The sequence below is a fragment of the Nothobranchius furzeri genome, chromosome 17, assembly GCF_043380555.1.
Source record: "Nothobranchius furzeri strain GRZ-AD chromosome 17, NfurGRZ-RIMD1, whole genome shotgun sequence".
Taxonomy (NCBI): Eukaryota; Metazoa; Chordata; class Actinopteri; order Cyprinodontiformes; family Nothobranchiidae; genus Nothobranchius; species Nothobranchius furzeri.
Genome location: NC_091757.1, coordinates 33,578,796 through 33,722,974, shown reverse-complemented (window position 1 = coordinate 33,722,974; position 144,179 = coordinate 33,578,796). Strand labels below are relative to the sequence as shown.

Sequence of the window (144,179 nt, the reverse complement as noted above, 5' to 3'; positions counted from 1 at the left end):
AATATGATTACTTTAATTATGAAATCTTCTTTCTTCTGGGAATAAAGATTCATCTAAAACAGTTCTCTTGTGAAGGAACCTTGGGGAAAGGAATGCTACTGTTCATCTTTATTATCTGATGAAGCTGTGCTCAGCTGATGAAGTCATCTGATTAAAATGCTGAGTTGTGCAGACTCACAGACTCCTGACAAGGGAAGATACAGCAGAACATGTAGTAGCCAGGGTTCTTTGCTCTAGCTGCATATGACCTGTGGGATCTTTAAAATCAGTCCATTTCGTGATGTTACAAAAGAGAACCGTGAATCAGCTAATTTCTGTTCGAATGTATAAAAGTGACAAATAAAGTCAAATAATTTAAATGTGCAGACATAATTTCTATCATTCTGTGGACCTAATGGAGTAATACAGCTCTGGAAATATGAGAAAGCCATTACATCACATTTAGCATATGGCAAAGGTCATATTTAAAGGTCAGAGGAGTTAAGTGCTAGAGCCACACACAATGGCAGAGCAGTAATGTGTTCAAGTCCTGCTCTGATGTTTGAAAGTAGCTTTACTTTGACATTTGATTTGCCAGCTCTTCTCATTGTTTCCTTGATTTTTTTCTGATGCTGTTTCTTACATCAAAGATTTCTGAAACAGAATGAACATTAAATCAAAACTCCTGCTACTAGACCTCAGGTCTGCTCTGAACATTCTGCATCAAGGCAAAGTAAAAAAAAAAAAAGTAGATTGTGGATCCATGTGTGGGTTACAAAGCATCATGTCACAATAAAGAAAACAGCTTTTATTGTTATGATTACTCTGTTAGCAGGCTCCAGTCACCCTTCCTTTAAATTATATTATTATCACAGCCGAGACAAAGATTAGCTAGACGTAAACTCACGAAAGGAGATTTTCCAACAGATGTTTTGTGTTCCAAAACCCCTGCTGTTTTACTATTTAGGCATTTTCCTCTGCATAAAATCATAGATTTAAGAATTACTAATAACATTATTAAAGGTGTGGAACACGAAAAAAAAACATTTTTAATTATTATTTCTGATTATAATCAGTCACTCTGAGTTTTCCCTGCAGGCTGAAGATGAAACAAGTCTCCAACACCTATCTCCTGCATTAGCTTCTGATATAAAATAGACAATGAAACTGATTAGAGAGCCTGACAGATCTATGTCACTTAACATTCATGGACTGACCCATCTAGGCTTGCAACGGGGAAGGCTGTTGTTGGTTTAGCGCCCAGGAAACAGCAGAGAACATCTCGGAAATTAGAAGCTAATTGTTAGCATTATCAACTCCACCACACAGCAGAACTCCTCCTGTGTTATTTTTTTGACGATTGGACATTTGATTGGACATTTGATGTCAGTAACTTCACATTAAAGTGGGAGTCAAGGCATGGGTGGAGACTTATTTCAACCAGACTTCCTGTTAGAAAAATACCTGGGAAAAAGGCGTCACCCGGAGGACTGAGAGAGCGACACTGAGGCAATGATTGGCAGCACCTCCCTCAGCCCCCCATTTTAAAATCAAATCAATCAAAACTGCTCTCATACAATCAGACATCTACATCTAAGATATTAATGGTTCATATTTTTCCCACAAAAACCTACTTTAAATAATCTGAGCTACCCCTTTGACATCCCCACCGTGTTTGGCCTTGGTGATGTGCCATGTGTGAGGCACCATCACTTATCTACTGGGATCAGAGAAGTTGAGCAGGTTGGTATTTGACAGGTACAAATGATTGTTTGTCAGAGCAAACCTAATTGCACCAGTAGGAACTATTACCTGCCCTTCCCAGGTGAAATTATCAAGTCAATGGTCTTGAACTAACGACCAGAACATTGAGCCCAGACCTCTGCAAGCTGCTTTAGAGGCTCACTGAATAACTCTTTGCAACAGAGCCTCAATGAGCACTTTCTACAGCCTTTAGCTGAAGACAAATTAACAGTATTTAAAATAACGGCAAGTGAAACGTTAGTCCCTGGACTGATTAAATGCAGCAAGTGAGATAAATAAAGCTTTTATTTTACCAGCTGTTCAATCCAAATGGCATTCTTTCTGCTGCATTTTATGAGCATGTTGTGAATAAAATGTCAGCAAAGAGAAATGCTGTAAATTTAAATGATTCTGACATTTACAGGAGCAGGATTATCATCCCACTCTGCAGTTCATCTAAGCTACCCAAACAAAAGAACTGTCACCAGATCACAGAGCACTATTTTATAATTTACAGTGTCATGAAGGAAAAAGGTACCCAGCCTGTTTAGCGAGTAAAAATACAAAGGTACACAATTATTTATTATTAAGTTAATCCAATAGAGTGTTCCACAAAAGCCCCTTCACTCTGGATCAAGGATCTGCTAAGCTCTCCACAACCTGACCGGTTAAAAAGCAGCTGGATTGCAACACATTTGTTAAAACCTCTTTCAGTGTGCAAACAATCACGACACTGCACTCGTAGCAGTCAACCGTCTAGTTTCCATATCCTACAGAAGCTCTCCTCGCCATGTTTTATGTATCAGCAGCAGTATGTTCTGAAGAGGATCCTACCAAAATTCTCACTATTGCACCACAACCCATGCCTCGTTTATGCATGACTCTAAAACCGAATCAGAGTGAACTATTTGCTTGAAGATCTTGAGTGATGCAGATAGGAAAAGGTATTTTTATAAGTGCCACACAGTGGAATGTGTGTTCTCTTTCTTAACATTCGTTTCGATGTCTCACTATGGGATACGCCCCTCCGCGGATTCCTCAGAAGCACTTATCTCAATACGCCAATCCTGATTGGCCAGTGACCGTGACGTACGCGTCCCCCTGCTACTATAAGTAGCAAGCGTCCCAACGTACGCACTATTCAATCACCTCTTCTCGCTTCGGTGGTCGCTTATCTCTGAGGTAAGTTAGCTCAACTGTTCACAGACGGAGCCTTCTAATATTCTCTCCGTCGCCGAATGTTAACTTACCATCCTTCTGTCCTGACCTTCACCATAGGCTCGGGGCATAACGAGCAGCTTCACACTCCAGTGCATCTGTTCGTTCTATGCTAACACACCAGTTAGCCAACATGGAAGCCGCTCCTCCCACCAGAGGAGTCGACGGCGCAGGAGCTCGCCCCTGTACCTGTGGGAACAAAATCTCAAGCAAAGACCCGCACAGGGTCTGCTCGAGCTGCCTCGGGCTGGAACACGCCCAGCTGGCATTGGATGTCCCCGGGTCATGTGAGAGCTGCACTTGCTTCACCCTGAAGAGCCTTCGCCGGCGGCTAGCGCGCCAAGCTAGCCTGTCGGGGAAGGACCCTTGCCTGCCGGCCCCTGGGCCACCGCCTGGGGACGCCAGCGAACATGTCCTCCCGGAGCCGGAACCGTATGCCGAACTCAGCTGGGGCTCACAGCTCGAACTGGCTGGTCCGAGCCACCCCGCCGAGGACGTGTTGGAGTTGGACTACGGAGACGACGAGGACACCTCGGAACTCCTCATTTCAGAGGACAAGGAGGACGACGTCTTTCTCCCCATCGCTCAGGCCTCCATGCCTAGCTTTCCGTCCTCTCCCAGGGATGGAGCGGCTTTTCCGGCCGCCCACCTGGACATGCAGTCAGTCTGCCGACGCGCTGCGACCAGGCTCAACATCCCTTGGCCCACCGTGGTCACTGAGGCTGTCAGATCCCGCTACGAGGGAAAGAAGCTGCCTCAGGCCACGAAGGCAGCAAAGCCCCTCCTTCCCGCCTTCCCAAAGCTACTCCAAGAAGTGAGGCCCTCCTGGGACAAACACCCGTTCAGCTCCAGGTCTCCTGTCCAAGGAGCCTCCTCGCTGGACTTCGAAGGGATGGAGAAAGCTGGCATGCTTCGCATGCCGCCGATGGAACCGCTGGTTGCAGCCCACCTACACCCACGGCTCTCGGCGACTTCCTCCAGGCCTCCCGCTCTCCCCGCGAAGGCGGACCGCTTCCAGTCGGCGCTGAACGAGAGGGCGTACAAGGCTGCCGCCATCTCGGTCCGAGCTTTGAATGTCTCCTCCATGCTCTCGGCGTACCAAGCCGAGCTCTGTGAGGACATGAATACGAAGCCGGACCCGGAGGTGTGGGAGGAAATCACCGTACTGACCGACATCTGCCTGCGTGTGCAGCGCTGCGCGGTCCATGCTACGGCTAAAGCTATGGGCATGATGGTGCTTCAAGAACGTGCACGATGGCTGAACCTCACCAACCTCTCTGAGAGAGAGAAGGAGGACATTTTGGACATGCCAATCGTGCCTGAAGGCATTTTTGGCTCTGCCCTGGCATCAATGCAGCAACGGTGTGTGGCCAAAAAGAAAGAGGATGAAGCCCTTCATCTCTGCCTTCCCCGTAAACCCTCACCAGCGCTGCCGGCTCGGCCGAACCTGCCTCAGGCAGCTCCCCGAGCCCAGCCTCAGTTCCGGATCCCAAAGCGCCCGAAGCCTCAAGCTGTCCAACTAGCTCCTTCGGGCTCAGAGCCTCGACCAGTTTGGCCTCATGGATCCGGCAACCAAGCTGCTCCGCCGCTGGGACAATCCACCAGACACGGCGGTCAGCAGGTGAGGAGGAAGAAGTGGGCAGCCTGTCGGAGTTCTTCCCACCCGACGCTGCAGCTGGCGGTTCCCAGTTCGCCAGCTCCTCCTGTTCGATGTTGCCATGGTGCTTTCTCTGTGTTCGGCTGTGTCACCGCTCTCCACTCACATGGAGGAATGGACAGCGGTTTCTGCTTCACGTTGGGTGCTGAGAACTATTTCGAGGGGTTACAGGCTCCAATTCGCTTCTGTTCCTCCTCGATTCTCCGGCGTAGTGTTCTCCCACGCCCAGGGGTCGTCAGCTCACATCCTTCAGGGAGAAATCTCCTCCCTGCTGGAGAAGGGAGCGATATGCATTGTGCCTCCCGATCGGTCTCAGAGCGGTTTCTACTCCAGGTACTTCCTGGTCCCGAAGCGGGGAGGGACCGGGATTCGCCCGATCCTGGATCTGAGGGCCCTGAACCGATGCCTCAGAGAGTACAGATTCAAAATGCTCACGCTCTCATCCCTTTTGCGTCTGATTCACCAGAACGACTGGTTCACCTCAATCGACCTGAGGGACACATACTTTCATGTTCCCGTGTACCCTCCACACAGGAAATTTCTGAGGTTTGCCTTTCAGGGAGTGTGTTACGAATACACCGTGCTCCCATTCGGCCTCTCGCTGAGCCCGAGGGTGTTTGTCAGGTGTACGGAGGCGGCGATCGCCCCTCTGAGAGGGAGGGGCATTCGGCTGGCCACGTATTTAGACGACTGGCTCCTGCTGGCACGATCCAGAGAGGAGGCAGCGTCAAACACGCTGGTTGTGATCCCTCACTTGTGTGGTATGGGTTTCAGAATAAACTGGCAGAAAAGCGCTTTACTCCCCTCCCAGAAAATAACCTTTCTAGGTCTGAATCTGGACTCAGGGGCGTTCACGGCCTGTCTCTCGGCACCGCGCGTGAACGCGCTCTCGTTCTGCCTGGCGCGCTTCCGCCTACAGAGTTCGGTGCGGTTTGCGTTATGCCTCAGGCTTTTGGGTCTCATGGCGTCGGCTATTTCAGTGGTGCCACTCGGCCGTCTACACATGAGAGATTCTCAACGCTGGGTGGCTTCTCTGGGTCTCTCTCCAGTGCGCCACAGAGCGCGCAGGGTGACGGTCTCTGCAGCGTGCGTCGCGGCGCTCCGCTGTTGGCGTCACCCCTCCCTCTTGGCACAGGGGGTGCCTTTGGGGTTGGTTCTCCTGAGGAAAGTGGTCACGACAGATGCGAGCCTGTCAGGTTGGGGGGGGGGGGGGGGGGCTCCTGGAGGGTCGCTCTGTCAGGGGTGTGTGGAGCAGAGAGCTCTGGGGGACACACATAAATTATCTGGAACTCCTCGCGGTCTTTCTAGCCCTGAGGCGCTTCCTGCCTTTTCTCTCCGGCCATCATGTCCTAGTGAGAACAGACAACACCATGACTGTGGCTTATATAAACCACCAGGGGGGGGCTGCGCTCCATGCGGTTACACACGCTGGCAGGCAGACTGATCCTATGGTGCAGCAGGCATCTCCTCTCAATCAGAGCCACCCATGTCCCGGGTGTTCTGAATTGGGGGGCGTATCTGTTGTCCAGAGGGACACCCCTGTACGGGGATTGGAGCCTGCATCCAGCAGTGTTGGAACAGATTTGGATCCGGTTCGGCACAGCCGTAGTGGATCTTTTTGCCTCCAAGGAGAATGCTCACTGTCCTCTGCGCGACCGAGACGCTCCACTCGGCGTGGACGCGCTGGCGCACGACTGGCCACGGGGACTGCTTTAGGCTTTTCCCCCAGTGGCCCTGATACCATCCACCTTGCTGAGGGTACGAACCCAGCTCCACACTCTCATTCTGGTGGCCCCATACTGGCCAGCCATGCATTGGGTGGCGGACATTTTCCAGCTCCTGGAGGGCCAACCTTGGAAACTTCCGCTTCGCAGGGACCTGATGTCCCAAGCGGGAGGCTCGATCTTCCACCCTCATCCAGAACGGCTGGCCCTGTGGGCCTGGCCCCTGAGGGGTGCGGGCTAGTGTCAGCAGAGCTGCCCCAGGCAGTCATTCAAACCATTCAGAATGCTAGGGCCCCCTCCACTAGGTCCCTATATGACTGTAAATGGAGGGTGTTTGAAGCCTGGTGTCAGGGCAGGGAGGTCTCACCCTTCCAATGCCCGGTGAACGTCATTCTGTCCTTCCTGCAAGACTTGTTGGATGGGAAGAAGGCTTTCTCCACCATTAAAGTGTACCTAGCAGCCATTTCCGCCCGACACTTGGGTTTTGGGAAGAAACTGGCAGGTCAACACCCCCTGGTGTGTAGCTTCATGAGGGGCGCGCGCAGGCTTCTCCCTGTGTCTCGACCCCTGGTGCCCTCATGGGATCTGTCCTTGGTGCTGTCGGCCCTCTCCGGGCCTCCATTTGAACCTATAGACGGCCTGGACCTTAAGATCCTGTCTCTTAAGGTGGTGCTACTCCTGGCTTTGGTATCTGCAAAGCGAGTTAGTGACTTACAGGCTCTCTCTGTGCACCCATCCTGCACCCAGTTTGCACCCGGTGACATGAAGGTGTCCCTGAAGCCCAACCCTGCCTTTGTGCCTAAGGTGGTGGGCTCCTTTTCTCCTATTATCCTCACAGCTTTCTACCCGCCACCCTTCTCCTCTCCTGAGGAGGAGCGGTGGCACAAGCTGTGTCCGATTCGCGCGCTCAAGGAGTATGTGAATCGGACGGAGAACCTTCGCAGGGGGGACCAGCTTTTTGTGTCATGGGGTGGGCCTCGTAAGGGGAAACCCGTCACAAAGCAGAGGCTTTCCCACTGGATTGTGGAGGCTATTTCTATGGCTTACTCCTGTCAGGGCATTCAGGCTCCTGTTGGGCTCAGGGCCCATTCTACTAGGGGCCTGTCTGCTTCTTGGGCCCTTTTTCGGGGGCTGTCAATCCAAGAGATTTGTGCTGCAGCAAGTTGGGCTTCTCCACTTGCATTTGCACACTTCTATAAGCTTGATGTTTCGGTCCCTGCAATGACTCACACGATTCTGAGTGTGGGGTCTTTGGCGGGCCAAGACGTATCCCTGTAGGTTGGTGATCGCTGGATAAGCTGTCTGGCAATACGGGAGTCTCCATATCCCATAGTGAGACATCGAAACGAATGTTAAGAAAGAGAACTTGAGGTTACTGTCGTAACCCCGGTTCTCTGAGTAACATGAGTGAGATGTCTCACCAGACAACCCTTCTTGCTGGGCGAAGCGAGAAGAGGTGTTTATCTTCAATAGTGCGTACGTTGGGACGCTTGCTACTTATAGTAGCAGGGGGACGCGTACGTCACGGTCACTGGCCAATCAGGATTGGCGTATTGAGATAAGTGCTTCTGAGGAATCCGCGGAGGGGCGTATCCCATAGTGAGACATCTCACTCATGTTACTCAGAGAACCGGGGTTACGACAGTAACCTAAAGTTTTCTGTTGCTTTAAATTATTTTAATAATTGTTTGAATGTCTTAACAGTTTTGTGTTATTGCATGATTTTGTTGAATGTTGCTGGTTTTATGTGCATGTTTAGTTTCGATTGTTTTGCCACTGTTGGCATGACTGATGATAGTCACCTGAAGAGGTGGGCGTGACTGTGAGAGCGCACCAGGTGTGCATAGTTGGCAGGTTGGTAAAAGGAAGAAGCTGCAGAACTGCAGGAGGGGAAAGAGACAAAAAACAAGAAGGCAGAACTCGAAGACTCAAACTTTTTTTTAGTCTGCATTGATTCTTACGCATTTGTTTTAGGTTTTATGTACTTTTAGACTGGGGATCATTTACTAAGCAAAGGCTGCTTTATTTAGTTAATAAAAGAGGTCGCAAACAAACTTCTGCTCTCTGGTGTCTCTGTCTCTCTGGTTTTGCACAATCGCTCTCCGCCTGTGTCGTTGCGAATCCCTGGTGTGACGCTTGAGCTCTGCAGCTCCCGCGTTGCCCAGGTTACATAAGCATGGCTAGTCCTGCTTCAGATTCTCAATGACCAAGTCAAACAGGTAAATAAGGGCCTCACACCATGAAAAAAAAAAAAAATATATATATATATATATATATGTATATATATATATATATATATATATATATATATATATATATATATATACAAAAAATACACGATAACTATGAGTTAATGACGTGTTTTGACCCGTTCCAGACTAGTGAATTTCAACACAGCAGCAGCCCTCTCCTGTTAACACTTTAGGTAACTAACCAGCTAACACTGCCTATCACTTTAGCCTAAATAGTCTCTTATATATACACACCTCCACACTAGCAGACTCCTCCAGCGACAAAGCTCCGACCTGTGGTGAGATTTTTCCCACCCTGCAACAGCTACATCAACACTGCACCGAACAAGAACCCTCTGCCTTCACAAGGAGCATAAAGGAGAACATTTGGAAAGACCTTTCCAACTGATACAGGTACAATTGATTATTTATCATAAATTAACCAACAGTTATAATGTAGGAGGGCGTGTGCAATTTGTGTTTTTGCCTTCTCTTGAACTACTTTGTAATTAATAAGGAATTGGATCGATAGAAAGAATTGGCAATGCCAAAGATATTGATAAAATGTATCAATTCCCACCCCTAGTAACTTTGGTGTAGGTCTATGGTAAAGATTGCTGTGCTCCAAAGGAACCGGAAATGCGTCACAAGACAATTTGGTCTTGGTAAAAGTGTGAAATAACATTTTTAGACTATGCTTAAATGCAGATTATCCACAGCACTTATAGTCTGTATGATGAATCGTTCAATTTAATTCTCTTGTTTTTTATACATATTTTGTGATTCCTGTCTTCTTCTGTTTCTTCCTAAGAGACTGGTGGAGCAGCGCCCCATCACCCCCCATGGACAAGATACCACGGTGGTCAAGAGCTTTTTTGTTAAAACTTGTGAAAAATGTGTTATATAGATTGGTGTACAAGGCATGGATAACCATTTCAAGTTCATGTTTTGACGCCAACCTTCGCAGTTTGGAGATATTTATCCGTCCAAGGGGGTGTAAATATGGTAGAAACTAGAGTGGACCCAAAACAGAGCCTTGTGGTGCCCCACAGAAGAGATTACTCAAACACAGTGTATTTTGTTTTACTTCAGCATTAATTATTATGACCATAAACCAGCAAAGGTATGCTGGTGGTTGTCGGAGGGACCGATGGCGCCTGTGCTCGGCAGCCTTGCTTCTGTCAATGAGCCCCAGGGCAGCTGTGGCTACATCGTAGCTCATCACCATCAGTGTGTGAATGTGTATGTGAATGGATGAATGATACACTGTAGTGTAAAGTGCTTTGGAGTCCTTACTCTGAAAGGCGCTATACAAATGCGGGTTATTTATCATTTATCAATATATGCTTTTGACATAATGAAATTAGCTTGTTTTGCTTTTCACTTATCACTGTGGATGGCTGGTAAGGATGGACAGACACTTATTGTCAGAAATCTCAGAGATTTTAACTAATAAATGACCCCAAAAGCTCTAAATTAAAAGTGATGGTACTGCACATGTTAAGCACTGGGTGGCTGGATGTATCTGCAGCCTGCGCAATCCTATGGTGGGGGAGGCGTGAAATGCCGACACCAGCCCAAGAGCACACGGGCCATTCTGGGATTCTCCACAACTCTGCTTTTGAAGGCTGATCATTTCTGATTTTTCAACTGCTGGATGGATGTCATGGCTGCTTGGCAATTTTTCATTCATGAATTAAAATGTCAACTTTTGGAGTTTCAGATTGGCTGACTGCAAATTAAGCGGATCACGCTGCTGATTGGTCATTTCAATCACCAGTTGATCTTGGCCCATCTCTTTTAAATTGATAGCTTTGCATTTCAACTCAGTTATCTCTGTACAGATAAGTGCAGACCTTAGATTTGGGCAGGTGCAGCCCTGATCATATCAACCTCCTGCTCCCTTCTACATTCACTCTTGAGTATGACCCTAAAATACTCGAACCCTTGCACCTGGAGCATGGGCTCATTTTCAACTTAAAGTTGGCAACTGACCCTTTTCTGGCTGAGGGTCCTGGCCTCAGCTGATCGTCGTTCTAGCTGCTTCACATGCGGCTGCACCTTTTTAGTGTCCAAAGGACATCCTAGCTTGATGAGGGCAACAGGACACCATCCACAAAAAAGCAGTGACGTCCTTAAGCAGAGGATCTTCTGCTCCCTTTTTAAATAAATTATAGTAAAATGTATAAGCAGGCTTGACAATAAAAAGGCTTAAAGTTACTAGAGGCAAGTTTTACTTATTACCAGCAAAGTGAACCAAACTCTCGCAGAGGACTGAAACCTCACACTCCTAAGGTTTGACAAAATGACTGAATTAACCCTTAAACAAAGTAAAGTCACAAAATTTAGGTGCTTTTGCAAAGTTCCCAGTGCAAATAAATGATATTGTAGCTGCTAAACTAATGCTAATTCGTTCAACAAGAGACTTTGTTCCTTTTCAAACAATTCTAAACCACTTAAAAATACCATTGATACAAAAATACTCATGAGTGACCACATTTTAAAATTTCTGAAAAATAAATAAATAAATAAAATAAAAAAAACATCAAACCAGCTGTCTGGTTTTATGATCAAGCCTTATCAAAGGATGAAAAGAAGGATACAAAAAAGCAGCTTTGTATCCAGAAAAGCTTAAACGGCATCACATCTGCTCACCTCAAAATAAGAACAAACTATAATCTCACACCTGCTGTTGCTTTCGCTCAACTGCACAGGCAGATAAATCTCATAGACTGACACACAAATCCAGGCGTACAGACGCTCACTTGCACACAGTCACACAAACTGTCAGTGTGAATCCAGAGATCTGAGCTTAAACATCTGGAACTATTGTTCAAGAAGATCTTCTGGGTGTTTATTATTTTTTCATTTTTTAATAGAATGGTTCCTTTTGTGATCAGAACACTATTTGGCAAACCCTTTGGAAAAAAGAAGGGAGTCAACCCAGCATCTGCGGTACATCACCCCAAAGCAGCAGCTCTTGAAGTGAAGCCATCCTGTTCATGAGGGCTAAAATTAATATTATGTTTCCAAGGCAATCCCTTTAGCACTGTCTAATCCGACTCAGACGGGCCGACTTGAAGCCTCATCTCAGAGGCAGTCTGAGGATTACCTAGTTTATAGACACCAGACTGGCTGGTTGCTATGTTCTGGATGACTATTTCTCTGTGAGGGAAGAACACTTGGGCCTGAACATCAAATTAAAGCAGCTGTGGTCAGTGACATTCTGAAAATGTTGTTTTTATTACTCTCGCCACACACAGTCACACACTGAGAGCTAATATGATGAAAGGGTGAGGAGGAACAGCCACCAAGAACTCTGTGCAACACAATAAACACGTCGTCCTGTTGTCATCAACACTCTAGGGGCTTGCAGTCTCACATGGCTTCTGAAGATTGCAGCGTTTGATATTTTCCACTATGTTTACATCTGTTCCTCTGGTCTGTGTGGGTATTTGATGTGTTTGTGCAGCAGCTTAAATATCACTTTTCCTCTAACTGCTGTTGCTGTCTGTCGAGCTTTATGTTGTCCATCCCACTGCCCACAGGGGAAGCATTAATTCTTCCAGACAACAGTTCATATCATGCTTTGGTTGACACAAAAATAAGAAGAAGAAAAAAGGAACTCGGCCCTCTAGCCTTGTTGAACCCAGAGGCGGTTTTACTATTAGGCATAGGGTGGCGGCCGCCTGGGGCCCCCTTGTGTAGGGGGGGCCCTCAACCCTGACCGCCGGAACCCCTCTGTTAATGCCACAATATTCTTATTACCAACCTGTCGCCGCAGACGGGATTGGACATGCGCACTTCTCATTGCCATAATTCCTGAACCGTTCAAGATATCTGTAAAATTCCAAAAGTGCTGAAAAGATTAAAAATGGGGCTTTTCGTGCATATACAATACATTATGGTAGCCACCGGGATTCCCTGTCTTGAGCTCAACGAATCACAACACAGATTCAGAGACGTGCTGAGTTTGTCATCCAAAATGCTCCGTTTTATAACTTTTGAATGGCTGATCAGATTCAAACACTTCCAACGGTTCCTAAAAGTACATAAAAGTAGCTTTCCAACGATCTACAGCATGAAGCAATCAGAGATATGCAAATCCTGCTGTACAGTCTGATTGAAACGGAGCACAGCGGAGCGGAGCGCCGCGGTGAAAGCGGATAACGGAACGGGGAAGCTAATTAGCATAAAAAGCCTGCATGAAATTATGGAAATGCCTCAAAGAAAATCAACACGATCTAGTAGGTGTCCCAGAAGGCTTATATCTGAAGACAGTGACCATGAAGGACAGATCTCCAGTGAACCAGGGTATGAATGTTTGTTCAGTCTTTATTTTTTTATTTGAACAACCCTCAACTATTTGCTAATTGTAAGATTCAGCTTCATTCCAACATTATTTATCTTTTTACAATAAATAATTATTTTTGCTAAAACAAAAGTTTTTGGCATAGCAGTGCACGGTGTGCAAGAGAAGCACCCCATGGCGGTGTGAGGTGTGTAGGACTCTGCCTGCAGCTGGAGAGAAACTGCTTCAAGGCCTACCACATCAAATAAAAACATCTGAAAGTTTACAAAAATAAATGGTCTTAAAACAGCTAAAAAACGATACCAAGGTTCACACTTTTTAAGAATAGATGCATTACAGTTCAAAGTTTAAATTGTTCATTTCAAATTGTTTGCCCCAAGTCATTTTGAAGTTCCTGTTCAGTAATAACTGTAAAAAATTCAAATCTGTTTTTTGCTTTTTTCACTTTTGAGCTGATTTTTAAAGGCTTTCATAGAAATAAATTCTAAATACAAACCATACACTGAAAGCTGAGGTTGTTCTGAAAAAAGGAGTGTCACGATGTGAGCAGGAGGTGGTTAGGACCCAAGATGCAGAACACCAGACGACACGAGACCGGGGCGATTTATAAAAATAAAATCCCTTTTATTAGGATGGGGAACAAAGAATCCAAAAAGGCAGGAAGCCAAACCTGATATATATACTGAAAGACAAAACAAAAAACAAAAAAAACGCTGATGAACATCAATGGACCGACAAAACACTGAGATGCAGACAGGGTTATATACACAGTGACTGAGTGATTGGGCGACGAGGGGCAGGTGCATGAGGAGAGAGAACTGAGGGGAGAATGGTGAAATCAATTAACTAAATGGGAAGTGAAAACCAAGCAGAGGGGATAAACCCTAAACTATAAATCTCTAAATAAATAATAAACCTAAAAGACTAAGGGCACAGGAGAACCAAAGAATAAATAACTAATGACCTGAGGAGTAAGGGAGACTAATTAACAAGTGGGGAAGGAAACACACACTAAAGGAGACTAATAAAATGAAAAGCTGAACCTATAAAAAAACTACAGAGGGGTAACTAGGGGAGACCTGAGGGAGACCGGGAGGGAGCTGGGGACAAAAAGGGGCACAGGAAGCTTGGGTACACATGAGGGGGATCCTGGAGGGACACCTGGAGGGGTTGGGGAACACAAGGAGCACATGAGGCAGGATGCAGACAAGGAGACACACGAGGAACACAAGGAGACACATAAGGGGAACCTAGAGAAGGATGGAGAACACAAGGAGACACATGAGGGAGACGCAGGCCATGACAAGGAGAAGAGTTACACACACTTTGCACTTTTTATTACAATTTTACAGCCATAAGAAAAAATACCAGGTAGCCCTGTTATAATTATGGTCATAAGAGGATTATTAAGACAGCGATGCACAAACAGGTAGTAATTGGTAGTCATTCCACTCCAATCCAGTTGTTGGTGGTAATGCACCAAACTGTCGTTTGCCAAGTGCCGTAAGACCACGAATAAGAAGAGAGGCGAGAGCATTCGTAACAAACTCAAAGCGATAGTGAAAACATTAAGCATGAAATGGAGTTATCCTAGTGGCTCCAATAAGAGAAAGAAGCAGCTCACTTTAAAAAAGCTTTTATTTTCACTTCTGAAAGTGACGTCGTTTTTTGATGTAAACATCAAAGGAAGCAGAAAAGGAAAGACAATGGAAAATGTTTAAAGGGTGGAAAACATGGACCAGAATGGGAAATAGAAAAAAAAATTTAAAAAGGCAAAAACACAGGAGCACTGACAGGAAAAAGAAAGCAGAGCAAATATTGAAAGCGCTGAAAGGGAGGGAAATACAGGAAAAAAGAGGAGGACTAATAAAAAGGGAAAATAATTCATATCAGAAGAGGGGAGAGTTTTGCAAATCCAGTTAAAGGTAAGATTGTCGAAAATTTTGTGTAAGGGGCCCCATGTCTGTGTTCGCCTTGGGCCCCCAAATAGCTAAATCCGCCCCTGGCTGAACCGTGCAACTTTAAGTAAAGTAATTATGCACAATGTCCCATATAAATTATTTTGCCCTCCTCCACTTACACAGCATTTGTCAGAAAATGGAATACATTAAAGCTAATTGAGCATTTTTGCCATTTGGATTGTATTAATTGAAAAGCAATCATTTCCAGCCATGCACCAAATGACCACATTAACTGTCAACATTATATCTGACATCCTCCTGGATGAAGTAGTGCTCAGGGAGCTCTCAGTGGGCTGTTAGAAACGCCAGAGGAGGAGGCAGAGCTTTTCTGCGCATGAGTGTAGGCGTTCAGGTCTTAAGTCAAAGAACAAACTGCTGTGTCTTGACATCACAGGTGCTAATAACCGATGGGTGGATTTGCCATGCCATCTAGGATTTCTATCCGCTGAGATAAAACAGCAAAAGTGTTATGATGTGTTGTTTGTTCATGTGGCAACAAAACAAAAAATAGAAAACAAGCTCCTTAGTCTATTTAAAGATGAGCGCTTACAAGCTGTTTACCTCAGTTTGCAGTTCTGTGTGTTCGTGGTGCATCTGTCATGTCATATCTTCCACCTGCAAGATATTCTTACCCTCATTGTTCCTCGGGTCTCACCCTGTTTGAGCAGACGAGCTTGTATTTCAGAGCAGGTAGCCCGGGGAATAAAGTGCAGATCCCTGTCTCCTTCTGTTCACTCTGCACTCGCTCATGCATGACTCTGCAAAGCTCTGTTGTTTGTTAGGTGACATCAATGCCTAATTTTTAACATACAGGTACAAGCCAGATCCCTACAGACACTGTTTGACCTGAGTATTTGCTCATGGGTTGTTTGGCATGCTGTGGATGTGTATTGGAGGCAGAAAAAGCTGAAAGACTATTTGAAATAAATCACTTTTTAAACAGATCAATGTGAATAAAAATCAGATGTATCCAATAAAATTAAAAAAGGAAAGACACCTTTGAAAAATATACAGTATATCATAATTGTCCTTCAACATTAAATTAAAATGTCAATTTTAGACTTTCATTTGTCAACTAAATCATATTTACACTTAGATTGTAAATGGCCTGTATTTGATAACCCCCCAAGGCACTTTACAACACAAACAGTCATTCACCCATTCACACACACATTCACACACTGGTGGTGATGAGCTACTGTAGCCACAGCTGCCCTGGGGCGCACTGACAGAGGCAGGGCTGCCGAGTAAAGGCGCCACTGGTCCCTCTGACTACCACCAGCAGGCATGGAGAATTAAGTGTCTTGCCCAAGGACACAACAGCAGAATTCTCTGCTGGGAGCTGGGATCGATCCTACAACCCTCTGGTTACTGGACAACTCGCTCTATCGCCTGAGCTACTCCTGCCCCAAAAGAGAGAAGCAAAGTAAGAAGAGCTGCATAGTGATCATTGTAAACATGACACGTTGGAAAGTTTAAATCTCAGTGTAACATAGAATTAAAATGTATTTGTGCTCTACATAATATTTGAAATCCTTGGAAGTCAGGTTCTATGGAGCAGTTATGTTAGCATCTTACTTGCTGTAAATAACGCCTTGAACAACCTCTGTTTGGATAAATGATCAGTGATGGGCCAGTTGAAGAATGGAAGAACTAACAAGACCAAAGCACATAATGTCAGGGTGCCCCAGGGCAGCTGTCGCTACAATGTAGCTCATTACCATCAGTGTGTGAATGTGTGTGTGAATGGATGAATGATAAACTGTAGTGCAAAGCGCTTTGGAGTCCTTACTCTGAAAGGCGCTATACAAGTGCAATCATTTATCATAATGCAAGCAAGGGTGCAACCACCTACTTTCTGAGGGGTATGCAGCTTACAGTATGTATATATATATATATATATATATATATATATATATATATATATATATATATATATATATATATATATATATATATATATATAGCATGTGGCACCTTGTGTGAATTCCTCCATAGGGTAATTCCACCTGAAGGACACTCCTCCACCAATTACCCATCCCAAATGAACCTTTCATCTGAAAGTGCATTAGAGACCAGAGTTTGTGCCTCATTATAGTTCGTATGCCGAAGACAATCGCCACGCTGATCTCATTGGTGATGGTGAAAGGCAACTGGTGGAAAAACAGATGGTGAGAATGTGGTGAAACACGACTCGTGCCTCGTGCTGAGGCTCAGGTGCTGCATTTTGGTGTTCTTTGAAGTAAGGACTTACATGGGAGCAGATTAGAATTATAATGAATTCCTTTTCCAAATCACCAGTGGGTAACTGGAAATAATCATGTCTGTTCCTAACAGTCTTTTTAAAATAAGAGTTTTTTGAGGCACAGAGGCTCTAGCAGTCGGTAGCAGTATGGTGTCCATTAAGGAAAGTCTCCGAGGAAGGAAAAATTACAGTATGTTGAATTTGAACGTTTATGTAATTAACATATTTTAAAATGTTAATCAGCTCCTCTACATCTGAGACCATGGTCTTGAGTCAGAAAAGGGTAGAATGCCTTCCCCATGTCAGGGATGAGGTCCTGCCCCAAGTGGAGGAGTTTAAGTATCTCTGGGTCTTGTTCACGAGTGAAGGAAAACTGGAGCGTGAGATCGATAGGCGGATTGGTGCTGCATCTGCAGTGATGCGGGCGTTGTCTGGTCTGTCATGGTGGAGAGAGCTGAGTCAGAAGGTGAAGCTCTTGACTTACCGGTATATCTACTTTCCTACCCTCACCTATGGTCACGAGCTTTGGGTAGTGACCGAAAGAACGAGATCGCGGATACAAGCAGCAGAAATTAGTTTTCTCAGCAGGTTGTTTGGGCTCTCCCTTATAGATAGGGCAAGACGCTCGGTCATTCGGGAGGGGCTTGGAGTAGACCCACTGCTCCTCCACATCGAGAGGTGCCAGTTGAGGTGGCTCAGGCATCTGGTCAGGATGCCTCCTGGACGCCTCCCTGGTGAGGTTTACCGGGCACGTCCAACCGGGAGGAGACTTAAAGGTAAACCCAGGACATGCTGGAGGGACTATGTCTCTCACCTGGCCAGGGAACACCTTAAGATTCCCCTGGAAGAGCTGACTCAAGTGGCTGGGGAGAGGAAAGTCTGAGCCTCTCGACTTAAGCTGCTGCCCCCGTGACCTATGTCTATGTGAAAGTCTCTCCATTGTTTAGAAATGTTGCCATTCAAAGGCCCAGAGGAAGGAATCTACATGATATCAGTGAAAGTTTTAAACTATCTGAATAAATCTTCTTGCATAAGGGGTAAAAATGTCAGTCTAGGCTGGACACCTGTGATATTCAGTCCCTCAGGCTGCAATAATAAACTGTCATTTATCAATATCTGATTCAGGGATTTCATTGGGAAATCTTTGTCAGGCGCTGCATCATAAAGTGTCCTTTACAAATGTATCTTTAAACTTTTTCATGAAAAGTAGGAACTTTTAAATTAAATGTTCAGAGGCTGTGCCTGCTTTTCTCAACCTAGATGAAGTCAAACAAAAATAAAATCATGTTTCACACGTGGACAAATCAAGGCTGGAGAGTCAGAAGCAACCACTGTTGGGTTCTTAACATGTTAAAGGTGTGACTGACTGAATAACCATCATTTAATTATTATTTCTTTTTATATTCAGCCACTTTGAGTTTTCCATGCAGGCTGAACATGGAAATAGTCTCCTACACCTATCATTAGCTTCTGATAAGCCTGCAGATCTACGTCACACTGTCACTTAACATTCATGGACTCATCCATGTTAACTCGTGACAAGGAAGGCTGTTGTTGGTTTAGCATCCAGGAAACAGCAGAGAACATCTCAGCTAGTATAAGCTAACTGTTAGCATTAGCAACCCCACCACACAGCAGATTCTCCTCCAGGCTTGAGTTATTCGTGGAGATAAAACATCCACATTGCAAGTCAGTGGTAGAGTCACATTGCTGTTAGCTAATCAGAGGAAAGATGTCCAACTATCAGGAAAGACTCCGGCTACTGCCGACTGAACTCTGATGTGGCTTGAAACAGGTGCACCGGAGCTTTTTTTCCCCTAGAATATAACTCACAAGGCTTTCATTGCTACTATTGATCACTGCAAATGTGTTGATTAAACACATAAACAACACCTTTACATTAGAATAAAACAACTTGGAAAAAATGATCTGTTTTAGGGTGAAACATTTTCTTAGCAGGCATACACAAAGACAAACGTGTTTTATTTATATTTGATGTATTCAACCAGGTATTGGTGTCTAAATGGTCTTTTTTGTTTTATAAATGAATGTTGTATGTTTCATTCAAATACAAAAGAAGATTTAGCTGTTACCATGGACAAATTCAAAGTGAGCATTTCCTAACCAAATGAAAGATGCACTTCTTTAAGAACAGCATCAATGTGGAAAACTGCATCTACAGTGAATGCAAAGCAGCCATCAGGACTGCATCTTTTCTAGGTGTAATGTTGAATAAACAGTATGTTGGTTAGGTCAATTGTTTTAAGAGCTATTTATATTATTAACACTACTTGAGACCAATAAGCTGTATTACTCTATTTAAATACAGAATATCACCTTGCCTGGTCTTTATTTGTTTTAGTCAGAAGATTCTAGGATTCTTTTATTCATTAAGGTATTGCACACACTCCGTTTTGATTCAAGAAACAGTCAGGTTCATAAAACTTAAGAATTTATTTTACTAACAATTAAGACTTGACAAAATGTTTAAACTATTATTTACTGTGAGTGGATGCAAACTAAAGGAGGGTGTCTGGAACCTATGTGTGAATGTAATGTAATGGTGTCAGAATCTCCGTTTTTCAGAGAGATGAGTTCTGGACATAAAAGAATTTGGTTTGCAAATAAGCTATAAAGTTGTTATTATCAAAATCACATACAGACGCTATCTCGCTGTGTTCTACCTAACCCGTTCTGGAGAACCCCGTTTGGATCTGAGATGTCCAGGAGCCGACGACCCCACTGCACTTGGTTCGTAGTAGAAGAAGAAGAAGAAGAAGAAGAAGAAGAAGAAGAAGATATCATTTCTATAGCGCCTCTCAAGATAAAAATCACGAGGCGCTTCACAAAAACAAAAAATGTAAAAATATAAAAGGAATTTAGAAAATGGTTTAAAATATATTTAAAATGAGCAAAAAATAGACAATTGTGATTAAAAAACAAAATGTTTAGAAAGAGAGAAAGAGAGTAGGAAAGAGGGAAATCAGTGGATCCTGAGAAAGGGGTGGGGAGAGCAGAATAAAGAGAGGGTGGTGAAGGTCATACAAAAGCCAGCTTGAACAAGTGAGTCTTCAGCTGCTTTTTGAAGGAGACCACTGAGTCCACTGATCTCAGGCTCAGGGGGAGAGAGTTCCAGAGTCTGGGGGCCACAGCAGCAAATGATCTGTCACCTTTGGTCTTTAGCCTGGTGTTGCACAACAAGTAGGCTTTGATCACTGGACCTCAGTGACCTGCTGGGGGTGTAGGGACTAAGAAGATCATCAATTTAAGATGGTGCTTGTCCATGTAAGGCCCTATAGACCAGAACCAGGATCTTGAAATGAACCCTGAAGTTGACTGGCAGCCATTGAAGCTGGAGGAGAAGCGGGGTGATGTGGGTGTGTTTGGAGGACTTGGTCAGAAGCCGAGCACAGGCATTCTGAACCACCTGTAGACGGTTCAGGGAGGTTCTGCTCAGACATGTGAAAAGAGAGTTACAGTAGTCCAAGCGTGAGGAGATGAAGGCGTGGATAACTGTCTCAAGTTCAGAGCGGGACAGAATGGGACTCAGGTTAGCAACGTTCCTGAGATGGAAGAAGGAAGAGCGAACAAGAGAACTGACATGAGAATCCAGAGTGAGAGCTGGGTCAAAGGTCACGTCAAGATTCCTGACAGAAGGTTTGGTGTGAGAAGGAAGCTGACCAAGAGAGTCTCTGACTTTGGGAACCAGCTTGTCTGGGGCACAGATGAGGGTCTCAGTCTTCTCTTCATTCAGCTGAAGAAAGCTCCCAGCCATCCAGGTTTTGATAGAGTCTAAGCAGGTGTGTAACAGCTGCATGGGGCTTAAAGGAGATGTACAGTTGGATGTCATCTGCATAAATATGGTAGGAGATTCCTTTGAAGGAGCTCAGGATGTGCTGAAGAGGGAGCAGATAGAGGAGGCAGAGCAGAGGCCCCAGCAGAGAACCTTGTGGGACACCATGGGAAAGGGAGGTGGTGGAGGACCTAAACTTGGAGACGGCCACAGAAAAGGAGCGCTCAGAAAGATAAGAGGAGAAAACCTTGATGCGACCAAATCGGTCCTGAGATGTCTCCGGGTCACAACAATAGACGAAACCGAGCATCTTAAAAATAACTCTGAAGGAGTTTGCGTTAGCTTTGTCCTGCAAGTACTATCTTATTGTTCTCAGCCTCGCAGGTGCGAAGAAGGTTAAAAGTTTTGACAACGTGTCAAAATCTTTGCCGGTTAAAGAGGCTTTTTGCTCAGATGGTCGGTCTGAAGCTTTTCTCTAGAACCCTCGAACTGTTAAACTGTTCGAACTGAGGGAAAAGCCAGAGGGACTAGTTTTAATGGATTGATGTTATGGATTTGTTAGCCAACCACAAGTTGACAAGTCTGAGGGTATTACCAAGCATCTCAGAGACACACCCTCTTTGATCTGGAGACTAGAAATCTGGGCAAAAGGTTAACTATGTGTCATGCGTTAACTTAACTTTACTCTGTCTTTGTATGAGTGCAAAGGGTGATAACCTCATCCAATAAACATGTTAAGCATATATCATTAAGCACAGATCAATGAACATTTCATTGTTTTATAATTATAAAATTTTCTTTCTTCTGGGAATAAAGGAGTTCATTTAAAAGAGTTTCTCTGTGAAGTACCTTGGAGGAGAGAATGTTATTGTTTATCTTTATTATCTCTCAGTGTCATGTTCTGTGTCTCTTTTTTCCCCAGCCCCTCCAGTTCCCACTCCAGGTTTGCCTCTTGTGTCCCATTATTCTCCTCAGCCCTCACCCCTCTAGTTATTGGTTGTTTATATTGGCCCTCAGTCCCTAAGTTTAGTTATCCATGTTTTATAGTTTTAGGTTTATCTGCCCTCCTCTGGTTTTGTTCCCCATTTAGATAATTGTATGCACCTGCTTTCCCTCCAGCCCCACTCCACTCACCTGCTGCCTGTTTCCCTAATTGCTCCTCTCTGTGTATATAAGCCTTGTCTTGTCACTCTGTGTTTGTTGGATCATTGAATTCATCAGTGTGTTTCTGTCCTCCTCGTGTCCTGTTCCGTTCCCATGATTTAGTTTTCCGTTTCTTTTGGTAAGGTTTAGGTTTGGTTCATTTTTAGTGCCCTTTTGGATTTTGGCATCTCCTTCATTAAATAAAAGATTTTTTTTTTGAAAACTCCTCCTTCCTTGAGTGGTTCTGGGTTCTGCATTTTGGTTTCCATCTCCTCCGCCCTGACCGTGACAGTCAGAGCTGCAGTCCAGTTGGTGTGAGGAAGGCAGGCTCTGATTAAAGGGACTACGTGCAGACTTCCAGTCTCCTGTGAGGGGTTGTGTCATAGCCAGGGGTAAGTTGACCTGGCTGTGGACCTGACCTGTGGGATCTCAAAATCAGGCCATTTTGTGATGTTGCATAGGGAAATCCATGCATTTTAAAACACATTCTACACACATGATTAAGACATGGTTGAGGAAACATATCGTATGGAAACATAAACCAAAGTCTGGCCTGTTTACATGTGGGATCTGTGGAGAATGCTGAAAAGAACTGACAATAGTTATCTTTTACTGTTGCATATCTACACACATTCTTGCATATAGAATGAGAAAAAGTGATCCCAAATATGTTTCATAGCTTGGTTTTTATTCTTAAGAGTATTTGGGAGAAATATAAAAGGAGACAGTATAAAAAGCCTTTTGTTTAAGATTTTTATCACATTTTTCACACTTAAATATAATTCCCCCCCACCCCCACCCCCACCCCAGCCACAGAAATAAATCATAAACTATATTGTTTGTATTTTCTGTAACAATCTAAATGCATAACACAAGCCTGAAGGAGTTCTGCTGTGTGGTGGAGTATCTAATGCTAATGGTTAGCTTCTACTAGCTGAGATGTTCTCTCCTTCTGATTCAATGTAAACCCGGTGATTTTATGAATCCACTGTGTCTCTTACCTTTACTTTTGTTTTAGCATTGAAACCTTAAATGGTCCAAAAACAGCTAGTAATGTAAAATAGAAGTTTACGAGCTTTAGCCGTTTTGGTGCCCTGGATGAGATTATAGTTTTCATTCAAATTGGTCGAAGGTGGCAGAGGAGGAGTCGAGGAGTAATTAAGTGCCCGTGCCATAATTGGAGGGTTACTGGTTTGTATCCTGCTCAGTCTGATGCAGTCAGTGTAGACGGCAGCTGGATGCTCTGGATTATGAGATACAGGAAGGCACCAATGCGTCCGTAGCTACCAAGAAGCTAGCTAAATCTAAGGAGTGGATGACTATATCAGCTGTAACAAACAATCATATTCTTCATAAACAGCTCAGGGAGAAGGACCTTGGTGCTGATAAAGAAAACAAGACCTTCTTTCTGTAACCAAAGGGAGTGAACATTCTGAAGAGGTGTGCTGTGGCACATTTTGGCCGTTCACCTCGTTAGGAAATCAAAAGCCTTCATGGACATTGCAAAACATCTTGGCATCGTTCTCACAAGTGTTCACAGTTAATCATGAACAGCCTCGGTCTCAGACCAGAGATACAGACTGGTGGTGTAGTTGTCAGCAACCTCAACCCCACAGCCTTTCTGTGTGGATTTAGCATCATCCCATGTATGAGTGTGTCCCTGTGGTGGACATGTGACCCCGCACCCTCATCCCAGCACCCCTCCTTTATTAAATAGAGATGTTTTAGTTCAGCAAACACAATGGTGTTTATCAAAATACAGTAATGCAATCAAAATGATAAATTATACAAACACAGACTCAATACAGAGTCCATGTAGACTCAACACACACACACACACACATCCGCACACACGCTTGTATTTAGATGCTTGTGTGGACCCTCCATTGACTTCTATTCATTTTATCTTGTTTTATTTATTTTTTTGTTTTTTTGTGACTGTATTATGCCTAACCCATACCCCAGTCCTAACCATAACCAATGCTGTTCTATTCCTAACCATAACCTAAACAAAAGTTAACTCACACCATATCTCTAAAACCACATTTTAGGGTATTTTATCCCTGTGTGGACCAGCCAAATGTCCCCACACTACTGGTTACAAGTTAAAATTTGTCCACATAAACTTATAAATACAAGTACACACACACACACACACACACACACACACACACACACACACACACACACACACACACACACACTGATTAGATACTGTGATAAAATGAAACGTTTAAAGTTAGCTTTAAACAAAATATGAAACTACTTTAGTAAGTAAATTATTTAGAAGCAGGAAAACCTAAAACCTGCGAAGGATTGATTTGTAAAGTCTTTAGCTTCCAAATGTCCAATCAGTTTTGTTCCTTGAGTAAGAAGACTCATCCTTGACAATAAAAGTAAATAAAATATTTACTTTATAGATTATATAAAACAGGAGGATGCCATCTTTGGTTAATAGACCTGCTCAAACCTTCAGAAGCACACAGGTCCACAGACGATTTTCCAACAGCCAGATTGTAATCCTATTACATCAAGCACTCTGCTCAGACAAATGAAATAATCTGCTGCAGCTGGAGAGAGGCCAAGTTTACCTAAATGAATTAAGGAACAGATTTACTTCCATCCCCCTCAGTGATTGCACCTGGATTCCCAAACTATGAAAACATCATTTAACTGTTAAGGGGGTCTAAATAAGCCGTACAAAGATTGTATTTCATTTGTGCCTGTCTTTAAGAACTTTTTCTTCCTTCTTTCCTTGTATTGCTTTTAAGTTTATAACAAAGTGTCATTGCATGAGGACTTAATTATGCAGAAAATGAATGCTGCTTAAAACTGATCAAGTGTAACTTTGTTAACTGTGAGCTACAGTTCCTCTCTGTGGGTTCAGTTTCCAAACCAAAATCTCTTTGCTGCAGCAATATTTACACAGGCGACAGACTTGGGCATGACTTTAAAAACATTTTAATGAAGCAGTTCATATTAAAACATTAAGAAAAAATATTTCTTTCTTGTTTATTTTAGAACCCATTTCCAACGAGTCGATGGAAAAAGGTAAACAAATTAAATTCAAGTTTCAATAAACGGAGTCCAATTTCATCAAGTAAAAAAAATCTATTTATTTTCCTATTAATTTAATTAAATTAAAATGTTAGTGTGAGTTCAACTAATATTCCTTTCCCCATCCTGAACTATCTGAGGCCGCAGCAAAAGATCTCCAGCAGAACCAAACTCTGGAAGGTCAGATATCTGCTTCAACAGCTGCTGGGAGGAGACAGAAAAGTAAACAACATGAAGGTTACGACTGATGAACCCTAACTATGATGCACAAAGCTTCACCATTATTTACAGTAACGTAATAATGTAAAAAGTGTTTAACCACATGAGATAAATAATTTTGACTTATACACAATACTTAAAAGTTGTAAATAAAATCAAGCAGCTGCCCTGGGGCACACAGACAGACGCAAGGCCTGCCGAACACTGACGCCACCAGTCCCTCCGACCACCACCAGCAGGTAAGGGGGGTTAAGTGTCTTGCCCAAGGACAGACCGGTATAGAACCTGCAGCCTTCCAATTACTGGAAACCCCGCTCTACCTCCTGAGCTACTGTCTCTAATTATCACCACAATGTACTTCTATATTTCTGTGAATCGGTACATTTCTGTATAGAAGCGTTGGAGTGTTGGTTTAAAGATCAGTAGATGAAAATGATCCTATTGTCCATGAGGTTCCTCCTGAAACTGTTTGAACTCCAATAATAGCCCATGAAATTAAAGTTCATTGAAAAAATGTCATGACTGTTTCCTTTACATAGCAACTCAAAGTAACCTCGCCTTCACCAACATCAATCCACGACTTCCAATGTTTGACAAGAAAATACTTGCACCTTTTTCTTTTTCTCTCAAATGACTCATATTAATTAAAATCACCCATGGTGAACAATCTTCAATAGTCAGGAAGGAAAAACACACTACTTTCTTTCCTGAGAGACGTTCCTGCTTTGGTAAAGTAGATTAATCACAAGCGTTAATGCTGTTGCAAATGTAGCCCTTGTTTTCTTACTCTGTCCTGAAACACACAACTGTATTAGTGTGAAGTAATGATACCAAGTGTATTACATTTTAATGGCATTATTACAAGTACAATTAGTTCATCAGCAAAAAGAGGAGATCATTTCTAGCAGCTCAACCCCATTTAATGGCCGTCTCAGGAATGCTGGCGCAGCAGAAATACACCTTGTTCCAGCACACTGCAACTGCAGATGACATTTGGAAACATAAACAGCTGCAAATAAGCGGTGGCTGTATAATTTTCCTGAAGAACCTCATCTGAAAAACAGCAGAACCTTATTTTACGAAGTGATTATCTCTTGGTTTATTACTACGTGGAAATGGAAAACATCTGGTTTAATTTCATGTAAAAACACACATGAAACTAAACCTTTCAGCAGCTGCTGCTTCATTATAATGTCTTATGTATTTTCACAGTAAGATAAGCTGGTTGAGCTCATGTGATATACACCCCAGTAACACTCATTCCATGACATCAATTACTCTTTGACCCTTTCATGGTTGTTGAGCCTCCAGTAATGATATCGGATGGTTCAAGTTGAAATTGGACAGGTGAGACAGTATGTCATATTGACATAAGGACAATGGATACAGCACAAGGGTAGACCTGAGGAAAATCATTCAGAGACATTTTTCATCATCATTTCAGCACCATCAGTGAAAAATGTCCTTATAACAGGTAGATATGTAGCCAGCAATATGCAAATAGAACCGGCCCGAATGTCCAGTAGCCTTGATCTCAGTGAAGGAAAAAACTAAATCATTGTTTATCAAATATACAATTATTTAAAATGCACAATTATTTATTTAAAGGTTTTCTTTCATCTGCTGGAACCTGAGTTAAGTATTGGTATCACTGAAACCATGACTTTTTTCTTCCCTTCAGCCACCCTGACATTAAGGGAGAAAGACAATTCAATTCAATTCAAGTTTATTTATATAGCGCCAAATCACGACAAGCGTCGTCTCAAGGCACTTCACATAATAAACTTTCCAATACATGTCAATTCATTAAGCCAATCGGAAAAAAGTTTCCCTTATAAGGAACCCAGCAAACTGCATCGAGTCACAGACTAGTGTCAGTGACTTAACAGCAATCCTCATACTAAGCAAGCATACAGCAACAGTGGAGAGGAAAATTTCCCTTTTAACAGGAAGAAACCTCCAGAGTATCCTGGCTCAGTATAAGCAGCCATCTGCCACGAATCACTGGGGATCAAGAAGACAAAGCAGGCACATACACACACACACAAACACACACACACACACACACACACACACACACACACACACACACACACACACACACACCAAGTAGTGTTTCTATGGTTACATTGTGATTTCTTAGTAAATATTCTATTTGGTGAGAGATGAACTTTATTGTATTTATTCTAGTGAATCTATAACTAAACGAATAAACTAGTAGTAGCACATTCAATCTCAAGGAAAGTAAAGTGTTATTGTCAGGAGAGGGAGAATGATTAAATGGTTAGCAACAGTGTTCAAGACAATATCCCCCTCCATGAGGCTACCACAGCTCAGCAGAACATCTTTGTGGCTTCTTCTGGGGAGAAAAGCACTTAGAGAGAAAATAAAGTTAACAGCTGAAATTGCAGGAAATAATACAGTTAAAGAGCAAATTGTAGAAGAAAGCAGTAGAGTGTGGAAAGTGGTCAGTGTGTCCTCCAGCAGTCTAAGCCTATAGCAGCATAACTACAGAGATAACTGGATAACTTTGCTTTTTAGATGGGGTCATGTTGGAGGCAGTGCAAGGGAGTCGTCTTTACCAACTGTACACTCCACCTCCCTCTACTCCCCCATTTGTCCAGATCTAGGCTAACATCAGATTTTAACCATAGACCCTATCAAATAAAAGTGTTTTAAGCCTAGTCTTAAAAGTAGACAAGGTGTCTGCCTCACGGACTAAAGCTGGGAGTTGGTTCCACAAGAGAGGAGCCTGATAACTAAAAGATCTGCCTCCCATCCTATTTTTAGATATTCTGGGAACCACCAGTAAACCTGCAGTCTGAGAGCGAAGTGTTCGGTTAGGAACATATGGAATAATCAGGTCACTGATGTATGATGGAGATTGATTGTTTAGAGCTTTATATGTGAGAAGAAGGATCTTAAAATCTATTCTGAATTTAACAGGTAGCCAATGTAGGGAAGCTAAGACAGGAGAGATATGATCTCTCTTTTTAATTCTCATCAGAACTCTAGCTGCAGCATTTTGGACAAGCTGAAGACTTTTAACTGCATTCTGTGGACTTCCTGAGAGTAATGAATTACAGTAATCCAGTCTTGATGTAATAAATGCATGAACTAGTTTTTCAGCATCACTCCTGGAAAGGATGCTTCTAATCTTAGCAATATTCCGAAGGTGGAAAAAGGAAATCCTACAAACCTGTTTAACGTGGGATTTGAATGACATGTCCTGGTCGAAGATAACATCAAGGTTCCTTACTTTGTTCTCGGAGACTAATTTAATGCCATTCAGGTCAGGTGATTGACTAAGCAATTTTCTTTTCTGAATTCCAGGTCCAAAGATGAGAACTTCCGTCTTGTTTTGATTTAAAAGCAAAAGGTTTTGAGTTATCCAATTTTTTATGTCTTCAATACAAGCCTGTACTCTAACTAACCAATTAGGTTCATCAGGGTTAATGGATAGATATAATAATAATAATGCATTGAACTTATATAGCGCTTTTCTAGACACCCAAAGACGCTTTTTCACACACTCTCACATTCACACACTGCTAGTGATGGTAAGCTACTTGTAGCCACAGCCGCCCTGGGGCAGTCTGACTGAGGCGGGGCTGCCATTTGGCGCCGTCGGCCCCTCTGACCACCACTAACACAGGCAAGCTGGGTGAAGTGTCTTGCCCAAGGACACAACAGCAGGATACCCCTGGCGGGAGCTGGAATCGAACCCATGACCCTCCGATCATGAGGCAACCCGCTCTACCACCTGAGCTACTGAGTATCGTCAGCATAACAGTGGAAGTTTATCCCATTGTCATGACTCCCATCCTCAGCCTTCATTCAGCTCACCTGGTCCCCTCACCAAGCCCCTGACAAGCCCTGTTTCCCTGGCAACCACAATCTACTCCATTCATCTCACCTGTTCCTGTAATCAGCTTCATCCACTTCACCTGCTCCTGACTCCTCAGCTCATATTCTGTCACAAACAGAACTCAGAAGACCCGTAATGACGCCACACACAGTAAAGTTCCTTAAAAGTCTTTATTTGGATGCAGAGTTACCAGAGGATGACGAGGCTGGAGACAGAGTCGGAGAGGAGGCGAGGGTCAAAACCAGATCAGACAAGCAGGTACAGGGAACAGACTGGAGACGAGGTGGAGGACAGGCGAGGTTAGTGATGGCAGGCAGAGTTCAAGGCAGGGGTCAGAAAAAAAATGAGGTGCGGAGGCAGAGATCAGGCAGGGTGGATGGCTGGAGAATTTATTGGCAAAGGCTTTCAATAACCTGGCAGGGAACTGGTGGCTGACTGGTGAATATATAGCAGGGGGAGCAGGTGTGAGTGATGAGCTGAGGAGTCAGGAGCAGGTGAAGTGGATGAAGCTGATTACAGGAACAGGTGAGATGAATGGAGTAGATTGTGGTTGCCAGGGAAACAGGGCTTGTCAGGAGCTTGGTGAGGGGACCAGGTGAGCTGAATGAAGGCTGAGGATGGGAGTCATGACAATGGGATAAACTTCCACTGTTATAGTTATATCTATCCATCTGTGACAGGGAGCGCAGACAGAACTTCTAAAGCTCTGTCGCTCAGCTTGCACTGGAGCAGCAGAGACCACACCCCGCGCGGCCACTGCAACGTCTCCGCAATTCGTTCAAAAACTACAAAATAGTTGTCAACCTCGGTCTCTCTAAAAGTAGGCATTAAGGAAATGCACTTACTGATATCAAAGGCCGGGGTTGTGGCGGGTTGCGGAGCTTTGGTGGGCGTGATAAAGTCCAGGCTTTGAAAGCTGGGCTTCTAGTTCCAGTTTCCTTATTCTCACAGCCGTTTCAGCTTCGATCTCCATCCTCCGAACCTCCAGTTCCATCTGGAGTCTTTTAACCTGGGCTTTTTCCTCTCGTTCCATGTCCAGACATGCCAGTCGCACCTGTAATCGCGCGTCTCCAGATCCTTCCGTCGGCAAACCTGGGAAGGTCGGAGCAGACTTTCATAGTGTTATAGGAGATTTTCTCATCTCTGTCGTCTCACCCTCACAATCCTCCGAAGCAGCAGGGACATCAGGATCGTTGCACCAAGCAGGATCTGCAGGAGAGCCTTCTGGTTCAGTCTTTGTGCCAGACTCCTTCTCAGTCTGTAAAATCCCCATTTCCTCTAAACGCTCCCCAATAAGCAGTTTCAAGTCTCTTTTCAGAACAGGATTTGGGATGTCAAGAGCAAGGTTGACAGCTATTTGCAGTAGGTCAGTCTTGCAGCAACGCTCCAGCACCTCACGGGATGGAGCCTCCATAAATGTCTCCACACAAAACTGAGCCATGCTTAGGAGCACAAGAACAAAAGGACACTACACAAAACAGCGTGGGTTTTGTGTCTTCCAAAACCAACAAAGAGCTACCAATTGTTAAAACTAGTCCTAATATTTGACACGGACTTAACTGATCTAAAACAGGCTATTAAACCGTGTAATAAAGCATTTATAATCCCGGACGAGCCCCCATTTATGTTTATGTTTATGTATGGTATGTCCGTTTTGCTTAATTGTGTATGCCTAAATGCAATCTGAATCATTTACACATCCTTTTAACCAGTTGTCTCTCATTAAACAAGAACTTTCCTCTAGCAGACACATTAAAATCTCTCCTGGGACACTGGAAAAAAGGCCCTAGACTTGCAGTTAAACAGCCAATCACAATTGTTTGCTGAGAAGAACTTGAGAATCTCTGGCCAATCGGCAGCTCTGAATGTAATTTGTGTTATTAGTTAGCTGATAGTGCCCCTTTAACAGGAAGTAGCTAGCCAGCGTGCTAGAAGCAGCTGGATCTCCTTTCCCCTCTCTCTCTTACTCCCTCATTAACACACCTACACACACAGAGAGAGAGAGAGAGAGAGAGAGAGAGAGAGAGAGAGAGAGAGAGAGAGAGAGAGAGAGAGAGAGAGAGAGAGAGAGAGAGAGAGAGAGAGAGTTAATTTATAGATAGAGCAGAAATTAAACCTGTAACTGTTTCAGTAAAGGATCTCTAATCTACCAGTGGAACTGATGGTGTTGTAAAGCTCATTGGGTGGCTCTAAGTCTCTAGAAGGTGCTGAATCAAATACAGGTCTTTTTTTATTAAATGTTTTTGCATTGCAGTCATTTTCTATTTGTTCATTTGACTGTATTTTTATGGACTAATAAGGTTTATCTTTTTGCACATAGCCCCACTAAGAATTTTTATCACCAGCCAGCCACCACTGTCTTCAGCTGTTTCAGAAAGTCGAGTTGGTTCACTGCCACCTGTTAGTCTAGCTCTGGAAGTTTCATCTACCCCACATTGATGATGGTACCTTCAGCCCAGACTCAGCACAGGTGTTCCTTTACTTTGTTCTAGCCCCTTTGATAGTATCAACTTTTCTACTTCTCTTTTTACTTTCTTACACAGTGTGTAGTGTTTCCCAGGCCTGGTTCTCAGCAAACAGAGTATTAGCTTTATTTTTTTTCTTGCAACACTCAGTAACATATGGTTGAGATAATTCATTCCTATGAATCAGACGTTGGAGCAGAAGCACATCTTGGAGACATATGAAGAGCAGCAGGAACAGTCCTATCACCACAGTTGCTTCGAAACCTCTAAAATTTTATTTTTATTTCCAATGAGTTTTTGATGAAGCTTGTCAATGCCCTGGTAACACATGTTAACAGTGGTATGATTCTGATTATATTGAAATGAATATCAGTTGAAATGAATCGTGCAGATTTCAGGAGCTCTGCTTTAGATGTTTCCCGCAGCAACACAACTGATACATCACCTTGTCATTCTGTCCAAAAGAAATGTTTAATTAATGTATTAACTTCAATCAAGCAAGTAAAAGCAAGGAAGTATCAAATATGTAAATATATTTGTGAGACAGGATTGGGAAACGGGTATAGCATAATGCTGCAGCTTTAAGCTTTAAGGTGATGAGATGTGGGATCAATGGTGAAGGCTCTACAGAAGGTGTGCCTTGAATTTTTCCTCCGACTGAAAAATAATAGATTGGCTGTATGTGAAATGTTCAAGCCTCAAAACTGTATATGAGTATCTGCAGAACTATCAGGATGCTGTTATCGTGCTTTGTGTTAGTGGATTTTATCTTCTTTGGTGATGAGACAGCACTGGAATTCTGGGAATTCTGCCCTCTGTGCTGTAAGATTGCTGCTGTGGTCAGCTCGTAGATCCTTCAGCCATAGAGCACTGCTGTTCTCTGATGTCTTCTCCAACATACTTTCCCATTATTGCTTTATCTTAGCCTTGGATGACTCTTTTCTCAGTTTATCCCCCTGACACTGAGAGTTCACTGTGGATGAATCTGTAGTGTTCCTCTTCAGGTGGGTGAGCTGTGAGTCATTGTTTTACCGTCTCTGGAGCTTCCAGTTCCAATTGCTGCACCTGCTTGGATTTTCTTTCTCTATTACACCTTCCTGTTTTTCTGTCAGATAGATTTCTTATGAATGTTCTATGATATTTGTGTCTCTCTCATTTCTGTCTCACAAATTCTGACAGCTTTGGATAATTGGGGGGACATGTTTTAGGTGGTTGCTATTACAAACCTTACAAATGAAAATGACTGATTGTCACACACTGACGCACTGTGGTGACTTCGGTGACTCTGAATCCCTGAGCTGACAGCTACAAAAGAATGCCTACAGTTTCTTTGACCTAGTCCTTTTAAAATGTCAAGATAGAGACAAAGTGTGAGTTTTTCATTCTCATTATTGTTATCATAACTTTCACATCCGCTGCTACATCCTGCCTTGTTCTTGACACTCATTTGAAGTGATAAATTATATTGAAATGTATTAAATAAATTACCTTGAGTGCTGTGAGACAACGTGAGTGGAACTCTGTGGGTGGGAGCGGGTTGCAGATATCCTTGAGATTATTTACAAAAGGAAAAACAAATCAGAAATTATTCAAATCAATGTCTTGTTTCTGATTATTTACCTTAAGTGTCTCCTATTTCCAGTACTTTCAAAGTTTGTGACAAGGATTAAAATAACCGAAAGAGGTTTCTTTCTTTTCTTTTTAGATGATTTTTTTTTACATTTTCTCTCTCTGCAGGTATGCAGGATTCTGCAGACAATCAGTGCTTTGATTTTGAACACAAATTCAGGAGTTTTCCTGCAGGTGTGAAGTGAGAGAAACTGTTAGAAAACGTAATCCGCCTCTTTTTGTTTATTTGCTGTTTTGTGCATTATGTTTATGTGTTTTCCACACTGCCTACAGCTAGTCAAATGTTCAAAAGACGATAAAATAAGAAGATCTGCAGCTGATGACTTCGTTTCCAACTTTTGAAGGTTTGGGTGAAAAAAGAACAGGTACTACGTATGTTTGGGAATTTCATCAAGACTCTAATAAAAAATAAGTATGTGTTGAATCTTATTGAGAGAATGTAATTGGTCTCAGTATGAACTTTCAAACAACTTTAATATAATGTGAACTGGGATTCTGTGGAAAAAACTGTCAACGATATGTTGCAATGTGGTGCAACAGTCTGTTTGATGGCATCCCCTCTCTGTATATAATGTTAAAGGAAAGCAAAAATGTAAACATTGTTGTTTGAATTAATTTATTCATTGTCTGTCACACAGATTTTGAAGGGTCTCAGTTTGGAAGAATAAAGATAATTTCTGATGAAACTGAGAGGCATTGGTTAGGTACTGTAGGCCAAGGCTATTCAGGCCTGGAGGGCCGGCTTCCAGCACATTTTAGTTTTAACCCTGTTTCAACACAATCAGCAGGTGATTAACAGACTTCTGCAGAGCCTGATGAGCTGCTGCACAGGTGATTCAAGCACTGAATCAAATGTATTGTAGTGGAGGAACAACTAAAACATACTGAATACTGACCCTCCAGGACTGGAATTGAAACCCCCTGCTGTAGACTCACTTCCAAAGTGGTTAATTGCTTAAAACTAATTTTATCCCAAATCAATGATTCCCCTTTTTGCTAACACAACTGACACTATTTAATAGTTATTTGCAACAAAAAATAGCTGCTCAGCATCCAGTTACTCCTTTGTGGAGTGTAAAGTTAAAGAGATGGCCTTGTAAAAGTTAATGGCATCTACATGAACCATTGTGAACTGATTAGCTGCGCTTTGAGGCAACAGAAATCACATTTGCAACTGGTGTCAGTGTGACTATTAGCTAACCTATTATGTGAGAGCTAAAATGTATTTCCCCAAACTGATGCTGCTCATTTCAAGGTTTTGTATTGTAAATTACAATTGGATAGATATAGGACTAAGATGCTAAATAAAAACCGGCCATTTACCATGAAAATAGAAATGTATACATGGAAAATCAACAAATCATAAAATTCAATATTTGAATCATATGAATTAAATTCTTTGTGTTGGTTTGTTCATAGTGTGGACCCAGTGTGGCCTCTGCATGGCCCAAAGTTTCCGCACCGCATGCCTAGGAGATTTTCTAGCTGCGTGGACGGTCCTGCGCAGAAATATAGGAAAAATATATTCTAAGTGGTGGAGGTTCGTAAGTACAGACACCTTCATGATTCAATTCATAAAGATCATCGTGATCAAAATATTGTTATTAATTGCTGTCACCATCGGAAAACACAAGGACAAAGTGAAAGAATGTGATTTCTACTTCTACTATGGTGTAGTGTTGTATGCATGCCGTAGAGCCCCATGCTGCCCCCTACAGTCTGGGAGAATATTGGCTCACAGTGAAGACAAGCTGCCGGAACCATAAACGCTGCAAGTTCCAATGCGAGTTCCATCCACGCATCTCGTTTCCACGTGGGATGTAGATGCGTCAAGGATAAAATTAGCTTTACACTACTGCAACTCACTTTTCACTTGTCTGAGCAAAACCTCCCTGAACCGTCTACAGGTTGTTCAGAATGGTGCTCGGCTTTTGACCAAACCGTTTAAGTACACCCACATCACCCTTCTTCTCCTCCAGCTTCCAGTTAACTTCAGGGTTAATTTCAAGATCCTGGTTTTAGGACCTTACATGCACAAGCACCGTCGTGCATCTGTGATCTTCTCAGTCCCTACACCCCCAGCAGGTCCCTGAGGTCCAGTGTCCAAAGCCTACTGGTTGTGCAGTGCATCAGGCTAAAGACCAAGGGTGACAGATCATTTGCTGCTGTGGCCCCCAGACTCTGGAACTCTCTCCCCCTGAGCCTGAGATCAGTGGACTCAGTGGTCTCCTTTAAAAAGCAGCTGCTGAAAACTCACCTGTTTGGGCAGGCTGTTTCTTATCTTGAGTAGTGCTATATAAAAAATAAGTTCTTCTCCTATTGAAAATGTTAATAGCAGGTAAGAGAGGATGTTCAGTGGTTGGCAGTAGTGTCCCAGCCGGCTGGCCCTTCTAGAAAAGTATCACAGTTCAATAGAGCATTGGTGGAGTTTCTCTGGAAAAACACTTCAATAAAACAGAAAGTCAACAGCTGAAATAACAGGAAATAATGTAAATGAAATTTAAACCTGTAGCAGCATGTGTCTTTCTCACGGACTGAAGCTGGTAGCTGGTTCCACAGAAGAGGAACCTGATAACTAAAAGATCTGCCTCCTTTCCTAGTTTTAGATCTTCTAGGAAGCACCAGTAAACGTTTAGTCGGAGAGAAAAGGGCTCTGTTAGGAACATAAGGATCGGTAAGATCACTGAAGGAGCGCGATTATTAAAAGCTCTACACGTGAGAAAGAAAGTGTTTATTACTCGTGCTATAAATGTTTCTTGCATGACAGTCAATTGATGTAGTCAATAATGGACTGAGAAAACACTGACTTATTTTTTTCTTACATAATTAGTACAATCATTCAGACATTATCCGTGAGTTATGACTGATAAAGCTAATTTATATCATAATTTACTAACTAAACCATGGAAAGTAAAAAAGCATTCTCCTAATCTTTCACTGAAAACATTTATGAGTTTAACATACATGTTTCAGATAGCAATAATCTGTGGGAATAAAACCTGGTTTGGGGTTTGTTTCTGTGTATTATCAGATGCCATGCTCAGACTCACACCCACACAAACACACATAGAAACCCAAATAAGCAAAGGAAAAAGTGGCTCAACAGACCAAACACATTTGCCTTGAGAAAGAAAGGGAAATGCCAAAGTACACACAAACAACTGCTGTGCTTTCTTCAGCTCCTCTAGCACAGATTCTGTCACCCTTTCAGCACTACGGACAGTTCCTCAGTTCAGAGAACAAAAACAGTAAAGAAACAGCTCAGGGTCCAGAATGCATGGATACTGGTTACTGCATACAAATGATAAATGACCCGCCCTTGTATAGCGCCTCTCAGAGCAAGGACTCCAAAGGGCTTTACACTACAGTGTATCACTCATCCATTCACACACACATTCACACACTGATGGTGATGAGCTACGATGTAGCCACAGCTGCCCTGGGGCGCACTGACAGAGGCGAGGCTGCCGAGCACAGGCGCCACCGGTCCCTCCGACCACCACCAGCAGGCAAGTTGGGTTAAGTGTCTTGCCCAAGGACACAACAGCAGAATTCTCTGTCCGGAGCCGGGATCGAACCTGCAACCTTCCGATTACTGGACAACCCGCTCTACCTGTTGAGCTACTGCTGCCCCGAGTGTGGCATGTTTCTAAAGGCGGAATAAAATGTACGTCATCTCACATTAGGCTAACAAGCTTCTGGTCAGATTTGTTTCTTTTCCTAAGTCCATTAATCATTTTTGAATATGTCATGTTTGTGTTCTGCATCTTTGCTCTGCCAAGATGACAGCCGAAGAGGGGTGTGTGATCAAACAGCTGATTTGTCTGTTTGTCATATACACACTACCAAAACAAACATTGACAAACATGGTAGAGAGGTGGAGGACAGGGGGGAAAAACCTGTGAGACTGATGGGTAAATGCCTTATGAAAACCTACAAAAATGTTTTTAAAAGCTGTATCATTCAGATTTCTTGGCTTTCAATTAAAGTAAATTTTGAAAATAATATCCTCTATGCAGTTAGTCAATTATAGACTAGATTTCATTCATTGTATTTCTAATAGAAAGTTGCAAAGCCCTTAAACACTGGGAAAAAACACTGTTGCAATAAAACCCAGTTAAGTAAATCCCTGTGACACCAAGTGGCAGACTGCTGCTTGATATACCTCAGCCTAGATATTAAAATCTCAGATGAGCTATTCAGCTGACAACTTAATCCACTTAGAGTCGGAGTAAGCAGAAGGAGGCTGGCTGGGGGTCAGCAGACACCAAATGTCTGTCATTTCTCTGGAACTGTGGGTTTGTTGTATGATAATTCATCACAAAGAGGTAAAGAGACAAAACCTAAAGGGAGGTAAAGCCTCATGCAGTCTGACCCCTAAAGAACCCAAACTCAAATTTTACAAAAGTAAAAAAAAGAAGTCAAATAATTATTTATAAATGTATGCATAGGATGTTGACTTGAGTTTGTCAAACTTTAATAAGTAGCAATTTTGCAGATGATTGAAATGGGCTTTGACACCCGTGTCACCACTGGTTCTTATAGGCCGTTTAGTTTGTTTAGTTAGTACAGTAAAAGCTGTGGACAGCTGATAAATTACCTTTGGGTTGTTAAGATCTTTAAAATTAATGTCCAGTTAGTGTGCATAAGATTTGCATTAAAACATGCTCACAACAGAAAATACTACATTAAAACAAGAGATCCTCAAATTTTCAAGTGATATCAGCAACTAATAGAGGGGAAATATTGTTTTTAATAAATACTTTTCCATTAACTTTAGTAATAAGTAAAAGATAAAACATGGCCTTAAATGTTTCATTATAATGTTATCATCAAATGTGAGAAATTCTGATTAAATATGATTATAAAAATATGTTTAGTATATAAAATATCAGCAAGGATGCATTCTCCTCCATCAGAAACCTAGCAACCAATTTTTGGACCAATCGCAGTCTAAAACATTGAGACTTGATCAAATACAGCATAAAGAGAATTAATAAAGTGATCCCTATGCCCATCATAGTCTGGGTCTGCATGGGGCCTCATCTCGATGTGGCATGCAGGGAAGACCTACAGAGGAAGGCAACCTATTAAATCAGCACATTAAGTGCTTCCTTTGATTAGAAGAATTCTGTCCTGGCGCTAAGATTCTTACAAATACAGTCTTACAAATACAAAATACTGTCTGTTTTGAAATCAAATTTAGATGTATTTATTCTATTTAAATGCTTTGTTTGAAGTCACCCCATTCATGCATCAGACTGTAGAACATTGGTTCTCTAACTTTTCAGCTTCAGACCCACAAAATAACGATGGTCAAGACATGTGACCCCAGATTTCGCTGATTTGACAATGCAAGCATGCTTAAAAAGCTAAATAATTCAGAAAATAAAATAAATGCTTCAGCTCTTATTTTCTTTTACAGAGTAGTTGAGCTTGTCTAACATGAGTGCTAGCTTCAGCAACCGACATCCAATTTTATTTCAATTTCTGGAAATAATCCCAAGACCCCCCGAGTGGTTGGTGATGACCCGGTGGAGTCCCACTGCAACTTTGAGAACAACTGCTGTAAAAGAAAAAAAAATAGCCATGCAAATCAACCAAATATTGTTCTTATCCTATTATTTTTTTAAATGTTTGCTTCTCTTTACCCGCACTGTCCGATTTCTGCAGTGACAATGGCGATTTCCCTCTTTTGGGACTAAGAAAGGATTATCTTATCTTATCTTATCTTATCTTATCTTATCTTGTCTTAACTAACACCAGCTTTTCCCTTGTGGTGATTTTATGAGGAATTATTCCTAAACCATGGAAAATGTAACAACTCTATGATTACTGAAATAATTTTAAAAACCAGTAGCTTGCACCTATCTGTGAAATTAAAGTTAATGAATAAATAATAATTAATAAAGTTCTTCTATGTAACTCATGTTTTAGGCTTGTCTTTGCATTCAGCTGTGACTTATCTTTAGAATAAAAACTGTTCCGATTTAATTAATCCTAAAGGCTTGAATCCACATCACACTCCCTTTCTCATTAAGGCTCTAAAATATATAATTAATCAAATTTGATTTGCAAACGAATTCAGTTTTTAGCGACGGAGAGAGTGACAGGCGGAAAGATTATATCAAAGTCAAAGTAAAGCTTTTTTTGTTGTTTACGGCACTTAAGTTTGTTTGTGCTTTCTCCCAAAAACTCTCCAGTCATACAGCTGGTAATGTTAGCTTACAGTGACTCATGTCTTGACAAAGGCGTTTATGGTAAATTTATCAAAGCTCTCCAAAAAATATCAACTAAGTTGTGAACTACTGTCTGCTGACGAAAGAAAACCTGAGCTAGGATGCATCAACAGCCAGTTCAATACTGCCATCTTCTGGGACACGCTGCTTCCTTACTGCCATTTTTATATTTTCATGCTTCATCTTGAGTCTCCCGTTGGGGTCTAAAATCAACAACTTAACTCTCCCAGACCTTTCCATCCTTCTTTCCATCTGAAAACTCAAAGTTATAAGAGAAAATAAACCCAAAAACATCGGCAAACTATGACTCTTTTTCCAGTCTCTGTAGTATTTTATTAATAAAGTATCTGAATTTAGTGAAAAAAATAAAATTAAAGATCCATCCTTTTTCCTTTGTGTTAAAGTTTCATTTCCTAAATATAACAGTTATTTCTGAATAAAGGCATCTTTAACTTGATGGAAGCAGAGTCTATGTGTTGAATCTTATTGAGATAAGATAATGAGCTCGTAGAAAGACAAAGATTTGAAAATATCCAATTAGATTAATTCCATCATGCCCCAAATTACAAGGTAACATATTTGTGGAATTTTAATTTATTTTAATTTATTAACTTATTAATTAATTTGTTTATTTATTTATTTTTTCTCCTCTGTATGCCAATGTCTATCTCATGTATTACACCTTGTACATCGATGTTGTTTTGTCAATATGTCATGTCTTGTATGTAGCATATGTCAATAAAGATTGTTTTAATGGTTGAAGCTACAATGAGGCATGAGTTGCTGAGGGTGTGTTGGAGTGAGGCAGAAGGAAAATGAGTGGAGCGAAATTTGAAAGATTGCGATTTGTTTCTGGATTTTGGAGAAGGATTTCGGATCACAGACTTTGGCGGTTGGCATAAGCTGGTGTGTGAATGGCTGGAATGGTGTCTCAGGAAGAGGATGAGGACGAAATGGATTTTGGTGCGTGGACCCAAGTTTCTAATGGTGGAAGATCAGGTAGAGGGAGAAACAGGAGAGATGGGGAAAGTGTGTTTGGATTACAGACCAGTAAACGGAGTTTAGAGGAGATCAGTTCTGATGAAGGTACAAATGTAATCCGGAAAAAGATAGAGAAGGATTCAAAATAATCGTGAGGTTCAGAAAGGAAGATGAGAAAGTTCAGTTGAGCCCAATTGCTTTATCAAGAGAATTGAAAAAAAAGTTTGGGGAGGTTCAGCTGGGAGTGAAGACTGAAGAACAGAAAAGGAAAGTAGTGAACATTGAAAGTATTTGTAAGAAGATAGTGAGTGAAAAAAGGGTACTCGGAGAAAATAAAGTGACACGGGGGGGGGGGGGGGGGGGGATTACTGGTATACCAGTGGAGGAAGATCTGGGAAAAACTTAAGCTGAGTATTCGTGGTGGTGAAGTGAGCAGGGTGAAAAGACTGTTGAAGACATTAGATGGAGGGAAGGTTGAAAGTTTATCCATACTTTTGGAGTTTCAGGAGAATGTCCTTCCGGAGAGGGTTAGAATAGGGTGCATGAGCTTCCCTGTTAGAGCTTATATCCCTCCACCCCTCAGATGTTATAAATGCCAGAGGTATGGACATATTGCAGCAGTGTGCAAAGGGAAACAGAGGTGCCCTAAGTGTGGAGGTGAACATGGATATGAGGAATGTGGAGAGCATGTACAAGACAAATGCTGCAGCTGTGGGGGGCAGCATAGGGGGTGTTATGGGGGCTGTGAAGTCAGAAAGAAGGCAGTGCAGGTTGAACAAATAAAAGTGGTTCATAACATCAGCTACGCAGAGGCTCTAAAAAGGGCACAGAATGGAAAGGATGAGGCTAGAAAAGTTCAAACAAAGTCGCCATCAGATTTCGTGCAAACACAAGAAACTTACACAGGATTGACAGTGGAGGAGATGATTTTGTTTATGGCGTATGTCATAAACTGTACAGATCAACTAAAACACAGAACAGAGAAAATAAAAATAATTGTGAAAGGAGCAGAGAGATTTTTTGGCATTAAAGACATTTCATGGGAACATATCAATAAAAGACTTGGGGAGGAAGGGAAAGCAGGAGGTCCTGGTGACAGGACAGCATGATTATATTACAATGGAATGCCAGAAGTTTGATTGCAAATGGACAGGAATTTAAGGGATTTATCAATAAATGCAAAATAAAACCAGATATAGTATGTATTCAGGAGACATGGCTAAAACCTAATTTAGATTTTATTATTGCAGGTTATGATGGTATCTGTAGAGACAGAAAGGAAGGTAATGGAGGAGGTTGTGTGACATTTGTGAGACAAGGAACTCAGTATAGAACTGTACATATAGGATCACAGTTGGAGTTCAGAGTGATTGCAATCTGGTGAAGAAATTGTAATATTAAAGTAATCAATTTTTATAATCCAGGCAACAGAATATTAGATATATTTCATACGGGCAAAGTCTGTTTATTGTGGTTTTCCTTCTAGTGTGGTGTGTTTTTAGTGTGTATTCTTTTTACTTAGTTTAGTGCATGGGATGCTTTTATTTTGGGGAACCCAGGGAACTGGGAGGGTGTGTGATTTTATTTTGACGAGCTTGGACAGATGACATCCGGACCGGAGCAATTATCTACACCGGTGGCAGATTAGGAGTGTCTGTTTTTTGGTGGAGACAGTGGCAGCAAGCAGAGAGTCGCTGGGTGAAAGGACACCGATCGTCTGTGACGAGGCTTCATGGAGATGTGGGCAGGGTATTCCTCTGCCCTGGCGTGTGAGTAGCGGCCTGTGACAAGGTGCGACCCGCGGTGTGTGTGATCGAGCAGTGACTGCCGTTAAAATTCACTGACAGGTGGACCCGCGACGGAGGAGGACGACAGCGTGGCGCGGTGACGCGGCCGAGCAAGTGACTGATCTGCAGGAGGAAGCGGCCGATCGAGGGAAACGGCGGTGCGGCAGACACGCGTCTTGAAGGAGGAGGCGAGCTATCGAGGGAAGAGGAAACCGGCAGCGTGGCGGACAAGCGTCCCGAAGGAGGAGGAATCTGCCCCGCAGCGTCCAGATAAGGCTGCAGACTCTCCGGCCCAGTTCTGGCAACCGTTTATAGTGACTGGCCTAACCTGTTTTTTTTAATGATGTTTTAATTAGTGTTTTCAATAAACCCCGGTGCGGTGGTTAATGGTTGATTCCTTTGATCTCTGGCAGACGCTCTCAATTTACCTGGTGTAATCCTTGGGTGGGATTTTGTATCTTGTAGATATATAATATAGCCCACCCACCCGGTAGGAAGGTGCCACATTTGGCGTTGCTGGCAGGACCCAGGCTTTGGGAGTGGCTGTTGGAGCCAAATAAATTAGCCATGATGATGCCTGTTTACCCAGGGGCCCCTTGGCTCCCAAAATTTAAAGGACATGGGGAGGACTTAAAATACTGTGACTGGAAGGAACAGCTAACCGGGTTGCTAGGGACACAGGAGTTGGCAGAACCCAGGAAGGTTGATATTGTATTGGGGGCGCTGGCTGGGGAAGCCAAACGTCAGGTTAGTGTTTTGGAAGAGAAGGAAAAAGATCAAGTTCGTAAAATCCTTAACTATTTAGATTCCTTGTATGGAGACTGCACTCCAACCGCGGTGTTAAGGTCTCAGTTTTTCAGTTGCACCCAGAAGCCAAGTGAGACTGTATCTTCTTTTATTTTGAGGTTGCGTGAGCTACATTGTAGGTTGCGGCGACATGACCCCGACGACTCCCCCTCAGATGTAGCCTTACGGGACCAGCTGTTGTTGGGGCTACAGGAGGGTCCCCTGGCTCAGGCCTTAAAGGTTTATGCTCGCCGTAACCCTGAGGGGGATTTTGCTACTATCCGTCAGGAGGCACTATTACTTGATGCAGAGTACGGAAACACGCCGACTGAGGCGACATGTTCAGCTGTGAGTAACCCATGTGCTTCCCCCAAATCATCACAGGGACCTGGCTGGAAGGAGGCTCTAAAGAGGGAGATTATGGAGGACGTGAAGGCGCAGATGGGAGAGCTTACCCAGGAATTGGTGAGGGAGGTTAAATCACTTCTCCAACCCGCAGCAGTTGCTCCACAACCCTCAAGGTTTGAGAGGGAGAGGCGGTGGTCCACGTCATATGCCAACTACCGGGATGCACAAGGTAGACCAATCTGCCACATATGTAGATGTCCAGGCCACATAGCCAGGTTCTGTAGGGAGCCAAATGCTTCACCGCCTCCTTTAAACTAACCATCCCTGCTGCTGAGGTCCGAGGGGCAGGGGTGGCTGATTCACCACCAGAAGGGAAAGGGGCCACTGATACATTTGTTGGACAAAGTCCTACCATAGGGGTGACCATTGAGGGAGTCCAGCTCCAGGGGTTACTGGATACGGGTTCCCAAGTAACTTTAATGCAACAGAGTCTCCTAGGAAAATATTTTACTGGAATTAAACCTGAGAAGACTCCTGTATTCTTCCAATTGAGAGCAGCCAATGGATTAGAGATCCCCTATACTGGCTATGCAGTGTTGGACTTTGAAGCGAAGGGCATTAGCATACCTGGGCGGGGCGTTATTATTGTTAAGGATGAACATTGTACACACCCGCTCATTGTAGGCATGAACATTGTGACTGCTTGCTGGAAGGCCCTGTTTAAGAGTTCTACAGAGGCTGCCCCATGCCCATCACCGATAAAGCATCAGAAGGCCTGGAAGGATGCCTTTGCAACCTGCAGGCGTATTGAAGCTACTATGGCCGAGGATGGGCTGCTTGGATTTGTGCGGTTGGCCCGTCAGGGCCATATAAGGGTCCCACCGAGAAGTGAGATGCTGGTTTGGGGCCGGGCGCGGAGGGGCCCACGAGGAGCAGACTACTATGCCCTGTTAGACCCGACATCAGAGACCAGTAAGGTGGGCATGGCCAGGACACTGGCCATTGTAAGAAATGGCAGAATTCCGGTGCGTGTTTGCAACCCCCACCCTTACAGCCTGTCTATTGGCCGGTACGAGAAGCTGGGAAAGCTGTACCACATGGATGAGACGGATGTTCATGGACCTCGTGATCTGAGCCTGTCCCTGGAGGAGGACGGAGCGGTTGAAGTGGCGTTGGTGGATGCAGCAGTGCATACAGAACGAAGTGAGCTTCCACAAAAGGTGAGAGATCTAACTAACCGGCCAGATTTGTCTGAAGCTCAACAGGAGGAGTTGTGTGCCTTGCTGCAGAAGTGGGAAAAAGTTTTTGCGAAGCATGATGAAGACTTTGGGCGGACAGAGGCCGTAAAACACCAAATCCACACTGGTGGGGACGCACCTATTAGGGAGCGATATCAACCTCTCCCCCCGCTCATGTACAGAGAGGTGAAATCCCTGTTGTCAGATATGCTGGAGAGAGGAGTGATTAGAGAGAGCTAGCCCCTGGGCTGCACCCATAGTCCTGGTGAAGAAAAAGGACAACAGTTGGAGATTCTGTGTCGATTATAGGAAATTGAACGCATTAACTCATAAAGAGGCCTTTCCTTTGCCTAGGATAGAGGAGACTCTGAGCAGTCTGAACCGAGCAGAGTGGTTTTCTACCCTTGACCTGGCCAGTGGGTACTGGCAGGTCGAAATGGATCCTCAGGACAAGGGGAAGACTGCTTTCACCACTCCACTTGGGTTGTTTGAATTTGAACGCATGCCGTTCGGATTGTGTAATGCCCCCGCCACTTTCCAGCGACTTATGCAGCAGTGTTTAAGTGGTCAGATGGCAGAGTCACTGTTGGTGTACTTGGATGACATCATTATTTACTCACCCGATTTCTCCTCTCACCTACAGCATCTGGACGGGGTACTCCAAAGGCTGTGGCAGCACGGATTGAAGCTACGGCTGGACAAGTGTAAACTTCTGCAACGTGAGGTGAAATTTTTGGGCCACGTGGTAGACAAAGAGGGGTGAGACCTGACCCAGATAAGATCTCGGCGGTGAGGGATTGGCCGCCCCCTCTACTGTGCGACAAGTGCGGGCCTTTTTGGGACTGGCTGGCTACTACAGACGCTTTGTAGCGGGATTTGCAAAAATTGCCCGGCCGCTGAATGCACTGCTGGCTGGCGCCCCTATCAACAAGTGGATGGAGACCCGGGTGATACAATGGTCCCCTGAGCACCAAGTGGCCTTTGACGCACTGAAGACAACGCTTATCCAGGCCCCAGTCCTGGCATACGCTTATTATTCGTTGCCATTCATTTTGTACACAGATGCAAGTAACCAGGGGCTGGGAGCAGTGCTGCCTCAAGTACAAACGGGGCAAGAACATGTCATAGCCTATGCTAGCCGTAGCTTACACCCAGCTGAGCGCAATGACGCGAACTATAGCTCCTTCAAATTGGAGCTTTTGGCACTCAAGTGGGCAGTAACCGAGAAGTTTAAGGATTATTTAACCGGTGCAACGTTCTCGGTATATACCGACAATAATCCTGTTGCCCATCTGCAGACAGCCCGCCTGGGGGCAACGGAACAGCGCTTGGTTGCTCAGCTTGCCTCCTTTAACTACAGCATCAAGTATCGTCCCGGAAAAAGCAACACGAATGTTGATGCCTTGTCCAGGTTCCTAGTGCCCACCTCAGATGATGAGCCCTCCGATGCGGAGGCTGCATTTTCGGCAGCCGTGGAGCTCGCCCCTGATGGGGGAAGTGAAGATTGGGCTGATGGTGAATGGGAGCTGGCTCAAGCCAATGACCCGGATATCCGGGTGGTTAAAGAGTACGTGGACCGACAAACGAGACCATCGAGAGTTGAGCGACAAGCTATGTCCCGCACGGCCCAGAAGTTGCTACAACAACAGAAGAGGCTTGTGAATAAGGGCAATCTACTGTGCCAGAGGGTGATCGAGCCCCGCACCAATGAGGAGCACTACCAGATTGTATGTCCCAGCTCTCGACATGGAGAGGTTTGGATGAGAATCCACGAGGCAGCTGCCCATGCTACTGTGGACCGGACCCTGGCCCGGGTCAGACAAAAATTCTACTGGCCAGACCAAGAGGGGGAGGTACGTCGTTTCCACCAGGGTTGTGTCGCCTGTAGTTTACAGAGAGAGAAGGTAGAATTGAGGGCTCCTTTGAACCCTGTGGTGGTGTCCTACCCCTTAGAAGTGATAGGGTTAGACTTCTTATCGCTTGGTCGGCCTACTGATGTTTTCCAAAACATACTTGTTGCTACAGATCTGTTCACCCGGTTTGCTTGGGCCATCCCTACTAGAGATCAGACGGCGCAGACCACAGTGAGGGCTCTGTGGACGCATGTAATTCAACCTTTTGGCTGTCCAGCCCATTTCCATTCGGATCAAGGCCCTAACTTTAAGTCTGCCTTAATGAAGCAGCTCTGTGACACCTATGGTGTAACTAAGAGTCGCACAACGCCATACCATCCAGCAGGGAATGGTGGTACAGAACGGTTCAACCAGACATTGCTAGGTATGCTTCGCTCATTGGAGACAGCCAAGCAGAACCGCTGGCCGGAATACATTTCTGAGCTGGTACATGCATATAACAACACAACACACAGCTCCACCGGTTATGCGCCCTCTTTTCTCATGTTTGGCAGGCATTTGAGACTCCCGGTAGATCTAGAACTGGGGGTTGGCCCCCAAGAGGTACGTCACGAGCTGAGTGGGTGGGTAAATGAGCACCAGCGGAGACTTTCCACCACTTATAATATAGCGGGGCAAAAGATGAGCGAGGCAGCTTCTCTGTCGAAACAGCATTATGATAAGAAGGCCAAGGCCATGCCCCTGCTGCCAGGAGAACGAGAGTGGGTGCGGGAGAGAAGCAGGCAGCGCAGAGGGAAACTGTGTACATGGTGGGGAAATGATCCTTTTGTGATTTTGGACAAGGTGGGAGAGACGGGGGTGGTTTATCGGGTGCAACCTGAAAAAGGTGGTCGCCAGCAGACAGTGCATAGGAATGCATTGAAGCCGTGTACAGCACCCCCTGTAGACATTTTACCACCGGTAGCGGAGCCTGAAGCAGGCCGTCAAAGGCTTTTAGAGACTCTAAAGTGGCCGGAACCATTGTTCTATGGGTTTTTTCCCCTAGCTCTGCCCGGGGCTCCCCAAGATGGACCACAGGAAGCAGTGCGGCGCTCTGCTCGGCCTAATTTTGGCAAGCCACCAGACAGGTATGGGGAATGAACTGTTCACGTCACAGGGACTGACGACGTCAAGAAGTGGGGGGATGTCATACGGGCAAAGTCTGTTTATTGTGGTTTTCCTTCTAGTGTGGTGTGTTTTTAGTGTGTATTCTTTTTACTTAGTTTAGTGCATGGGATGCTTTTATTTTGGGGAACCCAGGAAACTGGGAGGGTGTGTGATTTTATTTTGACGAGCTTGGACAGATGACATCCGGACCGGAGCAATTATCTACACCGGTGGCAGATTAGGAGTGTCTGTTTTTTGGTGGAGACGGTGGCAGCAAGCAGAGAGTCGCCGGGTGAAAGGACACCGATCGTCTGTGACGAGGCTTCATGGAGATGTGGGCAGGGTATTCCTCTGCCCTGGCGTGTGAGTAGCGGCCTGTGACAAGGTGCGACCCGCGGTGTGTGTGATCGAGCAGTGACTGCCGTTAAAATTCACTGACAGGTGGACCCGCGACAGAGGAGGACGACAGCGTGGCGTGGTGACGCGGCCGAGCCAGTGACTGATCTCCAGGAGGAAGCGGCCGATCGAGGGAAACGGCGGTGCGGCAGACACGCGTCTTGAAGGAGGAGGCGAGCTATCGAGGGAAGAGGAAACCGGCAGCGTGGCGGACAAGCGTCCCGAAGGAGGAGGAATCTGCCCCGCAGCGTCCAGATAAGGCTGCAGACTCTCCGGCCCAGTTCTGGCAACCGTTTATAGTGACTGGCCTAACCTGTTTTTTTTAATGACGTTTTAATTAGTGTTTTCAATAAACCCCGGTGCGGTGGTTAATGGTTGATTCCTTTGATCTCTGGCAGACGCTCTCAATTTACCTGGTGTAATCCTTGGGTGGGATTTTGTATCTTGTAGATATATAATATAGCCCACCCACCCGGTAGGAAGGTGCCACATATAGATGAACTAGATACACATTTAGAGGGAAAAGTCATTTGGTGTGGGGACTTCAATGCGCACAATTCCCCATGGGGCAATAGGAATGGGGCAGTTATTGAGGAACTGATGGAAACAAAACATTATGTATGTTTGAATGATGGAAGTGGTACAAGATTAAATATTAGAGCTGGTACAGAATCAGCAATTGACCTCACATTAGTGTCGGATTCATTAGCAGGATTTTGTTCGTGGCAGGTATGTCTGTGAAGGTTCTCAGTCATCCAGGTCATTGTAGTCTAATGAGCTTTGAAAGGAAAGCATCTGGACTTCTTTGAGTTGCTTGAAGACGTTTCACCTCTCATCCGAGAGGCTTCTTCAGTTCTAAGGTCAAATGGTGGAGAGTCTCAGATTTAAACCCAGTGGGAGTTTCCCCCCGAAGAGGGAAAAAAGACCCCCTGATGATCTTCTACATAAACACATGAGCCAAGGTGTGAGGGTGGGTGTGCGTCCTATTCAGCCAGAGTTTCGGGTGAGCTCAGTGTGAAGCCTGGCCCCACCCTATCATGTGAATTCCTGAGGTCAGATGGCCCAGGATATGCGTGGGCGTTGAGGCATCTGGGAAGGGATCTCAAAATTGGATTATAGATGGCAGACTGTTGGTGTCGTAAACCACCGCCTCTGTTCAAAGATGGCTGCTCACAGTGGACATAAATGGCTTCCTTTACTCCTCTTTCAAACCATCTGTCCTCTCTGTCCAAAATGTGAACGTTGGCATCCTCAAAAGAGTGACCTTTGTCCTTTAGATGCAAATGAACTGCTGAGTCCTGTCCCGTGGAGGTGGCTCTTCTATGTTGTGCCATGCGCTTGTGAAGTGGCTGTTTGGTTTCTCCAATGTAGAGGTCTCGGCATTCCTCGCTGCACTGTACAGCATACACCTGTCACGACGTGCTGCGGAGTGAAGCGGAGCTAAGGCAAGGATCCAGACCGGGGAGGAAGCAGGCAGACAGGTAGGATTCACTTGACAGGTTTATTAGGACGCACGCTGGACAATGAAACAATGACACCACAAGGAACACAGAACAGAAGGGGTTTAAATACACGAGGAGCAGGAGCTAAGGTGATTGGGAAACAAGAGGCAGGTGGGAGCAATTAACGGGGACACAGACTACAACCTAGGAGAAGACAGGACAGGGTGTGACAGTACCCCCCCCCCCCCCCCTCAAAGGGCGGATCCCAGATGCCCACAGGAACCAGGAGCAGGGCGGGGGGAGGTGGACCCGGAGGGAGGGCCCAGAGGACGATGGAGAGGCGGCAGGTATCAGCAGAGTCCGGGGGCCGGCGCCCGCGGCAGATGAGGCAACAGGCCCTTGGAGGCCGGCGGAGGAGGCGACGGGCCCTTGGAGGCCGGCGGAGGAGGCGACAGGCCCTTGGAGGCCGACGCCTGCGGCAGAAGAGGAGACGACGGGCCCTTGGAGGCCGGCGCCTGCGGCCGAAGAGGAGGCAACGGGCCCTTGGAGGCCGGCACCTGCGGTAGATGAGGAGGCGACGGGCCCTTGGAGGCTGGCGCCTGCGGCAGAAGAGGAGGCGATGGGCCCTTGGAGGCCGGCGCCTGCGGCAGAAGAGGAGGCGACGGGCCCTTGGAGGCCGGCGCCTGCGGCAGAGGAGGAGGCGACGGGCCCTTGGAGTGATGGATTATCAGTATACACAGGTGAAATGCTCGCAATACTGTTAGCTGTTCAATGGGTGGAAGAAAACAGACCATTATTCTCAGTTATTTGTTCAGACTCCAGCTCATCATTAACCAGTTTAAAGTGCAGCCATTCAGAAGGCAGACCAGACATACTACTAGAGATTCAGCTAACACTTTATAGAATAAGCATGATGGGACTTAAAAAACATTTTTTTATGGATTCCAGCTCATTGTGGACTCAGAGGTAATGAAGGAGTCGATAAGTTGGCTAAGGAAGCAACAATAAATGCATCGGTTCAGTTAGATATTCACTATTGTCAAAGAGAGATCAAGAGCATAAGAAGGCGAGAAATGAAGAAGAAATGGCAAAAACAATGGGAGGAGGAAAGGAGGGGAAGATGGTTGTATGACATTCAAAGAAGAGTGGGAGAAATGAGAAACACTGGAAGGAGGAGAGAGGAGATGATCATTGCTAGACTAAGGTTTGGACATACTGGGTTAAATAATACATAATTCATGATAGGGACACATAACACAGGGAAATGTGATTATTGTGGAGAAGACGAAACTATATATCGTGTTACATTACATTGTCAGAAATATCAGGCGGAAAGGAGGACAACGGTTCACACTCTTAGTCAGATGAAAGTGAAACTGGATCTTGTTGATTTATTGAGACAAAATTCAAGGAGTGACTGTTTCCAGATTTTATTTCGGCTTTTGAGAGAGACAAGGGTGTTTGGGAGACTTTGAGTTTTTTTTTTTTTTTTTTTTTTTTCCCTGTTTGGTTTTGTTTTGAGGCTGCTGTTCCAGACCATACTCCACACTAGTTGGTGGCGGTAATGCACCATTTGTTGTTTGCCAACCGCCAATAAAACTCCAAAAGAAGAAGAAGAAGATGAAGAAACTACAATGACGTCATTTAAATGCGACAGAGAGAGGGCGGTTTGAAAACATTTCAAACATCGGTAAGCTACGGGTAAGAAGGCAAAAGGATCTACTCAATGTCCGAAAGACATTTCACCCACAAGTTGTGAAGGACTACCCTACTTTGCTTTCTTAAACACGTTCTATAAACTTAAACGGACTTGTTGACGGTGGTTAGCATGCTAGCCGCTGAGCTAGCTTCAACATCTTCTGCTCATTGTGTGTACATTTTCCGGGGATGGCGAGCGTGCATGAAAGTCTGTATTTCAACCCCATGATGACGAATGGGGTGGTTCACGCTAATGTGTTCGGCATTAAGGACTGGGTCACCCCGTATAAAATCTCCATTCTGGCGTTGCTGTATGAGATGACCGCTTCTAAGATTTCTCTACCGGAGAGGAGACGACTGAACAAACTAATCCTACCCCTTCAGCAGGTATTATGATTAGTATGATGGTTATTATTGTTATTATTATTACTGCTCTTGTTGTTTACTATGTGTCCATTGTGATATAGGGTCCAGATCTGACTCTTGGGCAGTTCCTCAAGACAGTGGAGGAGTGTTGTCCTCAGACTGCTTATGCCGTCAAACTCAGGTCTGCTGCTTGTTTTATTATTCTGGAATATCTTCCAATAACCTACTGACCCCTTGGGTCACTGAAATATCTTAATTATTCTCTAAAGTGGTTAAAAGCAGTTCAAATGTTATTTACTCATCTTATATTCTTTGCAAACAATTTGAAGAGAATTTGAACTTGGTGAAGGGCCACATTGCTGGCCAAATAATTTGCCACCAAGAAAAGGTCACACTAATATTTTGCTTTCTAGCACACGTTTATTGTAGCTTTGTTTCGATAAGCTTCTGCAATGTCACAAGACTTGTTTCCATCGAGTGTTGCAATATGTTTAACCAAGATCTTGTAATGATGATGGGAAAGTCCTCCCACTGAGCAAAGCCTGCTTCTGCAACACATCGCTTAGATTCTGAGTGGGGTTTGGGTCTGGACTCTGTGGTGGCTGATCCACATGTGAAAATGATGTCTCATGCGCCCTGAACCACTCTCTCATGATGGTAAAGCTTCTGCTAATTGCACGCATGTTTTATGGAGAGCTCACACACCATCTGACTTTGAGTTTGGAGACCGTAAGTGATTCTTTGCAGATGAAAAAAAAATCAGAAATGCCAAGTAGTTACATGTTATGGGTGAATCCCTTTGTGGTGTGTTCCTAAACATCTTCTGGAACATGTGAACAAGTCTGGTTTTCTTTGTCACGGGTTGGAATTTTAAATCAAAGTTTTACAAAGAAAGAGAGAAATCTTGCCATCGCTTGTGTCAGTAGTTTGTAGTTTATTAATGACAGTTTTCTTTTTCATGTTCTGTAAAGGTTGCATGAAATAGCAGATGGAGAGATGAAGGACATGGAGTACTTTTTCTCCACTCTCCCCACGCCGTTCACTGCTTTTGATTCTGAGGCTTATAAAACCAGCGTTGTCGGTGAGAAACACACAAAACCACTTTTAGAGTTTGATTAAGTTCTTTCTCTGTTTGATCTGTTGTTAAACTGTGTTTCTTTTAGGTCTTTTTATGAGACATATGATCCTTGCATACAACAAACTGTCCTTCAGTCAAGCATACAAGCTGTACAAGTTGCTGCAGCACTACTATCACAGTCACTATGCCAAGCCTACAGATGGGCAGATGGGTCTGATGGTGCTGATCGCTGATGACTCTGATATGGACCTCACCAGCACCGAAGACACCATAGGGGACAGGATGGACAAAGAAGAGCAGGACACCCCATTGCATGAATCAGAACTTCAGTTAGTGCCCCAGTTTTCTTTTTCTTATTTTTTTTAATAAATTACTTACAAATAGAAATTCTAAATTCAAAACCATAAACACTTTCAGACTTTGAACGGATGATTTTTTTTATTCACGTGTATTTGTTTTAGAGGTGACAACACTGAAAGCAGAGGGCCTCTGTCTCAAAAACAAGCTGAATATTTCCTTGCGAGACAAGTGAGTTCTGACTGTTTTAAGCTAACGTTCCTGTTATAGATTTAAAACTCCACCTGAGCTTTAGTTGTGCTGTTGTAGTGCTCAGATTGTATCAACCTGTCTGCAGGCGTATCTTCTGAAGAATGATGAAAACAAAGCCCTAAAACCTGCTGTGCTGCAGGAAGAACTCAACAACATGCTAAAGTTTAACCCAGATTTTGCAGAAGCGGTGAGGTCCAGCTCCGAAACCTTGAACTGTTTTTAGTAAACCTGAGCGGTTTCAGTCAGTCAGGAGCTCTTCTCTCTCTCCGCAGCACTACCTGAACTACCTGAACAGCATGAGAGTCCAGGACATCTTCCTCTCAGCCCACAGTCTCCTACATTATTTTGATCGGCTCATCCTGTCTGGGAATGAGGGCAAAAGCAACGGAGACGAGGGCTACGGTCGAAGTCTCCGCTATGCTGCGCTTAACTTGGCGAGCTTGCACTGCCGCTTTGGCCACTAGTGAGTAGAGGAAGTGATGCAGGCTGATCTTTTCCGCAGAAGAATTAATTATTTTTCCTGTCAGTCAGCAGGCTGACCTGGCTTTACAGGAAGCAATCCGCATCGCCCAGGAGTCCAATGATCACGTCTGCCTGCAGCACTGTCTGGTAAAAGAACGCTTTTTGTTTTGTGAGACTTTAGTGTTGTTGCCATGTTGGGCTGTGAGTTACATACTGGTGTTTTCTGTCAGAGCTGGCTCTACACGCTGGAACGGATGAAGGGCTCCGACAGCACCGTGCTCATGGAGGATTCAGTGAAAATGGCCGCTCATTTCTGCCTGCCAGTGAGTGACGCATTAGGTTTCAGATCATGTTGCATTTGCATAACTTTGGTTTGTTGCTTTAACACTTTGGCTCAATAATCAGGACTTCGACGACCTCAGCTAGTGGCTCCACATCAGTTTCTGTTCTGGTTTGTTTAGCTTTTTTCGTTTTCAGAGCAATAAAAACCTGACACGCTCAAACATGCTGAAAGCTTTTTACGTGGTGGAAAATGCACGTTGGTCCCAACCGGCATCACAGCTGTGTGTTAAAGAGACAATGTGTAGTTTTACCTTTTAATTTCTGGAAACATCGATCAAAATGTTGTTGAAAATGAATGAAATAATGCCCAGTTGTTGAAAAATATTGGTAGCTTTGTAACATATAACCATAAAAATCAGGTCTAAAATACAAGGGAGCGGGTCTAACGCCCAGAACACGCCAGCTGCAAAGCGCCGCGAAGCAGATCGCTCACGAAATTTGTGCGCTGTCCGCTCCTCCTCTGTTCACATCAGGCGAGAATTTTCAATAAGTTCTTCTGCTCACTCCTATTGTGTTCCAAACCCCCCCACCCCACCCTTGTGTGTGTGTGTGTGTGTGTGTGTGTGTGTGTGTGTGTGTGTGTGTGTGTGTGTGTGTGTGTGTGTGTGTGTGTGTGTGTGTTAATTTTCATCTAGTCTGTTTAGATACACAAAATTGATCACGTTTATCAATTGTAATGTTTTATTTAGAAATGTTTCTTTTATTTTGTTAAATTTCCCAGCCTGCCTCTTCTGCTTTGGTTTGACTTCCTGCCAGAATTGACGTGGCTCACTCACAGCTCACGAAAAAATAGAGCTCACGTCGAAACGATGGCTGCACTGCGCGAGCCTTCGTGGTGCTTCGCAGCTGATGTGAACGAGAGCGTAGGTGAACAAGGGTGCCGATTAGAAGCGCTCGTCGTTCCTTGGCGCTTTGTCGAGCCTGCTGTGTTCTGGGCGTAAGTCTCTGGGCTACGCCATATTAGATGCCATGTTTCCTTCTATGGGAGCCCATGAGGAAAAAATGCATTTACTGATTTGTAACGGTTACAAAACTTTCATCATTCTTAAATGTTGTTGTTTTACACGTTAACGTCTTCCCTTGCTGTCAGTGATGAAAGGGAATCTGATGTGCCTATTATGTTGCTAAAGTTTGCACTCCCCGGTGCTTTTTGACCCTAATGGGCATCCGTTGGTAAGGTATTACTCCAACACAAAAATACTGCTTGCTTGCAACGATTTAGGTATCTACTGCCTCCATCGCCAGGAAAAATACACACTGTCACTTTAATGAGATACGATTTTACAGAATCAACATCTTGTTACATAAAAAACTTGTATGATTAACTCTTCCACTGTTCTCCAGTCAAAATGATCTGTTTCAACAAACATTCACTTTGTCTGTAAAATATTTCTCTGGAGGTTTCAGCTTGATGCATATTAGAAAGTGAATTCAAAATTAACTTTATTTAATTTTTTACTGATCCAATTCAATCCAAACACACTCCTTTAACATGGTGTGTTTCTGATCATTTCACTTAATGCAGTGAAGAGTTATAAAGGTGTTAAAAGTTAGAAATCACTTTTTTTTTTTGGTCAGGCTTGTTTGTGAGCACAACCTTTGACAGAAATTCAGCTGCTGTCACGTCAAGAAAAGGTGTTTTTGTCAGAGAGAGGCTGTATTTTAATCTGCATCAGTCCTCACCAGCTCTGAATGCGTCTGTTCACACAACCTCTTCTGGTCTGTTCTATTATATTTGTAGAAGAACCCATAGAAATTCCATTCACAGTAATGAGGAGATGTTTTGTAACTAAAATGTAGAATTTTTTTGTTTGTGTCTTTGTGAAAATGGAGCCAAAGCTACTGCAGATTTTAGAAAAATAGTTCCTGATGTCAATGTAACCAGACCTCTGGATTATTGGTTGTCATGTTTGGGTTTTTTCTTTAGTATTTGGCATCCCTGGGTATTCAGTCATTGGTCCAGCAGGGGGCGACGCAGGGTAAGACAGCCCACAAGCTGATGGACGCACTGAAGGACACCGACATCCTGCACTGGAAGCACAGTCTGTCGGAGCTGATCGAGATCAGCCTGACTCAGACTACCTCCATATGGAGGATGTACGGAAAAAGGTCAGGCTCTTCACCGTGTCATCCAAACACACAGTTGTCATTTCTGCTCACCGATGACCACACACTAGTACAAAAGCTCTTCCTCGTTCACATTACATCAGATCAGTGGAACCGCTCAGACTCCTCATTCATGGATGTTCAATTCAGTCAGATCGTCCTCTGCTCATTTTAGATGATCGAAGAGCACAAACACAGGCCTCACAGGCAGCATGTCCCATGTTTTGTACAGCACCATGGCTCTGCAACAGGCCCAGCTGCTTCTCAACATGAGTAGTCTGGAGCCCGTCAACTTTGGGGTCCATCAGAACAACACAGAGGCCTTCGCCGTGGCGCTCTGCCACCTGGCCGAGTTGCACGCTGAGCAGGTAACATGTTTTGATTTCATCTTGTGGTCCTGTGTTCCATCCTGCAGTGAGTCACTCACTGGGAAGGTTAATAATCCTCCCACCCAGTGTTGTGTAGAAGTAAGGAACATTAATCAGGCTCACCCTCCTGCTCCTGGGTGCTGAATTTCACTGTTCTTGTCTCGCGTATCTTTGTTTTTGCTGCAGGGCCTGTTCAGTGCTGCTTCAGAGATTTTTCATCATCTGAGAGAGCAGTTTCCTCCTCACACTCAGCATGCAAAGGTATTTTTTATCTCAGCTATAAGTTATATTTGCAAGAGAGAAGTCACCTAAGATGTGTTTTAGACCAATAGATGTAGCTGCCTGGGGATGTGCCTGACTTTAAATGGACTTTACTAAGGAGGCATACCGGTGTAGGTACCGGATCTGCTCAGGCTGCCAGATCGGCTCGGGGTCTGGCGCCTGCCGATGACATCACACTAGGTGATTGGCTGAACGTGGGACTTACGGATGTTACGACACCACGTCGGAAAAGTTACGTTGGCACGTTCACACTGAAGATTCTGGTCGGTGTAAACACTTTTTGGGGAAATAAGGAAAACAAAATTAAAGCAAAAATATCACCTGACGAAAAGCCTTGGCAGCTCATGATTTAGATGAAATGGACAAAATAAAAAGAAAAGAACTTTACTGAACAAACGGCAAGCAACGTTTAGAATGAATGAACTGATTTATTTACATAAGAGCTAACAAATTAAACAGAAGATTTTCACATTTATACAAACAGAAAAATGATGTAAATACATGAAAAAACGTTCCCAGATAAGGAGTGTTGGGCTGTTTGGCAGTCTGATGTTGGTTTTATGAAGTTTCATGTTCTTTGAAAAACAAAGACAATATGGTGTTTTATTAACAAATTACAGTTATAAAGGAAACGTTTGAGTTGTAAGAAACAAGAATTTGTTAACAAAACTGCTGAACTCTTTCCAAAACGTATGAGTGAAAGCTGAGCGGGTTTGCCGTAGTGTGATGTCATCGGCAGGCGCAGGACCCCGAGCCGATCTGGTACCTACACCAGCTAAAACAGGTCAATATCAACCGACCTTTATATGGGTCTACCCCTACTGTTTAGTTGTTAGGGTCAAAGCTGGTTAGTGTCTGTTTAGAGTTTATACCAAAAAAAAAATCTCTTTTTTCATTGTTTATTATTAGTCTGCTGATCTTTGTCAGCTGTTTACCTGGTAACAGTCTGTACGCTACTTACATGTGTTACAGTTTTCTAAATAAGTTGTGTGCTTTAATAAGAATTATGCTGCTAAACAAAGTAAGAATTAGCATTTAGAGTTGATTTGTTTTTGTGCAAACGTGCTATTCTGTTGTGTTCGTTTTAAAATACTAGAGTACATGTTTGTTTATCTTAATTCCCCATTCAGCTCTGGATGCTGTGCGATTTGAAAATTCAGTTTGACAAACACATGAATGAAAGGAAGTACCATTTGGCTGAGCCACTAGTGAAAGCTATCTCTGCCCTCGATAAAACGGAAGGACTCTACAGGTACCACCGACGCGTTGGTGTTTCGTACCCGTATCCGTTGTGCTGTCCGAGTAACCGTGCGTTTAACAACAGGAAAGCTCAAGTTCTGAGTGCACTGAACCGCAGCACTGAGGCGTACAACATCTTACAGCGTCTGCAGGTCCACAGTGAGAAGACCAGATGCACAGAGATGATCATCAGGTTTCCTTCTTCTGTTAATTTTTCTTTTGTTTCCTGCTTTACAACAACTAAGCTTAGTCCACCATTGACTTGTGAATTTAAATTGGCTGTTGGGGTATGTGCTGTAAAAGTCGGGAGTTGGTCTGAGCCACATTTTGATTGTTGTCTACATTGTTGTGATCTCCAGAGTGATGCTCTCCACTGCTGAGCTTCACTGGGAGTCGTCCGGCTTCTCCACAGCTCTTCCTGTCCTGCTGCAGGCCCTGGCTCTGGCCAGACAGCACCACCTTCAGTCTCTGGTCTCAGAAACGGCCCTTCATCTGGCCGTCACTCAGGTCAGCCTCAACAGGAGACATTACTTAGACACGGTCTAAATTGTGTTGCTTTTACCGGGTCGTTTTCTTGTGATGTCAGGTTGGAGAATCAGGGAGAATTTCTCTTAGAAGAGTCAAACAAATAAGGAATTCAAACAGGTCCCATTAGAAACTATTTCCTGTCCTCTGAATTTAAGTTTGTGACATTTGCAGTAGTTCTACGCTTCACTCTTGTTTTACATTGCAACATGTAAACATTAGGTTGTTTTTTGCAAATAACTGAAATGTGTAATTCAGGCTTGTTTCTTATTGCATTTTAGCTGATGCTAGGAGTTCCTGAGCAGGCTCTGAGTGTTCTTCATGAAGCCATGGAGCCTGTTCTGGCCCACGGAGCTGTCATAGACAAAGGACGGGCCATGCTGCTGGCGGCTCGCTGTCAGATGGCTGTGGCTGGGTTTGGACCTAACCGACAAGGTCACCCAGGTAATAAACACACCTCTACAAACCTACTTCCTACCAGAATCCATCTCTTAAATATTATAACATTATCTTTGTTTATGGTCCTGGTAGATGTGCAGTTGGCCCTTTTGGCTGTCGGCTCTCTAAACGAGGCTGCAGCCTATTTCTCTAGGCTAAACTGTAAGGAGAGGCTGCGGGATGTCCACTACCTGCAGGCTCAGCTCTACCGCTCATTGGGACAAACTCTGGAGAGCAACAAAAGTGCCATGCTCTTTCGGCTGCTGGATCAGGAGCTGCAGTCACCAGCACCGCTCGCCTCCATGCGACTCTAACAGTAAAGACAAACAGGATGCCCTATGTCCCAGAACCCCACCCACCCAAATTCAGGTGGTCTCTCCACAAACTAACTGGAATGTCACTTTCATAAATATTTTTATTTGAAGATGCAAAACTCAGCACAAAGGGCCACAATGACTGTCACAACACATGATACAAACAAGCGGTCATAAATAAAAATAAGTGAGGTAATTGTTGTGTCCTCTTGTGTGATTTGATGCAGATGGGATTGCACTAATTATAAAAGTGCAACAGAACAAATTCCTTGTATGTAAAGCAGGGAATATAGGTATTTGACAATCAGCATTTTTATTAGGAATGGTATTTCTAAGTGGGCGATGGACACAAAATTCCCACCAGATGTTGCCATCAAGCCAAATATTGGATTCATACAACGAAATCATAACATTTAAGTAGGAAAGTTGAGTCAGGATACTTAAAGTGAAAGGGGGACCGCAGAGTGTGTTCCCTAGCACAGAGGGATCACGCGTCTGAGTCCCTGGTAAGGCCTATTCAGGGGTTCTGGAGAGGAGGGTCCATCGGATTGTCGAACCTCAGATTTGGGAAGATCAATGTGGTTTTTGTCCTGGTGTTGGAACACTGGACCAGCTCTATACCCTTAGAGGAATCCCGGAGGGTGCGTAGGAGTTCACTCAATCTGTGTTTTGTGGATTTGGAGAAATTGTTCAACTGCATCCCCGGGGCGGCCTGTGGGGGGTACTCTGGGAGTATGGGGTACATGGCCCTTTGATACGGGCCGTTGGGTCTCTGTATGACCGGTGTCAGAGCTTGGTCAGGAGTAAGGCGGGCTTGTTTCTTGTGAGAGTTTGACTCTACCAAAGCTGCCCTTTGTCACCGATTCTGTTCATAACTTTTATAGACAGGATTTCTAGGCACATTCAAGGTGTTGAGGGGATCTGTTTTGGTGGCTTGAGGATCGGGTCTCAGCTTTTTGCAGGTGATCTGGTCCTGTTGGCTTCATCAGAACGTCATCTCCAGCTTTTGGGAGTGGACCCAGTGAAAGACCCAGGACGCGTTGGAGGGACTATGTCTCGGCTGGCCAGTGAACGCCCTGGGATTCCCCCAGAGGAGCTGGCCCAAGTTGGGCAGAGGCAAGTGTGGGCCTTTTGGCTAAGGCTGCTGCCCCCGCGACCTGACTCCAGATAAGCGGCTGAAAATGACACAGGGAATAAGTATTTAATACATTGTAGAAATGCCTTTGTTCGTGATTCCAGTTTCTAGACACCTCTTGTATGGAGAGACCAGTCGTCTGCATTGCTCAAGTTTGATTCTGGCCCATTCTTCCACAAAAACAGTTCAAATCTTGAAGGTTCCTTGGGCCTCTTTATGAACTTTGACCTTCAGTTCTCTTCATAGCTTTTCAGTGGGATTTAGGTCAGGTGGTTCAAGCAACTTGATTTATCTTTATTTGAAATCATTTCATTGTTTCCTTGGCCTTGTGTTTGGGATCATTGTCTTGCTTAAATGTTTACCCTCTTTTCATTTTCAGCATTCTGGTAGATGGACTTCAGTCATGACCTTCAGATGGCAGCAGATTTTTATCCGATATGTCCTGGTGCATTTCTCCATCTATCCCGCCTTCAATAAGTCTGTTAGTACCCCTTTCCCATTAGCATCATGCTTGTCACCAGTGAGAAATGGACTCCACCAAGGCTGCCCTTTTTTGTGTGTGAATATTATTATTAATGAGTGAATGAAGGAGTAAAAGGGTCATTTACGTTCATAATTAGTTACTTAGTATAAACTCTTCTTGTGAATTCTTTCAAATACAATTACATTTTGGCAATAGTGACAGGGAAATCTACTCTTGCAGTATTTTCTCTCAACGTTTAGCTAACACAAATAAAACACTAGAAAAATTGCATTTGTTGCACAAATGCTGTTTGAATGCTGGATAGCTGAAACTGTAAGCTGAAGCCGCTGAACAGCTGAACTGAAGCCGAAACAAAGCAGAACTGTCAAAATGAGCTGAATGTATTTAAAGATTTAAAAGCAAAAATCACCAACAAGTGTAATAAAGCTCAGAATATAGGAGAAGGATGGATAAAAAATGCTAAACAGCAGACAATTTTAATCTTTGAACATTTATTAAAAACTCAAATTTTGAAATGTTAAACAGCTGGCATTTGAATGAGAATAGATTAACGGGTACATTTTTACAATTGGCTGAACTGTGAATTTAGAAATATTTGCTGATATCTGAAACTGATAGATTAGCATATGTTTAGATTTGATATTGGATGGATGAATGGTTGGATGAATGAAATAACGGATGGATTGTTGGTTGGATGTTAGATGGTTTATTGGATGGATGGATAGATAGAAGCATATATGGATTCCTTAGGCCAAGCCGATCGATTTGATGTCTCATGTGTGGGTGTGTAATTCCATTTAGCCAGAAGATGATTGATCTCTCAACCAATCAAGGAGCTGGGAGGGAGCGGGGCACTTTCCCACCTTCTGACGGTCAATCAAATTGAACGTGTTTCTAGTTTTAAGTACAGATTGTTCAACACGATCAAAAACAGGAGTCTGATATTGGCTCAATATTCAGCTTTTTAATATTCATTCCTATGAGACTTGGTTAAAGTGATCTGGTAACAGATGACACATTTAAAATTGAATACAAGATTCCTGAGACCAAGGCAACAGCTCTAACCACTGTGCCCCTGCGAAGCCTGCACACATTCAATTTTAGCCATTTAGAATAGAACATTGTAGCCTCCTTGTCTTAAAGAAGCTTAAAAAATCTTAATCTTTTTAATAAACATTTTGGGAATTATATTATAAAGGAGTAGGAGGAGGATTTGAAGGGGATGAACATGTATTAGTAAAGGTAAAAGACATCCTTAGTAGAAACACTAATTTCTTCCAAACATTGTTTTTTTCCTTAAAAGAATGGGAAATTTGCGCCCTCTGCTGGCCACAAACAGCAGTAAGGAATAAAGAGAAGGTGGGAAAATGCTGTCCTCCGGTGGCTGTTTGCTGTAACTGCACCTATTTCATTTTATCAATCAATCAATCAAAGCTTTATTTATAAAGCGCCTTCCGCAACCCTGTCAGGAAGCCCAAGGCGCTGAACATGGTACAGTACAAAGTTAAATATAGTGAATAAATCAGAAATTAGAAGCTATTCAAATTACGAAACACAAATTACAAAAAAAGTGAAACATTCTAGTAGAAGACAAATGTGTAAAACAAGGGATAGAGTGAACCAATGAAAACTGTGAGATAAAATCAACATAAAAGAGGGCCAGATTCAAACATGTTCAGGAAATGCCAAGCAGAGGAGGTGGGTTTTTAGGCGACTCTTGAAGACTGGCAGAGATGGGGATAGCCTAACTGAGGGTGGCAACTGGTTCCATAGTGACAGTGCTAGGACTGAGAAAGCCCAGTCCCCGCGAGTTTGACACCTAGAACGAGGGACAACGAGCAGGCCTTGATCAGAGGAGCGCAGAGCGCATGATGGGGAATGTCTGTTCAGGAGCGTGGCCAGATAGGGGGTAGCACCACCCTGGAAGAAATTAAAAACAAAGACGAGGAGTCTGAAGTGTGAACGATAGCCAACCAGAATCCAGTGCAGGGAGGTCAGAACCGGACTGATGTGGTCCCGTTTCCTGGTCCCAGTCAGGAACCTGGCTGCGCTGTTCTGCACCACCTGTAGGCGACGCAGTGATGACTGACACAACCCTGCATATAGAGAGCTGCAGTAATCAAGCCTAGAAATTACAAATACATGCATTACCCGCTCCAGGTGGGCTCTCAACAGCATGGGCTTGATTTTTGCAAGGCGTCTCAGGTGAAAGAAACTGGACCGGATCACAGAGTTGATGTGAGCATCAAATTTAAGTCCAGCATCAAGTTTCAGCCCCAAACTGGTCACAACTGATTTTGAGTATGGAGAAAGAGGCCCAAGATCAACATGACGATCCACATTCCTGCTATTGGGGTGAAAAACAATTAGCTCTGTATTTCCCTCATTCAGATGCAGAATGTTGGCCATTAGCCAAGACTTCACCTCGTTAACACAGGACACAAAGGACTGGATAGAGAGACCTTTCTCCTGAAACAATGGAGAGTAAATCTGGCAGTCGTCAGCAAAGAGATGGAATGATAGACCATGTTTACGAAAGATTGACCCCAGAGGTAGCAGATAAATGGCAAACAAAAGAGGACCAAGGATCGATCCCTGCGGGACCCCCCAGCGGAGCCCCTCCCAAGAAGAAAAAACATCACCCAGTTTAACGCAGAATGTCCTGTTGTGGAGATAAACCAATCCAGTGCTGACCCTTTGATCCCAACCCATCGTTGCAAGCGATCCAGTAGAATCGCATGGTCAACTGTGTCAAAGGCTACTGTCAGGTCTAACAACAGAAGTACCACAGATGTACACTGATCTAGTGATAGATAGATGTCATTTAAGACCCTCAGTAGAGCCGACTCTGTGCTATGGCCAGACCTGAACCCTGATTGGAAAACCTCGAACAGATCAGAGTCAGCTAAATGTGAGACCAGCTGCTGATAAACGACTTTCTCAAGCAGTTTTGATGTAAAAGGCAGGGTAGAGATAGGCCTGTAATTTTCGATCACAGAGACATCAACACCAGGTTTCTTTCCGGGTCGGCCGAATAACTGCTGCTTTCAAAGCAGCTGGGACCACACCTGTGCTGAGGCTCCCATTGATAATCTGACCAAGTGATGGGCCAAGACATGGAAAGGCAGCCTTCCAGAGACAAGGCGTCAGAACGTCAAGTGGAGAGCCAGATGGCTTCTGCCTCGCAACAAGCTTACTCAGCTCAGAATATGAAACAGTATTGAGGGAGCTCAGGGTGGGTGGTGATGGAGGAACTGGAACAGGGTCAACAGAGTTACCAGAAATAGCTGCTCTAATGCCTGATACTTTATCAACAAAGAATCTGTGAAAAGCTTCAGAGTTTCCAGCAGCTGTAGGAGACATGGTGCTAGGCTCCTGATACACCAGAACAGAGTTTAGTGTTTTGTAGAGAATCTTAGGATTATTGGAGTTTGTTTCAATGATGTCTGCAAAATAGGCCGTTCTGGCAGCCCTCACAGCATCCTGATAAGCAACCAGTGATGCTCTGAACAACTCACGCGAGACCTGTAGGCCATCCTTTTTCCACTTTCTCTCAGAGGATCTACACGCCCGCCTACAAGCCTGTGTGACATCAGAGAGCCAAGGCTCCTTCCTAGGTCTAGACTTGCAAAGCTTGAGAGGGGCAACCACGTCCAGGTCCTGATTACAAAGTAAATCAAAGTGTTGTGAATAGTGATCAATGTTAGATGGATCTGGGTTAAAGGTCTAACCTTACAGACATACAGTCCACAAACTTTGAAATAGTTTCTGCATCCAGGGCTCTGAACCTAGTAGCTGGAGCTTCACACACAGGGACAGGGCATGGCAACGTAACATCACAGAGTATAGGAGAGTGGTCAGAGAACACAGGAGGCAAAGTCACAAGGTTCATGACAGGGAGACCAAAAGAGAGAACCAGGTCCAGGGTGTGACCCCTGGCATGAGTTGGGGACGATACCCATTGAGTTAGATTGAATGAATCTAGCAAATTAAAAAAACCTTTAGCAAGCACATTGTCAGGACAGCAGATATGGATGTTAAAATCACCAAAAAATAGGACATAGTCATATTTTAGGATGCAGTTTACCACAAGATCACAGAAATCATTAAGAAAGTTAGAGTCTGTCTTTGGAGGGCGATAAATCAGCACGAGCAGGCGGGGGCACAGTTCAAATAAGCACAGTTCAAAGGAAGAAAATGACATGGTGGGTGTAAGCTGTTTACAAGGAAAGCTGGATTTAAAAACAACAAACAGCCCTCCACCTCTGCCCCGTGATCTGGGGATATTAAAACAGGAGCAGCCAGGTGGTACCAGCTCCAGCAGGGCGCTTGAGTCACCAAACGGTATCCAGGACTCACAGATGCAGAGAAAACCCAAGTCATGCTGAATAAAAAAGTCACGAAGAATAAAAGTTTTGTTCAGCACAGACCTGGCATTGACCAGACCAAACCGGGTCTGTGGCGGGGCTGCAGCACCGAGATCGCGCACGAGCACAGTCTCCTTTAACTCTGTGCCTGTAACCGAGCGCAGATTCTCCCAGCAAACCCCAGTCTGGCGAGATCTTCGAGCCGATCGGCCGTGGCGCGGTGCCAGTTCACCCTCAGAGCCGGCAAAGTTCCCTGGGCAGGGCGCCGAGTAATCCATGAGACATCTCGGAACCACCGGGTCAGAAGCTGGGCCAAATCGGGCCAGCCGCTTCTTCAGGGATCCAGACCGACGTCTCACGCGCCGGCTACCTCTCTTTCCCCGTCTTCTCCGATGCTTCCTTCTCGAGCTGGGGCGGACAGAGGGCCGACACATCACGGCTTGGGGAGAGAGAGCAAACGGGCAGTCCAAACAGCAGCGTCATCCGTGAGGTTCCCAGCTCGCGCAGCCCGGTTCCCAGCACACGCAGCCCGCTACATCAACAGAAGGACGAAGCCTCAGCAGCGCAGCTCGATCGTATGTCAGAAGAGGATCCACACCATTCAAAAAAGCATCAGGGACAACAAAAATGCATAAAAGCCAATAAAACACCAATAAAAACCAGTAAAAAGGAAGGTACCAGTGTATAAAGAGGACGAGCAGCTTGCAGCGTGCACCCGCGCGAGCGCCATCTTACTCCAGTGAGCCATTTTAAGCCATTTAGAATAGAACATTTTAGCCTCCTTGTCTAAATGAAGCTAGCCAGATATAAATCACAAAGCGCTGTACAACATGATAAAGATCAGGGCAAATACCTCTAACCATTAAAAACATCTGAAAAACAATAGCAGTGATAAAGTAGAAAATAAAATCATGAGTATAAACAAAGTGAAGGTGTGAACCCAAACAAAGCCATCTTTTTGAAACATTTAGGGAGGGAACGCCTGGATGAAAAGGTGAGTTTTTAGATGATTTTTAAAGACCTCTACAGTGTTAGAGAGACGGAGATTTGAAGGTAGACTGTTCCAAAGTCTGGGTGCAATAGTCTGAAAGGCCCTGTCCCCTTTAGTTTTCATTCTGGTTCGAGGAACAGCCAGGAGGTTTCCAGATGTGGATCTAAGGTTCCGAGAGGTGATGTGTGGGGATAAAAGCTCAGATAGGTAGCTTGGAGCCTGGTTGTTAAGAGCTCTATAGGTCAGGACTAAAACTTTAAACTGAATTCTATATTCTACCGGGAGCCAGTGGAGGGACTGTAAAACTGGAGTGATGTGAGCTCGTCTGCTGGATTTGGTTAGGAGTCTGGCTGCTGCATTTTGGATGGCTTGAAGGCGTGAGAGGGAGGTTTTGCTGACACCAGTAAAGAGAGTGTTACAGTAGTCTAAGCGTGATGACACAAAGGCATGGATGATTTTTTCCAGATCTGCAGTAGAAACCAGTTTACGGACTTTTGAAATGTTTCTCAGTTGAAAGAAACAAGAGCGGGAGATGGTTTTGACGTGTGAGTCTAAACTTAAAGCTGGATCAAAAATAACTCCCAGGTTTCTAATGTTGGCCTAAGACATCCTAAAGGTTGGTTTATGCTTGACGCGTCCGCGAGGTCCGCACGGCTCCGCGCGGAAAAGTTGCGTCATTTTAACAACCACTCCCCTCCACCGCGTCTCCGCACGGCCCAAGATTTCCGCAACGCGCACCTCGGAAAATTTCTAACCACGCGGACGGTCGGACGTGGAAAAACATGGCGGACCGGCACGGCAGAGGTTCGTAAATATAGACATTTGTATGATTCAGCTCTCAGAGATCACCGTGATCAACATGTTGTTAATAATTCTTGGAGAGAAATAGCTCGCACTGTCGGAAAAGACAAGAACGCTGTTAAAAATGCTGAAATACCATGTTGTAAACAGTGATTTCTACTTCTACTATGGTGTAGTGTTGGATGCATGCTGTAGAGCTCCATGCTGCCCCGTTCAGTTTGGCAGAATAATGGCTCACCGCAGAGACGAGCCGCACAAACCATAAACGCTGCGAGTTGTGAAGCGCGTTCCAGCCGCGAGCCGCATCACCGCGCGGAAAGTGAATGCGTCAAGCATAAACCAAGCTTTAGTAGAAACACTAATTTCTTCCAAACAGTTTTTTTCCTTAAAAGAATGGGAAATTTGCGCCCTCTGCTAGCCACAAACAGCAGTAAGGAATAAAGAGAAGGTGGGAAAATGCTGCCCTCCGGTGGCTATTTGCTGTAACTGCACCTATTTCCATCCATCCATCTTCTGAACCCGCTTAGTCCACGTAGGGTCGCGGGGTGGCTGGTGCCTATCTCCAGCAGTCAACGGGCAAATAGGTGGGGTACACCCTGGACAGAGAGCCAGTCTATCGCAGGTTAACACAGAGACACACAGGACAAACAACCATGCACACACGCAGTCACACCTAAGGACAATTTAGACAGACCAATCAACCAAAAGCAGTCATGTTTTTGGACGGCGGTTAGGAAGCCGGAGAGAACCCACGCATGCACAGCGAGAAAATGCAAACTCCATGCAGAAATATCCCACGCTAGGAAGCGAACCCAGGACTTTCTTGATGCAAGGCAACAGCTCTAACCATTGCGCCACTGGGAAGACTGTATACACCCAACTTTAGCAAATTAGAAGAGAACATTGTAGCCTTCTTGTGTTAAAGACGCTTAAAAATTCTTTATCTTTTAATAAACATTTTGGGAATTATATTATTGAGAAGGAGGAGGATATGAAGGGGATTAACCTGTATTAGTAAAGGTAAAAGACATCCTTAGTAGAAACACTAATTTCTTCCAAACACTGTTTTTTCCTTAAAAGAATGGGAAATTTGCGCCCTCTGCTGGCCACAAACAGCAGTGAGGAATAAAGAGAAGGTGGGAAAATGCTGCCCTCCGGTGGCTGTTTGCTGTAACTGCACCTATTTCATTTTAGTAAGTAAGTAAGTAAAAGTTTATTTATATAGCACCTTTCACAGATATAAATCACAAAGCGCTGTACAACATGATAAAGATCAGGGCAAATACCTCTAACCAGTAAAAACATCCGAAAAACAATAGCAGTGATAAAGTAGAAAATAAAATCATGAGTATAAACAAAGTGAAGGTGTGAACCCAAACAAAGCCATCTTTTTGAAACATTTAGGGAGGGAACGCCTGGATGAAAAGGTGAGTTTTTAGATCATTTTTAAAGACCTCTACAGTGTTAGAGAGATGGAGATTTGAAGGTAGACTGTTCCAAAGTCTGGGTGCAATAGTCTGAAAGGCCCTGTCCCCTTTGGTTAGAACATCAGAAACAGAGTTCTCCTAGTTTTTCACTCTGCCCAAATCCTGACCAGTGTGTGTCTCAGCAGACCCAGCCCCAGAGCTGTGCTCAGCATCACCGCCACATCTGGCGGTGCACCTTTAGTTCCCTTTCAATAATAAAACATTTTTATTTTTCCTTACCTACGTCTCCTAGTGTGATTCTACATGGCTTGGGTCAGGAAACTCCCCACGATCATGACATTTTTCTTTTGGCTTAATTTTTAATCACTAAAAGCTTCTTTCTGGCGTTATTTCTCCTCTGGTCTTTTCAGTCCACAAACCTCAACAGCTACTTCACATCATCAGCAGGACATTTGATGCAGACATTCATTTTGTAGATGGCTGTGACTCAGTGAGTTGTGATTGGTACATACGTGTGTTACTTAACCTTTTTGAATTATTCTCATAATAAAACATCTGCAACAACATGCAGAGGTATGCCATAAAATTGGGCGTCAACACCTTCACGTCCTGTTTTTTATTCAATTCAAATTCATTAAAAACAATACCTGTGGCACATTTAGCTCAAAGAACAAAAATATTAAGATATAGTCTCTTAATGTGCATCTTTACTGTAAATCATTTTTTATTGTTTTAATCACCCACCATTGATGTTTAACCCTGAACATTTTGTGTGAACCCTGATATCTTATAAGTGCTTATTACCCTGTACATAATTACCAGTCTCTACAATGTGATTTATTTTGTGTTTAATAACAAGCATGGCAACAAAACAGCATAAGAACAATGCATGTTTATAAAAATATATCTGAAGATGTGTTTTCTTTAGAACACTTTACATTCATTTAACCTTCTACTCGAAATTAAACATGAATAAATAATAGCTTTACTGTAAAACCATGATGTAAAACAGCACTTTGACTTTAGCTGATTAATGTCGTTGAGGATCAGCTCACATCAGGAGAAACAAGTATAGTTTCAGTCAAAAGTTAACATAAACCCATTGATTGGATTAGTTTGAACCATTCAGAGTGAATCATTTACACTTTACTGCCTCGATTTTAAAAACAAGAATGAGGAGCAGAAGTTTGAACTCTTCCATCTTGGGTCAACATTTATAGGCTCAGTTCTATATGTATAACCACCAAAAGCATTTAATAAGTGACAGAAGATTAAAAATACCTTGACTGCCAGGCTAATTAAAATGTTTAGTGATCATGGTTATCTAACTCGTCATTTATTTTTATCAGTAAAACTATGATTTATGTAACAACCCTTTTTATATTGACCAATATTCATATGCCAATCTCAGATGATTACAAATGGCGCACTTTAGAGCAGTTAAAAATAAATCATGAAGTAATGTTGCTGTGCATTCTGGGAGGTAGTCCTAGACAAACAAGCATGCATTTTGCATGGGAGCCTATGGCTCTGAATCACCCCACTTGCCTCAAAATTGTATTTTTGGCTCGTAGCGATGTTCACATGGGAAGAAACTAAGCACTGGAGTTGGGGGTGGTGTAAACAGGAATCTAGAAACCGAGATCGGACGTCAGACGGAACATTATTTTATCGCTTTTCAAAGCCGGATAAGGTCCGCGAGATTACATGACACTGCAGGAAAAGTAACAGGCCAAGCTGGTGGCAGTATTTATGTGGAAAAGCAGACTTGGAATTTGGAGCAGATACCGTTTTTAAAAAGTTTTTAAAATCAAAATGAATAAAGGAGCAATGCATCGCCACAGGCTAAATACTCCCAGCTTGACCACAAGGACCAAATTGGTGTGCCACCCCAAAAATGTCTTTGGCCCTGTCTGGCCACTCTCATCAAAATGTTCTGTAGGCACCCTTGATGTAATGATAATGCTCATAGACGTGGTTGCCCAGGAGGCAGGGGTGTAAACGAAGGGTTCCAGCTGAACGTCTCGGCCAAACAGCATGTCCCTCCAAACGTGGAGAAAAATGGCTTTTGACCAGAGGTTGTATGTAAAAAGTAATGATACAAGTAATTATCTAGGAGTAAAAAAGTACTGTGAGTAATGAGTAACTGTTTAAGCATAAAAGTTTGAACTTTGTTCCTGTCAATTTTTGTTTACCACTGTAAAATCAGTGGCCGTGGAGAGGACGGTCTGGAGCTCCCTAGTTGAGATGCTGCCCCCGCGACCCGGACCCGGATCCGGATCCGGATCAACTGAGGAAGACAACGGCCACTGTAAAATCGCTCTGGGCGTGTGTTTTTTTCAATTGGAAAATGTTTGTTTGTCTAGCGTTAGCACCCTGCAGCACTTGCACAGTGATGTGAACAGTAAAATACGCTATTGATAATGATGGTCAGGAACCACCAAGCCTGCCACGCATCCATTGAAGAGGCTCCTGCTCCAAAAGAGACACCTTCATGTAGAAATCAAACCTGCAACCTCCCAAGGGGACAGGCTATGTCTTCTGGTGAAAAGTTTTATTTCAAACGTAAAAACCAACTGTCGAGCATGGTGGTGGTAGTATCATGGTGGGGCATAGAAAAATAAGACCGCCTGTAAATTATACATCTTCACCTCATCATCAGTTAAATGGTAACAACTTGGACATGTCTGGATTTCCTGATAGGACAATGATCCTCAACACACATCAGAACTGGTTTCTCACTGGATAAATTATGTAAATGTAGAGATTCAGGAATGTTTTTTCATGTTTTTTTTATGGGGTAATGTGTGAATGTTGCTTTAAAACCTAATTTGTTTCAGGAATCTAACTAATCTAAATGAACTCTTGTCAAAGCTGCCAAGAACAGTGATGAAATATCAACTATTATACCAGAAGCTTGTTAAAGGATAACAAAAACTGGTCAAAGTGCTAAAAATACATTTACCCAAACAGTGAGTGTTTCTTAAATTAGAGCCTATATATACACCTTTGAATAAAATCAAACTTGTGCACTACATTCTTGTTATTAAAAGTTATTGAGTCTGTTTAGTCTAACATTAATATGACATTGTGATGCATGACAACATTTAATTAGAACAACCTGAGATGTTCTCAAGTTGAGCTGGTACTTGCTTGTTAAGTTTGTGTTGATCATTTTTCACCTCTTTGACGCTGACATCTGCCCTCTTTTATGGACAAAACCTCCAGGTAATCCAAAAATCCCATAGACCATCAAATTATTATTTTGTGATAAAACCAAAGAACATTTCTTCACGTGACATCATCTTCTAGTGTAACTGAGCTTGTGGCAGTACTTTTTCATGATGCTGTTTCAAACAAGAACAATGTATGCTTGTGAAAACAGATACATCGCTTCTGCTTTATTCCGTGAAACGTCACCATCCCGACCACTACCCAGTAGTGATGATACACTATACAAGAGTGAAGCTAGACATGATGAATAACTGAGATCTCAGTTTCTGTGTTTGAGTAAAAGAAGAAGACCTATGGCAATGTCTTTTAAACCGCTTGAGTCCTGAATGCAGACAGCCTTTTGTTATAATTTGTCTGAGTGGGTTTAAGGAGGCTGTCCTCACAGCAGTGGAGCAGAGAAGAACCATAGAGATGTTCAGTATCCAGCTGGGTGGCCTCCTTTTCTGGGGTCAGACTCAGCACAGAGTTGATCTCCCTGTCGGACGACAGCCTGGACAACAGAATCTGGAGTCCTCAGCAGCTGTGTTACATGGTTCTTCTGGGCCAACCCCTCCAAGACACTCTGCCATGAACATGTTGCTCAAATCAGACGTGAGCACATAAGATCTGACACATGACATGATGGGTCTCGTCATTTTTCATCATGCAACACCAGAAAACATCTTAGTTATCTTTTGTTTTTTTAAAATGTGCTAAGATGTGTTTGTCAATCTAGCAGCATCTGAAGGTTTGTTGGTCTAAAACAGGGGAAGGCAATAATTGTCTTCGACTGCTGTTATCCAGCATGTCTTAGTTGTCTCCCTGCTTCAACACACCTGATTCATTGGTTGAATCACCTGTTCACCAGCTCACCAAGCTCTGAGAAGTCTATTAATCTCCTACTGATGAAAATCAGGTGTTGGAACAGGGAAAAAACTGAAACATGATGGATGGTGACTATCCCTGAAACCTGTTATTTTATTGGTCCTAGCCACTCAGAGCAGTCCGTGTAGTTGCCTGCTGCTCTGGTAAACTGCTGTTTAACCACACATTCCAAGCACACAAGTTTATGCATTGCTCACCATTTCAAAGCCCTGCTCGACGACCGTCATGTTGGGGTTGAGTTGGTTGTGAACTCGTGGCTCCATCACAGCTTTCTTTAGGTCGTAGTTGAAGAACAAAGAGTTCAAGATAACCTGTTTTTAGCCAGAAAATGGAATTTCAGTTTCACAAATGGATTAGAGGTAATCTACAAGAAACATAACTCATTTACCAAAGCGGTGGCTGTGGTGATTTTTGTACCTCCAGACGCTCCTACAACCATTTTCACTTTGTTTTCTTTGTCAAAGATGATTGTGGGGCACATGGAAGACAGAGGTCTTTTGCCTGCAGAAGAACAACAGTGACCGGTTATGGAAAACATTTGTTATGATTTAATTACAGAATTTAGCTCTAAAAAAATGCAAAATTTATGCACCTATTTCTAAGAGCTCCACCTCTTTAACACTATTAGTACATCCTCAAAAACCTGCTGCAAAGAATACTAACTGTGCATTATGCCCTCTGGTGGAGAATCTCAGTACAAGTGGCAAGCTCTAATTTTATTTTTAACACCATAATATTAGTTGGAAAACTCATTAAACGGGTATTAGCAAGACTAAGACTTTTTTATTGTAGAAGTTTAAATTAACATCATAATTAAGTCCAACCACCTGGTTGGATGAAGTTGTTGGGTGAGGGTGGGATTCCAAATCCATTGGTCATGTATGGAGAGCTGAAGTCATCCATCTCATCATTGAAAATTATTCCAGTGGACCGAGACATGACTTTGGACCCAAAGCTGTGGAAAAAAAAACCTTTTGAGCTGATACTTTGCAAAGTGTTCATATTAGTTCAAATGTTTTAGATATGTCCACCAAACCAAATCAAGAGTCTCACTATAGATTAATTGTGCTGGTGGCGGCGACAGCACTCCCATCTTCCGCTATGACAGATAAGTGAGCTGTGCCGTGGTTGTCCATGACAAAGTATTCAGGCTCGTAGTAGCTGTCTGGATGGGTGGTGTCATCTGTAATTTTACTCCTTATGCCATCAGCGAAGTAGTCTGAAGTCATGTTTTGGATCAGCTGATGGGTTGCAAAACAGGATGACAGGATGAGGAAAACCCAGTGTGATGCGTTTAAACATGTTTTTACCCCAGGTTCCCCTTTCAGTGGCTAGCAGTAAATACTCTGATTACAATGAGGACAATAAAACTGAAAAAGGTTCATAAAAGACCTGAGGATAATGAGAAAAAGAGCTCGAACTCTTACATCAGTGATGTTCAAATACCGTGGGTCCCCCAGTCTGCTTCTCTTTGCATAAGCGAAACGAAAAGCCTCCACAATACGATGGTACGTCAGAGTCTTTTTCTCCGCTGTAGAGACACTCGTGTCTGTGAAGTTGTACCCTGCAACATATCCACAAGAAGAACATGTCTGGAGTCAAATGGACACTTTGGATTCATGCTCATATCTTGAAGCAGATATAAATTTCTGGTATGTCAGTCAAAGTTTGATTTGAACAGATCAGTGAAATAATGCTTTGTGTTTATTTTAATGACGGTACAGATTTGGGGTTCTCTGCTACAACAGATGGAGTAGTGAGCATGAATAAAAATCTGACAAGCAAAAGGTTTTCGACTCCCAAAACTGGCAGGGAACCGTTCCAGGAACGACCTGAGGAGACCTGACATCCTTTCCTCTGCATGACTGCCCAAACACTCAGCCAGGCTGCTCACCATCCACTATGTTGAGTATAAGTGCCAACACTGGGCCGCTGGAGGGTGCGTCTGGGACATGGATGGTGTATTCTCCAATACTCAGGCTCGGAGGGTTCTCATTCAAAACCGGCTGGTACTCCAACAAATCACCAAGGGTTATAATGCCACCTGAAACACAAACAGAGCCACTAAAGTAAACAGAAGAAAGGACTTATCATATTACACATTACAGCTTATTGTGGAATCTATCTTATTTTAATTTCTGTTTCATTTCTAAATCTATCAATTCTTCTATTTCTATAAAAACGAAGTGTCAGCACACCTGCTGCCTGGATGTCCTCAACGATGCTCTGTGCCATTGTTCCATTGTAAAAAACATCAGGCCCCTCCTCGGCTATTCTCTGGTAGGTGTCAGCCAGCTTTGGGAATCTAACAATATCATTTTCTTTCAGGATTCTCTTTTGAGAGTCGCAAAACACCTCACTGAAAGATTGTAAAAGAAAATAGTTAAAAACAACAAAGCATGAGGTTGCCTGAATGTGTTTAACTCTGCAAACAAAGCTGCAAAGAATGAAAGCTCCTGGATACAAACAAGTTCTCTGAACAGCAGAGACAAGGGTGCTGAAAGGAAAGCAATGAAAGATGCAGTCCTGTATAAACAGCTCCAAATAAAAATTAATTAAATGCAAAACAAGGACATTGTGCAAAATGTTAAAGGAGTAGTTTACTTGTTTAATCAATAAGTGGTCTCTAGTAGGAATGAACGCCTAAACTAGCCAAGGCGTTCACTGCTGATTCCCGCATGTTAAACCAACAGCAGTCTTCCCCGTCATGAATCAAGATGGATGAGACCATGAATGCTAATTCACAGTGGGACGTACCTAGATATATGAAGATTTTCAAATCCTAGACTTTCACTGTTTATTTTCTATCAGAAGCTGGTGCAGGAGATAGGTGTAGGAGACTATTTACATGTTCAGCCTGCATGAAAAACTCAGAGTGATCCATTAAAATCAGAAAAAACATAAAAAATATTTTTTTGCAGTAAAATACACCATCATTTTTTAATTGTATTTTATTTTATTTTACTTTATTTTATTTTATTTTATTTTGTCATGTATTTCTTTATACATAGAATCAACTTCTCATGACTCTGATTTCTCCTGGGGGAAATGAAAAAAGGCTTCAAATTAATGCAAGAATGCACATTGAACACTGCTTTTCAATTCAGACCATCTTTAAAAATTATGTCTGTCACATTTTGAAAAGTTCTGCATTGTACAATTGCAAGAGTTACCATGCATATAGACAAATATTTACGCTACAACATGACATTGTAGCTGGATGCCGGTTAAACTGCATTTTTTCTGCAGCTGGCAATGAAAAGCAACATGTTCAAACAGGTAGTTCAGATCTTTTCAAGTATTTCTTTTAAACAGTTTTGAACAATTAATATCTTACCTGTAAGCATGGATAGCTCTGTGAACAGCAACAGTTTGGAAAAGCAGAGACCAGATCTGATTAGACGTACAAGCTGACAGGCACAGGACCAACCATTAAGTTTTCCTGCTATCTTGTAACAACACTAATCTCACAATTTTCACAGCAGTTTATGCAGTTTTAAGTTATTTTTAAATGTCATATTACATTGAGTTCTGTTGTTTACAGTGGTAGTTAGCTGCAAAGCTACTGTAGCCCTTCTAGCTATACCTGAACACCCATGACATGTGAAAGGCATAACAATGTACAAGTCTGAAATTGAATTTGCATAAAGTTATGTTAAATGTTTGAGACACTGTGCTGCTGTTTTCATTATGATAAGCAAGAAAGCTAAAAGTAAGCTATTAATTCTTCATAAGTATTTGTCTAATAACTTTAAAAAATAATAAAAACTAGTAAAATTATTGTATTAACAGTCCTTTAAATTTTTTACCTTAACAAACCATTGAAAATATCCTTTTTATATAGATATGATGTGGGAAGTTTCAGACAACGTATTTGCTTATTTGTTTATTTTCTGGAGAAGATGGAGGTCAAAAAGCACAAGATAAAATCAAAAACTGGCTATCTTGCAATCTTGATCAATCAAACATTTTATAAAACCTTGATTCAAGGACAGAAAGCTAAATGCTAAAGGAGGCTAGCTAAATGAAAAATAACAAGAAGATTTGGGCAAGGAAAGAAACAAGTAAGAAATTGTTTATAGATCTCTAGTTGCAGGGTCTGCAGAAGGTTTTCTGCATTACAAGTACTGTTTAATGCTTTTTGCCTCTTCTACAGTAGCTACCTCTGACTACAGCTTCATCTCTGACACAATAAAGGGTTCTTGCTGTTAGTTACCACCTCTAGATATCAAGAAGAAGGTGAGGAAATTGTTTCCTCAGACATGAAACCATTTCTTCTGGTGTGAGTTGCCTGATAAGACATGGTCAGAAGAGCAGCAATTTAAAAGTTTAAAAATGTATATTTTTGGATTTTTGTACAGATGTTTAATTGTTTTACAAATAATAAATAATTGTGTTTGATAATTTGTGGAGAATCATTTGTTAAAAAAATATTAAATCCTCACCACATGTTAGCATCTCCTTGAATAGAGTCTTTACTCTTGAAGATGGCATGAGCCAAGGCTTTCCCAATGGGAAAACCATCCCGGGCTAAAGCAATGCTGGGCTCAAACAGTTCCTTCCACGGAAGCCTGCCATGTCTTTTGTGTGCCATCTCATAACCACGGATCTCCCCAGGGATTGCTATGGACAATCCACCTGTAGCGTGGAAACAAAAACAGTATTGTTTGGAACATTGTGTGTATTCTGCTTTATATTACATGAAGGACGAGTGTAACATCAAGGCATTCTGATCCAACAACCAAGGCTGGTACCTGCTGCATCGTTTTAATCGTTTCATCAGATAACAAAAAGGATGTTAAATGGGGTAGAAACAATTTTGGAGACGGAATGAAAGCATAAAACAAGGGCCACCAACACAAGTGGCGGGCGACTGTGGCACAGGAGTTAAGTGCTCGCCCCGTAATCGGAAGGTTGCAGGTTCGAGCCCCGCTCAGTCTGTCGCTGTCGTTGTGTCCTTGGGCAAGACACTTAACCCACGTTGCCTGCTGGTGGTGGTCGGAGGGACCGGTGGCGCCAGTGCTCGGCAGCCTCGCCTCTGTCAGTGCGCCCCAGGGCAGCTGTGGCTACATCGTAGCTCATCACCATCAGTGTGTGAATGTGTGTTTAAATGGGTGAATGACTGATTGTGTTGTAAAGCGCCTTGGGGGGTTCCAGGACTCTAGAAGGTGCTATATCAAATACAGGCCATTTACCATTTACCATTTACAAGTCCTTGAGGGCTACCATCCTTCAAAAATTTGCCTTTTCTTTTTTCCCAACACACCTAATCCAAATGAAGAAGGGGTTAACAGGCTTCTGCAGAACGCAGCTTGGTGAGGAGGTGATTAAACTAGTGACGTTTCCGATGTGTCGACACTTCGAAGCGTGTGTCGGGTATCCAGGAAGATTTTTTTGTGATGCGTGCACCGAGGCTTGTGTTGATTACGTAAGCAGTGACGTTCAAGGCCTTGTTGCAGTCCGTACCATGCGAGTATATCAGGAACTGGCTCGCCGGTTTGCTCCGGATTTGAAATAAAAGGGGCAGCCGTCACATTGTGCTGTTGAAACCCTAAGTCCTGTTAGTTTCCTTTCTCTTTTGGTCCAGACACTGTATTAAAAGGACAGTTTAAGACAATATTAAGTATATATTGCCATCATAAACATTTATTTTCCAGTTTAAAGGTTTACAGTTTTACTTGACATATCCACTTGATGGCACAACATTGCAAATGAACCATCATGGTGCCTCGAATCAAGAGTCGACCAGTTGGATGGAAAGCTTCAGCTCATCACGAGGCTTCATCTCGCCATCACTAGATTAAACCATTAAAACATGCAGGATGGTGAACTTAAGGCCTGGAGTTGGTAACCGTTGGCTTAAAGGTTAAAGCATCTCTTCACAATGAATCATCCATTATGTAATAGAGTAGCAGGAGCAGATTAAGGGATCGAACAAAGTTCAAGGCATGTTTCCACTTTAAGATCTAGAATATTTGTACATCTAACTTTATTACAGCCTTGGTTTGTTGCATTTCGTCTATGATCCGAGCTACAAGGTACAAAGTGTTGATATTTGTCAGACAGCAGAGTCACCTCAGTTCTCTCTCCATATAATGGATGGTCAATGGGAACACTGGGGATACTTAACCAATTAGAAGTTTGGAGTGTTCCTCCGGCACATCCATTTCAGTTCATTTCAAAGGTACCACCTCATTAACCGAACTGTTTTATGATAAAAACTACCCTGGTTCATGTAGTAGAAACACTCGGGGTAGAAAATGGATCCCAAAAACTAGCCTGGCTTGTCCCTGAAATGCAAATGTTCTCTTAGATCAGTGTAAAGGCTGTCTGTTAATACCTGTACGAGAAAGCTTGGTGTTGTTGCCAAACATATCCTCAGAGGCGTTAGTGGGGGCTGTTTCCCTCGCATCAATGGTCTCCACATTCCCTGTTAGCACAAAGCACACACTGGTAGATCTTCTTCTCCGGATAATTTCCATGTGAAAATCTAACCAATAACTCCCACTCACCTGTGGAAGCATTATATATAATAAAGTAGAGGCCTCCCCCGATGCCCATACTGTGAGCGTTCAAAAGGCCAACACATAGCAAGGCAGCAATAGAAGCATCCACCGCTGAGCCGTTTTTCTTCAGAATGTCCCTTCAAACATGAGAATGCACTTAACAGGCAGGGAGCACACACAAGAACAAAGTGAGCAGTCTGTGTCATCTTACCTCCCCACTTCCGAACACTTTCCAGCATCAGCGGCCACTGCAGCCTTTGAGTAGAAATAGTCCGAAGGGGGAGGTATGTTTTTCCTCCCCAAGCCCATGAACACTCCTAGGAACAGGCTCACTGCAGCCACTAGAAGGACCACCAGACCAGCAATCAGGGACTTCCCAACCATTTTCCTGCCGAGGAGAAACCCGCATGTCTTGTATTCAAACAGGATCCTTCGGCTGGCGCAGCACTCCTTCCATTATCGAAACAGCAACCAAAAGTTTTCATTTTTACTCAAAAGTCTTGGAAAATCACCCACCTTTATGTGTAGTTTTATAACAGACTGGTTGAAAATATTGGATGAAATAGAAACTTTACTGTAGCGTACAGTCGGCCTCTGAGTGTGAGCAGTAATGTTAGGGTGCTAAAGATGACTAACTGCAGTAGACATTGGTATTTCAGGTGTTTGTTAATAAGTAACGTCCTTTGACACTGCTGAACACCGTTACTTGGTTAATCAGAAATGCCATTTTCTCTTCAAGTTATCCTGCAGGTTTTCTGCAGTTTAAAGGCAAAAGGAAAATTTGCAGTGCTTATTGTGTATTTATATTATGTTATGCGTTCTTCAGGTAATGGACGCTTCTTTTTCTTTACTTTAGAGGAAAACTCTTGATGTAAATCTTACCATCCTGAAGCTGAGAGTGATTTGAATTTGTTATTTTTTTCTGCAGATGTCCTCAGACCTTCTGAGACACCTAAGGTTTCACTGAGGAGGTCAGTGTCTGTGGCTTCACCGCAGCAGGTATTCTTCCAGCCTGCTCATCTGTTGCTGGGCTACACTGATGGGGCTCTGTCAAAGGAGCCTGTGGTTTGCTGGTACTGCTCCTGCTGTGATTGTGTCTAAATTTAATTACAATCGTGTTCTGGATCTCCCAGGTTCAGAGCCACCCGGAGGAGGGGAGTTAATTCTGTAGTCACTGCTGATTTGTAGCAGGAAAAGCACAATGTTGTTTCAGATTGAGGCAGATCACAAAAGCCCTCTTTCACCATCTGTGCACATGTCGCTAACACTGGATGGAGGCTGTTTATTAAATCTCAACAAGCTTAGTCATAGTTTTTATTCCCTGGGCAGATGCTTATACTGTAGGTTTGATTTGGACGAGGGACACACTCAAGCCACCAGCCGTGTTTTTTCTACCCAGTTGTACTGGTACAATAAAGAGAATGAGATTTCTATTCTTGTACGTGTAGCAAATGAAATCATTGGTCGCTGTTGTTCAGTTACAGGTGAAATGTAGCCAGCAAAAGCACCAATGACAGATAACCACAGGGGACAAAGAAGGTGAAGTCGTCTGTTTTTATGGGCAGCTGTAGTAATTTTAATAATAAGAGTTCCATAGGCATAGCCTGGCAAGCCAGATTAAATAAATGTATTATTTAGTCTGGAAACGCTCCATTGACGGCTCTCGGTTGTGGGGCGGGTTCTACCGTTGTCTTTCAAATGATCTCCGCATGCTACTGGACAATGAATGTGACGTACTCTTGTTTCACTCTGTTGCATCATCCCACCCACCAGGCATATAGAGTGCCCTGATTGGCCCACAAAGCGGATAAAGCTCTGTGATTTGTTCACTAAGCAGATAGAGCACTATGATTGGCCCACCATGATGGACCAATCACAGCTCTTTATGTGTTTGAAACCCCTCTAGAGAGCTGTGATTGGCCAGCCAGAGTCCTGGTAGGAGCTGCGGAGGTTCCAATGGAGCATGCCTAGACCATTCTTTGCAAAGCAAGAATTTGGTCTAGTTCACTAGGCTACCATAGGCATATACCTTGATGCATTTTGTTGTCATGAGTTGATGACTCAGCATCTTTTTTCTCTGCAGTAATGGACAGATGTGTTTTCAGATCTATTTTTCTGGCTGAAGGAAGAGAATAAATTCAGTAGCATTAACTCAAACACTTTCTTGTGTTTTTTTGTTTGTTTATGATTTCATCTAACCTAAAAGAGTAACGTCCTTAGCTTTGGTAACCGCTGATGGATAAAAGTGCAACAGAGGCCAGAGTCAAACTGAGGCCACTGCTGCTCATGCTCAGCCACCTAATCTCTGTAAACAACTGGGACATGCAAATTGTGTGAATGTTTTGCTGCATCGTTGTCCTGTTCTGCATGATTTGTTTGCATTCAGGCTGCTTGTTTCTCAACTTCTTTTCAGTATTTCCTGGTAATGCATTAATATTTCTGAACCTATTGTTCAATGGGCTTTGTAAATGCTGCAAAGAGAACACAGTAGAAAAATGGCCTGTTAGTGCAAACATATGAGTAATTGAGTAATAAAAGCAAAGGTAAAATATCATTGTGTTTTTGGCCCAAGTTCCAAGAAATTTAAACTAGTAATTTTTTGACTGTTCAATTACTGTCTTTTATTTCCAAACACACTGTTCTACTCAGGCAAAAACCTTTGCCCATTCATCTGTTTTCTGTTGTATCCTTTTCTGTGTCACAGGGAGCTGGTGACCATTGGGTGACAGGAGTTGCTCACTCTGGTCAGGTCACTATCCACCAGAGACCTACAATGCATGCACACACTGATGGCTATGGCCATTTAAGGCTCATCATGTAGTCTGCTTTGTTTTTGGTTTATAAGAAAACTTGAGTAATGGAAGAAAAACACACTGTTCAGACAAAAAATAAAGTCACCCATTGTGTTTAACCAAGCAAATAGGTACAAGCTTCCTATTGGATAATTACTGCATCTTATCTTTCAGCTGGCAACAAATTATTTAACCCCAGCTGCTGCAATGAGCTGCTTCACATTTCTTAAACAAACATGTGGGAAGGCACATCTGATGGTCGTGGAAAAGATGTTAGTGTGTTTAAGAAGGGTCAGATCATTGGCACCAAGAAGAGAAAACATCTAAGGAGATGCAGAAACCACTAAAACTGGGTTAAGAACTGTCCAACACTTTATTAAAAATGATCTGATGAGTCCAGATGGACCCTGTTCCAGAGTGATGGTGCATCAGGGTAAGAAGAGAGGTGGATGAAGTGATGCACCCATCATGCCTAATGCCTATTGTACACACCTGTGGTGGCAGTATTATGATCTGGGGTTGCTGCAGTTGGTCAGGTCTAGGTTCAGCAACAGGATGTGCTCCAAGAATGAGGTCAGCTGACTACCTGAATATCCTGAATGACCAGGTTATTCCATCTTCCCTGACGGCACAGGCATATTCCAAGATGACAATGCCAGGATTCATCAGGCTCAGATAGTGAAAGAGTGGTTCAGGGAGCATGAGACATCATTTTCACACATGGATCGGCCACCACAGAGTCCAGACCTTAACCACATTGAGAATCTTTGGGATGTGCTGGAGAAGGATTTGTGCAGCGGTCAGACTCTACCATCATCAGTGCAAGATCTTGGTGAAACATTAATGCAACACTGGATGGAAATAAATCTGGTGACATTGCAGAAGCTTTTTGAAACAATGTCACAGTGAATGTGTGACATAATCAAAGTTAAAGACAGTCCAACGAAATAGTGATGTGTGACCTTTTCCTTTTATGGTGATTTTTTTTTTGGCTGGGCAGTGTAATACAGCAACTAAGTGATCATCTGTGAGGGAAGACTGTGGTTGAGTTTCAAATACAGAACCCTCTTACTGCGAGACAACTAGTCCTGATTTCAGCCCTCTTACACCCTGGATCAGTTTGGGCACTCATATCTATGCCAGTGAACTTGAAATAGTCTTGCAGCCAAGTTATAATAATAACCCCCGGGGCGACCATCTTTGCCTCTCGAGGGGGCCGGGGGCCTTTCTGGTTGCAGTCCCCTTGGGGTTCCTGTATTCTGGGGCAGCGCCTGGATCTCTGGGACTTGGAGCTCCCCCCGTCTCCTACGCATCTTTGCGGACAGGTCTGTGGTCCCTCACACTCTCTATTGGACGCTCCTATAGAGAAACCTTACATAAACAAGCGCGTGTACACACACAGGTGCTCACATGGTGCTCTCAAAAGTATGGGCTTGGGCACGTTCAACACATGTCTTAAGGCTGTCGTTGCCACTAAATGCACTGTGATTTATTATCGTGTGATTGTTCAGTTAAACAATGTTGATTTTATATTTCATCATCACGTTGACGCAGTGATAGCTTGCTCCTGATGTATTGTTGTGTGTCCCATTTTTTCTGCTCTTCTCTTTCTGCAGGTCTAGAAGCAGACTCTTGTTCATTATTGTTTATTTTTGTGGAACCCCCCCCCCCCTCTCTCTCTCTCTCTCTTCCCACCATTTGTCTTTTCCTTTCTCTTTCACCTCTGTCTCCGTGTCTTGTCAGAATTACAAAGCATTCAAAAACAATAACAATAAAATTTGAAGTATCAGGCGTGACATTTAAAGCAGATGCTTTGATGCTCCACCTGAGAATAAATCTGTAAGGCTTGTTACCAGCATTCAGATCTCAATTCTGCTTGCTTCACAGCCAGACAGGACACGGTTAAAAAAAAACTTGAAATAGTCTTGAAGCCAAGTTATAATAATAACAATAATAACAACAACAACAACTATAATAACAGTATTTTAAGAACAGTTTGGAATATGTAATTTTATTAGGTCTGCTTAGATTATTATAGATAGAACCACACAAATTATTAGGGACCATCAGACATTTAATTTTTTGGGGAAGTGAACAGAAGAGACCATTGTTGGGGAGGCAATGCAGCCAGAAGAAACAACTATTAAAGAGAGAGAGCTGAAGAAGGAATCATAACAAGGTCAAATAAGGATCAAAGTCCTTCAAGGCAAAAGGGCAGGAGAATGATTTAGGCGAGGGTGAGATGACACAAGCTGTCTATTTTGTCATGGGAATCACCTGCAGACCCTTCTTTATTTGCCCCTCGTTGGACCCTTGAAATAGACACAAAACTGTAGGGTAGATGTGTCTCAAAGAGCATATGTAGATGTAAACAAGGGTTGACAGCTTGTCTGTTGACTGTCAACAAAAGAGAAATTCATAAAGACATTGGGAACACATTTGAGCAGCTGGAGATTAAAGAAGACAGGTGTGATTTAGATATGTTGCAGGATGATTTTTTTACCTTCCTCAGACAAAATAGACCCTGAAGTGAAAAATTAACAAATGAGCATCTGTAATTTGTCATTTTTATCTCCACAATAAAATTGGTTTGTCTCATTTTCACTATACAATCATATTGGAAATAACAGAGTGATCACTATTTTTATTTATACAACATATTCTAAAACAAAACATATATAAAATTAAAAAATATAAAGTTAAATGTCAATAACTGGATCAAGAAAAATAGCATTACAGAAAAACAGACCTAAATCCGACATTTGGATTTGAACAAGGAAGGCAGCTGTAGTCGTGTGCTGGTTTTGCTGTTAAGTACAGAAAATGTTACAAGCTGAATTTTTCCATCTCCAGAGGTAGGTACTAAATAGGCCATTTACTATTCGTGGCAGTCTAAATTCGCTACAGGCTATTTGTTTAAACACTTGAGGCCTATAAGTGTTAGATGTTGCTTTATTATTCAGATTAGATTGTGCAGCATGCTCCAGTGATCTATAACAGGATTATTTAAACTGAATAATAAAACTGTTTATTCTTTTACAATCGGCGCCCCATACAAACGCTCTGAAGGGAGAGACAATCAGAGGACCTTCGCAGGTGTTCCACATCGATCTCATGGGATATTAAAATTTCACACTGACAATCCTAATTATTTCCTTCTGCCGTGGAGCTACTCTGAAGATTTCCATCTCTGGGAGGAGAGACGCGCAGCATGCTCCAAGCGCTGTGATTGGTCAGACGCTTCACGTTACACGAAACAAAACAGCAGCGTACAGTAGAGACGGGCGGGGGGCGAAGCGTCAGGATCCTCATCGTGATGAGCATCGCAGGGACACAAACATCCAAAGTGTGACCGATGCGTGAGAAAGTGGGGATTGATTTGGTTGTTAGGGCTGAAGCTGGTGAGTGTTTCTGCACCGGATCCACCGAGTCAAGCAACAACGCGGCGTCAGACGGCGACGCCGTTTTCCAACATCCACCGAGCAGCATCACTGGCGGCGGGAGAAATTCACAAACAGGGGCTGGTCATGGGCTTGTACTTTTGGTAACACAGCATCATAAACAATCTCGCCGTCCACCATGGGTTCCAGACTGAGCAGGCAGGGCAGCCTGGACAACGAGAATTTCTCCAAGAAGCAACGCAAGCCCCTGGATAGCACCGGACAGAGCGGCAGGGGCGGAGGGGACTTTCTGTTTGCACTGATGCTGAAATCCGACAAACTACCTGGGATGCTGCGGAAGAGCAACCACAGCCCCTACGTGAGGAGAGTGGCGTGGATCAAGGAGATCCAGAAGCTGCTCCGTGAACGCAGAATGGAGCAGGCGACAGACGTGCTCAAACTACTGAGGAAGGTGAGGTGGGAGCTGCAGGCAGGGGAGCATAAAGTCGGAGAAGTGTGTGTGTGTGTGTGTGTGTGTGTGTGTGTGTGTGTGTGTGTGTGTGTGTGTGTGTGTGTGTGTGTGTGTGTGTGTGTGTGTGTGTGTGTGTGTGTGTGTGTGTGTGTGCAGAGGCGGTTTTACCATTAGGCATAGGTAGGCGGCCGCCCGGGGCCCCCTTGTGTTGGGGGGCCTCCTAGCCCTAACCGCCGGCACCCCTCTGTTAATGCCACAATATTCTTATTACCAACCTGTCGCTGCAGACGGTGTCGGTACAGTATCTGCTCGGGTGCAAGATCGGCTCGGGGTCCTTCGACTCCCGATGACGTCAAAGTACGGCAAACCGACTCGGACAAAATGCACTACACATCTATACTGTTGGAAAGAATTTAGCACTTTCGTTATTAAAATAATGTTTCTTAAGACATAAGTTTGTGTTTATAATGGTATTTGTAAAATAAAACACTATTTCTTATATATCTTATTCATAATGTTGAACTCCTCTTTGAGCACATCCCTTGGCTTGAAGAATCATAGGTATTAGCAACACCTGTGAAATTGTATTTGCAGGAAAGAAGTGTGTCCCGTTTATTTAAGTATTTTGTGTTTAGAGTTGTTGACGTCTTGTCATAGACTGTAGCTGCTAGCCAAAACTCTGGAGTTAAAAGTTTTCTGGCTTTACTAAAAAACCTGTCTGTACTTATTTGATTGATGGTATTTTTACTTTCTATTGGACTCCAAATGTAATCATTTGGCACGTTTGTAATTCATAATTTGCAATAATGTAATCAGCGATATTAGCATTAGCATTCCTATGGGTTTTTCCATGTATATTAGCATTGCGCTCACCACTCGCTGCCAAATTGCAGCCTTTGAGATTAGAAAATCTCCTGGCTTTACTAAAATACCTGTCTGTACTTATTTGATTGATGGTATTTTTACTTTCTTTAAGACTCCAAATGTAATCATTTGGCACGTTTCTAATTCATAATTTGTAATAATGTAATCGGCGATATTAGCATTAGCATTCCTATGGGTTTTTCCATGTATATTAGCATTACGCTAACCACTCGCTGCCAAATTGAAGCCTTTGAGATTAGAAAATCTCCTTTTGTCACATCGCAATTTAATTGCACATGCAGTTAATCGTTCAGCCCTAATATACATGCAGCGCTATGCTAAAAGTGTATTTTCAAAGAGGTAATGATGGATTTCTTTGTAAAAGTTGTCCATCTTTCCAATAGAAAGATTTGCCTGGACCAACGTAACGTGATAACAACGTAACGTGATTACGTATTTCCGTAAGGTTCATGTTCAGCCAATCAACTGCTTAGACGTCATCGGCAGTCGACGGACCCCGAGCCGATCTTGCACCCGAGCAGATCCTGTACCGACAACGGCATTGGACATGCTTCTCGTTACCATAATGCCTGAACCGTTCAAGATATTAAAATTCCAAAAGTGCTGAAAAGATTAAAAATGGGGCTTTTCGTGCATATACAATACATTACGGTAGCCACCGGGATTCCCTGTCTTGAGCGCAACGAATCACAATTCAGAGACGTGCTGAGTTTGTCATCCAGAATGCTCCGTTTTATAACTTTTGAATGGCTGATCAGATTCAAAAAATCCCAACGGTTCCTAAAAGTACATAAAAAACAGCTTTCCAACGATCTATAGCATGAAGCAATCAGAGTTAGGGAAAATATTGCTACGAGGGGAAATCTTGCTGTACAGCCTGATTGAAACGGAGAGCAGCGCCGCGGTGAAAGCGGATAACGGAACGGGGAAGCTAATTAGCATAAAAAGCCTGCATGAAATTATGGAAATGCCTCAAAGAAAATCAACTCAATCTATTAGGTGCCCCAAAAGTATGGCGTTTAAAGCGTGCCACAACCCGTGCACGCGCATTGGGTCCACAGCGCGCGTGTGAACGGGACTCGCGAGCGAAAATACACATGGCAGCGCGCGCGTGAACGGGACTCGCGAGCGAAAATATACATGGCGAGAGGTCATTTGTGCACTGAGAGGGAGCAAACTGTGTCTGTGAGCGCACAAGGATGTGCACAAGTGACAAACCTGCGTGCGCGCGTTGCCAACGAGCACACGGCAGAGGAAAACGTGCGCGCGCGGCAGCCTCTCTGCGCGCTCGGCAGCCTCTGCGCGCTCGGTTTCTAATTCCACTCGCTCGGCTGTGAGGAGTTTTGGCACTCTGGAGGCGTGGCCTGTGGCAGATCTTCCCTGTCCTCTGAGTGGTTAGTTTACCCCGCAGTTTACTCTATAGCTATCTATATAAAAAAATCTGAGATTCAGCAGTTGCTGTCATAGCTCAGCTGGGAGAGCGGGTGACTCTCACTCTGGAGGATCCAGGTTCGAGTCCGGCCAAGGAACATAGAGTTGATGTCATAATATTCTTTCCTAATTCCTGTGATATTATTTTACAGTTGTGACCGTTCAACTGTCATTAAACGTCCGAATGTTTGCTGGGCAGTGTTTTAAAAAGTGCACATAAGCTAGATGGTTTTAACCAGGTAAAAATAGACTTGTGGGTGTAGGTATGTTCAAGTTTAAAAAGTTCTTGCCTCATTAATGTATTGCTTATTTTTTTCAGCATTTAATTGACAAATTATCCTTTCAAATAATTAATTGATGAGTTACGTAATTGTCCATTTAGAATTGTTGAATTGACTGAGTCAAGTTTGGTGCACTTTATATATTTCAAAACATGTTTTTTTTAATGATGCATATAAATAATTTTAATGTTAATTTATTGAAATATTTCTATTTTTTCATTACCTCACCCTTGTTTTGACAAAAACAAGACCTTGCTGGATAATATCACGGAGAAACTATTTGTTCACAGTACATGGCTCAGTGAGGATCTGTGTACCAAAGGAGGAGATACTCAGAAATCTGTCTGCAGATTGTTACAACCCAGACTGGAAGTGGTGGGCTGTAATAAGAAAGGAGACCAAACAGAGGAGTGGGGGGTTCAACAACTGATTTATTTAACCAAAGTAAGGATTTACTAAACTGGACCCAATGCGCGTGCACGGGTTGTGGCACGGGTCTGACGCGATACAAAAGACTTATATCTGAAGTCAGTGACCACAAAGGACAGATCTCCAGTGAACCAGGGTATGAATGTTTGTTGAGTATTTATTTTTTTATTTGAACAACCCTCAACTATTTGCTAATTGTAAGATTCAGCTTCATTCCAGCATTATTTATCTTTTTACAATAAATAATTACATTTGCTAACACAAAAATTTTTGGTATAGCAGTGCACGGTGTGCCAGAGAAGCACCCCATGGCGGTATGAGGTGTGCAGGACTCTGCCTGCAGCTGGAGAGAAACTGCTTAAAGGTCTACCACATCAAATAAAAACGTCTGAAAGTTTACAAAAATAAATGGTCTTAAAACTGCTAAAAATGATACCAAAGTTCACACTTTTTAAAGAATAGATGCATTACAGTTCAAAGTTTAAATTGTTCATTCCAAATTGTTTGCCCCAAGTCATTTTGAAGTTCCTGTTCAGTAATAACTGTAAAAAATTCAAATCTGTTTTTTTTTTTTTGGTTTTTTCACTTTTAAGCTGATTTTTAAAGGCTTTAATAGAAATACATTCTAAATACAAACCATACACTGAAAGCTGAGGTTGTTCTGAAAAAAGAAGAGTTACACACACTTTGTACTTTTTATTACAATTTTACAACCACAAGATTAAAAAAATACCAGGCAGCCCTGTTATAATTATGGTCATAAGAGGGTTATTAAGATGGCGATGCACAAACAGGAAGTGATTAGTAGTCATTCCACTCCAATCCAGTTGGTGGCGGTAATGCACCAAATGGTTTGTTGCCAAGTGCCATAAGACCACAAATAAGAAGAAGAAGAAGAGAGGCAGGAGCATTTGTAACAAACTCAAAGCGATAGTCAAAACTAAGCATGAAATGGAGTTATCCTAGTGGCTCCAATAACAGAAAAAAGCTGCTTGCTTCATAAAAGCTTTTATTTTCACTTCTGAAAGTGACGTCGTTTTTCTATGTATTCATCAAAAGGAAGCAGAAAGGAAAGACAATGGAAAATGTTCAAAGGGAGGAAAACAAACCAAAATAGAAAATAGAAAAAAATAACGAAGGCAAAAGCACAGGAACACTGACAGGAAAAAAAAAGCAGAGCAAATATTGAAAGCGCTCAAAGGGAGGGAAATACAGGAAAAAAGAGGAGGACTAATAAAAAGGGAAAATAACTCATGTCAGAAGAGGGGAGAGTTTCGCAAATCCAGTTAAAGGTAAGATTGTTGAAAATTTTGTGTAAGGGGCCCCATGTCTGTGTTCGCCTTGGGCCCCCATATTTCTAAATCCGCCTCTGTCTGTCTGTCTGTCTGTCTGTGTGTGTGTGTGTGTGTGTGTGTGTGTGTGTGTGTGTGTGTGTGTGTGTGTGTGTGTGTGTGTGTGCGCGCGCTTAATTCTGCATAAGCCCCTAGAGCAACAGATGAGCACTAATGTATTTTGTTATGTGTAGGCTCTCCTCCTTGTCCTCTGACCTCTGACCCTAATCATTGCATTACATTATGCTTGACCATAATCCATCTCATCTCCCTCTCCTATAAGTTACTGTACATGTGTGACCTGGCCTCGTGTGTCTTCCTCTGCTTGTTTGTATGAAAAGTAGGCCAGTCTCAGTGCAGTGTACTTGTGACACACTGATTTGTGCATCATGTGACTCACTGGTTCACTCACCCTGAGTAAACGTGCTCTCTGTTGACATGAGATTTGAAAGGATGGTCTCTAAATGGGACTCCAGTGTGTGAGTCATTGCTTTACCCTTAATTTCTCTGACTCTAGGTGAGATGTGTATTTCCACATACGCCACACATGAACCGAGCCCCATTCTCTGCTTTTGTTTGTCCTCTGCAGCCAGAACTTGTCCTCTGGCTGCTCTAATGCTCGCATTACTGTGACATGCCCTCTTTATCCCTCTCAACGTTTAATGTTTATCTCCACTGCAGCAACAATTTAGACCCCGCAGTTCTGCTTTCTCTAAATGTGATGTTGCTCCAAAAGGTTAATCAAGGAAGCAAATGTGTGAAAAGCTCAAGCACTGCCGGCACTGCTGTTTTCATCTGTTTCAGACAATTTCACACAAGTCATATTCCTTTTTCCTAATCCACCAAGTGCATCATATCTAAAATGTTAGCAGCTCAAATAAAAACATGCACTGCTGTATTTATTAATCTATCTGGGGTTTTATTTGATTTTTTTTAGATTTTGACACAGCTGCAGCTTACTACTATAGTTGTGACCTAGTAAACTGTGGTATTAAAATCTGTAGAAAAAAAGAATCCAAGCTGAAACAGCATCCTTTGGGAGCTCATTTGTTTGCTTGCCCACCAGCCTCTCCTCTGTCCTCTGGATATCACCCTGTCCAATATTAATTAGTCAGAAGTCTGGAAACAGAAGCAGCCTTCTTAATCCAGACAATAAGCTGCATGACAGCCACACCACGAGGAACGTATAGACTAACCCCCTGTACACAAAGCTTATTAGATGAGCTTTATTTTTATCCTGTCTTGCATCACAACAACTTTAAGACATTATGCTGGGAGACTTTGAAAGGCATTTGCAGAGAGCCCTTCTCCAGATTTAGATCAGAGATTTTCTGCAGATGTGAGGAAAGGGATGTGTTCCTTCATGTCACGATTGCAAGCGACAATTGATCATGTCTGAACGCAGACAGACGAGAGATATTTTTACAACTTACTGCTCAGAAGCTGCTTTGCCTCCTCTTTGGGTTCAGTCTGTGTTTACTGTTGCCCTTGTTAAAATGGGAGCTGCCAGCCTCCCACTCAAACTGTCCATTATAATCGTTGCTGAATGCGAGAGAAAATTAATGTGATACTTTTGTGCATGTGCTTGTCCAGGTGAGGGTTCACACTGTACAGTGAGTCTCAGTGGCTTTCCTTTCTCATTAAATGTGCACAAGCTGCACAAGCGCCTGTCATTTGCCTCGTTAGGACCTTGAGGTCGGACATGTCGATGAGGGCAAATTGTACAGCTCGATTCACACAGCTGCACCACTGACTGCTGTTTGCCCCATCCCTCTAAAGACTGTCTGACATATTTTGTTGTTTCTGTCAGCTGTTTCTTTGCAAATAAATAGAATTTATCTGAAACATTTAGCAGTGATATTCTAGCAGAGAACCCCTGATCATGTACCTTAGAGATGTGCACACAATCTCAATCCCATTCTCAATCGCTGGGTTGGTGCCCTCGGACTCCATGAGGCTCTGCGATGCTGCTGCTTTGGGCCCTGGCTAGATGGGCTGGGGTCTCCATGCCCTGGGTGGCATTTTGGCAACAGAGATACCTATTGGGACCAGTGGGGGAGCTGGCTCCCTGAAGGACTTAGTCCAACCAGCCATTCCTCCCCATCCCCACACATTTTTCTCCTCCTGCTCCCTCACATCATCACACAAACATGCACATAGGACCTTGAGGGCTGGACAAGTCAGGGGGTGCAGGTATGGACCCCATTTCCGCATTCCTGTGGTAACCTGCCCCCCAATTTTATTCGCACCTTAAACACTTCCACCAATGACATTCCACGCAAACACACACTTAGGGCCTTGGGAATAAGCACATTCAACGGCATTTGGCAGGGGGATATTTCAGCCTCATCCCGAGTGCCGGTGCCCACTTCCAATTTTAAACTGCACTTAGACACTGAGGGCTGTGGGTGCAAGTGGGGTGGGGTGGTGGCATCAGCTGGCGTAGGCCAGACGATGCCCGCACTGCCCGCTCACCACAGCCATGGAATACACCTCATCAACACGCACTAACACTGTATTGGAGCAGGCGGAGGGAGACTAGGAATCTTAGCACACCTCTGTTGTCGCTTGGCTTCCCGGGGCTGGAGGCTAGGAGGGAGATCTGGCCATCTGGTTGGGGTCTGGGGTGGTGGGTTGCTTTGCTCAGCGTTGGGCGGGGGAGCCTGTTCATCAGCACCCCAGCAGAAAGGGTCGAAGTCTGGGAACCAGTAATGGTTGTACCCCATTTGCAGCAGTACCGGGACCAGAGTGAATAGGGTGTGTATGGGGAGCATGAGTGGGTGTCCGGCGTGCATTTTTGTAAGTCTTTGGTTGTATGTGTATGTGTGAGCATGAGGGAGGAAGTGTGTGACTGTGTTTGTGTATGACTGTATATGTCAGGTGGGGCCTTTGACTCCTCTCTTCTCCTGGGACTTCTTTTGATGATATAGATCTTCATCTCCCCTCCCCCTGCCACACCTGGTGTGGAGTGCGGTGCCTTGGTCTGCCTGGGTCGTGGCTCCTGGGTCAGGGGGTTTAAGATTTATGGGGTCTGCCTGATCAATCCCGGTGGCTGCCTGGTGGGATCTGGGTCCCTGGGCTCTGCTGGGTCCCCGGTGGGGGTGGTCGCCCCTGGGTCCTGGGTTGCTGGGTCCCGGGCTCGGCCGGCTGGGGGATGGGAGGCTGCGGGCGGGCCTGTGGGCTTGCCGCTGATATCTCCCTGGACTCTGCGGGCCGCTGGTTGTGGCCCCCCGAGGCTATCCTCTGCAACTCTCGAGGGGGGCAGGGGCTTTTCTGGTCGCAGTCTCCTTGGGGTCCCTGTGCTCTGGGGCAGCTCCTTGATCTCTGGGACTTGGAGCTCCCTCTGTACCCTGCACATCTTTGGGGGGCAGATCTGTGGCCCCTCACACTCTCTACTGAACGCTCCTATAGAGAAACCTTACATAAACAAGCATGTGAACACACACAGGTGCTCACATGGTGCTCTCATAAGTATGGACTTGGGCACGTTCAACACATGTCTTAAGGCTGTGGTTGGCACTAAATGCACTGAGATTTATTATCGTGTGATTGTTCAGTAAAACAATGTTGATTATATGTTTCCTCATCAAGTTGACGCTGTGATAGCTTGCTCCCGTTGTATTGTTGTGTGTCCCTTTTTGTTGTTTGTTGTTCTCTTTCTGCAGGTCTAGAAGCAGACTCTTGTTCATCATTGATTGTTTATTTTTGTGGACCCCCCCCCCCCCACACACACACACACCTTTTGTCTCTTCCTTTCTCTTTCACCTCTGTCTCCGTGTCTGGTCGGAATTAAAAAGCATTCAAAAACAATAACAATAAAGTTTTAAGTATCAGGCGTGACATTAAAAGCAGACGCTTTGATGCTCCACCTGAGAGTAAATCTGTAAGGCTTGTTACCAGCATTCAGACATCAATTCTGTTTGCTTCACAGCCAGACAGGACACAGAAAAAAAATCAATTAAAAAAATAAGAGATGTACACACAAGAATAGATTCAGTGAAGTGTTGAAAACTGTTAACTCTGAGACATGAAGGTGGGATTATATATGCCAAATATTCCTAGTAACTCCCCTCTCACCATCCACGGTAGATGAAAGACTCTTGTCTTTTAGTAAATATTTAAAACAGAACTCTTCTTTTATGCCTCCATTTGGAGTCACCATGCCCTTCTCACGGAAAGCACCTATTTCTCCTCCTGATAGATTTTTCTGTCCAACACAAAGCCAAACTGTCTTTTGTAAAATTTCTTATGATATCTTTCTACTGTCAGAGCATTTTTCTATATTTCTGATTTCTTCTTTTTTATCTATATTTGGCAGGACCTGGGTTTGGAAGGCACCTCGCTAAACGACATCTTGTACAAAAACGCTGCTTTCCTTAACCTTGTGGATCCAATCTCACATGAGCTGCTGCTCAGCTTGGCTCGGGAGATGCAATGTCCAAAGAAGGTGGGAGATTTCCTCATTCCTAAAAATATTTGTCTTATTTTTATTAAATTCAGGCCTGATTTTAGCGTTTTATGAAGGGGCGCTTTCTATTTATATTTCCTTTGAAAAGTGCTTTTCTGCAGACATATGTTACATGCAGATGCAGTTGGTAGTTCATTAAACTCTTGAAATGATTGCTCTTTGTTTAAACGTTCCAAACCCATAACATAATAATTTTTCAAATAAATATGAATTTGCATACAAGAGGCCGAGTATATAACAAATTAAATCCTGCACAATTCATTATTTTGTGGCGAAAGCAACAGTAACAGGTAGTTTCAACAGGATACTGAGCTCAATTGACCGGCTGTTATCCTTTTCTGTGCTAAATCTCTCTTCTCTTTTGTGCTTCCTGTGTTTTCCCCCTCGTGTACTCTGCATGTGATTAGATTTTCTGGCTCCAGTGAGGCAACTAAATTGAGTTTTTTTCAGCAGTAGCTCAAGGCTTCAGGAATAGTAATGTATACATATATATATATATATATATATATATATATATATATATATATATATATATCATGAACATACATTTCATGATTTAAAACATCAGTAGCTGGATATAATTACATGCTAAGTTGTTGTCTCCAGTGCACATGAGCAGAAAACGTCTTAGAGTTGTTGCTTTATCTCTTTCTATTCTTCTGAACAGGACGCAGACATAATAAAGTCTTCGGATAAGATTTGCAGACAGCTGATCTACCACCTGACCCCGCACTCAAAGTGGCTGCGGCAGAGCATGTCCAGACGGAAATCCCAGGCCTGGTAAGCTCTCCTGACCAGACATCCAGTCTGTAATAAATGTGCAGCTCTGCACAACAGAGAGTGGAGCTCCACTCCACGATGAGCAGCAACAGAGATTTCCACCTCTGCAGCTGACATTGAAACAGGACAGAGCTGGCCACGGGCTGACCTGGCAAGAACACCATGGCAGTCACAGCTGTCAGTAATATCTCTTTTTAAGTGCTATTTGGGTTGTTTTTTCCTTCGAACTGGCAGGAAGCACGTCCATCTGTTTACTGGAGGAAATCTGAGAGTCAAATCAAAATGTAAATGAAGGAGCGAGCTGCATTTGATGTTCAAATGTTGACTGCAGAATCAGTTTGTAGAGAAATAATCTTTGCTTGATAAACAATCCTGTTTCTGAAGAGAAATAGACTCTTGCTTTTGTAATTGCGTATTCCCCAGCTAGCTAGACACTGAAAACCATTGATTTATATTCTGGACAGGAAACTACCGAAGGAAACAATGCCAGCAACAGAACATCAGACAGGTTTATTGTGAGTCAGTCTACCAACAAAATAAGCAGACAAAAGCTAAGACACATTCATCAGGATCGAGTGGGATCAGACACTTAGCTGACAACCCCTACCAGCTGTGCTTTGTTGTGCTTGTTGACGTCTAATTCAGACTTGAAGAGAAAAGATCAAAAGATTTTTTTGACAACCACAGTGTCTTTAACACTGTAGATACGTTATTTGGCAAAGATCCTGTAGCTGAAGAGCATTTTTTTACTCAGTCATGTTGGTTTTATACATCTTAAGATTGGGCATGGGCTCAGACCAGAAGATAATCATCAACACATTTAAAAGCCTGCACATCACCTGCTGCCTTTCAGAAAACCAAATGATGACAAATGATTGAGTAGGACTCAGTTTTGGTCAAGATCTTGAAAATAATGACAGATGATGTCACAAGATCTTGTGTGATCTGTGAACACTCATACGTTGAGGTTGACTCTCTGTAACAAAATGTTTCAAATCTGTGAAACTGACTGAGTTACGGTCATTTAGGACGCCATTAGTTACCACAGTGTTGCGTGAATATTTGTTCTCCACAAATGACCCATCCCCTGGTGGTGTGGTGAACTGCAGACATGGCTGCACTCGGGAACCTTTTGGTGGTTTAACCCCCCCAATTGAACCCCTTAATGCTGAGTGTGTAGCAGGGAGGCACCGGGCCCCATTTTTAAAGTCTTTATTATGATCCAATTATGGATTTGAACCCATGAACTCCCAGTCTTAAGGCGGATGCTCATACTTCTAGACCTCTGAGCTTAGTGATTCATAAGACAGGGGCAACTGTAGCTCAGGAAGAGGTAGAGCATGTTGTCCAGCTCCTGGAAGAGAATGCTGCTGTTGCGTCTTTGAGCAAGACACTTCCTCCTCCTTGCTTGCCTGTGGTCAGAATGACCGGTGGCGCCAGTGCTCGGCAGCCTCGGCTCTGTCAGTGCACCCCAGGGCAGCTGTGGCTACATCATAGCTCATCACCACCATGGTCCTGTGACTGACTGGGTTGTAAAGTGCCTTGGGGGGTTCCAGGACTCTGTATTCAGAAACAGCTCGGTCCCTTTTAATGCCACTAGATTGTTCCTCCCTTCATTATCCAGCATTAGCTACAAACATCAAATAATGCTTGCAATGTTATGGCTGAAATTCATATCAGAATCTCACTAATCCCAGTAATCTACGGAATTAGTTGTTTTGGGATTTTTTACTTATATTTTTTCTAATAATTAAGTAGGATAACAATAGGCTTGACAAGAGCGCGGCCCAGTGTTGCTGCTTAGCCGCTCTCTTGTTTCACTAGTATTTGCACTTGCCTATTGTTTTCACATTTTTTCCATCTCTTATTCCATCAGCCCTAGTTGGCCTTCAGATCGGGTGTTTTTTAATCCTCTGAAGCAACATGATTAAGTGTCTGTTGAGCAGGAGTTTTTTCACCACCCCAAAACCTGTTTGGTGCTTTTGGGTTCAAGAAGCTCTGTCAAACTTGTGTTGTGAAAACGAGAGACAACAGAAGAGTTGGACTTTTTGGGAAACAGCAGAATCAGTTTGATATTCACTGCCAATGCCATCATTATTAATGCACACTGCGATCTACAGGGACTGATTCTCAGCAGCAACACTGACTAGAGTACACAGGAGTATTCGTTTGTTACTATGTGTTTTATTCCTTTATTTAGCCGAGGGAGAAAACTCATTGAATTGAACTCAATGGAAGGCAGAACAAGGACAAACCAAACGAATACACACAGTGTATGTTGCAATGAAAGTGCAAAGTCAGACACTAAAAACAGTAGAGTTAAGTTTTTTCATTTAACAAACTAGCAAGATTCGATAATTGAAGTGACAATGTGTAGGTTTTACCATTAGTTTCTGGAAATGTCCATTAAAATTTTGTTGTAAATGAATTAAAAGATACCCAGTTGATGAAAAATATTGGCGGTTTCATAACATATGACCTTAAAAATCGGGTCTAAAATACATGAGAGTGGGTCTAAGGATGTTTCTCAATGTCAAGACGCCTGGCCTTGCGAGGCAATGTCTTGCGAGGTCAGGCGCCTTGCTTATGAAGACACTGACCTTCCTTGGTCAAAGAAAATGGTTAAATGGAACAGACTTACATCACGTGGCCGCGGCTTCCACGGCGGTCACGTAACATCACGTGACACGAGAGACTATGTTATATTTCATACGCATAAGTTTCAATGCAAATATATAACAATCCTTTTACTTTTTAAATTGTGTAAATATTTGTTCAATTAAATATATAAGCGAGTTAATACCTGCTGGCCACCGAAGCTGCAACTACTAAGCAACTAACCAACTGTAGATAACTTCTTTTGATCTAAAAAAACATTTGAAATTAGTTGACTTACTTTTAAACTTGAAATTTGCCGCAGAAGTAGCTGCCAGCTTCTGATCCGCTGCACAGCTAGCTAAATGGCTAACAAACGGAGAACACACACCTCGTTAGAACATTAACATTGGAACACACCTTGGTGGTTCCTGATGACTTATCTCCTAGGCAACCAGGACGGGGCAAAGATATCAAGGCGAGGTTCCTTGGCATTGAGAAACACCCTAAGTCTCTGGGCAATGCCATGTTGGATGCCATGTTTTCTTCTACGGAAGCCCATGAGGATAAAATGCATTTACTGGTTTGTAGCAAATGGTGATAAAACTTTCTGCATTAATGAAGGTTGTTGTTTTACACATTTACTTCTTCACTCGTTGCCAGTAATGAAAAGGAATCTGATGGCAACATCCCAATGACTTCTCCTCGCTCAACGACGCTACTCCTCAGCATGGACGTAATTTTCACTTTAGAAGTGGGGGGGACACGGGGGGTAGGGTGGGGGTGGGGGGGATTTTTACAGTATGCTCTAATGGGAAACAGGCTTCAACATAAACGGTTGTTTTCCGCTTGGTCCTAGAGCTCAACCAGTGTCAATTTAATATAGCGTAATATTGTTTTTGGATGGTAAAAAGTGCAGGGGTCAAAACTTGACTTCGGAAAAAGTGGGGGGGACATGTCCCCCCTGTCCCCCCCCCCCAAATTACGTCCATGCTCCTCAGGGCTATGTTTACACATCTAAATCCCGCGGGGAGGCGGTCTCGCTGTAATTCATCGCTAGAGTTGGAAAGTCATCTCTGTGCCTGTCCCTCTGCTCAGCTCTATGGAGTGCCTGGCGCTTCAGCTCCCTGTACCCACTCCCACCATCATTGCTGTTATTTACCGTTCCCGTAAACCACATCCTGACTTTCTATCCCTGTTTGCTTCACTCCTAGCCCATTTATCCACTCTGTCATCCAAAATAATGCTGCTGGGTGACTTCAATATTAACATGGACGATAACACGCTCCCCATCACTAAGGACTTTTCTTCATGTCTCCATAGTCATGGATTTCACCAACACATCAATATTCCGACCCACAACAAAAGACACATCCTAGACTTAATCTGCTGCTCCGGTCTCACTCCTCTCAACTGCTTAGCTACTGATCTCCACATATCCGACCACTTCTTTCTTTCATTTTCTCTCCAACTACCTGTTAGCCGTACTAAGACACCACGTCTTATTCATTTTAGGAAAATCAACTACATCAATCTAGACACTCTCTCTTCACATCTTTCAACTATTAACTTCACTGACAAACTATCCTCTCCTGATGAACTGACTAACCACTACAATTCCAGCCTCCAAAACATCCTTGACACCTTGGCTCCATTAAAAACCTGTACTGTCTGTTTTTCCACCTTTGCCCCCGGTTCACATCTAACCTCAGAACATTAAAAGCTGAAGGGCACCAGCTGGAGCGCCTCTACAAGAGAACGGGCCTCTCTGTTCACAAAGACCTGTACATCGCCCACCTAGCCCGTTATAAGGATTCTATTTCTTTTACCAAATCAGATTACTACTCCAGTCTCATCAACTATAACAACGGAAACTCCAAAACTCTTTTCTCAGTCCTCCATAAACTTTTCAATTCTCCCTCTATACTACCCCCTCACTTCTACTCCACTGACACCTGTAATAGCATCCTTTCCTTTTTAACCATAAAATCACCCAAATCCACCAGAGTCTTAGCCCGGCTGACCCCCACATACTTCCCCCTGACAATCTCACGTTCTCTGAATCCTTCTCAGACTTCTCAGTTCCTGATGCCTCTTGTATCTCGGATTTAATATGCAAATCCAAGCCCACCACCTGTCAGCTTGACCCACTCCCATCTTCCTTGGTTAAATCCTGCCTCTCATCCCTGTTACCCTTCATTTGCTCCATCATTCATGCCTCCCTCCAGACTGGGATCATTCCCTCAGCCTTTAAAACTGCAGCTCTAACCCCACTTCTCAAAAAGCCCGGATCAGACCCCTACAACTTTAATAACCTTCGCCCCATCTCCAAATTATCTCTAAGATACTTGAAAAAGTTGTTGCTAAACAACTGCACTCTCATCTATCCAGCAACTCCCTCTACGAAGTCTTCCAGTCTGGTTTCCGCCCCCACCACAGCACAGAAACGGCTCTGATCAAAATCACAAACGACCTCCTTCTTGCAGCAGACTCAGGCCAGATTTCCATCCTCATCCTACTCGATCTCAGTGCAGCATTTGACACCATCTCACACATAGTTCTACTCCATAGACTATCCACCATCGGCATTTCAAAAACTCCTCTAAATTGGTTCAAATCTTATCTATCTAATCGCACGCAATTTGTCCAACTGCGTACCTTCCACTCTAACCCCAAGCCAGTTACCTCTGGAGTTCCTCAGGGCTCCGTCTTAGGTCCCCTTCTCTTCATAGTCTACTTACTCCCACTTGGCAAAATCTTCAGGAAATTTAATATTCATTTTCACTGCTACGCCGATGACACCCAGCTCTACTTCTCTACCCAACCAAACCCCCTGCTCCCTTCATCCTCCCTTCTCAGTTGCCTCACCGAAGTCAAATCCTGGTTTTCTTCTAACTTTCTACAGCTCAGTAGTAATAAGACTGAGATCCTCCTCACTGGCACCAAGTCATCTCTATCCAAGACCAGTTCATTCTCACTCAGCTTCGACAACACCACACTTCTCCCCACCGCCAAAGCTAAGAGCTTGGGTGTCATCTTAGACAACACCTTATCCTTCATTCCTCATATTAACAACACAATAAAAACTGCTTATTTTCATCTTCGCAATATCAATCGGCTCCGCCCCTCCCTCAGTCAGCACTCCACTGCTATTTTGGTCCACAGCCTGGTCACCAGTCGCATCGATTACTGTAATGCCCTCCTCTCTGGTCTCCCTCTAAAATCACTCAACAAGTTACAGTTAGTCCAAAATTCAGCTGCCCGGATAATCACCAAGACCTTCACTTTTGATCACATTACCCCTGTCCTGCAACAACTTCACTGGCTCCCTGTCAAATACAGAATTGACTATAAGATACTTCTTCATGCCTTTAAAGCCGTCTAAAATCTCGCTCCCCCATATCTTTCTAATCTCCTCCACATTGTCACTCCCACTCGCTCTCTCCGATCATCATCTTCACCTTCCCTGTCTGTTCCTCGCACTCATCTCACTACTATGGGAGCCAGAGCTTTCAGCCACTCAGCTCCAAAACTCTGGAACACTCTACCGCCTGACCTCTGCAATATAAACTCCTTCTCAACCTTCAAGTCTCAACTCAAAACTCACATGTTCCGCCTGGCTTACTCACTGTAACTGTCCTCCTTCCGTCTACTCTTTTTAGTCTATTATCCATTGCACTGCTCCGACTCTACCCTTGGGAATCACTCTTAGCATTTATTTCTTGTTGTTTGTATTGCTTGCTTGTTATATTTTGTCTTGTTCAGTGACCTTGAGAGATTTGAAAAGCGCTTGAAATAAAATGTATTATTATTATGATGATGATGATGTTCTTGTTGTTTTGCTGGAGGTTGTGCTCCCAGGGATTTTTGACCATAATTAGCATAATCTAACAAAGGTAGAAATGAGCCGTTTACAAGGTTCAAATTATAGGGGAGCTGGGAGTGTGCACAAACATGAACTAGCACACACACCCCTATGTCTGAATAAAGAAGGAAACACTTTGTGAGCTGGTTTAGACAGTGTTTAGGCTGCTTACCCATGCAAATTTAAAACTAAGAACATTCTGTGCAAATGTGCTGAAACCCAACTCGTGTTTTGCTTCAAAAGAAAGCGGATCAGGACATAATTTTATTCCAGTTTTCAGATTAGTTTTTGTACCTGACCACATTGACAATGTTTTGTTGTTCAATAAGCTTCTTAACTTTGATGTTTGAGTCCTCAAAGCACACGGCACATAACTAACAGCTTGTCGCTTAGAGACAATGTTCTCATTCATTTGCACGAGTAAATCATTGAACGATTCTCAGTGAAACTGAATCTTCTTCAACTCAAGGATGAGGCATGTCATGGCTCTGTTCTCAGGTCTGTGAGAGTTTCTTTGTCCAAAAGGATGTGCTCAGAGCAGTAATAACCCCAGTGGGGGGCTGATAAGAACCCTAACCCTAAAATGTTATTAATAATGATTCTGTTTCCTTTTACTAGTCAGCACACTCACAATACACACAGTTAAAAGGCTTTTTCAGAGTTTCTCATTTAGAATTTTACTATGATTTTCTTGAATTAATATCCTTAAAATAAGTATTTCAATAAATAACAGGTGCAGCTTTGTCAAATCCAGCTGAGATACGGACTAAGGAGGTGAACTCCATGTAAAACATTTACCATGTAAATTAACCTTGATTATCTAATTGTGTACATCCAACTACATAAATGTTCTTGTTCAGATTGTGCTCTACTATCAGTGTTAAACAACAAATGACCATTTATTTGTTATCAGTGTCACCTTTGTATTTCTGCCTTAGGATTATACTAGAAGACAGGTAGGTGGCTCCCAAAAAGGGCATCTCAAACTATGTGTGTGTGTGTGTGTGTGTGTGTGTGTGTGTGTGTGTGTGTGTGTGTGTGTGTGTGTGTGTGTGTGTGTGTGTGTGTGTGTGTCTATCTGTTGCTCCCTGAACTCCAACAGATGATTCCATCTGAAAAGAAGCAGGTAGTGTGATCAAACTATTAAGGCCTGCAGAGAAGGCTCTTCCAAGACTATTAGGATTGTTTTGCCTCTAGTCAAGATGAGGTTTCTGTCTCTAGGCCAAATACAGCTTTTGATCATCCAGAGAAGCCAATTAACATCTAGTTCAGTCTGGATTTAGAAGCTGAGTTTTACCTTTTTTTAAATGAATCTCTACAAAACGTCTGGCCTTTAACCCTTTACCATGGTTTTGAAATGAATGAGCAAATTCTGCTGAGAGTGCAACCATTTCCAACGTGGTCATAAAAACACTTCAAAGCATCATAAGTTACAGGCATTGCAGTGGATGTCCCTGTAAGTCACCAGGCACCCGAGGATGCTTTAATTCACACTGACACTGCTTCAGCATTAGAGCTGGAGTTAAACATGCTGCGTTTGCTGGGGTGGGCGGAGATGGGCACCGGCAAATGGAACTGACGAAGAACAAAAGGCCAAAGGAGAATATAAATTATATCAATGTTTTCATCTGCAGCATAAATCAGGTGCCAATACACCTGAAGGCATTGGAAAGATGGGAAGAGGCCTGAAGCAAGCAAACACAAGGCAGATGAGCTCCGTGTACTACAGAATTATCTAGATCATTTACCGTTGTTGCTAGTTAACACAAACATCTAATCAGCCAATCAGATGGCTGCAGCTCAATATATTTAGACATCTAGATGTGTTGACAAGTTCTAACTGAGCATCAGAATGGAGAAGAAAGGAGGTTTAAGAAACTTTGATTGTCACATTTAGTACCAGACAGGCTGGCCGGAGTCGCTCAGAAGCTGCAAATCTATAAGGTTTTGAACCCACAATTATCTCTACAGTGTACAGACAATGGTCTGGAGTAGAGAAAATATCCAGTGAGCAGCAGCTGTGTTGATGAAAATGTCTCATTGAGGTAAGAGGAGAATGTTCTGAGGAGACCGATTCTATATGACAGAAAAGCAACAGCAGCTTAAATGACCACTGGTTCCTTCCACAGTCTACAGAACAACATCTCTGAACCACAGCACCTTTCTCCAGATGGACCACAGCAGCAGAGGACCACACGAGGTGTCACTCCTGTCACCTTAGAGTAGGAACACACAGGATAACCACAATTAGACCACAGGAAAGTGGAAAAACCTTTCCTAGTCTGATGAGTCTGGATATTAGCTGCAACATTCAGATAGTTGGGTCAAAATTTGGTGTCAGCAACATGAAAGCATGGATCCATCCTGCTTTGTATCAGTGTTCAGGCTCCTGCTGCTAGTGTGATGGTTTTGGGGAAAGGTTCTTGACTCACTTTGGGTCCTCCAGTACCAATTGAGCCTTGTTTACCAATTGAGCCTGGTTTAAACACAACAGCCTATTGTTTGTAACTACGTCCATCCCTTTAAGACACAGTAGACCCGTCTTCTGACAGCTACTTCCAATAGGATAATGCATCATGTCAAAAAGCTCCGATCATCTCTAACTAGCTTTCTGATCATGACGAGGAGTTCACTGGACTCCGGTAACCTCCACAATCACCAGATCTCAATCCAGTCCATAGCCTTCGGGATGTGGTGGAATAGGAAGAGGAATCTCATCCTGGATGGAACTGTGTGATGCTGTCCTGTTAATATGGACCAGAATTCCTGAGGAACCTTCACAACACCTTGTTGAATCTAGCAGTTCTGAAGGCAGAATGTGCTCTAGCCCTTTTAAGTTGTGATTAATAAAGTGGCCAATGTATGTATGGCAACATAGAACCTTTCCTTAGTCTGATTTATGGAATGCTGGGAGCTAATACTGCACTAGTGATGATTTAAAGCTTAAAAAATTAGTTCTTCTCTTAACATCAATCAAATGTGAAGCAATGTGAACTATTTATCTGATTAGCCATTCATTATTTTATTAATCATAATTCTGACTTGCAGTTTAGTGTTTATATATTTGAGTGATTTCTCTTGGATCAGAAAACTTATTTTATAGCATATTATAGAAAGGAGGAGTGTAGCTGAGAGAGGTAGGAGCGGGGCAGCAGGAACAACACCAAGCTCAGCCGAAGGCGTGCAGATGTTCCTCTCCTTGTGGAGGGCAGCTGGAAGGAGACGCAAGAAGAGACTGGAGAGGATCGGGCTGTGTGACAACTGACCAAATAATTAGAAAAAAACCCCGATTAAAATGGCTACCTGTTCGCTCTGCCTGATTATGTTTGAGCTTTACTAAACAAATGCACCCATTAGCATCATTTTATCACAGGCTTAAAAAATGTTCATAATAACTGATTTCAACTACTTACAGATAGAAGCTACAAATAACACTGCTGGTTTACTGCTTTTCTTTCATCACGGGTGCAAAAGTCTAAATAACTAGAAAAAATGCTCAATATTTTATTAAAATAAGTAAATAACATAAATGGATGGCGTTGTTTCATTTTTTGACAGGTGTCATCAGAGGACATCTTGCAAAACCTACATATATTTATTTTATCTCTTTTCTTTATATAAATAAAAAAGCCCAATGTCGCCAGTGTGGGTAAATCCTCGTCTTCCACAACGTTTTGGCTTCCGGTTCTTTCGGCTTTAAACCTAAGCTGCTGATTTGTTCAGATAGTTTGGCTCCTAAATCCTCATCCTGGAGACTCTGAATCAGCCCTCTGCTCTGAATCCACCATACCACGATGTGTTTACTGCATCCACGGCTCAGCTAAAGATGTGTAACCCTCTAGTATTTTAAACTTCTGTTGCAAGTACATATTGAAAGGTCATTTAATAATTCCAGTCTTTCTTCTCATGTTACTCAACAGCCTGAAGACAACTCTGCAGAAAAAGCTGTCCGGCGACAGCATTGACTTGTCTGGAATCCCTCTGTCCACTCGTGACGTCCGACAAGTTGCCTTCTATGTCCAAAACAACAGGGACAGTTTAGTGGCCGTAGACGTCAGCTTCACCGAACTCAGTGATGACAACCTGAGGCTCCTCCTGCCTCTTCTTGCCTCCCTACCCAAACTCGGTACTCTGGCTCTGAATGGGAACCGACTTACCCTGGCTATACTCAAAGACCTCACTGAAATGCTCAAAGACCCCAAAAAGTTCTCCAGCCTGGCATGGATCGACCTGGGCAACAACGTGGATATTTTTACCATGCCTCAGCCGCTGCTGGTTGCCCTGCGTCGGCGCTGCAGTCTCAAGAGCAGTCTGCCAACAATCTACGAATACACAGAGGGTCAGCCTTACTCTTACCACCTTGAGACCTCTATTGAGGAGCCCAGCCACTATGAGGAGGAAGAAGAGGAGGACGTAGAGGAAGAGAATGAAGAGGAGGAGGATGTGGAGTGTAAATTTGAGTTGGAGCCGTGGGGTTTAGGGGAGAAGCAATTATCCAAAAATTTCACTCTTCACTACTGTGAGAGGTGATGGAGTGCTTCCTGTCCAAGATTTCTTCAGCTGTGGTTGAAATGATGTCCCACAGCACTCAGTTACCTCCTTTTCCCTCTTGCCCTCTCACCACGAGCCCAGTCACCTTTAGAGGCCCAACACGGCTACCAAGCTACTCCTAACCATCTCTGAGTTAACCCACACAAGACAGTGACATTGAAGTGGAGGCAAACTTACTGTGTTGGTGGATGGTGCTCTTGGGAATAAGATGCGGTTTCATTGGAGGGGGGCTGGAAGAGTTAATGAACCAGTGGTCCCTCTTTCTGTCACTCTCTCTGTGTGTGTGTGTGACAGTGGCAGCCAAGGAGCCAGTTTCAAAAGGATTTATATCAGAGGGTTGGATGAAGGAGTCGCATCCCGGCAGCAGCTGAAGAGGAGCTGAAGTTAGTTTGGAAAGTGATGGTCCCTCTGGGTTGTCTACCAGGACTGAGAATGTCTCTGTCGGGCAGAGGGCCTAGCTCCACATTGTGTGTTCTCTGTTAATCTCTCAACAAAAGCTATGACACAAGTTCAACAGACTATACAGCCGGCACGCCACCACGTGACTCCGGCAAAAGTGCTTGGTCGACTTTTTGCGGGTCCCCCCCCCATTCCAAATGTTCACTTGTGAATGCTCCGGTGTAGATGGAAAGTGAGGACACCAAACAAAACATCTGTTGTGTTTCCACTGTTTTTTTTTTTTGCGCACTTTAGAGAACCGGACGCTTTGACCATTTTGAGCCGATCACACTGCCTGCCTTGGAGAGATTAATATCTTCCATGAAGCCATCAGGCTGTCCTGATGACATTGTACCAGCCAGACTCTTCCAGGAGGTTCTTCCAGTGGTAGCCCCTCATGTGCTCAACATTATTAACTCCAGCCTTGTTTCGGGAATTATACCCTCTGTTTTTAAACATGCCGTGCTTCAACCACTACTGAAAAAATCAGGCCTAGACCCAACTGACCTCGGGAACTTTCGCCCCATTTCAAAGCTCTCCTTCTTGTCAAAAGTGATGGAAAAGGTGGTTTATAATCAAATTATGCCACATCTGAACAATTTTGGGGTCTTGGATAAATTCCAGTCTGGTTTTAGACAATATCACAGCACAGAATCCGCTCACATCAGGGTTTTTAATGACATTATTTTAGCCACTGATTCCGGTTCCCATGTTGCCCTGGTAATGTTGGACCTCTCAGCTGCATTTGACACAGTTGACCATGACATTTTATTGTCCCGCCTTGAGAATTTGGTCGGTATTAAGGGATCCGCGCTTGACTGGTTCTGCTCCTACTTTGATAACAGGTCTATTAGAGTTAGAATGGACGACTGTTCATCTCCCTCTGCTGCTCTTCCTTGGGGCGTTCCACAGGGGTCTATCCTCGGCCCCCTTTTATTTAGCATTTATATTATTCCACTGGGACTAATCTTCAGGAAGTTTAACATTAACTTTCATCTTTATGCGGACGACTGCCAGATTTATGTTCCATTGAAGGCTTTTACCTCCATCCAGCCGCTCCTTGACTGCCTGAGTGAGGTTAAGGACTGGCTGTCAGCAAATTTTCTGCTCCTGAATGATTTTAAGACCGAGTTTATTGTTTTTACTCCTAATGGCTTGTCTTCCTCCGCTCCTGATTTTTCTGCTCTTCCTTTTAAAATTAGTCAAACAATTGTTAATCTTGGAATTAAAATGGATGTGGCTCTAAAAATGGACCCTCACGTTAATCAAATGGTTAAATCATGTTTTTATCAGCTGAGACGTCTTTCCAAACTAAAACCCATTCTGAATCGGCGCCACCTCGAGACAACCATTCACGCTTTCATCACCTCAAGGTTGGACTACTCCAATGCAATTCTGTTTGGCATTTCAAAAGCCGCATTATCTCGCCTTCAGCTGATACAAAATGCGACAGCAAGATTTCTGACCAATACTGGCCGTTGGCAGCACATCACTCCCATTTTAGCAAGACTTCACTGGCTTCCTGTGCACTACCGTATACGTTTTAAAATTTTATTGTTTGATTTTAAGGCACTGAATGGCTTAGCACCACCCTACATATCCGAGTTACTCACTCCTTATGTGCCAGGCAGGACTCTCCGTTCAGGTGACCTACACCTATTAAAGATTCCCCGTCAACGCTGCAAAACCCGTGGTGAACGAGCTTTTTCTGTCTGCGCTCCAAAACTCTGGAATGATCTCCCGCTGCATATCAGACTCTCCTCCTCCATTGGGGTTTTTAAGTCTCACTTAAAGACTTACTTTTATTCTCTTGCTTTTACTACCGAGCTATTTTATCGATGGTTTATTTACACTGTTCTTTTACTGATTTTATTGACTTCTCATTGTTGGTTCTTTGTGTTTTGCTCTAGTTGTTTTATTCTTTTATATTATTCTTTTAACCTTATATGTTTTTACCCCTGTACAGCACTTTGGTCAGCTCACATGCTGTTTTTAAATGTGCTTTATCAAATAAATGGAATGGAATGGAATGGAATGGAACAAAGCAATCTTAGAAGGCAACAAGTAGGGCTTGACAATGAATAGCTGTCACTGATTGTTTTTGTACTCGCCAAAGCGATTCATCTCTTTCTAACTGTTGAGATGCTTATGTGATAAACACAGTCTCTTAAGCATTCATGACACTAACACTAACTTGATTTGGTTCACTGAGTTAAAGCAGTGCCCAAATGACCTTTTACTGCCATTTGTTTCTACAGGTGTTGTTGTTTCTGTCTGATGTTGCTGTACATCAGTGACCCTGTGTTTTTTGACTGTTATCTATCTGTTATAGTGTCTGTAGTGGCACATAAGGAAGAAATGGGATGAGCAAAACAGTGCAGACCACTTCGAGGCACTGTAGCGTTAGCATTTCTCTTTCACCCTTGCATATACTCTGTGTACATTGCTCATACTTAAACATTTGCAAAGCAGAACCTGCTAATTTAACTCTCATCGTGTCGTTTAGCACATCTTTGTGTCAAACAACAAAAAAATGGTCTCAGATGTCAGACTTTAGATATTAAAAAACAACAGGGATCAGAAAAATAAAGCTTTTAATTATCTGTAGTTTCTTGATTTCTGGTGCTTTTTCCTTTTAAATCCTGCCATCTGAGGCTGTTTGGTTTGAAGTCTGAAGATTTTCTCTTGAGACTGGCGGATGTCCTAAAAGGACATCAGTCTCATGGCTGATGATTGTTAGAAGGATCACTAAAATTTCACCAGATGTATAATAAATGTGTTAATCTGTGTTATGTGTTTGTAACAGTTGCTTCCGTAATTATTCGCATACTAGTTTTGGAGTTTTGTGTCTCGTCTGACTCCGTAATTGTAATAATCAGTAATTATGAAGCTGAGCCCAACGACCTCTGGTAGCTGGTTTGAGCAGTAGATAAAAAAGTAGGTGTGGCTGATTGGATAATGCAATAAGGAGGAGGAAAATAGCTCAGTAAATGTTATTTAGAGTAGACACCATTAACGTGGAATGTTTCATTTGAATGTTGTAATGGACAAAGCTCCTGTGTCTACTTGCTTTGTGTTTTGTCTGTTTAACTCTTCTGTGTTGTGTTCTCTGTATATTTGGTCCATGCCAAATGACTCCCAGTAAAAGATTCACTCTAAGCTCAGCAGTGGTGTCTTTTTTTCTTTGAACTGTTGCAGTATGTGGATCGGCAAGGAAAAGGTTTGTTTACGAGTAGGCAAATCATTTGAGGGAAATGCCTCAGCTGCCACAGTTTGCCAGTGAAGTGCATGATGGTCGTTGGATGAAGCCCTACTCAAGATCCTGTTCGGGCAACCTTTTGTTCATGTGGCCAGACATGGTAATGTGGCATTTGCAACAGGTGGCTCCTATAAGGTCAGGGCACAGTGTGACTGTCACACCCCGTGGGGTCCAAATACCACGTGACAGGAAGACACCGCCTACCCCACAAAAATCATCAGGTTTGTATCGTCTGATCTTTTCTTTTTCACCTCTGATTGTATAACTACTAAAACACCAAGTTCCAGATGTCCAGACCGCTGCATTAGACGCTGGTGTGAAGGCACCTCTCTATTAATAGTTTCAAATCTTATTTATTCCAGGAGCAACACTCATAATGAACACACCCCATCATGTTTAAAAAATCCCCCCATGGAGAGTTTTACTCACAGCGTTGCTTAAATATGGTTTCTTGATTCAAGCTCTCTGGTCCTGGGCCTAACAGTTTCATCTTTCTCTACTAAGAGCATTTTACTCAGAAACATGCAGTGTTTCAGTGAGCATCTCTTTTATCTGCTTTATACACCATTACAATAATAATAATACCAGCAATAACAATCATAATAATGACACAAATCTGCATTTTTCTTTATTGTCTATTTCTTTCATTTACATTCAGTGCATATTTAGCTAAAATAAAACAAATTAAAATTGTTGACCTGAACATTAAAATGTTTCAGTGTGTGCATTCCCTGTTATCTAACCCAATTTGGCCCTCAGACGTTGCCCAAGGTCTGCATCAGCTGCTGGGGGACCAGAACACGCTGATGAAAAGTGGGATACTGGAACAAGATGGAAATGGGTGAGAAGAAAAAACCTGGCTCTGTTGGAATGCTACTACTGCAGTAACCAGAGGGGTTACATGCAGAGAATACAGGAAGATCGGTTACTTGAGGCATCAAAACTAGGAGTGAACACATGTACTTAACCAAAAACTGAAAACATGTTTTATATTCTATTTTCTTCAAAAAAGCTACCCTTTGCTCTGATTACTGTATAGAGGAGAGGATTTCTGGTACAAAATGCATTACCATTGACATGAGGACATCACCTTAATGACACTGCCTACTATGTCATGGAATTTATTAGCACATGAATTCGCTTTAAAATGGGAAGAATAAATGCTCTCTTACCAGTAAAACAAACATGCAACTTGCAAAAAAGGGTGTATGTGACAAAATCCTTCTGTTGACTTTTTAAATCTGCATTACTGACTTGCTCTCAATAACCAGCAGCCTCTCCGTGTTTTCTTTTGTCAGACACTGTGTAAATGCAGCCGTCCACCTTTTCCACAGCGTTAACCACACTCAAGTAGTCTGAAACTTCACGATTGTGTCCTCGAAATTTAAGGGTCTCAATAACATCCTGAGGAGAAAATTAGGGAGGAAATTCTCATGAGACAAAAGGAGGATAATGTGTTATTTGATCATGTTAACACCTGAATGGTTTACCTCATCAAAACCTGGCTCAAACACTGCTGAATTATTAGACTAAACATAAACAACAGCAGGGGCAACCACCTCTTTCAGGCTCTTTCCAAACCAGAGGTGGTTGATGAGCGTCTGAAACAGAAATAAAACAACTACTGTAAGATGGTCAATATGTAATTTTGACACTCATTTGTGGTCGTGACCAGAGTGAGGAGCACAAGTGTGCAGCTCTTAATCTAAATGGTACTTAGTGTGATCGTCATGGTGACGTACCGAGGCCAACCCAGTCGTGATCATATTCCAATCAGTTGCTCCAATCAAAGGAATCTTTGACTGAGACTTCAGCAACAAGGGCCTTGTTGGAGGGGGGATGGGGGGGGGGGGGGGCACACTCCTGTTAACACAACAAAAGCTGTGACTGACAGGACAGACAGCTGCAATTCAAGACAGATCAATAAAAAGAGAAGAAGAAATCAAGACAGGACATTTAGTGTTCAGATGGGTGAGGTGACGTCACCCAGCGTGAAACTTCGTTGGGGTGTGCCACAGGGCTCTGTTCTTGGTCCTCTCCTATTTGCAGTGTATTTGCTTCCTCTTGGAGTCCTCCTTCGCCAGCATAATATGAAATTTCATTTTTTTGCTGATGACTGCCAAATCTATCTCCCTCTTCGACATGGGGAGGATAGATCTGTTTCTCCTTTACTGGATTGTTTGAAGGACATAAAATGTTGGATGGCTTCTAATTGTTTGCACCTAAATGAGAGCAAAGCGGAAGTCATAATACTTAGTCCTGGCAGAAGAAATAGCTCTGGTGCTGATATTGACCTTGGCCCATTGACCCCCTATGAAAAGAAAATGGTCAGTAATTTGGGGATTAAAATCGACTCATCACTTAATCTTGACACTCATGTAAATACAGTGGTGAGGTCCTGTTTCTTTAACCTGAAAAGACTATCCAGGATCAGACCTCTGCTGTCCAGAGCTCATATGGAGTCTGTGTTGCATGCTTTCGTCCTGTCCCGGCTGGACTCCTGCAACGCTCTGTATGCTGGTCTGGCCCAGTGCGCGGTTGCACAGCTCCAGTTTGTGCAGAACTCTGTGGCTAGGTTCCTTACAGGCACTAGATGTCGAGAGCACATTACCCCAGTGCTGGAAGGTCTGCACTGGCTCCCGGTACAATATCGAGCTAAGTTTAAAATCTTAACTCTCGTTTATCCAGTGCCCCCTCGTACATTACTGCACTTTTGCAGAGGTATGCTCCGTCTCAGTCTCTTCGCTCAGCCGAGCAGGAACTTCTAGTGGTCCCCCGGTCGAAATATCGATCGAGGGGTTGTCGTGCTTTGTCTGTTCTGGCTCCAACTCTGTGGAACAAATTGCCACTGAGCATTAGGCAGGCACCATCCCTTCACGTTTTTAAGTCTCGTTTAAAGACTCATTTTTATTTGATTGCGTTTTAGCGCTAGGGTTCTTTGAATTGCCCTGACATTATGGTTTTAATTCTTCTTCTTTTTAACCCAGATGCTTGATTTGATTTTGTCCACCATTTGTTTTTGATCGATTAGTCTTATTTCCGTTATCTCTCTTTATTTGTAATAGTGTTTGCTTGATATTTTATGATTTTATGTTTTTATCTTGCTTTTATGCCCATGTACTGGGAATGTTTTTCTTATGATGATGCTGTTCAGCACCTTGGGCTTCCGGTAACGTTGTGGAAGGTGCTCTACAAATAAAATTTGATTGATTGATTGATATTATAAATAGAATCTATAGAAAAATGTGAATAAAGTGGCATATTTTAGTCTGGATGTGTGTCTACTTTTGTTCAACGCCTCCAATCAAATTCTAGTTTACTAATTTGGGGAGATTTTTTACAAAGCAGATTTTCACAGTTTCACGTGTTCCATGTGAGATATGAGGCCCACAGAGCTCCTATGGACGATTTGTTCTCGTTATTAGAAGCTGATCCACTGGGAGAGCAACTCTGTTCTAAACTTTATTAGTTCTTTGATCATCAGTTTGGAGATACAGTTCTAATTAAACAGAGAAGCTAATGACTAGTCTAAGTGAAAGATGGTTAAAAAGTGTCTTAAAACAAATCCAAGACACAGAAATATTAAGTATATTGTACGAGTGTCCTATGACGATTGTTGTAGGGTCGAGCCAAATATTTAAACAAGCAAGGATGTGTCATAAACACAGACTCTTATTATTAATTAGAGTTTTTGCTTTACTGGGTAAAGTTTTTGTTAACTTTTTGTTTTGTTAGAGTCTAGCACTTAAATTCTTGCTTGTGTAGAGCAAGACCTTATGCAGAAAAATTTTCAGCAAATTTATAAGAGTACGGCAAGGTGGAGAAACAAGGGCCCGGGCGGGATTTGATCCCCAGACTTGCAGGTGAGAGTCACATGCGCTAACCAGTCAGCCAAAGGGACATCCCCTTGGCCAAGTAGCCAGGGCGCATGATCAATCAGGACACTGTGACAGGACGCTCACACTGCCATAAGAGCACATCTTACCGAATTTTAAGACAAAACCTTCGAAGTAGGGGTTGACCGATTAATCAGTTGGCTGATTAGTTGGGTGGATTTTTGTCATTTTTTCATCACCATCATTGGCCAGTAAGCCTCTGATTAAAAGTCAGGCACTTCTGTGGGCAGCTCACTGCTATGACCCCAATCCAAATCATTTGGAGAATGTATACCTCTGAGTAAAAGGTAAGGCTTCTCTTTTGGTGTTTCAAAACCCTACAGCTATATGTTTAGTGTGAATTAAAAGTAATAATGTATATTTTCTGCAGCTATGACAATAAAACATTTATAATCATTTCAGATAGGAAAAGTAAGCCTTGGGTGAAGAATCTTGCATTTGTTTTAGTTGGTTTCTAGCTGTCTAGCTACACATAGCTACAATTTGTACTTAAGTTGTGCCAAACTCAAATCTGTTAAAAGCTTTACAACAGATCTGTCATATTTTGCCATTTTGAGAGAGAGGAGAAGTAGCTGAAGACTTTGCTTTATAATATGTGCATGGTGTGTAAAGGTTGGGTCATTAAGAGTTAAACTCGATACCAGTATTTTTGGGCCAATTTTAACGGCAGACCAATCATATCAGACATCATTAATGAAAACATAGTAAAGCTATGACATGATAAAGCCAGTAAGATATGAGTGCTAAAGTTTGTACTGTTCAGAAAAGAGGCATGGTGCTACTTGAACAGAAATTTAGTTCTGTCCCATTTCAGTACCACGCCTGGTTCACATCAGCCGTGAAGCAGATTGGTCACAAAATTCACGTGCTGCCCGCTGCTCCCCTGTTCACATCAGGCGAGAATTTTCAAAGAGCACTTCTGCTCACACCCCCCCCCCCCCTTCCCCACCCCCGTGCCCTTGCTGTGTGTGTGTGTGTGTGTGTGTGTGTGTGTGTGTGTGTGTGTCCAGTTTGCCCTGCTTGTTGAAATCAGAAACTACACCGAACCTGCTGTTGTTTTGCAGATTCGTTCTAAATGGTTAAGTAAATAACTAGTGTTTGTGGTAGTGTACAATGCTATTGTTTACCTGTGAATTAAACATATTTGTTTGTGTTCACATTTAATAAATCCATCTTTTGCTGTAAAAACTGTATTTAAAATTATGGAAGCGCTACGTTTCTCCAAATGTGTGTGTGTGTGTGTGTGTGTGTGTGTGTGTGTGTGTGTGTGTGTGTGTGTGTGTGTGTGTGTGCGTGCGCACGTGCTAGCGGGCGTGTGTGTGTGTCTGTTTGTTCACTTTCATCTCCCTAGCTTTCTTTGTACGATTGGGGTGTACAGGAGGCTGTAGTTGGGTGAGGTTGTTGCGCTGAGGTTACTGTGGAAGCAATGCACCATTTTGGCATCCAGCCTGCCATTCCTTGTGAAGAAGAAGAAGAAAACAGGAGCCAACCAGGAAAAGGGGGCGAGTGAAAGAAACCAGGATGCTGAACAAGGCAATAACTCCTCAGGTGTTACAGTTGGGACATTTGAGCAGGGCAGCACTGTCTCTGGACAAAGCAGCATGGCTGGGGCTACTGAAGATGCCTGGGGCTTTTAAAACACAGCAGAAGCTCAGCAGTAAGCTCTGGGTGTAGCAACAGAAGCTCAGCATAGACCTCTGGGCACAGCAGCAGGTGCAGGGTCTGGGTGAGCAGCAGAGGTGCTGAGAGGCGTGTCCAACCACCTGCAAACACTAGGGATGTGTCAGAACAAGCTCACCAGCAAAACAAGAAGAAAACATTTGACCTACTCACCTTTGAGTCATTTATAATCTGATCCTTCTCTCATGTAATGAAGTTGTTGTTTGGATGCAAATGCAGTTGATAGCAGGCACAGGAAGCAGGTTTGCAAGTAAAAAAGAACCAACTTATTAAAATAGTGGCAGGTAGGATGACACGGTTAAAAAACAAGACAAGGATCTGACAAAGACATGCACAAACAGAGGGCTTAAATACACCAGAATAATTATGGAAACAAGTGGGTAGGGCAATGGGGGGCAGGTGAGTAAGCCCTTTTTACAAGACACACCGTGCCGGCAAATCGGCTTAATATTACCGCAACGGTGTCTTATCAATGTGCCATGCCGGCATGACGATGCGCAAATTTTGCAGCATTAGTTTTTCCTTGCTTGGTAGTAATATTGCTGTAATTGTCTGTCTTAAACCTGATTTATATTTCTCCGTTAGTTCCGCAATGGAGAGACGCACAGAGTGTCGGAAAGGTTTTATATGCAAACTTCTGCGCAGGCAGCGCAGTGTTGCAAAACAATTCCCCACCAGGACGACAAAGGGTGTTGCATTTTTCTGACAACACATTCTCACACCTGAATCGTCAAAAAATGACGCTGGGTGACCAAGCATTTGTTTTCCTGTTAACCGTGTTGGAGAGGGGCGTTACAAGTAGAAACAAAATTTTGCATGTGCAAGAGGGTAAAGGTCACAATTTGGTGAAATCTCTACCACAGCAGTTGGAAAATGATGCTCTGGCACAGTGTGTTGCTTGGTCCCCCAGCATCATTTTTCCACGCTTCGGGTGTGAGAATGTGTTGTTTCTGAGATATCCTGCCACCAGAACGCTCATGTATCGGGTCCATGATAGTGTATTTACTAATGTGTTTAGATAATTCAGAGACTTTATAACATGGACAAATTTGTCCTTCATTCTCCTCCACCTCTTTATGCGATTGACACCTCTAAACCCACATACCCCCTTTATACCGCCATCGCCTATTCTTTTATAAAATATACATGATTGTGCCACACTACTGCCACGGTCTGACCACTTATAAACGACAAGGCTGATGACGTCACGGTGTTGCACAAAGTGATGGCATTGTTTTGTAAAATCGGCTTAATCAACACTAACATGGAGTGATGGCACACAAGAGGCTATGGGAGCAGATTCTGACAATTTAGACATTACCTTATAAAGTGTGCACTTTTCTGTGCTTCTTAAAGAAGAGTTTCAACACTATTAACATTTACTTTTCCACTGAGTGGGTTCTTGCCTCAGAGCTTTGTTTTTGTTTCAAAACAGTAAAAACTGGTCTTTTGTGTTTTACATTTAAATCCACTTCCAACAAAAGACCAATAAGTCTCAACAGGGAAGACCGGGAATGGTTGTGACATTCTCTGTTTAACCAGTCAGAAGTGAGCTACGTTGATGTAATCAACACAGTTATGCCCACTTACTAATTGACCACACTGGCAAAGCCACGCGTCTCTAAGTTGAAAACAGTCTGTTCTGGAAAAATAAAACAAATTTTCAGGTAAGAAAGTAAAAATTTTCATCGCAAATAATTTTTGCATAGTGTCCATTGTGTTATAGATGCAATTGTTTGACTTACATAAGTGCTAGATTTGAAGCTAAATGCTAAAAATGGTTAGCTTAGCCTGGCATGGGGTGGGCTGTAACAGATCTAAAATGATATCACAACCTTCCCCCTACCACATTGTCATTTTACATCATGCCTAGGCAGTGGATACATAAAACAGCCAGCGGTGTCCCTGCAGAAGAAGAAAATGACAATCAAAAGATCTAAGCCTGATGACACATAAGGTACGGACTCGTCAGACGAAGATTCAATTCAGTTCAATTCAATTCAAAAATACTTTATTAATCCCAGAGGGAAATTGATTGCTGTAGTAGCTCAGAATAATAATAATAATCAAGTCATCAAAGAGTTGTTGTATATTACAATGGCTGTTGGCAGGAAGGATCTATGTGATGATGTGGTAGAAGTCCACATGCATGTCAGCGTTTGCAGACAAATATGGGTACCACACATAGGCGTCATTTTAACCGGGGACATGTCCCCGGCAAAATTTGTGATTGGCAGCTGTGTCCCCCCCACTTTCAAAAAAGCCTGCTGATGAGGATTTTTGTTTTACCAGCTCAGATCTTATACCAGGGGTCGGCAACCTGTTCCCATCAAAGAGCCATTATTACCCGTTTCCCACAGTAAAGAAAACACCGCAGTAGCCGCAGCGTTGTGGGCGGGGCCTAGCCTCAGACAGCAGAGAGCTGCTCACAACAGGTGACAGCAGCCAGCACCGGTCGCTCGCATGGGCGTCGCACCCGTGGGGGATTCAACACCCACACTTTTCCGGCTGTTTTGCTCACCTCCACACTAGTCTGGTTTCTTCACGTCGCACTCACTCTGTTTGCCTCATCTCCTTCTTCACCTCCCGCTTCTGACAGCCGATGTCGGGTTTCCAGGAGAGCAGGAGAGGGAGGGACGGAAGAGCTCGACTGAATTCATAATTTAACATCTTGACATTAGCTGTACAAAGTCTGAGTTTGATAAAGTGAAGAACAACAATTTGCAGAGGTTATAATAGGCGCGGCGCCAGGTTTTCATTTTTGGGTGGGCCACGGTGATTTTGGACGGACCTTAGTAAGCAGTGACTTAGTGAAGCAGGCAGGTCGCGCTAGAAATTTTCGTTTAAAAAGACATCATAAATGTGTTCCCCCGTCATTTTAATTTCTAAAATATGAAGTAAAAACTCCCAATTTAATTTTCATTCATTTGTCATTAATAATTAGTCTACACCCGTGCGTTAAGTGGACCATCTTCCAGTAAAAGCAAAGCATCCGGCCCACCTCTCCAAATGCGTAAAATGTGCATCAGCCGCTATTTAGGCGCGCCGCGCGCACCATCAGCTACGTCAGCCCAGACAAGAGCAGAGCAACTAGAGAAAGAATAGAGGATAATTGTGTCTGGATGTGGATGGAGATTACATTTTACAGCAGCCTGATCATCATTTAAATACATAAACTATCACCTGCTAGTCCACGCTATCAGCATTATTTTAATTGGTGTGTGTGTGTGTGTGTGTGTGTGTGTGTGTGTGTGTGTGTGTGTTTTCCACTTCAAACACTGGTCTAACCAACCAGACCAGCGTGTCCAGTAACATATTACTGTTACAATTAAACAGTTTCACTTCATGTAGGCTAGGAATATTTCACCTGCCGTGGCCCGACCGCTTCTGCTCCACATGAACTTTGTGCGTGATCAAATGTCTCTACAGGTGCTTTCTGAGCTGCTGTTCTGCCTCAGACTGGATGCGTCATGTGTCTCCATATTAGAGACGGGAACAAGCGCTGTTCAGCCAAAGTTTCATAATTTCATAAAAAGAACATTTTTCCAAGTGACACGTCCCTCAGAGAGACCGGGTTTCCAGAACACTTCAGTGGGAGGAAATCTTATCGCATGCACCGTGGTTCTGCACTGCGCTGCAAACCCCTCTACAGATCTTCAGCTCACTGTCCACCGTGGGCGCTCCGAGCCGCGCTGAACACAGTGTCCAGTATAAAGCTCTGATGTTCTGATGGGAATCAAGTTACCTCTGCGATGTGCGTATTAAAATGTCAGCTCATCCAAGCGCATCAGTGTGCGTCGGGGTAATTCTTTCAAAACAACCAACATCCTTGAGTTAATCTGTCAAAATAAACAGTCTAATGGAAATATCTGTAACCTGCCATTGAACTGTTTTGCCTTCTTGTGAAGATTGTTGCAAAGAGAAACAATTAAACTTGATTAACCCCAGAGCCACGCGCGCTGCGCTGTACTTCGTGACTGTAAATGAGGGGGAAACGATTTAATCGGATCCTTTTCTTTTCAACATGGTTTAATGTAAAGTTTCATTCAGTACATACTTTAGTTACACCAATCTAACGAGACAGAGCCTGGATTTGTATTCTGAACAGTTTAAACATGTTTAAAACGGAGGCATGCGTGACGCGTCTAAAATTCGCACCTGCTCCACTATTATGGAAATTAAACTAACAAGATGAATAACGTGAACTTATTTTAGGCACAGACAACATCCCCCACACTTTTGAAAATCTTGCAACGCGCCTGGTCGCTCGTGTACGTCAAAGTTATCTTTAATAAGAAGATAATCAATAAAACGATTTATATAAAGTGGATCCAGAAGTTGTAGCCCGTCTCTGCCTACAATATTTTGATATTTTTCACCCTGTTGGTGGTTTTACTGAGCAGGTGCCACTTTTGTCATACGTTTCTTTTTAAAACATGTTTAGACTGTTCAGAATACAAATCCAGGCTCTCAGAACCAGAGCGCATGTGGAAGATTCCTCCCACTGAAGCGAGTGTTTTCCAAACCCTGTCTTTCAGAGACTTGTCACTTAGAAAATGTTCCCTGATTATGAAACTTTGGCTGAATAGCGCTTGTTCCTGTCTCCAATGTGGCGACGCATCCAGGAGCCTGTCTGAGGAGAATCCCAGAATCTCACATCCTCCAGCTCAGGAAGCGCATATGATTACGCACAAGCGTGACGCGTCAACCTGGTCTCACAGTAAGACCGGGATGGACCTGTTCAGGTTTACGCAGACAATCTTTACATTTAGAATTGGCTTACAGATGTGAAATTAATGCAGTAAAATATAAAGCATTTTATTTAAATATCAATTAATTATTTTACAAGCACAGAGAGCCACATCAGATGGATGGAAGAGCCGCATGCGGCTACAGAGCCGCCGACCCCTGTGCTAGCCTACTTTATTGTCCCCAGCAATTTTTAAACCCCACTCAAGTGTATGGTTATTGTCCCCAGCAATTCTGAAAACAAACTGACGCCCTTGGTACCACATGTTAAAGATTGAGCTCTTTACCACAAAGAACCACTGAGTTACAATTGCCTAAACAAAAAGTTTTACAACCATCCCCGGTCTCCCCAAATATGCCATTGGTTTCTTTTTCCAGTGGCAATAACTTCTAAATGTGAATTCCTCAAGAAAAACTGATCCCTGATAACAATCACAGCAGGAAAAACAAGACAAAGTCTCTGCTCAAACCAAGAACCCAATGTGTTAGACATGTTTGAGCAGTAGAATTCCTGTACCCACAGAACAGGACGTCAGCAGGTCTGGTTCCACTTGTGAGGGCACAGTCTCTCTGGAGTTGATGATTTTCACCTCACCTTTAAAACAGATTGAACATGATGAGTTAGCTCTGGCTCACAGCTGCAGCAGATGAACGCATGAATGTCTCTGTCACCAGAGCTCTCGATCACTGTGAAGATGGAGCTCCCTCCAATCCCTGAACTCTGTGGGTTCATGATGGAGGTGCAGAGGAGTGCAGCAATGGCGCCATCTACTGCGGCGCCTCCTTGTTGGAGAATGTCTCTGTAAAAGAACCACCCATTTAAGTCTGCCTTGTGCTCTTTGGTTTTTCTCAAAGAAATCCACTCCACTTGATTCACTAGAAGATACTTAGTCTGCTGAAATCCATGTTTTCATGGTTACAATGCTCTGCTGCACAGCTGATGTAAGTGGCTGACTGGGCTCAGCTCTGTTAGAAATGAGCAGATGTCTGCTTAATTAATTAAGCTGGATGATGTCAAAAATAAAAATGTGTTCACAAATAACTGATCTTTAATGAAAATAATATTAATCCTTTTTCACTTTAATATTGATCTTATTTCATTTCTAAGGTTTAGATGTCTGTGAATATTACAGAATTTTCTGATTGGTGTAAAGAATACGTGATAATAACAATAACAGGTCACGATCTAAAGTAGGTCAGTTTCAGGTATAAAACTGTCCTGGGCCTAAAGCCCTACAGATATATTTTATTGAAGTTGGCATGGGTACCGAATTCGGTACTTTTTAAGGTACTGACCGAATTCCACAGTACCGACCGAGCACCGATTCACGTCATTTCAAACGATGCCTCGTTTCGGTACCCGTCCATCATAACGAGAACTTGCCAAGACAGCTGCGCATGCGCAAGAGCGTTATGTCGTCGCTCGCTGCGAACCAGTTGTAAACAGAGCAGCATGGTAGAAAGAATGCAGGCTAAAGCTTGGGTCCACTTCACTAAATGTCATGGGTAACTGGGTGATGATGAAACCAGCGACAACGATCTAAGTGAGACATCCTCATCTTAATCTGCTCCGGTAGGTAAATATAATTAGCTTGATATGTTAGCTTCCGTTTCACTAATGGTGCGTTCATTTCTCGGAACTCCGAATTCCCGACTAGAAGAACATGAACGCGCTCTAAAGTTTGGCTTCACTTTACTAAATGTGACGGGTGAAGACGAAACCAGTGACAACGATCTAAGTGTGAGGCATCATCGTTTTAATCTGCTCCAGCAGCTAAATAAACTGTTTAAGATAACGTTAGCTTGGTATGTTAGCTTCCATTGCTACCATTGTTGTCAGCTAATGGTGCTTTCGCTTTCTCCTCGGAAATTCTAACTTCCCAGTAGGAAAAATAAAATGAAAACAGACGGCAAAAGGAATGAAGATACACAGCAAATTTAGTTCACAGTAAAGATGTTTGCTTCAGTTTAATTATCAGCTTATAAAACTACAAGGACGATGTTAAAATACAAACAGTTGAATGTTATTTATCGTGATGTATATCAAATATTGTTATATATTGAGAAAAATATATATAATTATAAAAGAGAATTAAAATAATAAACACTCAAAAGTATTGAAAATTGGTACCGTTATGTACCGGTATCAATTCGTAGGTACCGGGAATTAGTACCGGATCAATTCAAATGTCAAAGGTACCCATCCCTAAATTAGAAACACAAACAACATTTGCCCCTTTTGTCCAAAGAGCCCTTTTTCAGGTCTTCCATCAGGTTTTTGCATCCCAAACTGTCATATTTGGATAGGTAAGGCAACAGGACAAGGTGGAAGCTCTGAAGCCTATTTTGCCATAGACCCCGACAAGCTCACTGATGAGCTCTGCCAGGTCATGCTAACATGTGATTGGATTTCCCTGCTGCCAGTTAGACGTTCCACATCTGAGAAGCTGTATTGTCTGATATCACTTGCAAGCGTTGCAGAGAGGCTTTGACCTTGGTCAAAAATGAGTATGGTTCCAAATGCTTGCTCACCTGGTCGGTCTAACTGAGTGAACTGGCGAAGAACTGGCTAGATCAGGAAGTGATCTCCATTTTATTAACTGTTGTTGACAAATTTAGACAAATCAGAATTTAACCCCATCATTCATTAATGTAAAATATAGGACACATTAATCAAACACTTTGGATTTAAACAAATAGTTCATTCTACAAAATATGATTTTATAAAGTTTCAAAGTAATTTATGCCAGGGAAGATAGATTTTGTTCAGAGAGTAAAAGATAAGAAGTTCTGCATCTTGCAGCCTTGAGGACTCATGACGCATGCAGGATGTGCTAAGAATACTGGCTCAAGTTCACTTCTTCATATCGGCACCACTGTGTCAGATTGACATGTATGAAGAAGTTTGGTTCTTTTGGCCTTTTGGTATGCTACAGGTATATTGGTTAGCATCAGTCAAGGTTTCCTTGTTTATGGCAGCTTTGAAAACTAAAACATATATTTATGAACTAACATTAACTTCAATAAATGACACAAAATGAAATATTTTCTTATTTTATTTTATGTTTGAACCCAAGGGTCTCTCATTATCTGAATTTTCAAAGTGTTTGGATTGTGAATCTGTTTAAAATTTTGCTCTAAATGTGCCCCCTTTTTAGCTTTGAGCACCCGCCCCTTCAAAGGTCTCTGAACTGCCCAGAATGCAAGAAATGGCATCTACTCCATAATACTTTTTTTCTGTATGGCCGCCCCCCTAACCCTTATGACCCCTCAGTCCTGCGGATCAGCTGATCAAGAGGCAGAGGACAAGGATAAACCTTTTGATTAACCTTATGTTAATATTGACGTCTACAAAACGCAGCATGGCATCCGTTTCCCTGAAGACAGTTATTCACAAATGAGGCAAATCTTAACTTCTACGAGCGAAAAAAATACATGAAAAATGATTAAATATATCAGGAAACGGGAAGAAATATTATTTCTGTTTTTTACATTTTCAGTTCAAACTAGAGTGTTTTCATCACATTTAGCTTGTATTTTATTTAAAATATCTTCTTTGTTCATCTTATGATTTTTGTGTTGCGTTGTTTGGAAAAATAATGGATCATGAGAGTTACTTGAAAGGTTTATTTTTAAAATAAGTGCTTTAAAAGGCATTCCATTTTTTTTCTAAAGTTATTGTTCATTCATGACAAAATTACTTAACACTATAAAAAACTGACAAGCTGTGGCGTGTGTGGTGGAACATTCTACGTTGCGACTGGCAAGAGTTTAGACAGCTGTCTAACAGGTCTGCACAATGGTAAACCATCCTGGAGCATGCACAAGTATTTCAAGCAGAGTTGGGTAGCATGAAAGAGATCACAGTCAAAGTCTGTTCAGATATTGCAGATTGGCTATTGGCATCACATCAGCTACAGCGCTGTTCATGGATCAATTCTCAGTGGATTTCAAGGTGCACAGTGGAATTCTCTGTACAGGAGCAAATGATGAAGCACACCACTGCAACTGATGCTACGCTGCAGAGAATAAAAGACTATGGACCAAGGGTTTGCAAGGATAAATGTGAGTTTCGGAAATCATCTGTGGAGTGTTGAAAAAGGTCTGCACACATCCCTTTCAAACTTGCTTTCAAACTGCATGGGTGTACTGCAAGGATCCGTGCTTGGTCCAATACTATTTTCAATGTATATTAATGACCTGCAGGGAAGCAGACCAGGGGGTAAACGGTCAGATGTATGCTGATGACACAATCATTTATGTGTCCACTAAAACACCCAGCCTGGCTGGTGAGCACTTGACATAGGCTCTATCATGCATCTCCAAATGGCTTGAGTCATCACACTTAACTATCATGATAAAACTGTGGCTATATGCTTTTCCATTCGTAATAGGCCTGATCAGGAATCTTTCAAGGTTAAGATTAAGGGAGAAACCACTGTGGTAAAAACTGAAGTGAAGTACTTAGGAATCATTTAAGATAAACATTTAAAATTCAAAAATCAGGTAAAGTACATTTGTAAAAAGGTCAAACCAAACTTAAATTGCTTTCATTTTATTCAATGGAATGTGACACCAAGCTGCAAAACTATACATGCATGCAATGATTTTTTTCTCCCTTATCTTACTGCATTACGTCATGGTCACAGACATTTTCTACTACCTTGAAACCTATAACTACAACATACAAGCAAGCAATGAATAATGGACCACAACCTTTTTACTTTTGAAACCTTTGTTGTTTTTAGCACTCCAAGATTCTTTTTTTAAATGTTTAGACAATAATACATCAAAATTGCTCTCTTAGAAAGGAGTAGCTGTTCCCATGTTGTTGGAAGCACAATAGGGACAATTGTAGACATTTTAAGAAACAGTAGTGAAAACATTTGCATCCCATACTCATGTCACCAGACTTACTATGCCTCTTTTGGTACATGGTCAAACCTGTGGGACCATTTTGGCAAATGTTACAAACCCTGACAGGTGTAAAAAGTGAAGGATGGGGGTAACATAAGAACTGGCGGAGGAGTTTAAAATGGTTTTATTTGTAACAAAAAGGTATTAGAAACAAGCAAACAGATCTCTCTAAAAGGTTAACATTACACAGCAAATTATCAACTATAAAACACATGATTACAACTTGTATTAAAAGCCCGAACAGAAGGTGTTTTAAAATCCTGAAGTTGATAAAAGTTCCAAAACAATCCACTGACTAAAAACACCTGGTAAAAACTTATTTTAAAAGCTTTACCACAACAAAAGGTGTTTAAAACCGAGGTCAGTAAAATTGTACAAACAAAGTTAACCTTAAAACCAAACAGCCAAAACGATCCCACTGGATCATCCAAAACTTATCACTTAGAGTTAAAAACTACCACAGTTTAAAACTCAACAAATCCAAACAAATCTAAACGAAAGGGGTTGAAAACAAACAAAAACCGGGAAAATAGCAGAACCTCTGCACTGCTGACTTTTCAGATAGACATTCTGGACCATTTGCGGACAATTCAATCCAGTTTTTAACCGGAACTGTGTTTTCAGACACACCACTTTTGTACCGGAACTTGTCCTTTCGGCTGCGTTCACACAGCAGGGAAAAGTTCCAGATGTCTGACGGCGGCGGGGGGTGGGGTGGGTAGAATCGGACTTATGTTAAGAAGAAGAAGAAGAAGAAAATATAATTTCTATAGCGCCTCTCAAGATAAAAATCACGAGGCGCTTAAGCATAATTCTGCGCACACGAAGACGCATAAGAGACCTGGACAATGAAGCTCAATGGTTAAAGGAATCACTGAAGCGGTGTGAAGCGCTCCGTCGCATGTCTAGGCGGTACCGTAGGTGGCGAGCTGCCGTGGTTTGCCGCATGCTACAGCAGCGGGCTATCTAGGTGTGCATGGCGTCCCCCGGTCCCCTCCTCCTCCCCCTCCCCGTTGTCCGGAACTCTGCCTCACCAGTCTGAAGCAGCCACCCTGTCCGTAACAAGTCCGGACCTGTTACTAGGGGCTTCGTCCGGTTACATTCCGGAACACGTTATGCGGATGTTTGTATTCAGACACAAAGGTCTTACGGACAGAGTCCGGAACATTTCCGTTTTTCATGGCCTGTCTGAAGGGGGCTCCCCAGACTGCTGAAGGCACAGCCTTTTTATACAGGTGTTGGCAATCAAGGGAGATTCAGCTCAGCTGTGCTCCTCAGCAGCCCGGGAAAGAGGAGGAGGAGGGGCGGTGTCAGTCTTTTTCACCAGAGCTGGGTGATCCTGGCTCCTGCTCCTCCCTGGCCAGACTGGCAACCGTAACACCCCCACACATGAAAGAAGAAGAATAAAAGTTAGTAAAAAAAAAAAAACCTAAACACTCTAAACCTAACTTTTAGAACTTTTTCTTGAAAAAAAAAAACTCTGGATGATGAGGGAACACAGGACTCTCGGGGATGAGGGGATGAAGACTCTCAAAGGGCCGAAGGGGACGAAGACCCTCGAAGGGACGAAGACCCTCAAAGGGGCGAAGGGACGAAGACCCTCAAAGGGGCGAAGGGACGAAGACCCTCAAAGGGGCGAACGGAGGAAGACCCTCAAAGGGGCGAACGGAGGAAGACCCTCAAAGGGGCGAACGGAGGAAGACCCTCAAAGGGGCGAAGGGACGAAGACTCTCAAAGGGGCGAAGGGACGTAGACTCTCAAAGGGGCGAAGGGACGAAGACTCTGAAGGGTGACGAAGACTCTGAAGGGTGACAAAGGGCCAAAATCTCAACAGGATTAAAAAAATAAGAGAACCCCTGATAAAAAAAAACAAAAACAGGCTATTTAAAAATCCTAATCTTCATGCACGTCGCGGGCGGGCAGATTAAGCACATGTGCTAATGCACATACAAACCAGTGAAGGGAGGGGGGTTAGCCACTGCCCTTCCTGGGGTGCTCCCGAGATGGTGAGCTGAATCGCCAACAGTAACCCACTAGGTGCAACACCTGAGCCTGCCTGTGGGGGTCATCTCTGGATCCACGTTTTCAATCCTCTACTCATGCTTGGCTGGATCCTCCTGTGAGGGCGGGGCCTCCAAATGCACCCGCCAGTGATCCACAAATCCATCTGCTGCTTAAAACCTTTAAAACAAATAAAACACCATTAAAATACCACCACCAGGGGATTTTTGCATTCCTTCACGGTCTGATGTTAAAATAAAAATCCCGGATGAGCCCCCATTTGTTACGTCCCCGACAGGTGTTGTAAAAATGTGAAGGATGGGGGTAACATAATAACTGGCGGAGGAGTTTCAAATGGGTTTATTTGTAACAAAAAGGTATTAAAAACACAAGCAAACAGATCTCTCTAAAAGGTTAACATTACACAGCAAATTATCAACTATAAAACACCTGGTTAAAACTTGTATTAAAAGCTTAACCGAACAGAAAGTGTTTTAAATTCCTGAAGTTGATAAAAGTTCCAAAACAATCCACTGACTAAAAACACCTGGTAAAAACATATTTTAAACGCTTTACCACAACGAAAGGTGTTTAAAACCGAGGTCAGTAAAATTGCACAAACAAAGTTAACCTTAAAACCAAACAGGCAAAATGAGCCCACTGGATCATCCAAAACTTATCACTTAGAGTTAAAAACTACCACAGTGAATACGAAGCCGTTATCTAATCCCTGCAATAAAAAATTCCAATCTTCTGGTTTAAATAACCTCACAGATCCGTAAGGTGGATTTCATAGTTCCTATGGAATCCTACGCCTTATGGCTTATTAAATAACATGTCATTTAAATCATTACATCAAGTTGATCAAAACAGTTTTTCAGTGTCTTGTTCAGTGATGGTCCAGCAGGACAAATTCCTTCTGCTGCCTTTTTTTATTCCGCATTACTGACTCGTTCTCAGTAACCAGCTGCCTCTCCACGTTTCCTTTTGTCAGACACTGCGCAAACGCAGCCGTCTACCTTTTCCACAGCGTTGACCACGTTGTAAAATTTGCCTGGAGGTTCATGATTGTGTCCTCGAGCTTTAAGGGTCTTAATAACATCCTGAGGAAAAAAATTAGAGTTAAATCTCATGAGACAAAAGGAGGATAATGTGTTATTTGAGCATGTTAACACCTGAATGGTTTACCTCATCAAAGCCTGGTTCAAACTTTGCTGCATTTTTAGAATTAATAAAAACAACAGGAGAGGCTATTGCCTCTTTAAGGCTCTTTCCAAACCAAAGGTGGTTGATGAGCGCCTGAAACAGAAACAAAACAAGATAAATATAACAATAAGAAGAAGAAGAAACAATTTTTATATAGACCAATTTAGTGAGCAAATTGTGGAGGTCGCCATTTTGCTGCGCAGCCATTGTTGCATTGGCATTCGTCAGGGATTCATTCATTCTCCTGTTATTGTAAACTGACTCTCTGTGACAGCATGATGTAAACCTAAATTAATTATGCTAGAAAGTGGCCTCCAGTGACTAATGAAGAAGGTATGTTAACTCAATACCAACAAAATTTAAGAAAGAATTATTTGAGCGACAAACAGGAAAGATTACCGTGGAGATAACAGACTGTACCGCTAAACACTGCACACATAACTTAGGTGTGCAGAAGTTAGTAAGCTAACAGTGATGTTCAATCATTGTGGACAGTAGGCTGAACCTTTGTTTTGACAAGAGTGATTTATTTATTTTTTTATTTATATGCCAGAGTACGTTAAAAATCGCTCATGCAGGTGCACAGACATTTTAAACGGTACACACAGAGAAAATGGCGGTGGTAAATTAGTCCATTAGGAGAAGATTCCCATCAGAGCATCTGAGCATTTTCTCACACTTCTCTGCATCTCACTGCTGACCGTGCATGCACAAGCTAACAGCTCGTCCTTTTTTCAGAGTTTTGCCAACATCTAATTATTTCATTCTGAGAAATTTTCTGATTTAAAAACTTTGGCAGAAGTAGTGCTGGTTATTCCAGCACTCGTTTCAAATCCAACCACTAGTGTAGGAGCTGAGTGTGGATTCAGCCTCTGGAACAACAATAAAACAGTCTGATGAGCCTGTCCAAGCCAGACTCGCTAGAGCCTCTTGACTACAGCCTCTTCAGCAAGCCTCTCATCTGAGGATGGACAAGCAGGTGCACAGTTCAGGTTTACGTGGATCAGCAGGTTACTAAGTAACTTTTGTCAGATTGTTTTTTGTCAACTATTAATTAAAAATAACTAAAATGTAATGGTAGTGAACGTTTATCTGTCATTATTTTAACAATGAAAGTGAAAATGGATCATGCAACATCTGCTGCGAGCAAATGCCCTCAGAGTGTGTCCAAATGCAGCAGCGATTCATTCAAATTTCTACTCACACTCATAAAAGAAAGGCCGTTATGTTTAGAAGAAGATGAGGTTGTGTTTCAACACTAAAACCGAGAGTTATTAAGAGTTTTCTGCTGCCGATGACTGCAGACGTCCTCCCAGCCCTCCTAGACATGTTCACTTAACAACTTCCACTTCTTGTGGCTCATTCTTAAAAGCCCACTGCACACATGGCTGTCTGACTGACGGGCTAACTCTAACCCTCTGTCACCACAGTAATGGTGGAGGCTCGACATCCGGTTGTTTCCTCAAATTGGTCTTTAGCGCTTCTAAAGATCAAAGTCATGAAGTGCTTCACAAGAACAAAAAAGAAATATAAAAGGATTAATTCTCATTCTATGTGTTGTCTTTATCTTCATGACCATTTACATTGGTGGATTCTCACTGAAGGCATCAAAACTATGAATGAACACATGTGGAGTTATGTACTTAACCAAAAAGATGAAATAACTGAAAACATGTTTTACATTCTATTTTCTTCTAAATAGCCACCCTTTGCTCTGATTACTGCTCTCTTGGCATTCTCTTGATGAGCTTCATGAGGTAGTCACCTGAAATGGTTTTCCAACAGTCTTGAAGGAGTTCCCAGAGGTGTTTAACACTTGTTGGTCCTTTTGTAAATGGTCATAAAATAAAGAAAACACATTGAATGAGAAGGTGTGTCTGAACTTTTGGCCTGTACTGTATATTTACTTGGGTTAAAGGTGTTAAATATAAGTGTCACATTGGGTGAAGCTAACCTCTCCATGAGTTTTCCTGTTTGCAGGTGGGCGCGCCCGGAGACCAGCTGCTGCGAATTCTCTCATCAGCTCGCAGGGGATTTAAGGAGTGGTGTGACATCTCACCAGTGCCGGATGATTACTCACATTGGATAGTATACACCAGCTCTAGACCTGTTTCTAGTTGTTTGCATCCTGTTCTGCCTGTTAAAGCCTCATCATCACCTGTCCCGTTCCTCCGTTCTCCCACCCAGGTACTCTCATCATCTGCCTGTTACCAGCTCGTCAACCTGGACTCCCACCTGTTACAACAAGGAGCCTCCGGATCTCCTGTCCACCCACCACACCGCTTCTCCCTTTGGCCGTCTGCTCTCCTGCGCACACCTGCCCGCTCCTGGAACTGGTGCTCAGCTCCCAGCCTCCTCCAACAGCTTCCACTCAGACCTGACACGCCCTCCTCTCAACGCTCCACTACCTTACTGGAATCCGTAAGCCTCCATTCTTATCACACCTTCCCCGTCTGCTTTACATTACTCATTCTTGTTCTCTGTCTCAGAACGCTGCCAGAACCGCCCTCCGACGTCTCCCCAGCCTCGTCAAACTCAATAAATATATTATTTTTACTCACTTTCTCTTCGAAATTCTGCATGATGTGGGTCAAAAGGCTCGATCCTAACATGACAATACGTCTCATCTCTGTTTCCCTGCAGTGCCCTGGGAAATTTTGTATGAATCGTGGAATTTAATGATTCCTAGGTTTTTTTTTTTTTACTTTTTAGTCTGAGTATGGAATTCATCGCTGCTGCATTTGAATGCACTCTGAGGGTGCATTTGCTCGCAGCCAGAGGTCACATTATTTATTTTTTACCATCCCTTTTGTTCTTAAAATAAAAATGCACACAATACTAATACTATATGCACACTATACTAATATACATACATTTCCATTCCTTTTTTTATTTAGTCCAAATAAGCTCAACAAAATTCCCACAGTAACATAAAAACAATGTAATTTCGATTTCACTTAAATTATGAACCTTTCACCGGCTGCAGCCGAATGCACATTCCTTCTGCTCCACGTAAACCTGAACAGGTCACCTGCTTGTGCATAATCAAATGTTTCTTGGGAGTTTGCTGTTCTGGATGAATCCATGCTCAGCTGACACACCGGATTTGAAGTGGTTGCTGAAAATTCTCGCCAAATGAAATGACCAGAAGTCTATCAGACTCTCTGAAAGTTAGCAAGGTTTCCACATTCCAGATCTAGAAGCACTTATTGCGCTGCTTAGCACAATGTTATCCTTAGAATACAATGCCACCAATTTGCAATGCCAAGCAGGCATTAGAGAGCTTAAGGTTGATTATAAGTGGTCAGAACGTGGCACAATCAATTCTTTTTTTCTTTTTCTTTTTTTAACAAAAGAAGGCAGCATAATTGGGGCGGTCTGTGCACTGCAGCTGACTTCCGTTTAATTTGGACATAGCTTGCTTTTTATTGCGATTGAAGCCAGGCTCATTTTTTTGACAAGTCGCTCCTAAAGGTGGGTGTCCTCCACAGTCCGTGTGCAGACTCTGGTAAGCTGAGCTCCAGCGCTAATGGAGAGAAGCTCCTGGAGATCTGCATTGCTCCAGTTTATCATCTCAGCTGATTCCGTTTACAAAAGTAAAACGTATTGCTGTGTTTACTTGCATTTTCAATTAAGCTGCCAGCCGGAGCTCAGCAGTAACTCCCATCGTGATCATGACATCTCCCCCTGTTGCGCCAAGTATTATGCATTCAGGAGTCTGGCCTTGCTGCTCAATTACTACCAAGCGTGGCAGCACTAATGTCAAAAAAATCCCTGCAAAACCATGCCACCACATCGCATCCATAAGACACACCATGGTGGCAGTGACTTACCAGCATGGTGTTTTCTAAAAAGTGCAAGCTCCTCAGCCTGCCGCTTACACACACTGTCAGCGGCGAGATGCGGAGAATGTGTGAGAAAATGTTCAGGTGCATTGATAGAAATCTTTTCTTGGTTGATGCTCTCTGTGCATAACATGTGAAATATCTGCACAACTGCATAAGTCATTATTAAACCAACTCACAGCCAAACAAATAAATTAACTAATCGCCTCTTTTAAAAACAACCGGTAATTAAAAGGAGACGGTAATTAATTAGTTTGCTCGTTACTGGTAGTTCCTAACTCTGCTCAGCCCATCGTCAACGGTCAAATAATTCATCCCAATCACACAACCTTAATATATAGTACATTAAATTATCTAAAAGCATCATAAAAAGGTGTAATTGAAAAAATTCTAACTGAAAAATGAGAAGATGGACAAAAATGAAAACGCAAAAGGTAACGCAGGAAACTGAGAAAGGCAGACTTTGTACAGATAGCAGCATGAAAAGAAGTTTGTGAGGAAGAATCAGCAGGAGTTCACCAAAAGCCAGCCTGAACAGGTGAGTTTTCAGCTGCTTTATAAGAGCCCTGTGAGTCTACTGAAATAGCATATGGATCATGATTATAGGTGTAGACTCTCATTAGTGGTCGTGACCAGAGTGAGGAGGACTAGTGTGCAGCTCTTATTCCAAACGGTACTTAGTGTGATCGTCATGGTGACGTACCGAGGCCAACCCAGTCGTGATCATACTCCCACCAGACGCTCCAATCAAAAGAATCTTTGACTGAGACTTCAGCACAACAGGGGCCATAGAGGAGGGGGGTTGCTCTCCTGTAAACACAACGAAAGCTGTAATTGACAGGACAGACAGCTGCAATTCAAGACAGGAAAGAATACAGATAAAGAAGAAATTATTATAATTTATTGAAAAATGTGAATAAAATCTGGCATATGCTGATGAAGGTTCTAAGTCATCCAGGTCATGGTAATCCAAAGGGCTTCAAATGAAGGCATGTTTCATACTGGATGTGTGTCTACATTTTTTCAACGTCTCTGATCTAATTCTAAGTTAACTAATTTGGGGAGAAGTTGTCCAAAGCAGTTTTTCACAGTTTTACGTGTTCCATTTGTGTTCTGCAAGGGGGGACCCCACGGATCCAGCCACGATGCCAACATGGAAGTAACAAAAAATGCAGTTCTCCTCTTATCCACTAGGGGCTGGTATGCCAGAAGTGAGCAAATTCTCATTTACTCCCATGCTAGTTCCGGGGAAGGCCTCAGCCTCGGCCCCATGTTAATAGATGTTCAGCCATTTCAACTCTGAACTTTAGTTTCTGTCCACTGTGTGTTCATGTTTGGATGTTAATCGTGGAATTATTTGGGCAAAGAGGGCAAACAGATCGATGCTCGATGTCTAACCCCAATAAGAGATCATCCAAGAAGGCTCTGCTTCAATTTTATCAGTAAGTAAAATTATATTTCTGTTCTCTATTTCACTGGTTGAATGGGGGAAAATGCTCTGCATAACACAGCTTGGTCAACAATGGTTGAAATATAACATGTTGGTAGGGCTTACTGGATGACAAAACTGAAACTAGGTAAGTTAGCCAAGGCAAGCAGAAGCTTCCGGGCTTCGCTGGACCACTCCAGTCAAAGATCTGCGAGGTCACTGCTACAGAAGTTAGGTTTGTTGAGTTTCTGTAATGTTTCTCTCCCTTTAGCAACATCAGCACTGCAATCAAGAGCTCCACAAATCTGCCGCTCCATCCTCCCAGACGTAGTGAGGCAGGCGCCTGGCTTCTGGCCGGGAACAGCTGCTATACACAGCTGGCTGTCCGCTCCCGTCTCCGAGGGCAAACAATCCACGCTGCCGCCTGGCTTCCATGTGAGACTCTACTTGTGCGGGTCGCCTTTGGAGCTCTCTGAGAGAGACCACTGAAACACTGCAGCTCTTTGAGTTGATGCTGCTTCACTTTGGAGAACCTCCATTGGCTTCGGGTTAGCAAATAACTAATGTCCCGCTGAAGTCGGAGGAGTGGACCATGAGTTCATGCGGCCCGGGTATCCGGCTCTAATCGCAGCGCTCTGAGGTTGTGAGGCTTTTAACAGTCAATTGTAGCTCCTAACTCTGTTCTGAGTTTTTGGGTGTCAATAATTTGCTCCTACCCTCACAGCACTACACTCAGCTCCACCTCTTTTCCCATTTTAGGATTGTCTGGGCGCAACAAGACGTGTGACATGGCCAAGATAGCGGTGGTGGAAACTGTCAATTTGGCTTAATTTTAGAATTTTAGAGGAACATGGGAGGGCTTTGTCCAGGATTATTATGTCTCTGGTGTTCTGAGACCCACAAAGCCACTAGAGAGACTATTTCCTTATTTGTGTCCTTGTGCTGATCCACCGGCGAGAACAACTCAGTTCTGAAGATTTTTGGTTGTTTGAACAACCTCAGGTTGGAGGGACAGGAATGAGCTCTAAATTCACAAGCAAATCACTAGTCTTAGTGGAGCCCGTTACAAAGTGTATTGACACAAATCCAATGTCAAATAAATATTTAGATACACAGTGTTCAAGTGTTCATCGTGACTATTGTTTTAGGACGGGGCCTAACATTTAAACAAACAAAAACATGTCATAAACACAGATTCTCACTATTAATTAGAGTTTTTCTTTTACGGGTTAAAATATATTTCTATTTAGTTTTATTGTTCTTATTTAGGAATAAGACCAAAAGCCAGAGCTTGAAGCTCTGTGAGTTTGTAATATTTTGTACTTTCAGCTAAATGATAATGAACATGTTTAACAGGATTTTCTGTAAAAATTGGTGCAAACGTTAATTTTAAATACCGTACCAGCCATTATATATTATTTAGTGATTAAATAACAGTATGTTTATGTGATTACCAGGGGAGAAGCTGTTGGCTCTGCCACAAAAGTCAGCCAGCTCATTGTTGAGGATGACACCGGTGCTTGAGGAGTATATCCTGGAGCCAAATCTGTTAAGAATAAACAATAAGCTTAGACAATCTGGATCTAGACACAATGGCTATGAATACATGGGCACAAGTAAAGGAAATAAATGCCCTAACAGGTCAAAAATTCTTCATGTAAACATGTCAATCGGAATATTCTGATCCAATATAGCCCGATCAGAATTTACATTTCATTATGATTGAGAGAGGTGGTTTTGTTTGGTCACCATTCCAATTGGCATCCATGTACACACCCATTCGAATTGGTGGAGTAAAATAATGCCCACTGCGCATGTGGGACAAGTTAAGAACATGGCGGAAGGGGATCAGAATGGGTCCATAATGAGGGAAAAATACGTGAGGCAATGAAAAAATCCAGAGATCAAAGGAATAAAATGTGAGGGAAAAGACGTACAAACAAGATGGTATTTGTTTACAATAATTTTTCCAAGAAAGACAACTCAAGCTCAACCTATTTAATCTGATTGAATGCTTGGTGCATGTATATTCACAGCATGATCGGATAATTCCAATTAGTGTCCATGTAAACATATATTTGGGATTTCCAATCAACCAAGATTTAAATCGGATAGGTGAAATTTGGCGCATGTAAACGTAGCTAATGACACCAGAACATTTATTGTATTTGCTCTAGCTTTAGAAAGAAATAAAAACTGCTGCAATAATGCTGTAAAACTTATGATGTCTGCTGATGCTCTGAAATCCTCACAATGATGAAATTTCCTCTTTAAATTATCATAAATTCTCTCTGCTTAAACTAACACTGACATGTGTGAGCTGAACTCCAGATGTAAGGCAGGAGTGTGTATCTACTGACATGTGATTGATGGTGCTGGTGACAGAAACAGCAGATCCATCTTCAGCCAGCACGGACACGTGTGTGGTACCCAGGCTGTCCAGATACGAGGAGGTATTGTAATACTGGGGATCATGTGTCCTGTCACTACTGATTAAACTCCGAATGTGGCTGCTAAAGTCAGAGTTTGTTATTTCTTTGGCCATCTGTAAAAATAAGAATCACACACAAACTCAAAAATGCTTCATGTTATGATGTGGCATAATGACAACTTCCTCAATAAGAGACTAACAATGACACACACACTCACACACGCACAATTAACAAACACATATATATATAACATATATACACTCACACTCACTTACTGGCCACTTAACTGGGTCCACCTGTGCAAATGCCTGTTAACCTTAATTACTAATCAGCCAATCACAGGGTGGCAACTCAATGCATTTAGGCATGTTGACATGGTCCAGACCATCTGCTGCAGTTCAGACTGAGCTTCAGAATGAGGAAGAAAGATGATTTAAGTGACTTTAAACGTGGCATGGTTGGTGGTGTCTGGTCTGAGTATTTCAGAAACTGATGATCTTCTGTGATTGTCATGCACAAACATCTCCAGGGTTTACAGAGAATGGACCGAAAAGGGGAAAACATACAGAGAGCGGCAGTTCTGTAGGCAAAAATGCCTTGTTGATGCCAGAGTTCAGAGGACCATGGCCAGACTAGTTCAAGCTGATAGAAAGGCAACAGTAACTCAAATAACCACTTGTTACAACCAAGATATGCAGAAGTATTGTTGAACATGTCTAACCAGGAGGCAGATGAGCTTCTGCAGCAGAATACCACACTAGGTGCCACTCCTGTCGGCTAGGAACAGGAAACCGAGGCTACAATTTCCACAGGCTCACCAAAATTGGACAGTAAAGTTAAAAAGTTAAAGTCCCATTAGTTGTCACACACACAGGTGTGTGTGCAAAATTTGTTCTCCACATTTGACCCCTGGGGGAGCGGTGAGCTGCAGACACAGCCGCGCTCGGGAAATAGAAGATATTCAATAGAAGATTGAAAAAAATGTTGCCTGGTCTGAAAGCTCGAATCATCTCAGACTGGTTTCTTGAACATGACAATGAGTTCACTGTACTCAAATGGCCTCCACAGTCGCCAGATCTCAATCCAATAGAGCACCGTTGGGATGTAGTGGAATGGGAGATTTGCATCATGGATGTGCAGCCGACAAAACTGCAGCAACTGCATGATGCCATCAAGTTAATATGGACCAAAATCTCTGAAGAATGTTTCCAGTACCTGATAGAATCTATGCCACAAAGGTTTAAGGCAGTTTTGAAGGCAAAAGGGGGTCCAACCTGGTACTAGCAAGGTGTACCCAGTAAAGTGGTCAGTGAGTGAATTGTAATGAATCAAAAGGGTCAATTTTCACCATCGAATTAACACGGTGACCTTTCATACATGCCAGAGCTGCAAAATCAAGGTTACACCAGCTGGAGTATCCAGACGCACAAATCAACCTTTTGCTCACTTATTGTTCTTCAATGCATCATAAATAAACTGTCAAGGTCTCCCACAAAAGCCCTTCTCTCTCTGCCCAGATTGCTGGAATTCCTCTCTCTGAATAAAAGTGAATCCACACGAATCCTACAAGACTTTACAACTTATAAGTTAACTAATCATATGTGATGAATGAACAAGGTGTTTAAATCAAATGTTTGAATAACCTGTGCTTAAATCAATGAATTGGAATGAATGTTGCTGGTATAATTATCCATTTGTATCACAAATCACTATGAGTTTGATTTAACAAGTTAATCATACATTTGATTTAAACACATTGTTCATTCAGTTTGGGCAGAGAGAGAAGGGCTTTTGTGGGAGACCTTGACAGTTTAATTATGTCTGCGATGAAGAACACTAAGTGAGCAAAAGGTTGATTTGTGCGTCTGAATCCTCCAGCTGGTGTAACCTTGACTTTACAGCTCTGGCATGTATGAAAGGTTACTGTGTCAATTTGATGGTGAAAATTGACCCTTTTGATTCATTACAGTATCTACATGTAAATAAACACCCCCATCTAACCCTCCATGGATGGTCTCATCCTTTCAAGCTCGGGTCTTCTACCAGAGGCCTGGGAGCTTGAGGGTTCTGCAGTATCTCAGCTATTCCTAGAACTGCATTTTTATGGACTGAGATGTCTGATATTTTTCCTGGAATCTGTTTAAGCCACTCCTCCAGTTTGGGGGCTATAGCCCCGAGTGCCCCAATGACCACGGATGCCATCCATGTCTTCACTCTCCAGGCTTTCACAATTTCTTCTTTGAGGCCCTGGTACTTCTCTAGTTTCTGGTGTTCCTTTTTCCTGATGTTGTCATTATTTGATATTACCACATCAACCACAACAGCTGTCCTCTGTTGTTTGTCCACCACCACAATGTCTGGTTGGTACGCCCATTACCATATTGTCGGTCTGGATCTGGAAGTCCCACAGGAGCTTGAGCTTGGCTCACTCGTTTTCTACCAACTTAGGGGGTGTTTCCCACTTTGACTTTGGGGCTTCCAGTACATACTCTGCTCAGATGTTCCTGTACACAATGCCAGCCACTTGGTTGTGCCATTCCATGTATGCTTTCCCTGCCAGCTTCTTACACCCTGCAGTTGTGTGGTGGATTGTCACAGGGATCTCTTTGCATTGCCTTCACCTTGGGTCTCGTCTGGAGTAGTAGATCTTGGCCTCTGTTGCTCTGGTGTTCAGGGCCTGCTCCTGTGCAGCCACGGTGAATGCTTCTGTGCTTTCTTTCAGACCAGCTCTTTTTAGCCATTGGTAAGATTTCATTTTTAAAATGCAAAAAAAAATAAAAGTCACATTTTTGTTGCACTCAACTAAAATGGCTGCCTAGCGCGGCTGTGTCTGTCGCTCACTGCTCCCCCAGGGGATGGGTCAAATGTGGAAAACAATTTTCAAACACACCAGTGTGACAATTAGTGGGACTTTAACTTTAACTACCTCATCCTGAAAAGTTTGGCCACCTTTAGTTTACAGTTTATGCAGTTGATCCACATCTTTATTCTCATTCTTTAAAGCTAATTACTTAAAAATAATTGCAAGCCAACTATTTTAATGTTTTCTGAAACTTTTTGGTAGTACCTACTTTGTCTGAAAAAAAGCGTGGGTCACGGATGTGTGACTTCAGTCCATTGGCAAATTTAAAAGCTTCAATGTAGCGATGATAAAACAATGTCTTTTCATCATCAGAGCGAGGAGGTGATTTCATCTGAAACCCTGTGAACAGAAAAGTCTTTTTTTATATTTGTTTCTATTGTGGTCAAGATATTTTATTATAATAAAGTAAAACCAGTGAAAGTGTAAAGAAAGAGCAGGAACCTGTCATGATGTTGAGGATGAGGCTGAGGAGGAACCCTCCTGCAGGAGGTGGAGGTGTGTACATCTGGTACTCTCCTATAGGGACAATCCATGCATCAGTCACTGTAACGTTATACGATGCCAGGTCCTCCAGCGTGAGTTTTCCTCCTAAACAAAAACAGTCAGACGAATGCTATAAGGTGAACAAAACAAAACCTTGATTTAATACAAATCCATAGATTTATTAAATCTGAGCTCATGTGGAGTCCTAAAGGTTGAAATGACTTGTTCTTTTGAAACTGGATCATTTTATCACACATAAAGAAAACACTTTTACAATACCTGCCTCCTGCACATCACGGATTAAATCCTTGGCTATTTTCCCTGAATAAAAACTGTCTGCTCCATTTTTTGCAATAATCTCCAAAGTGTTGGCCAGTTTCTCAAATTTCACAATTTCTCCAGTCTTCAGCAAGTTTCCATTCTCGTCTGAATACAACTTCCTAAAAGAAGATGTAAGCAGTGAGAACCTTTGCAGCTTCCTTTGTTTTTTGTGATTTTTTTTTACCTTAGAGGCTGAGTCATGTTTTCATCTGGAATGTATGGGATGTATTCTCCTTGAACTGGTGGAACTGGAAACCCTTTCCTAGCCAGCTCGATGGTTGGCTGAAAGAGGTCGGCCCACGGTAACTTTCCATAAAGCTTGTGTGCCTTTTCATAGCCTCGAATTTCCCCTGGAACGCCGATCCATTTGCTTCCTAAAACAACAGCCCGCGATGGAATAGTGATTTTAGTGGAGTCGTGGTTTCATTTGATCATAAATAAGAGCGCGTCCAACATTTTATGTGGAGGCCACTTTCTAAAACTGTGTATTTTCCCGGTCTAGATCTTTATCAGCTTCTCATGAACTAGGTTTACCTTTGCTCTTGCCTTCATCCCATTTAGACATTACCCAGAGGATCGTCTAAACAATGATCTTGTGGTGTGCTCTCTGCTGTGCTGTTTACTTAAGTAAGATGAGTGTCATAACTAGATCAATATTTATTTTTCCACTGTGTGTGGGTTCTAGGCTCAGAGCTTTGCATTCATTTCAAAGCAGTAAACCGAGTTTTACAGTACTGTTCGTTAAACTGACCACAAAACTGAATTTAAATCCATTTCCAACAAAAAGCCAACTAACAAGTCTCAACAGTACATATGCTACTCCTTTCTTTTTCCTGTTGCAGTAACTTCTAAATATGAATCCCTCAACAGAGAAAACTGATCCCTGATAACACTCACAGAGCAGGAAAAACAAGAAACGCTCTCTGCTCAGATCAAAGTACCGATGCAAATGTTAGACATGTTCGAGCTGTGAAATACCTATCAGCTGCTTTGAACAGGACGTCAGCAGGTCTGGTTCCACTTGTGAGGGCACAGTCTCTCTGGAGTTGATTATTTTCACCTCACCTTTAAAACAGATTGAACATGATGAGTTAGCTCTGGCTCACAGCTGCAGCAGATGAACGCATGAATGTCTCTGTCACCAGAGCTGTCCATCACTGTGAAGATGGAGCCCCCTCCAATCCCTGCACTCTGTGGGTTCATGATGGAGGTGCAGAGGAGAGCAGCAATGGCGCCATCTACTGCGGAGCCTCCTTGTTGGAGAATGTCTCTGTAAAAGAATCACTCACTCATCACGTTCCGTGTCTGGAAACCGATTGTCACAAACAATAATTCCTATGGGGTTTGCAAAAATAGAATTAGGGTTTGTTTTGTATACACGAATGAGCTGCAGGTGGAATTTCTGTCTTTATGGCATATTTTGAATGACTCAACTGCTTATAACATTTTTATAACAGATCTTAATTTACAAAAATGAAAGAAAAAAACTGAAAATATATTTATACCAAATAATAAGACATGTTACTATAAACACCCCAGTTTCCAATTTCACTCACCTTCCAATCTCGGAGCATTTCCATGAGTCTGCAGCAACAGCAGCTTTAGGGAAAGTGTCTCGTGGGCATTTGCGCCTCAGTAAAGCGAGGCACACAATTATGGCAATAGCAAGCAGCACCAAAAGCGCGCAACAAGTGTACACCCTCGTCTTGGAGCGCGCCATAGCTCAGATCTGCTGATGTCTTATGTCCAACTGCTTGTAAAGGACTGCGGCGTGTCGGTTTGTCGCATCAGGAAGAACAGCCGCGGATCCTCCTCCTGCCTGGAGCGCGGGAGGAGGAAAGAAAAGTTGTTGAGCCAACAATCCTCTGGTGTTTGTTTTGCACTTCCGCCATGTTTTAGAATTATTTTATGTTATATTTGTTGTGATATATGTGGCACTAGCAAAGTAAATAAAATAAATACACATTTTTTTCTAAATATTATTTTAAATGATTTATACTGAATATTTAACATGTAAAAGTGCAGACTGCCAACTGAATTTCATGTGCTGTGTCCCTCGTCTCCTCAGTTCATTCCATGTTTCTCCAGATGTCCTAGTCCTCTCTGTCCCTCCATCTCCCCTTACAACAGTATAAAAGCGACCAATGTGCTTCACAGAAATTGAAACATTAAAAAACAAAACACAACCTAAAAATGCATAAAAAATAAATTTTAAGAACGAACACTAAAAGGACTAAAAAGTATAATCCCTATACTCTTAAAAATGCTGGGTTATTTTTCTAACCCAACTGCTGGGTTGAGGCTGAATTTTTAGAGGTTGGGTCAATTTAACACATCATTGGGTTAAAAATTCTGACCCAGCATATTGGGTTAAAAAATGCGGGAAATAGTAAGATCATCCCCTTTGTCTGTGAGCCCGCTTCACCATTTTAAACCAGAGGATGACACGACATTAATGGAGCTCCACACCAGCAAGGATTTAAAATAAGGTAAGACGTTACTAATAAAGAGTTTAAAGATTAATTTCATTAAAACTGGACATGTAGTTAATAAAGTAACTGATTATTAGCCTGTCTGTTCAAGACAATCGACTCATAGTTTTGATTAGGTAGCTGGCTACTTAGCTTCCTAGCATCGATATATATATATATATATATATATATATATATATATATATATATATATATATATATATATATATATATATATATATTAGATAGAATGTAACACAGAATCCGCAGCACAAGTGCTCTGGAAAATGATGTGATCTTCTGTCCACACTCCCTGACATAGTGAGGCTCTACTGGGGGACGTTAGGCCTTCTGGCTATTTTATACCAGTGGTAGCATCCCTGCTAACAGCAGAGGGCCTTTATGCTACAGTCATGTGAATAATGTAACACATTTCAATTTTACAGACAAATGGGTGGGTGTGGCTTTGTTGTTGCTGCCAGTGCTTCTCCAAACTGCACCATACAAGTTGAAGGAGAGCGTTCCGACCAAGCAGAGGTTCAGCAGGCCTTCACTGACTTCCAACCAGTAAGTTCTGTTATTTTTTACTTCAGTTATCATTCACAGCCCACTCCAAATATGTTTCAACAGCTTTTTGTGAAATCATAACCTTTAGGCCTAAATCTGTTCTTTTTTTCCTCTATCCCCCTCAACTTAGACTGGAACCAGCCTGGTGAAGAACCTGAATGGGACCACAGCGGAGCACCACATGTCCTTATGGCTGCAGAAGACCATCGATGTTCCCAAGAATTTTTGATCATCAATGGAACTGGAATACCCATCTGTTCTTAAACATTTTTTGTGTTGATGTCAACTATCCAAAACCACGTGCACAGATTTGGGGGTTTATTCAGACATTTATCTTTGCATCATGAATCTAATGCTGTGAAGCTTTAAGGGCTCATGTTGCTATGATGTAAGGTTGATGTTCTGCTGGCCAAAGCATTAAGGTGAGTGTTGGGTGTATATGGACATTTACTTCACTACAGTTCTTCCATTAAAGTCGTTTAACATGTTTAAGACATTACAAGTTACGAAATGTTTAATATTTGTCATTAAAAAAATGCAATTAGTAGTCATTTACAAAACAAGTTTGAATATGAATGCATGTTTAGAGAAAGTAGAAAATGCAACTTTATTTGTTATCTATGTATGTTGAAAATTAACATAATTTTTGTGATAAAGATTTGACTGAGACATGTTAATTTTGTTTTATTGAATTATTCAATTTGTATTTTATTTATTGTATTGTATTTACTATAAAATTGGGTCATTTTAACCCAAGTTTTAGTAATTTAATAACCCAGAAGTTGGGTTTTTTTAACCCAGTTTTGGGTAGTCCTAACTATACAGTTGGGTCATTTTAACCCATTGATTGGGTAGAAAGCATAACCCAATAAGCTGGGTCAAACTCATAACCCAACCCTGCTTGGTTAAAATAACCCAGCACTGGGTCGGTCCCTTTTTGACCCAGCACCTGGGTTACAAAACAACCCAAATTGGGTTATTTTTAACCCAGCAGTTTTAACAATCAAAATGAAAAAGCATTTCTCAAAACTGCTTTTTAATTTTCTTCTTCATCATTGCTTATTCTGTGACTTAATGAAAAGTATAAAGAAAAAAAATATTTGAGAACTAATTTTCAAATAACACTCCAGCAAATGTGTAACAACATTCTATTTGAAATGTCAAATCTTAAAATTAAAATGCATTAGCAGAAATGCATTTTCATTGTCATTTTACAACTGCTTGGTGTGACTCACAATTAAAATGATATAGCAATCCTCTAAACTGCTTTTTAACTTTCTTTTTCATCATTGCTTATTCAATAAGAAAGAGGAACTGATTTGTCTT

At 42.9% G+C, this 144,179-nt stretch overlaps 4 protein-coding genes and 1 long non-coding RNA gene across 5 annotated transcripts; 3 read left to right on the top strand and 2 right to left on the bottom strand.

Moving 5' to 3' along the window:
- Nucleotides 1–51,116: 51,116 nt before the first annotated feature.
- anapc5 (anaphase promoting complex subunit 5) lies at nt 51,117–59,423 on the top strand. The gene is made up of 17 exons (XM_015972061.3): nt 51,117–51,545; nt 51,626–51,705; nt 52,496–52,605; nt 52,688–52,931; nt 53,064–53,130; nt 53,237–53,338; nt 53,424–53,614; nt 53,679–53,760; nt 53,844–53,936; nt 55,883–56,064; nt 56,294–56,429; nt 56,616–56,690; nt 57,842–57,963; nt 58,036–58,143; nt 58,310–58,457; nt 58,757–58,919; nt 59,007–59,423. The coding sequence occupies exons 1-17, from the start codon at nt 51,348–51,350 to the stop codon at nt 59,225–59,227; spliced, it is 2,322 nt and encodes a 773-aa protein (XP_015827547.3). The 5' UTR covers nt 51,117–51,347; the 3' UTR covers nt 59,228–59,423.
- A 9,840-nt stretch (nt 59,424–69,263) lies between these two features.
- Nucleotides 69,264–79,647, bottom strand: ggt1a (gamma-glutamyltransferase 1a). The gene is made up of 13 exons (XM_015972059.3): nt 79,553–79,647; nt 79,248–79,424; nt 79,043–79,173; nt 78,871–78,960; nt 76,976–77,168; nt 74,729–74,889; nt 74,425–74,574; nt 73,958–74,094; nt 73,584–73,771; nt 73,358–73,485; nt 72,919–73,031; nt 72,728–72,841; nt 69,264–72,228 (listed from the first exon to the last, which is right to left on the bottom strand). Exons 2-13 carry the CDS (start codon nt 79,418–79,420, stop codon nt 72,082–72,084), a joined length of 1,725 nt encoding a protein of 574 aa, XP_015827545.3. The 5' UTR covers nt 79,421–79,424; nt 79,553–79,647; the 3' UTR covers nt 69,264–72,081.
- A 5,436-nt stretch (nt 79,648–85,083) lies between these two features.
- On the top strand, nt 85,084–109,893 carry lrrc75ba (leucine rich repeat containing 75Ba). Its single transcript, XM_015972060.3, has 4 exons — nt 85,084–85,680; nt 94,356–94,484; nt 95,173–95,285; nt 105,666–109,893. The coding sequence occupies exons 1-4, from the start codon at nt 85,408–85,410 to the stop codon at nt 106,273–106,275; spliced, it is 1,125 nt and encodes a 374-aa protein (XP_015827546.1). The 5' UTR covers nt 85,084–85,407; the 3' UTR covers nt 106,276–109,893.
- A 17,688-nt stretch (nt 109,894–127,581) lies between these two features.
- Nucleotides 127,582–142,240, bottom strand: LOC107393590 (glutathione hydrolase 5 proenzyme). Its single transcript, XM_054731309.2, has 12 exons — nt 141,372–142,240; nt 140,958–141,085; nt 140,794–140,880; nt 140,000–140,189; nt 139,774–139,934; nt 139,453–139,599; nt 139,220–139,350; nt 136,077–136,261; nt 135,171–135,262; nt 132,991–133,097; nt 128,425–128,535; nt 127,582–128,339 (listed from the first exon to the last, which is right to left on the bottom strand). Exons 1-12 carry the CDS (start codon nt 141,533–141,535, stop codon nt 128,193–128,195), a joined length of 1,650 nt encoding a protein of 549 aa, XP_054587284.2. The 5' UTR covers nt 141,536–142,240; the 3' UTR covers nt 127,582–128,192.
- Nucleotides 130,319–130,998, top strand: LOC129152948 (uncharacterized). Its single transcript, XR_008559183.2, has 2 exons — nt 130,319–130,863; nt 130,932–130,998. It is a non-coding gene; the product is annotated as an uncharacterized lncRNA (long non-coding RNA).
- Nucleotides 142,241–144,179: the final 1,939 nt, after the last annotated feature.

What these genes read in the sequence shown, in the direction of transcription:
- anapc5 (XM_015972061.3), top strand. Translation starts at nt 51,348, where the DNA reads ATGGCGAGCGTGCATGAAAGTCTGTATTTCAACCCCATGATGACGAAT. An exon ending in TAATCCTACCCCTTCAGCAG is followed by an intron (nt 51,546 to 51,625) that starts GTATTATGATTA and finishes ATTGTGATATAG; the next exon opens with GGTCCAGATCTGACTCTTGG. An exon ending in TAACCGACAAGGTCACCCAG is followed by an intron (nt 58,920 to 59,006) that starts GTAATAAACACA and finishes TGGTCCTGGTAG; the next exon opens with ATGTGCAGTTGGCCCTTTTG.
- ggt1a (XM_015972059.3), bottom strand. Translation starts at nt 79,420, where the DNA reads ATGGTTGGGAAGTCCCTGATTGCTGGTCTGGTGGTCCTTCTAGTGGCT. An exon ending in TATACTCAACATAGTGGATG is followed by an intron (nt 74,095 to 74,424) that starts GTGAGCAGCCTG and finishes GATATGTTGCAG; the next exon opens with GGTACAACTTCACAGACACG. An exon ending in TCACCACAGCCACCGCTTTG is followed by an intron (nt 72,842 to 72,918) that starts GTAAATGAGTTA and finishes GGCTAAAAACAG; the next exon opens with GTTATCTTGAACTCTTTGTT.
- lrrc75ba (XM_015972060.3), top strand. Translation starts at nt 85,408, where the DNA reads ATGGGTTCCAGACTGAGCAGGCAGGGCAGCCTGGACAACGAGAATTTC. An exon ending in TGCTCAAACTACTGAGGAAG is followed by an intron (nt 85,681 to 94,355) that starts GTGAGGTGGGAG and finishes TATATTTGGCAG; the next exon opens with GACCTGGGTTTGGAAGGCAC. An exon ending in AGATGCAATGTCCAAAGAAG is followed by an intron (nt 94,485 to 95,172) that starts GTGGGAGATTTC and finishes TCTTCTGAACAG; the next exon opens with GACGCAGACATAATAAAGTC.
- LOC107393590 (XM_054731309.2), bottom strand. Translation starts at nt 141,535, where the DNA reads ATGGCGCGCTCCAAGACGAGGGTGTACACTTGTTGCGCGCTTTTGGTG. An exon ending in CCGTGATGTGCAGGAGGCAG is followed by an intron (nt 139,600 to 139,773) that starts GTATTGTAAAAG and finishes GTTTTTGTTTAG; the next exon opens with GAGGAAAACTCACGCTGGAG. An exon ending in ACCAGCACCATCAATCACAT is followed by an intron (nt 135,263 to 136,076) that starts GTCAGTAGATAC and finishes TATTCTTAACAG; the next exon opens with ATTTGGCTCCAGGATATACT.